The sequence below is a fragment of the Ictidomys tridecemlineatus genome, chromosome 15 (genome assembly GCF_052094955.1).
Source record: "Ictidomys tridecemlineatus isolate mIctTri1 chromosome 15, mIctTri1.hap1, whole genome shotgun sequence".
NCBI lineage: Eukaryota > Metazoa > Chordata > Mammalia > Rodentia > Sciuridae > Ictidomys > Ictidomys tridecemlineatus.
Genome location: NC_135491.1, coordinates 48346522 through 48490700, shown reverse-complemented (window position 1 = coordinate 48490700; position 144179 = coordinate 48346522). Strand labels below are relative to the sequence as shown.

The following is a 144179-nucleotide window of genomic DNA, read 5'->3' as shown; positions in this document are numbered from 1 at the left end:
CACATCAGTCCATATTTCTGTTGCAAAGAAAGATAATCAGTAAAATACTTTCAAAGACTAAAACAAACTACATCAACATCAACTAGGGAGCGAGCATTAAAATAAAGATACAACATCAGAAAAGGAAGACATAAAGTTTCCAGTATCTTCCCTGTTGAAAATGCATGCTCTAGAGCTAAAATCTATTTAATGGAAGTATGGAGTTAGAGGAACAAGTTAAATGACACCATGCAGAAGCAAACACACACATCCAGAATATGGGAAATTTTATAGGCCACTCATTGCTGCACCAAGTCAGAGCCATGAGAAGAAAAGAATAAGAAATAAGAGGAGGTTCTTTAGATCAAGAAAGACTTAGAGACACAAAACTAAAAAAGCAATGTTTGAACTTTGGATTCTGATTCAAATGAACCACTAAAAGACATTTTGAAGGCAAGCAGAGATACCTAAATATCTGATGCAATGTGGCATCATGGTTAAGAAATTGGGTTTTAGAGATGTGAACTGCAGTGTGTGGGGAAAATGACTTGATGTTATTTATAATTTTTCAGTAAAGGAAACAAGAGAGGGGCTGGGGTTGTGGCTCAGTGGCAGAGTGCTTGCCTAGCATGTGTGAGGCACTGGGTTCAATCCTCAGCACCACATAAAAGATAAATAAATAAAGGTATTGTGTCCAACTACAACTAAAAATAAATATTAAAAAAGAGAAACAATTTCAGATATAAAATATGGTACAGAGAGGGACTAGAGTTACGGCTCAGTGGGAGAGCACTTGCCTAGCACGTGTGAGGCATTGGGTTCGATTCTCAGCACCATATAAAAGATAAATAAAATAAAATAAAGGTATTGAGTCCATCTACCACTAAAAAAATATTTTAAAAAGAAAACAAGAGAAGGGAGGAAAGAACAAATATGGCAAAATCCTGATAATCATTAAATCTGGGTGAGGAATATATCAGCATCAACTATACTCTTACATACGTTTCTTTATGTTTTAGAATTTCATAAGTCAAGAATTCAAAACTTTAGGAAACACATGAACAGCTAGTCAGGTATACACGATCACTCTGCTATTTACAGAACTATCTCAGTTGTTGTTTTAGAAATATGTTATTCTTCCCAGTGCAGAAGCCCAAATGACACTTTGCCCTGCTTCCATTATGAAACACCAATCAGGAAAAATAAGCACTTTGTACCCTCAAATGAACCAACAATGACAAGGTCACCCCATCTAGCTCTAATTCACAAACTTAAGTACTTCCCGTAAATGTGGATTCCATAATAATATCCCCAACTTTCAAAATGTTAAACCCTGAAATTATGTTGATCTTTTGGATAAAACACAAGAAAAAGTTATGTTTCCCACTGTGAAGAAATGAATGCACACTAATAAGATTGCAGGATTTTTTTCTTTAAAAATTTTTGAGAGACTGGGGATGTAGTTTAGTGGTAGAACATTGGCTGGCATGACCTAGGCCCTAAGTTTGATCCCTAGTATCACCAAAAAAAAAAAAAAATTTAAATTCCTTTAAATGCTAAACCCATATTTCGGCTTGTCTTCTTTTTTCTAACATTATGATTAATTTAACAAACATTTAAAGTATTTATATAAACTTTATAAATTGGCAAGATCAATATGATTTAGAAATGCGCACATAGAGTCTTGGAGAGCAGAGCAGCAATGTGCTCGCCTGGATGGCAAGCTGTCTGCTTCTTGAGGGATGATCTTAGTGAGTACCCTGTGGCCTCACGCTGGGCCTTCTGCTTCCAGCACAGACATTCCATTATCCTTTCATCTGATTAGTTCCACAGTGTCGTAGGGTCCTCGCAGTGGCGTGGAGACCACTGAGAGAGGGGCTCCAGCTCCCAAGCCACCCGGGCTGCAGGCAGCCACATTATGTCCTCGTCACAATCTCCAGCCCCTGCTGCCTCAGTACCTCTGCTATTTCATTTGCAGAAGCCCAGGTCCAAGTACCTCCTGTTGTTCCTGCAACTCCTTCACCCACAGCAGTACCTGAGGTGGCTTCTGGAAGAACTACAGATGTAATCCAAGCTGTTGCAGAACAGAGCTTCGCTGAACTGGGACTAGGGTCATACACCCCAGTGGGATTGATCCAGAACCTCCTGGAATTTATGCATGTTAACCTGGGCCTTCCTTGGTGGGGGGCCATTGCAGCATGTACAGTCCTTGCCCACTGCCTCGTTTTTTCCTCTCATCGTAAAGGGCCAGCAAGAGGTAGCCAAGATTCACAACCACTTGCCAGAGATCCGGAAGTTTTCCACTAGAATCAGAGAGGCCAAGTTGGCAGGAGACAATGCTGAGTTTCACAGGGCCTCCAAGGAGATGACACTTTACCAGAAAAAGCAAGATATTAAATTCTTTAAACCCCTCATTCTGCCTCTGACTCAGGCACTAGTCTTCATCTCCTTCTTCATTGCCTTGAGAGAGATGGCCAACCTTCCTGTGCTCAGTATGCAGACAGGTGGCCTCTGGTGGTTCCAGGATCTCACTGTATCTGATCCCATCTACATGTTACCGATAGTAGTCACTGCTACAATGTGGGGTGTCCTGGAGCTAGGTGCTGACACAGGTGTGCAAAGTTCTGACCTTCAGTGGATGAGAAATGTTATCAGAGTGATGCCCCTGGCAGTCTTGCCCATAACCATCCACTTCCCCTCGGCAGTGTTCATGTACTGGCTCTCCTCCAATATGTTTTCCCTGGGCCAAGTAGCCTGCCTCTGACTACTGTACACACTGTACTTAAAATACCCCAGCGTGTTGTGCATGACCCTGACAAATTATCTCCCCGGGAAGGCTTCATAAAGAGCTTCAAACAAGGCTGGAAGAATGCTGAAATTGCACATCAGCTCCATGAGCGTGAACGACGCATGCAGAACCACTTGGAGCTAGCAGCCAGGGGTCCCTTACAGCAGACCTTTACCCACAGCCCTCTACTACAACATGAAAAGAATCACCCTCCCAAAATCCCCAGCAGCAGCAGCAGCAACAGCAACAACAGCAACAAACCAAAGTCAAAGCAGCCCTGGCGTGACACACTTGGCTGACTTATGTTCTCTGCTCATTCTGTCAGGAACTCTGTCTCCTCAAAGAACCATCCTAAAGACAGACTTGATGCTTTGTCCTTGTATCAGGCCTAGGAACTGTAGGATATGGAAATGTTCGTTTTAAAAACTGATTCCACTACAAACTCTTATTCCTGCATATAAAAGTACAGGGGAGCCAAGCAATCTTCCTTTCCATAGGATTAGGAAACTTCTGTACTACATGCTGCTTCCTGATACTTTATTAAACAGAGAAATAGACTGTGTACTTCAGAGAAATGAATAGGTTGGGTCAAGACTGCTTTTGATAGCCCATGCTCTTGGGAAGTATCTGACCATTTTTACCTGGCATTAAGACCTTACACTTCTACCCTGTGTGCGTGTTCCAGCCACATTTGCATTGTGGTCATAGAGAAATGACTGATAAGATTGTATCTGAGAATTATAACCACATTTCTTGATAAATTATACAATTTCCATTTCCATCAAGAAATAGATTACTCAGATTTTTAGTGAAAATTAAGAATGAAAGGTGATGTTTTTATGCAAAAACTTAAAAGGAAAAAAAAAGAAATGCACACATAGACATTTATTGGGGCTTTATACTTGATTAACTTTGGGTAAATGTTCAATTTTTAAATAATGGGCATTCCATTTTGGTTATAGGATTTCATATATACATATAAATACAATACACATACATATAAAATACATATATGTACATATATTGTTAGTTTGCAAGATCTGTAAAGCTGAGAGAGATTTATGTTTAAAAAAAGATTTCCATGATGACTGCGTATTGTCAGTTCTTCATTATAATTCTTTCTTTTTTCTTTGTATTTTTCCAGCTATATGTTAGTTGCATACTTGTTTGTAATTATACTATCTCCTACAGGATTCTTCTTTGTGATATAATAAGAGTCAAATTTTTGTCTTTATTAATGTTACTCAATAAATAATACTTGACAATTAATAGTTCCATAAAGTTGTTTGGTTTATAATTCGTGTAGTATGTCTTTTTCTTTTTTATTTTCTATACTTTAGTTGTTTAGTTTTAAATATTTTAATAGCTTTAGTCTTAATTGTCTTAGGAATAATAGTATGGCTTGTTAATGAGGTATGTCGCTCACATGTCCTCTCTGTTGGGCTATCTCTTCTCACTGCCTAGATGTGACCTTCAATAAATGTTCTGTGTTTCTGGCATCTCTAAGATCTTGGGATCTTCAATGCAGCTCCAGTTTCAGTTTCACAGCTTCATAATTGCCCTCTCAGGGGCCACTCACAGGAATTCCCTCCCTGCTCACACACTGCCTGGCCTCCCAGGCCTTCCTTTGAAATCTCAGTGGAAGCCTCCTTGGTCCCCTAACTTTGACATTTTGCATTCCTGTGAAACCAGCACCAATGTGGATGAAGCCAAGGTCCACCACCAACTCGAACAGTAGCAGGCCTGCTTGGACTCTGGCTGTAGTGGTCTCTGAGTGCCTGGATGACTGAGCACAGTGAACCAAATCCTGGGGAAATATCTTTCTAGGTGGCCCTGTGGCAGCAGGGTGCTACTACAGTCTCTTCTTAAAGCAAAGTTTTTCAAATGAGTCTTCATTTTTACACCTTTGAGCCTGTGAATAATAGGATCTTACTGATTCCTCAGGTGCCCTCAAGGCAACTTTCCTATTAGCTCTGTGCAAAGAACTTGGTTTCTCTTTAATGGCTCTAATATCTTTAGCAACCACAATTTTATATGCACTTTTCTGGTTAAACTACAAGTTTTTTTAAATCTTTCTGCTCTGCTTTTTTATCCTAATTCTCACAGTAAACCTAGCCAAAAGCTACCAGCAATACTCATGCCACTCCTCAAATGCTATGCTGCCTTGAAATTTCCTCCACCCAATTAATTATCCCATGACTTTAAATTCATCCTCATTGAAATACCCAGGACATGCACAAAATGTACCCAAGTCCTTTGCCAGAATGTAACATGAATGACCTCTAGTCCAGTTTCCAATAGAGTCCTCACAATTCCATCTGAAACCTCATGAGCTGGGCAAAGTGGCATACACTTGTAATCCCAATGACTCAGGAGGCTGAGGCAAGAGGATCACAAATTCAAGGCCAGTCTCAGAAACTTAGCAAGACCTTGAAGAAAAATAAAATTAAAAAGGCTGGGGACATAGCTCAGTGATAAAACCCCAGGTTCAATCCCCGGTAATAAAAACAAAAAGTCTGAAACCTATGCACACAATCTTTACATACTGTTGGCATTCTGTTCCTTTGAGCTTCCACCGTAATTGCCCACTAAATTCTGCCTACAACATTTTAAGGCCTCTCTAGTCTGCATCTCCAGACTTTTCCAAACTCCTCTCACAAACCAGTTCCAAACACTTCTGAACACATGGTCAGGTATAGTCACAGCAAAGCCTCCACTTCTGGGACCAAAATCTGTACTAGGTAGGGTTCTCTAGAGGAACGGAACTAATAGGAAATGTATGTGTACCATTATAAAACAGGATTTATTAGGGTGTCTTACATCATCAGAAGCTGGACAGTTACTCAATGACTATCTGCACACTAGAGAACCAGAAGAACCAGTAGCTGCTCAGTCTAAGAAGCTAGAGCCTCAGAATGAGAGGGACCAATGGTGAAGCCACATCCAAGATTAGAGGCACGGAAACTCCCTCAGGAATAGCTTTACAATGGAAAAGTGAAGAAGCTGACATCCACACACAGTGGCAGCAGCAATAGACACACCTGCTCAAGAATAACAGAGCTTGCATCTTCTACGGCTTCCTCTGTTCACTTTGCTGCTTCTGAGTTTCCTAGCTACAGAACAGTGCTGCTCACATTCAGAGCAAATCTGCCCTTCAGTTTACTGTCCCACATGCCAATGTCTCTGGAAACACCCATTAATCTCTTAATCCTAGGTTTATCTCATTCCAATCAAGTTAATAATCCAGATTAACCATCAGAGATATATTACCAATACTCTCTTCTAGTCCTCGAGCATAAGCTATTTCTTTGTGTCTTCTTCAGTTTCTTTCACCAACATTTCATAGTTTTCATTATATTAGTCTTTCATTTTCTTAATTAGATTGATTTTTAATTTCTACTGTTTTGATGCTACTATTAACTGTTTTCTTAATTTCATTTGGGGTTGTTATTGTTAGTGTATAAAAATATAACTGATGAATACTGCTATGGTATCCTTCAACTTTGCTGAATTTAGTTATTTTAAAATTTTTTTATGGAATATTTAGGATTTTCTACATACAAGACCATGTCATCTATGAACAGAAACTATTTCTTCTTTTCTAATTTAGAGAATTTTCTTTCTTTTTCTGTCTAATTGCTCTGGTTATGACTTCCAATACTATATTGAATAGAAGTGTTGAGAGCAGGGATTCTTGCCTTTTCCCTGATATTAGAGGAAAAATTTTCAGTCTTTTCTCATTTAATATGTTAGCTGTAGGTCTTTTGTAGGTAACCCTTATTCTGTGGACAAAATCTCTTCTATTCTTAATCATTCAGTGAAAAGATATTTGCATCCTGTCAACTGCTCCTTCTGCATCTGTTGAGATGATTTTATGTGTTTTGTCCTTCATTCTCTTAATGTAGTATATTATACTGAGTGATTTTATATGTTAAACCATCCTTGCATCCTAGGAATAAAGATCACTTAGTTAGAATACATACTCATTTTAATGTGCTGTTGAATTTGATTTGCTAGTACCATAATCTTTTTATTGTTCTAATCTTAGTTTAGACACTATCAAAGGAACACATTTATGGCTTTAGTTTTAAATGCAGCATAACATGAAAATGCTTTGAATATTGATTATCAGGTTACTGTCTCGAGGAATGAGAATTCAATTCTGTGCTTGAAATATTGACAAATATTAAGATAGCCATGTTAGGTTATACAGATTGTTTTATTTGAGGAATTGAACATTACCTCCTACATAATATGCTTCAATCTGAATGTCAAACAACAAAAAAAAAGCTTATTGGGAAGGTACCATGAAACAGTTTGGCCAATAGCATTGGATTTTCACGTTTATGACATATGATGTGTCTATAAACATACAATAAATAAAGAGTATGATTAAGATATTCCAGGAACTCCATTCTTCTCCAACGAATACAATAATTCAAACTTTAGGGTAATTAAAATATAGCCCTTTGTATATAGTAATTTGCAAGTACATAGTGTGACAAAGAGTCTCTCCTTGATCAAATTCCAGCCAGGTTCTTCTGAGTCCTTCCTCAACTAGCCTCCAGGGACTTGAACAAAACACTAATGCAATTTCTAATAGCTCTGTACCACACCCCAGGATGACTGAGTTTGTTAGTAGGTATTCTATTGCTGTGACAAAATTAGTTGAGAAAATCAACTTACAGAAGGAAAGATTCATTTTGGCTCAGAGTTTTGAGGTTTCAGTCCATGGTCAGTTGGTTCTAAGGCAAAAACATCATGGCAGAAGGGCATGGTGAAGGAAAAATCATCACCTCAAGCATCTGAAAAGGAGAGAGGGAAAGACCTTAGAAACAGAGAGGAGGAGGAAGGGATCAAGAACACGATACAGCCATCCAGGGCATGCCCCCATTGACCTACTTCCTGCAATGAGTCCTCACCTCCTACAGTTTCCATCCCTACCCGAATAATACAATCAGATTATCAATCCATCCATGGATTTATCCAAATGAGATCAGAGCCATCATGATCCAATCACTTCCCAAGAGTCCCACTTCTGAGCAAAGCTATATTGGAGACCAAGCCTTCAACACATTAGCCTTTGGGAGAATTCCAGAGCCAAACTATAACACCCAGGACCTGTTTAAACCACGGCCAAAGAAATCTCATGTCTGTCAAAAGAGTTTATTATGGGCTGGGGATGTGGCTCAAGCGGTAGCGATCCCCAGCACCACATACCAACAAAGATGTTGTGTCCACCAAGAACTAGAAAATAAATCTCTCTCTCTCAAAAAAAAAAAAAAAAAAACAGTTTATTATTTATTCCAGCCACCACCTGAGATTGTGTCCCTGTCTCCCAGCCTCTCTGGGAAGATGGGAGCCCAACTTCCTTAATCTTCATTTAACGGTGATCCTAGACGGACTGCATACGGACCAACCCCTTCCTTCTTATTTTGTAACTTTTCATTGCCCCAATGCTGAACCTACCAGTTCATTCCCCTATTCCTTTACGATCACCTCGGTACAACCTGAAGTTCAGTTCAGTTCATGCTGGAATCCGCCCTATTATCATAGCATACTACCGATTATAAACTGTCTTCACTTTAACTAGTGGCTTTATCTTTGACAAGACCATAAAGGTGGATTCCTTTTTCCCCTCAGAGGCAGAGGCTTCTTTAGAAAAGTAGGCACACATTCAAGGAAGAATGCAGGCCATCTCCAGAGGGAGGACAGGCCGGATTCTTTGTTCTGAGTAGAGGTCTTACCATATGGCAGGCACTGGGGACCACGAGAGACGGGATTCTTTGGAGTTAAGTTCCAAAGGTCCCTACTTTTGGAAATTGACACCAGGTAAATGGAATTCCTACTCGGCTTCTCAATTCATTGGATTTGCAGGGACTGGCCCGAGATTGGAAATAGATTAACAGCTGTGTACAACGCTCAGGGATGATTTGTCAAATTCCTAGAAACCTTCTGCCAGGCGAGACCCAAACTGGGAGCACAGGAAGAAGAGAATCTCGCAACAAAACTTAGGACTCGAGGAAGCCAAAGGAGGAAACAAAACTGTACCCTCTACCTAAGAAAACCAGGAGCTGCTCAGAGCCAGAAAACGTCACCGCCCGCTGGGATCTGCGCCTGCGCACTGGAGGGCACCCCTACAACACACGCCAGGTCCCTAGCGACAGCGCATGCGCCCTAGCACCGCAGCGCCCCCTCCCCCCCCCCCCCCCCGCGCGCATCTGCGCCTGCGCAGCCGTGGTATCTACAACAGGCGTTGAAGGTTGCTAGGGAGAGGAGTGGAACACTTTGTGCTAGCTGTTCTGAGGTTTTCGAAGTGAGTCACCTGATAGGCGGTGTTCGGGCACAGGTGAATTCACAGCAGAGTCCTTGTCTCCGATCTTGTAATGTGTTCTTAGAGTTATCTCATGAGACTCAGATGCTAGTATCCGGAAAGCCAAAAAGTTAAATATCAAAGTTTGTTTGGAAACAGCTCCTGCCTGGGAGGAGGGAGAATGTTTTTATCTGAAGACACCCACGAAGTGATGGACACTTCAATATGTCATCCCTTCTTTGACCTCCGTAGGGCTCAGAATTCTAAAGCTGAGTGATAGTTGGTTTGAAAAAAGGAAAAGGACACACGGAGACCCTTACATATGCACAGAATATTTTTTTATTATGAACCCGCGACTGATGAGGGTATTCGTTCCTTCAAGGGGTGGGATGGGGGAATTGGATGGCTAGAGGATGGAATGGAAAAGAAAGAGGGTTTGTTTGTATTGTATGAAATTTGTCCAGTGTGCATGTACTACTTTTTAAATGTTTGAATGTTTACTTGACACCTTTATCAAAATGTAGACACCAAGGACATTCAGGAATTTAAGAGGACTAAGCAGAATTCTTTTAGTAATGCGGGATAGAATTATCTATACATGCGAAGCTAAAATGTCTTGTGTAAAGCACAGAGTCTTCCTGTTTATTTCTGGACAGAGATCTATGGGGGGGTTGGTAGCAGGAGACAGGAAAAGAGGAGCCAGGCATTTTTTGAAATTTTTTGGCAATGCTCTCATACAGGAAACTGACATCTTTATCATTTCAATCATTGTGTATTCATTTTGGATCTGCTGAAGAGCATTGAAAGACAAACGTTCGTGTGAACTCCCTGAACTCAAACATGGATCGGAAGGGGAATTTAATCTTTATTATTGTAAAGGTAATTAATTAGATGTGACTATTAGGGTTAAGGCCCAAAGTTCCTCTTCTAGTTAAGAAAACTTCCTTTGGTGAGAAATGTCCACATTGGTTAAGGTGTAGTCCCATCCCCAACCAACCTTGCTAGATAATTTTGGGCTTCCCTTCTCTAAGGGAAGTGTCAAAAGAAAAAACTAAACAGGTAACTGTACCTAAGAGAATTTGCAGTCAAAATGTTCATGCAAATCTGGAAGACCTCTCATTGGCTAGTCAAGCTGAACTTTGTGTCCCAATGAGCAGTTACTGGGTCTAGGCAAGGGTACCAGAGGATGGGGATCCAAAAAAGTTGAAAGTATGAAGTTCAAGGGTAGAGGTTATAATTTGTTACTTTTGGGTTTCCCTTGTTTATAAGTAGAAAGCCAGAAGTTGAGCTCCCAAATAAAATATTCTAGAAGTTATGTTTCTTAAGTAACTCCAAAAATTAGTACATCTATGAAGAAATAAATCCTACAAAGAAATAAGCCACCTGGCTAATATATCAACAGACAGAGTAGGGCCTGGAGATTCCCCTACAGAGGAGGAAAAACACATCACAGAGAAGCATACTTGATACAATTTATTTTAAAAAAGAAGAAAAAATAATTTATGTCCTTGGCAAAATAAAAGATCTAGTAATACAAATGTTTTAGAAAACATGAAAAGATAATATAACAAATATTAATAAATCAATATTAACATCACAGCAAAAGTGATAATGATTCTGTAACAATGACAAGTGAGGATTTTTTTGGCCCATACACAGCAGTATTTCTTGAAGGTCCTCTGATTTCTCTTTTCTCTTAAAACAAGATGTGGTCTCATTTTAAGAAAGCCTGATGCATGTAAAACTAAATTTAGGAAACTGATCAATTAAAGGTTATTTATCTGCATCACAAAATAATTCTTTACCAAAATAATCCATGAAAATATTTCTTTAAATGATCCTTCAAATAGCAAATTTCCAAATGTGTTTATAATAAAACCAGCCAGATACATGTTTCTCTGTGGCAAAAATGAGGTATACCTGAAACGAAGCAGTAACAGAGTTGGGCGTCAAACCTGTCTGGACAGTGTCCTTACTTAGACCATAAGGAAATAGTTGGGGGCACCTGTTCTCACAGTCTTTTGTTTCTCCCACCTTGAACTCTTACTTTTATAGGCTTAACTGCTTTCTGGTAAACTTTGTTCACCTGGTATTCTCAGGAAAAAAAGGAGGAAGCCATATGAGAGGGGGACAAATTAAATAACTAGTGAGTCACTCTAGCCAAGCAGAGCGAGAGGAGAATCTGGGGTTCAGAGTGTGCATGTGGATGTGAACGGGGGAAAGTAGGAACAATCCTGAATCCCTGACATGATGCTTTTGAGGCTCCTCTCCCTGTGGGGGTGTCTGACTCACTGAGGAGCAGCAGAGCCCAGTCCAACCCTCCTCAGAAGGGACACATCTTCAGGAGAATAGAGGAGGGTCTATTTGTCACACTCCTCCTGGCTCCCTTCAGTACAATGATAGTGCTGCTCACAGAACTCCTGGATCCGGCTACAAGCCTCCAGCATCATCACCTCGGGGACAGTAATTACCACCCGGAAGAAATTCGGGTACTCGAAGCACTGCAAAAATAAGAACCTGTTATTTTCAGAGCAATTGAATCTGGCACTGGACCACCCTAAAACAGCAGGTCTCTCGCCAGCAAGAAGTGCTGGCGTTTCACCTAGGGTATCCATCCACCCCTCCTGAACACCAGGGTGCTGAGTCAGTAACTGAGTTAATTCATCTTGAAATGGACTGTGGGTCAAGCGTGAATGTGTCTCGCCTAGCATGTTTGTTATAAACATGGGTTATCTCACCCACTATGGATGAGATAATGATGGGGAGAAACAAACTTTAAATTGAAGTCATGAGACATATAAATGTGAATCATGACAAATGAGAATATACTTTGTTGGAGGGGAAAAGGTCAGGCTAGCCCCTAGCTCAGGGAGAGCTCCGGGAGCTCCAGAAACTGTTGAGAGTGTCCTGAGAAATGCACAAGTACTCACCGTTGCTGGGAGGCAGTGGACAGACTGTTCAGCAACTAACCGCTCTGTGAACTCCACATCGTTTTCAAATTCTGGGAAGTGTTCCATCTCAATTCCAACCTGTACCAATAATAAAAGGGAGAGGCTATCTTATCAGAAGGAGGGAAAACAGGCCAATTTGCTATGCCAGAAATTAGGGTAGGAACTGCTTTAAAAGATATCTTGGAACTCTACTACTGATAACTAAGCGTTCTGGCACTTATAAATGTGTGGAATTTATCACAGGGAAGAGCGGATATATTTATATTCATATTTTAGTTTGTTACAGAGTTCCTTCTTGGGTGTTGATAAATGAAAGGAAACAGAATGCCAGTGTTTCTCAACAGAGGTACGATTAGCATTAGCGTCAGGTCCTTCTTTATTGCATGGAACTGTTTCACCCATTGTAAGATCTTTGGAATTCCTGGCCCACAAAATGGCAATAGTACCCTTAAGTCATCCTGAAAACAAACAAAATTCCCATACAGTTCCAAATACTCCTAGAGGACCAGAATCATTCCCAGTTATGAGCTATAAAGTAGCTTGTTTGCATCTTATAACTTCCCTGTATCTACATATAAAATGATTATCAGTACCATGTTTTGAGAACTTTGAGATTAAATCTTATCAGTGGGACAATTCAGAACAAGGCAATTCCTCAACTGTCTTGTTCAGGAGCCTAGCCTTTGTGAATGCAGCATGCCCTGCACAACCCCATAAACAGCCCTGCCTACCACCTTCCCATGCTTTACAACATGCATGGACCTACTGCCTTTCCCGGCCCACACACCTACTTACCATGAGATACATGGCCCCAGAAGGGCGGACTGGCTGAAGCCCAGGGATGGCAGCCAAGGCCCCATAGCAAAGATCAGCATTGGACTAAAAGAGGAGGTAGAGAGAATATCAAGGATCAAATTTTAAGTAAAAGAAAAACCACATCATTAAAAGAATCCTCAGTGAAAGATGGAAATTTGGGTTTGATCTTCTGGCATAAGGAGTCAACAAGAAAAACTCTGTCACTTAGAGTTCCTGGCCAAGAGCAGAGTGAGTTACCAGAAGTGAGAGTATGGGTGAATTCTTACATGATGCCATTTCCTGATATTGAAGTTCCATATTAGAATGGTGCTCCAGAAATGTGGATCAGTCATTCCTAATTGCACTGCTGGTATTCTCTGACTCCCAAACTCCCCAAGTAGAAGTCCATAGGCTGCCCTTACCTTGAGGAAGCTTAGTGTGTTGTGGTAGAACTCTTGAGGGGTACGGCGCAGGATGCTTTTCAGAGCTCCCTGGACAATGGTACAGGGTCCCAAGATCCGCTGACTCAGCTTCACCAGCCCATCTCGAATCTAGAAGCCCCCCCAAGAAATGCATTATTCATCTTACTTACGCATCCCTGTTTGGGGGATTCTTATTCTGACCTATCAGGTTTTTAATGCTAGGAAGTAATGTGGCCTAATGACATCTTAGATCAGGTCACTAGGTCTATAGCATAGCTCTGTCATACACCTGCTGGATGACTGTAGGCAAATAATATAACTTCTCTGTACCTTTCTCAACTGTAAAATGGAGTGAATACTAATACCAGCCTCATCAGGTTGTTGTGAGAATTAAATTAAAACTGTTCATAAAGCACAGGTACGTGGTTCACCCTCCAGCACTATTAGTTGTCATTACTGTCATTATTTCCCTTTCTGCAGTCCTAAAACTGGAGGTGGATAGAACTTCTTCACAGAGCCAGATAGTGAAAACTGAACTTGGGAGAGCTATAACTATTCCCATCTTTATCTAGTGTTTCCAGACACCATGAACTATAAAGCCAAGAAGAAAGGGGAGGGGTCCTACCTTCTCACTACTATGCATACAAAACAAATATATATATATCCTAAATCACAAATCCTATTGCACCACATTGCCCTCACCTCATTGCCAAAAATGTCTCTTCTGTCATGGATAAGGATCCAGCCCAACCTCCAGCCAGGAACTAGCCAGCGCTTAGCCAGCCCTCCGCAGGACAGGATGGGGACATTGGTGCTGAGGGTGGCCAATGGCTCATATTTGCAATCTGAAAACACCTAAGGAGAAGAGATCTTCTTGTTTACTTCTCTCTGTATCCCATACCTCCACCCTTTTCCTTCTATTTAGAGGAACAGGGATTCAGATTTACAGGTTCATTTCTACCCTGAAGCATGATCAGATTTCCAAGAGGCTTCAAAGGGAATTATTTAAAACATTTAATTCCAGGTCTAGTCTGGATGAAAGGAAGCCTAAAGACTCTATCCCAGTAGTGCATACACTTCATGAAGCCAGCCTTATGGAATTAGTGACTATTAGAGTTCTAGATTTAAAAATAAAACATGGGTCCATAATCCCTTATCTAAAATTCCTGGGCCCAGGTGTGTTGCAGAATGCAGAACTGTCTGGATTTTGAAAAGACTATACAACACGTGTACCACACATTATGAAACATGCCCACAGCAGTCTACGAAAATTAAGAATATTAATATTTCTGCCACTTTCCCTGCACTCTTAACAAATATATATCCACACATGGGATAAATAAAAAATCTACAGATATATCAGGTCAGCTCAGAATTTGCAACCAAATAAATTTCAAGTATCTTTGGATTTTCAAGGCTTATGGATATAAAAAAAAAAAAACTGACCAAGGAGTCATGGATCTATACATTTGTTAAGTTTCCAAGGATGCTGAATTGCTACAGGGAAAGGACTAGGAGTTGCTTCTGATTGTTTCACTTGCCAATTTAAGAGTTCCCATGAAACAATTTGGGATAGACATTATTGTAGCTTTATATCCTGACCCAGACTCACCATATCTCCATAGATCTCATCAGCTAGGATGGGGACACACTGCCTTGCAGCCACTGAAAATAAGAAAATCATGCTGAAATCATTTTTAATGCAAATTTCCCTCTCATTTAATATTCACCTACTCTTATTATTGCTAATTTCATGTCTCTTTGTGCGGTCTTCCTCTTCAAGAACTGTAAATCTTTCTGATACTCTTCCAGCTGTGGGGCCTAAATTTGCCATTTAATTAACTAGATATTTCAAACTCTCACTTCCACATGATGGGATTGGTGATGAAGTGAGTACAGGTAAAGTACCTGTCCAAGATTTTTCAGGATGAGAAGTGTTTCAGATTTTGTATTTTTAAAATTTTGAATATTTACATAGATTTTTCCAGTTCAACTTTCCTAATCTGAAATCTGACTAATCCAAAGTGCTCTAGGGATTTTGGGATGAGTGATGCTCAACCCATAAGTATTTCCTTTTTATCCTCCTTTAGGCAGGTCCTACCATTCCAATGCCACACAATGGACTAGAGACATCAGTGGAGTTCCTCTACCTTCATCACAGGCTTGGAATATAGGAAAGAATAGTAATATTCTTTTTCATCATTCCAGGAAACTGCTAAATGACCCCATTCCTACCTCCTCCTCTGGACTTACCTGCCAGAATCTTCTGAAGATGACTCTTACTGAACACTGACCCACAGGGATTTGACGGGTTGTTAACAATGACACAAGCTGTCTTTTCATCAATCAGAGATTCCAGTTGTTTCAGGTCAATTTCCCAAGACTTCTCTGGCTGGGGAGAAAGAAAGAGGGAGACCAAGATGATTGCAGGGGGAGTACTCAACCCAAGGGTGCAGTGTAAATAACAAAATTTGTCTTTGGCCTCAAGCACCCACTGCCAGAGCCTTTTCTTTTCTTCTTTTTTAAGAGCTTTATTGTTATACATAATAGTCGGGTTCATTCTGACAAACTCATACGTGCATGGAAATTGATTTTATTCATGGTCCCTTCTTTTCTCCTCCCCCTTTTCTCTCCAGTTCTCCCTGCCCTCTCCCATTCTCCTTCCTCTACTCTATAGACTTCCTTTCACCTATTAATTTAAATTCAGTTGGTTCTTTATGTTATCCTTTCCTTTTGTCCCCCTTTCCTTTAGTTTACGCTAGCTTCCACATATGAGAGAAAACATTTTTTCACCTTTGCGATTGAGTTTGGCTTATTCCACTTAGCATGATATTCTCCATATCCATTTACCAACAAATGCCATTATTTCATTCATTTTATGGCTGAGTAGAACTCCAATGTATGTATATACCACAGTTTCTTAATTCATTCATCTATCGACAGGCATCTGGTTTGATTTCATAATTTAGCTATTGTGAATTGGGCTGCTATAAACATTGAGATGGACGTGTCTCTGTAGAATGCTGATTTTAGATCTTTGGGGGAAATACCAAGGAATGGGATAGCTGGGTCATATGGTGATTCTATCCTTACTGTTTTCCAGAATGGCCGTGCTGGTCTGCAGTCCCACCAACCATTTAGAAGTGTCCCTTTTTCCCCCACAGCCTCACCAGCATTTATGTTGTTCACATTCTTGATCATTGCCATTCTGCCAGACTCTTTTCTTTGAGGTAAAAGTCATAATTTTACAGGGTAGTAATTGAGCACTTGAATCTAAAATTAAAAAGTCACTTACCAATAGATTATATAGTTTGACCTCAATTCCCATAGATTCAGCCAAAGTCTTGTAGAGAGAAAAACCGGGTCTTGGAATGAGGATGTTTTGTCCTGGATTGGCCAGCACAGCTAAACAAAGTTCAATAGCCTGACTGCAGCCACTTGTCAGAATGACATCCTGTGAAGATAAAAAAAAAAAGAAGGTTTAGTTCTGTTAGGGGTTCCAACAATCACAGAAGAAAAGACCTTGTGAGATGGATATGGGTGAGTTAGGAGCAGTAATGAACCAAAAAGTTTTATGTAAAAGTTTTAAGAACTATACTAAGCCAAAACCAAACATGTGTCCATACCTAAAAGTTGTTGAAAATATTGGCCACTTGAAAGAAATAAACAAATCATTCTTATAAGGATAAGTTGTGCGGGAGGATAAGTTGGCTATGACTCAGCCAACTTCCATGAGAGACCTTGGGCTGACCCGGGCATTTTTAGCCTGGCTATTTACTTAATCTTGGCCAGAGACTTGAAATATGGCTCTTCTCTGAAGCACAGATGAAGGACACCTCTTATGTTAGGAAATGTCTACCCCACGCCGCCGACAATAGAGGGAAGGGCGGCATCTAAACTTGGCACTGCCATCAATTTGTATGCCGTTGGAATATCTATCTCTCTTTCTGAATGCCCTAGGTGAATGAAGAAAGCTACAAATTAAAATGATCCTATTGGCAAATTTTTAAATTTAATTATTTGGTGTTTGTGAGTTGTATTTCAAATGGTCTTTTTCATAACATTAAATCTAGGGTGACCTCTGGGTCCTTGGAGACTCATTATGACAGACACCCCAGATATTATAAGAGATATCCATATCATACTATGATGACATTAAATATAAGCACTGATTACTGGTCCCAATTAATAAAAAGTCCTCAAATTGCTAAAGGGAAATTATCCTCAGTGTCCCCCACCCAGACAATTACTCCTATGAAATGTAAACAAGGAAAGGGGGTACAGTTTGCCCTAAATTGCTTCCAAGCTGGTACTTTGACTAAGGCTCACCTTAGCTTCCAATGGTGCCTCAGGACAGTGGAAATAAGAAGCAACCTCCTCCCGGCTAGACAGGTATCCTGAAAGAAGAGCAGGGAGAGGAAGCTGGTGATTTCTCCTCCAACTGACAACTGTGCCCTAGAGTGTCAACGTGGGCTTCAAGCTGCCTCCTGTCCCTGCTCAAAGCAATCTGTTCAGCTTAGCTCTCAGCCACTGTAGATCAAGGTGATTAACTGATATTTTATATCTTACAATTTTATTATATTCATTGTCAATAAAAGAAACAGATCCCCAAACTATAAAATACTTTATGTTATCTTAATTACTGTGATTATGTTTTGGTCTCTAAAAGATAAAAGATTTAAATTATTCCTAAGTCCCTTATAGGAACTACAGTTTTTGAAAAGTTGTCATCAATGCATTAAGTAAGTGTGGTCCATTTTATATTTTTTTATATTATATGTTTATAAGTTCTTGTACAAATTTTTTCTTTGAAACTATATTCTTGTACAATATTTCCACCTTTGGCTTATAAGCCTGAAGTTTTGACAGTTTCATGCCCATTATAATATTTTGTAAAGCTTCTATCCAAAAAGACAAGTTATCAAGGCCAGGGGCAACATTTCATGTTTCTTCATTTAATAGAAACAATGGATCCCTTGAAATTATATAAATCAGCTCTCCATTATGAGTGAGGAGAAGCAAATTCCTAGTTATACGTTATTGTCTGTATTTCCTTTGGCATGAGATGTTCAGATCCTCCAACTGTTTGTCAAAGGAGATTTGGTTTTGGTTTTCTGGGTTGGATCAGTTCCCTAATACTTTGGATATTAAAGTCAGAAACTTAATTACATAACTTTTGTGTTGATTTTTGCTGGATTAAAATTGTCTAATGTGGGGCTGGGGTTTTGGCTCAGCGGTAGAGCCCTTGTCTAGCATCTGTGAGGCCCTGGGTTCAATCCTCAGCACCACATGAAAATAAATAAATAAATAAATAAAATAAAAGGTATTGTGTCCAACTACAACTTAAAAATAACTTTTTAAAAGTATCTAATGTGTAAGTAACCCAACTAAAAACACAGTCCTGACACCTCTTTGAAGCACTTTGTTTTGTTTTTGTGGTACTAGATACTTAATTCACATGTGTTAGGCAAGTGTTCTAAAAGTGAGCTGCTACATCCCCAGCCCCTTTATTAAAAATTTTATTTTGAGACAGTGGGTTGGTAAGTTGAAAAGGCTGACCTCAAACTTGAGATCCTCCTGCCTCAGCCTCCCAAGTATCTGGGATTAAAAGGTGTGCACTACTATACCCAGTGTGAAGCAATTTTAAAATCTGATCTTAACATTTAACTGGATTTTTATTCTATACTAAGAATATGTTCCTATGTACACATAAACACAGGGAAGAAAATGTGCAACACTGACAGTAATCACTTATTTTACCAAAATATTTTGGGCAGAAATTTTTGACAAATGGAGAATGTTAAACCTAAATAGAAAAACTTGCTAACAGAGAAACCGTCTATCCTTCAGTATGGCTGCCTGTTCTGCCCTGTGTGTGTGTTTGTGTGTGTGTGTGTGTGTGGTTTTGACCTTTTTACCTTAAATAGTTATAATTGCATTTCAATGTGATCAGAACCACAATGAAAATAAGCCTTTAATATAGAGAGAAGGAGAAATAAAATGAAGGAACTATTTACATAAATATTTACATAACTATTAAATTAATGTAGGACCTAGAGGACTCAGCAAACAAGCAGTTCCAGCCAGCCTCAAGGCCTTTCTATTAGAATTAGTAATGATGGGTTGAGAGCATTATTTGAGAAGTAAGTCTGTTTGAGAATCTAGAGGGGAGGGGCCAGCATGCCAAAGGGAGCCGGGAAAGAAGTTAGACCTTCAACACATTGAAGTATCTGGAGCAAGACTCTTTTCCCCCAAACCAAAGGGCTGTTTAATCTAGAGTTGGTAGGAACGATCTCCTATTAAAAGAGCTAAACGTTTGAAAGCCACCAGGTATATTCTCAACAGGAGCCTACCTATGGATGGAGCATAACCGTTGTATTTCCCAGAGTCCAGTGCATCTTTCATTGCTTGTGTAACTTCAGAATCGGTAGGTAGGTTTCCAAACACAGTTGGGTCTCCTATTCATAGGAGGGGAAAAAAGCCAAAAAGAGCCCAGAATTACTCTTCCATGTTCAGTACTCAGATTCATTTCTACCACCATCTTCTCCAACCAGCCCATGAGGATTGGAGAGACAATACTACCCCTCCATCAAGTGTCCCCAACTCACCAATGGACAGAGAAATCATGGCTTTGTTTGGATTAGGCTTCACCTTCATGCTGTCCACAATGGCCCGGATGGGATTAAAAGTTTTGTCAGACATGTCAGAGGGCTTCACAGACCACCTGGCCTTCCTGCCTTTCATTTTTCCCAGTCCAGAGCTTTTCCCATTGATATTGACGTGCACATCCAGAACCGGGGAGAGGTTGCCATCGCCGTTGGTGTGAATCATGTAGGGGTCCATCACTAGAGAAACCTATGAGCAAAGAAGGTCCTGTGAGGCAGAGCAGGGGTGGGCAGCCACGTTTGGATCTAAACATCAGGATGACATCACTGGATGTCTCTTTTCCAAACATTTTTGCTGCCTTCTCTTATGAAATAGCTTTATTGTAAATAATGAAAGTTTTAAGGCATTTTGCTGAGATGGAAAACAAAATAACCTATTCTACAACATCGACAGGTCACCTTTGGTTGAATATTTATCCACTGTTCAGTAGGATTTGCTGGGTACAAACGTAATCGATGCAAAGGCAGAAGGATTCTCTAAGGAAAACCAAGGGAAAATGATACAAAGAAAAAGTGCTGCCCCATTTCTATGAAAAACCAACCTGAGAAAGAATCTCCTTTAATTCTTCAACACTCTGTGTCTGGCCCTGGGTGGAAAAAGAAGTGAGCACGTGGGAGAGCAAAGTGCGAGCGCCCCACTCACCACCACCATATCACTGAGGTTTGAGGTTTACCTTCCTCTTGGGGGAGATGCAACCTCCAAGCAGCCAGAGCTGAAAGCTCACCAGTCCTCTGACAAGTTACCCGTGGCAATGAACTCAGGTACAAATTCCGACTCCTAAAATAGTCTCCACTAATGGGCGTTGGACCTGAAACTTTTATGCTATTGGTTAGGGGTAAGAGCTAAGTTCTCGTGTGGGCCTCTCTTCTCCCCTTGACTGTTTCTCACCTGCTGCCACCCTCCAATCATGAATGTGTCCTCACTTCAAACATTTGGAATTCTCTGTTAATCCTTTCCAGGCACTGGGTTGGATGTTTCAGAAAACTGTCAGAGGGCAGTTATGATGTCAGTAGGTAATTTTTATTAAATCTCTTGTTACAAAACATTCTATTGAATTTTAACAGTACAGAAATACATAAAGTGAAAAGGTGAAAGTACTTTCTTGCCCCCCTCTGTGTGCACACACTCCATTCTCCTTCCTGGGGGTAGGGAGTATAGGCATATGACTCCTTCTGTCATTCACCAAAAAAAGATGATAGCTAGATTAAGATAGACCCAGATGCATACTTTCACAGGATTTCAAAACAGAGGGAATCACGTTCTACGACTTGCTTGACAAGGTCTTTTTTTAATTTCCTACATCTCATTCCCCTTTCCTTATCAGTCCCCAAAGTTTCAAACTCCAATTAGAAGAAAGGTGGACAGTTGAAATAAATGGTCACTCAACAAATAGCTTAAAAGGTCAGGGTCTCCAAGGCAGCTAAAACTTGTACAATTGTATCCTTCTATGTAGGTAAAGGCTCCTTCATTTATCAGCTGTAGTATGATTGGAAGAATATGATACAGATGACATCTACAAAACAAAAGCAAAGTCACAGTCCTCAGCAGGAACCACAATATTCCTGTGAGTTAATGAAAATATCAGTGACTCCCAGGGCTCAGATCCTATCTGTTTATTTGTTTGGGTACAGAGTTATTACATAATTTTTTCTTCTCCATCTACTTTTCAGAGATCTGAGTCAGGAGGTTGGGGGGCGGTGCGAGTTGAATAACCTTGTGTTTTTCTGGACCTTGTATCCCTTATTACTTTCCAGAATGTGTACAATGCTTTCTCTTCTCTGTTATAATGAAGCAAGCAGTTACCACCTCATTTTAGCAGTGGAGATGCAGAAGCATCAGTGAGGATGGGAAGCCAACACTTCCATTTCAAGGGAATGGGAGTTCTAGTACTAGAAGCCCTGAGCTCACCAACCAGGGCTCCTCTGTCTCAAAAGGCAAATGCATAGCCCTGTCTTAGGAATATCCAAAGACACAGAGAAGGAAAGGACTGGTCGGCTCTGGCATTTACCACCCTATGCCCAAAAGTGTCCTTGTAGACAGAAGTATACCTCACAGTCTAGACAGGATTGCACTTGGCAGAATCACTGACAGAGTGAGAACATGGTATTATTTCCAAAGCACATAGTTGTTTGTACAAGGGATTAAACCCAGAGATGCTCAACCACTAAGCCTCTTCCTCAGCCCTTTTAGTTTTTTATTTTGAGACAGGATCTTCCTAAGTTGCTTAGGGCCTCACTAAGCTGCTAAGACTGGCTTTAAAGTTGCAACCCTCCTACTTCAGCCTCCCAAGCCACTGGGATTACAGGTGTGCACCACCACAACCAGAAGCAAACAGATTTTGCCAAGAGAGTAAACCATTGTTTTCTACAATCTTTTACGCCCCTGTCCATTTTAAATATAAATATGTTGGAGGAAAATTAGAAAAAAATTATAAGAATTTACAATCCCACCACCACTCTTAACATATTGGTACTTGTATGGTTTTATTTCCCCCCACAAAGCTGGGGTCTTGACTATATAGATATTCTTTAAACTGAAATAAAATTCATGTAACAGAAAATTCACTGTTTTCATCTTTTCTTTCTTTCTTTTTTTTTTCCTTTTGGTATCCAAGATTGAACTCAGCACCTAACCAATGAGCACATCCCCACCCCTTTTTATATTTTATTTAGAGACAAGGTTTCACCAAATTGCTGAGGCTTTTAACTTGTGATTCTCCTGATTCACCCAACCGAGATACTGGGGGATTACCGGCATGTGCCACCACACCCAACTATTTTCATTATTTTAAAGCATAAGATTCAGTAATTTTTAGCACACTTATAACTATGTGCAATCATCACCACTTATCTAGTTCCAGAACATTCAAATCACCACAAAAAAAAAAAAAACCCATACCCATGGAGCAGCGGCTCCCCACCCTGACTCTCCCCAGCTCCTAAAAACCAATCATCCATCTTCTGTCTCTACAGATTTCCCTATTTCTGACATTTCAAATAAGTGAAATCATACAATATGTGGTCTTTTATGTCTGGTTTCTTTCACTTAGCAAATGTTTTCCATGCTCAACCATATTACATGTAGCATAGAGTTCTTCATTTCTTTTTATGAATGAATAATATTCTATGAAATGGATATATTACATTTTGTTTATGCATTCACCAGTTGATGGACATTTGAATTGTTTCCATTTTGCCTATTTTGAATAATGCTTCTATTAATATTTGAGTACGAGTTTTTGTGTGAATACCTGTCTTCAATTCTCTTAGGTATATAGCTTGAAGTTATTGAATCATTATTTGCTTAGTGTTTTCATCTTGAATTTTTAAATTTTATCATAAATATTTTCCCATGTTATAAGAAACATTATACCATGGATAAGTATCAGAATTTGTTGAGTAATTTTCTTATTGTTAAACATAACATGGAGTTTAGTTTTTATCATTATAAATAATACTGCCAATGGCATCCTTGTTCATAAATGTTGGCTCATATATTTTATTATTTCTTTAAGATAAATTTCTATATTGATTTATGACACTGAAGAGAATAAACACTTTTCTCTTACCTTTTTAGTAAAGTATGATATATTCTTATATAATAAATTTTTAAAATATTTTGTTTTAGTTGTAGTTGAACACAATACCTTTATTTTATTTTTATGTGGTGCTGAGGATCGAATCCAGCACCCTGCACATGCTAGGCAAGCACTCTACCATGGAGCCACAATCTGAGCCCCTCTTATATGATAAATTTAAATAGGAATGTTCTAAACCCTGATTATCTTCCCTTCCCACAATTCCACTCTATTGAGGTAACTACTTTTAGTCACTTCTTATGTATCCTTCTCTAACTGTTTTCTATGTTTATACAACACTTTTGAAGCTGTTTGAGGATTGCTAAAAAATATATGTATACTATATATTTGTTTATACTTGCACTATCTAGTATTGTAGCCTGTAGTCATAATTGGCTTCTGAGTTCTTGAAATGTGTCTGGTCTGAATTGAGATGTATGGCTAATGCAAAATATGCATCAAGTTTTAAAAACTTAGTATAAAAAGGCAATGCAAAATATCTCAATTTTATATTGATTACACATTTAAAGAATATATATTAGGTTAAATAAACTCTAAAAATTAATGTCATCTGTTTTTTAGATTTACTTTTTCTTTTTAAATTATTCCTTTTAGAAAATTTGAACTTATTATGTGATTTACATCCTATTTTCTATTGGACAAGGCTATTCTATAGCATATTTTCTAAAGCCTTTTAGACATTTTCACATTGTCAAACATAAAAATCAGTTATTCCTTTTTGAGGCTACACAGTGTTACTTTGTCTCTCCTACTCTCATTGGGCATGGAGCAGCTTCCATATTTTTCCTATTATAAATAAAGCAGATAGAGCATCCTTGTACATTTACAATTGCTCAATTTTATGAGTTGACTGTGACTTGTGGGATATTTTCCTAAAAATGGAATCACATTCCAAATTATTGATAGATCTCCCAAATATTGATAGATCTCCCAAATCTGCCAATGATAGACTATAGAAGAGAAGATAATGCCGATATGCCTATTTTGACAGCCTCTGGGAGCTCATGCCATTTGTCAGGACAACATATCCTGCTTGAGGAATAGCACAGGGAATCAGCTAAGCGTTTCTATAGGGGTCCTCCACATAGACAGTATCTCACAGGTATTCAATTTTTAAAAAACTATTCAAAGATACGTGTTAAAGCATGGTAAGACAGATTTGATTCAGCACTGGGGCAATGGTACAGGAACCACTGCAATGGGATTTTGCAGTGGGAAGAGATTAGGCTCAACTCCAAATACAACACAGGCAAGTGGGAATTTGTAGCCAAGGAGCAAGGTAGGTATGAGTGCATGGATAGGCTACAGTCATTGATTGCCATCACTGAAGTTTTAGAATTCAAGGATCCCAGTTACCCATGAGACTCAGATCCAACTCCCTCTCCCATGACACATGCTTGGTGACCAGTTACCACTAAAACATTAAAACAGGAGCCTGAGATTATTTAATTATTAATCCCTCCTGAAATAACAGCAGTGTTAGCCCACCTTTGTCTCTAGTTTTCAGTTCTTTCTGATTGCCTTTTTATTTTAGTTCAGGAAACCATTTTGTTACATTTTGTGCAATATTTCTAGATATTTTGGTAGCTAAAGATCTTCCAGGTTATTCTGTCCTCAAGATTGCCAGAAATAGTAGTCTCCTTACTAAGTTTTTAATTTATTTTTATAGTACTTTTTTTATTTATTTCTTATATACATGACAATAGTGGAGTGCATTACATTCATAATTATCCATTCTCAGCAGAATTTTTCGTAATCTTACTAATTTTAAATGTCACTTTTATCTTGTACGAAATTCCTATATCCTCAAGAAATTGTTTATGACATCATTATTTCTAGAATATTCTATTCCAAAATGAACATTCTTATAGTTCTTCATATGCATTTCCAGGTTGTTTTCAGAAAAGCCATTTACCTTCCAATCAGTAATTGTTTGCAAACCTTGGGAATTATTTTCTAAGTAATTGTCCAAATTGATTGACAAGGGAAAATGGTATTCAATCAGAACTGCTATTTCTGTCCCTGTCATTTTTCTGAAGAGGATCATTTTTTCCTGTATATTGGATCTTTGTGTTTTGTGAATTGTCTGATCATGTCCCTTGCCTATTTCTTGCCAGTAGGATCATCTTTTCTTAGTCGAGACCTTGGTCTAGGACGTGGTCACACGGTAACACAACAGCTGCTTTGAGTTATCACAGGTCCAGCGGCCTCTGTCTCAACCTGACTGGCTCAGATAAAGGTTTAAAGATCAAAGGACAATGAGCAGCACAGGGGTTTTGGCAAATGGTCCTGCAAATACTGCCACTGACGCAGAATCTGCGGGACTGAGGGGTGTGGGAATGGAGCAAGGGCTCCTGCATCAGAAGGCCAGCGCCATGCACACACCCTCATGTCCACCTCAGCAGCCAGCAGTGCAGCTGAGATCAGAGGGAAAATAGACAAAGCAAACAAGATTGGGTAACACCACTCTTGGGGAGCTAGTGTTTCCCCTCAATAGAAAGCAGACAAGGCAAAAGGTGAGGACCCAACTCTACTTAGGAAGATTCATGAGGTTGGGGCTGTAGCTCAGTGCAGAGCACTTGCTTCCCATGAGCAAAGCCCTGAGTTCAATCCCTAGGACCTAGAAAGAAAAAGAGAGAAAAGAGAGAAAGGAGGAAGATATAGAGAGAAAAATGAGAGAGGAGAGAGAGAGAGAGAGAGAGAGAGAGAGAGAGAGAGAGAGAGAGAGAGAGAGGAAGGAAGGTAGGTAGAAAAATTTCAGCTAGGTGAAGTAGCAAACACTCAGGAGCTAAAGCAGAAGAATATGGGTAACTTAACAAGGCCCTGTCTCAAAATTTAAAAGTGCTGGCTCAACCCCCAGCACTAGAGAGAGAGAAAGAGAGAAAGTTTTACTGGAAAAAGGTAAAATTGATTTTGAATCAAGGGTCAAGGACCCAATAAACTTAGGTACACTCACAAGAAACTACATCAACAAATGGAGTTAAGACCTTTCATTTAAAAACCAAACCACTTCAAGTGATTACATTACTGTGTCTGTCATAAAAAGGTACTTTGAAATTTTCTAGAAATTGTGGTAAAATATAACTTTCCTATGTTCATATATGAATACACTACCAGTGTAACTCCATTCTCCATAACTTTTTCTTCTTGCAAAACTGAAACTCTATAATCATTAAACACTTATTTCTCATTCTCCATTTCCCTAGCTCTTGGCAACCACCTTTCTACTTTCAAATAGAAGTATTTTAAAAATAATTCAACTCCCCAGAGATAATGACTGTTAATCTTTTTTACCAACAATTAGCATTTTGAAATTTATTTTTTCTAGGTAGACATCCATATGTTTTATACATCAGAATTTTTGTATTCTGTGGGTCTCATTTCATGATATATTGCAAATATTTTCCTAAGATGATAAAAATTTTGTAAATTTTATTTTTAATAGTCACCTTCAACCCTGGGTCCCTAATTTCAATAAAAATGTTTCAATACCCTTCTTCCTCTACCCATGCAGAATGGACATCTATCCCATAGCAGAAGGACACACTGTTCTGAACCAACTCATATAATTTTCACTTTAGTCCCAGAAGGAAAGTCTGTATCATCTCCACTTCACTTGGTTAAAATCTAACTCCCCAGATAGTCAGTGGTGAGTTGGAGTACAAGTCTTGAAATCTGGCTCCAGATCTCACTACACAAACATATCTGCTTCTCTTTAGAGGACAAAGTGGGCTGAGATTCATAAAGCCCTTTCTTCCCTAGAGAATATAAAAACAGAAAACACTAAGGGAGAGATCATCATAAAAAGCCTTAGAAAAATAATGAATTCACTATGTGAATTACACATGGACATTCACTTTCTGTGTGTGTGTGTGTGTGTGTGTGTGTGTGTGTGTGTGTACTGGGGATTGAACCTAGAGGAATAACATTTCCCATCCTTTTTATTTTTATTCCTTAATTTTGAGACAGGGTCTCCCCAATTGTTGAAGCTGGCCTCAAACTTGCAATTATCCTGCCTCAACCTCTTGAGTCAATGGGATAATAAGTATACATCACCACCTCTGCTCACCTACTTTCATTGTTCCTTATTAGTTACATACTATCTATCTGTCCTGAATCTTCCTTATTACCTCTTATTTATTGGGTACAAAGGAATGTACATATTTTAACTGCCTAGAGGCCTGGAACAGCGAGGAGGCTTCTTTATACTCTCTTGGCACAGTGTTTTTATACAAGCCACACTCCAAACTTATTCACCAGTTGGCAATGGAGAGCATATAAACCAGAGGGAAAGAAGTGGTGGAGTGGTAAGAGAAAAAAAAAAGAAAAAAGTCCTTCCGTATTTATAGAAGGTGGAGTGTGGAATTTAGATGGGATAAGGAGGTAGTTTGGATTTTTATAATTTATGATGCCGTGCATTCATAGAGAACCTTGTGATTTGGGTTCACATTCATCATCTACATTATCTCACATAATAGTCTCTCTCTCACTCACTGTTGGAACAGAAAGATAGGCCTAGTGGAGCTTTCTTTTTTATGATTGAACTTTTTATTTTAGGATAGTTTTAGATGTATAGAAAAGTTGCAAAGATAGTACCAAGTTCCCACATACCCCTCACCCAGTGTCTCCCTATTTTTGATATCCTATTATCCTGATACACTCTTAGTCACAACTAAGAAACAAACATTGGTCCGTAGTACCTGTGTTCATATTTCACTAGTTTTTCCCACCAGCATCTGTTTCCTGTAGCAGGAACCCATTTTACATTTAGTCATGGTCATGTCTCCTCAGCCTCCTGCGGTCAGAGACAGTTTCTTAGGTTTTCCTTGTTTTCCATGACCTTGGTAGATTTGATGTAGAATGTTCCTCAATCTGCATTTGTCTTATGGTTAGAAGGGGCCACCGGGTTTAGAAAGAACATCTGAGCTTTTTTTTCTTTTTTAATTCTTTTTAGAAAATTTTACAATGTATTTATTTATTTTTATGTGGTGCTGAGGATCAAACTCAGTGCCTCACACGTGCATGGTGGGCGCCCTACCACTGAGCCCCAGCCCCAGCCCCGCATCTGAGATTTTAAAGTTATGACCATTCACTCTCCATCAGAGCTCTAGAGGTTAAAAAAGAAATAGAATCTTCATTTGTTTACTGACTGAGGTGCCTCCTGGCCACCTTTCTCATGGTGCTTAGCAAATAACACCATCCTGTTTGCTCTGTGCTTTGCATAACTGTGTAAACCATGTCTATTAACTCATCCACTTTTCTTCAGTTGGAACTTGATGTTCCTTCATTTGTGGCTCACTGGATCTCAATCCCACCTCAGCTCTTAACATTCAAGAGATGCCCTGTCACTGCTGTGACCAATAGAAGTTGGAGGAAGGGACACTGTGACAGTTGTGAATATAGGCCAGTTGGCTACTAGCTTCTGCTTGCTCCTCTTGGGATCCTGAGCTTCCATGTAAGAAATCCAGTTTACTCTTCTGGAAAGAGAGGACACAGAAATCCTAAGGTACCAGACAGGAAAGTGAAAAAGACATCCTGGATGTCCAGGCCATCTGAGCCTTCAGATGACACTGGGTCAAGATGACCATGACTGCATAAGAAATCACAAGCAAGATCCACTCAATTATTCCCAGTCAACTCTCAGAATCATAGGAAATCACAAATCAATAATTTTATGAAAAAACACCTTTGTATGCAGTCCCTTTAATAAACTCTCTCCAATTTCCTTCTTTGCCTGTACCATCTGTTTCCTGTTGAGATGCCATAAACCGCAACCAAAATCCCACTTCTAACCTGGATCACAGAATCCTGAGTAATTGGGGCTGGAATAATCTTGAAAAGACATTGAGTTGAAGTCATCCTTTATGCATGGGTCTCTCTCTCCCCTACCTTAAATGGGACTTCAGTCACATGTTTCAGAAGCCACTTTCAAGAGAAGATGTAACAGGATAGGCCAATCTGCTGCAGACCAAATTATTCAGACTCTAGAAAAAGCATCTCATTTTACTTTCTTTTCCAGGCCTAGCAAATCAGTTTTTTAAAGCTTCCTCCAAGGTCCTACAGTTGGTCAACTGCATTTTATTCCTTGTTTTTCTGGAAATATTTTACAGATGTTGGTACCAAAAATAGAGCCCAGTTTAACTAGCTCTGCAAATAAGGGGAGGATATAGATACAATGTATAACCCAGAGAAAGAGATGGAAATTATCTTCCCATCAAGCCTGACTTCTGAGCTGTCAGGATGGTTTAAATACTAATAACATGAAATTTGAAATCTTTCTCTTCCCTGCTGATCCTTTTTGGGTCTGTGCGCTTAGGGGTCTCATTTAGCTTTTTCTCGAGACCTAAATTTCTTCCTGCAGTAATGGCTGTGAGCTATGGCACAGATTTTATATGAGAAAGAATATCTTGTGGTACCACAGCACACACTTGAGCATCCCCAGCCCTGTGCCTTAGGGGGATGTACGGAGTCTGTCTTCCACACAAGGCAGGTGCACAAAGTCTCAAGTTGATAACCTGGTCTGCAGTTCTGAAACATTCTCTCCACCAAGAAGCAGAGAATGTTCCAAAGATTAAAGGTTTTGCCACTGCCCTCCCACAATGAAGCTTCAAGGCCTATTCTTCCTGGAAACAAATGCCAAAAGTGATGTAACTCAGCAACCTTTATCCAGACTCCCTGCTGAGATCTACAAAGGGGAGAGGACCATGGGGTGGGGGTGTGGAGGGGGTGGTAAACCACCCAAGTCTGGAACACCAAGTTCCTACAGGACCATGAGCAAAAACAAAGATGAGAGGCAATGGGGTGGGATACTGAACTCCAGCTTAGACCGGGAGGACTGGTAGAGAGAATGAAAAACAATGAGCCAGGATGAAGCCAGGGTTGAATCAAGTCAAACTTGGGAAGGCGGGCCTGTGGGCCTACTTGTCACTCAAAGCTCTTCTACAGCAAGAATTCTGCCATCCAGGCTCATCTGTGGACTCATCGGACAAGTGTTTCTGGCCCAGGCTCTGTTCTAAGTAAAGAAAGCAAGCCAAGCCCCTGTTTTCATGGAGCTGATGTACCTTTGGGGGAAGAGAAGCAATGAATTAAGAAGCTGGTGTTAGGAAGTGTTAATGCATTAATGATAAGAAATCCAGGTGTGGGATTGTGTATGACCATTAGCAGGCCCCCCAACCAAGGCAGTGGCAGTTAATGGAGATGAGAATGAAGGGAGGAGATGGGTCCTATGGATGAAGACAGTCACTTAGGCAGAGGGAACCGCAAGTCTTGCCTTGACCTGGGACTGCCCTAGGCATGTTCACGCACAGCCCAGCTAGAGGATGGAGGAACCCAGTGGAGTGTGGTAGGGGATGATGTCAGAGAGAAGGTGCTTCAGTCTGGCTAGGAGAGGAGGAACTATGGCTAGTGTTCTAACACAAAAGCATTTATCTCATGGCCTCAGACTGGGCCTCAACTTACCCTCTATGAATGCCTTTCAACATCAGGGGTGGGTGAATATGTCTGAAATTAAAGCAAAACCCATAAAAGGCATGTGCTTCTGGCAAGAGGGCAGCAGGGTGACCCTGCTATGTGGAAGCTGGGTTCAGACCACTGAGACCAAACCAGAAATGCAGATGAGAATTAAGAGACTGTCTCCTGGTTGTGTCTGCACAGAACTGGGACTCAGTACCCCACAGAGAGTTCGAACATCCCTGCTCCATCATGTCCAAGGACCTTCAAATCGGGCCATTCCTTTGGCCCTTGCCTGGGGGTCCCTCAGGGCGACAATTTCAGAGAACAATGGTTTCAGTGGTAAGGTGGTAGGATCCTGATGGGTTCTCTCAGAGGAATTTTAAAGCTTTTAATAAATGAATTTTTAATATCCCACTCTTGTTCTTAGAAGTTATTCCTGCAACGGTGGACTGTGGGGTATTGGGACTCCTCTCTCAGGTGAGTAGAACAAGGGTGAATCGAGCAGTCACAGCCTGGGAGCCAGTCATCTCAGGTCAACTGATTCCTGCTGCGGGCATCCCAACTTCTGGGGCTGAGGACAACCTCCTTCCCTGCTCCTGCTCCCCAACTGAGTTCTGAGTCCACATTCTGTAACCCAGGCCTAGTGTCAGTGGTCGTCCAAGAGCTAGGTGTCCACACAGAGCAATTCAATGAGTCTCTACAGTGAGAAGTCATCTGCAGGAGGGTGAGAGAGAAAGCAGGGAACCTCAGGATCCCCATCTCCATAATCCTCCTGCATCCACAGCAGAGTGGTTCTGCCTTTTCCTCCTATTTTGTCTTCTCAGTTCACTGCATATTGATAAATAATTCCCCTTCCTTCATTTGATTTGCCAAAATCCTTTTTTTCTTCCTCTCTTAAAGCAAAGAGAATCAGAAACTCTGATTCTCACAGTGATTATTTCTAAAAGAGATTTCAAGAGTCCTTTCTGAGCTGGAAGCAGTACACCAATTTCTTAGGAAGCTGAGGTAGGAGGATGGGAAATTTGGAGCCAGTCTCTAAAACTTACCAAGACCCTGTCTCAAAATAAAAAAATAAAAATGGCGGGGATGTGGCTCAGCGGTAAGCACCCCTGGGTTCAGTCCCCAGTTGCAAAAAAGAAAAAAGATAAATGAGAAGATATTTTGAGAGAAACCACATTTATATAACTTTTATTACAGTATATTAATATCTAGTTAATCTATTTTGTGATTAGTTTTGTTAATCTCTTCCTACTCCTAATTTATAAGTTAAACTTCATCATAGGTGTGCATGTATAGGAAAACACTTATCAAGGGTTCAGTCCTAAGACTAGAGCAGACCTATACATTAAAAAATGGTGAATTTTACTGTTTGTAAATTATACCTTCACTTCTAAAAAGGAATGAATAAAAGATCACCTCCCAAAAAAAGAAAAATAAAATACATGTCCTGGGGGGAAAAAAAAGTGCCTTTTTTTGTTTTAGGAGCCCATTCAGGATACCACATTACATTTAGCACAAATAATGTTTTTAAATTCTGATTTCATTTGGTAATTATTGGTCCTTGATTTCCAAGATAGGTCAATGTAAAAAGACTTGGGTATATGCCATATTGAAGTTGCAAAGCCTCCCCAAGATTCTACCATTTTTTCTGCTTTATTTTTCCACATCACTGATTGTATCTAACAGGCCGTCCTATTACATCAAGTCTAACATGCCATTGATTGACACATGTACTGTCATTTTTAATACCAAAGAAAAATGGCAGCAATTATAATGGTAAGATGCTACCAGCTTTGAGATACATTCTAATTCTGAGATATTGACATATGAAAATGCACTGAAATTAATAAAATGTAGCGTACAGTTCATGTATTCTATTTATTGTCTATTTGTCCCCCTTGGAATGCTGATTCCATGACAGCAGGATTTTAGTTCCATGATATATGTTGGTGCCTAGCATATAATAGGTACTCAAAAAATTGGCTGGATGAACAAATGCATAATAATAAAATACTAAAAATATTGTTGAGCATCTGTGTCTGGCACCATTCAAAGCTCTTTACTGGTATTAACTCTTTGAATTGTGTTAAATATTTTATGAGAATGGGAATTTATTATAAATTAGCAATAATCCAGAGGGTGATACTTTTCACTACCTAGCCTAGACATAAAATTCAACTGAAAGAAGAAAAAAAAAGAGAATTATCTTTAACAACTAACTGAAAATTTAAAAACAATAGTATTTTTTTCATCAGTAAGTATTGACTGAGCATCTCTATATTATTGTGCTTTTGTAAGTTCTAAACACTTAATATATGTTACTTTATTTAATTCTCACACCACCACGGGGCAGGTGCTATTATAAGTCATGTTTGGTAAATGGGGAAACTCAGGTACAGAAAGTTTAAGGAACTTGTCCAAGGTAACACATTTACTAAATGGCAGAGTCAAAACATTCAGGCCAAGGAAGGTAATGGGCTATGCTGTCTCATAGCCACTAAAGCATGCTGTCTTGTGTCTACTTAAGTGATATTTAAGAAACCAATAAAGCAACAAATATTATTAACTTTTATGACCAAAACGACACCATCAACCCCCAGTTAACTGTACTGTTAAGTTTTCTGGCTGATAAACATCAAGAGGCAAAAGGAAGGCAGAGCCAACCTCCCCTGGTTGGATTTGTTTTGTTGATATTAACTGGATGTCCTGGATGTGACTAGCACTGTGCTAGGGGATGGGGACAGAGAGGGGAGACAGGTGCCCCCAGTGCAAAGGTGAGAGGTCAATAAACCCGTGATCATCCCCATGCAGGCCTGTAGGAAGTTCAGGGTGAGCCTGAAGGAAGAGCAGGGGCTTTATCTACCTTGACCTGAGACTCGTGGGAGGCATCTCATTTTGCCAAGGGGACAGGCAAAGGAAGGCTAGACTTGGTGCCTGGCAAGCCTCCTGCCCTCCAAACCTGAGGCTGGGTCCATTCACTCCCCTGTCTTTGCAAAATGGTTTTCAGTTCCCCGAAACAGGAGATCAGCTCTAGCTCCCTATCTCTGTCAGAGCAAATATTGAGAAATGTCCAGCTTGATGACTTCAGTGTTGCACTTTATTGCATGTGCCACCGAGATGGATCTATTCCCCATCACCTGCCCTCCTCCCTGCCCCACCGCCAAACAAGAATCAGACAGCTGGGGCAAGGTTAAATCTGGTAAATGAGATGAGGAGGAACCAGGGGTCACCAGGGATGCAGAGGAAAAAAAAAAAAGTTTTGCTCACTTTTGTAATCCCAGGAGCTCTGGAGGCTGAGGCAGGAGGATCCCAAGTTCAAGGCCAGCCTCAGCAAAAGCAAGGTGCTAAGCAACTCAGTGAGACCCTGTCTCTAAATAAAATACAAAATGGGGCAAGGGATGTGGCTCAGTGGTCAAGCGCCCTTAAGTTCAATCCCCAGTAGCTGCCCCCCAACACACACACACACACACACACACAAAAAAAAAAAAAAAACAGTGGCTGGAGATTGATTTTGCAAAGTTTTCTGTATACAGAGTATGTGGAGACAATGAGGGAATACTGCCTGATGTCAGCAATAATCAATAACTACACGAAATTCAAATGTAGCTGTTCTGGGGTTTCCCAGGAACCCCTGTCTCCTTTCCTTAAAACTAAATAAAATAGTAGTTGTGTTTATACACAAATACCTGTTTCAATGTTTTCTCAAGAAAGTTTACATATTATAAATCTACCAGTGACCAAAAAATTTGCTGATGAGAGTTACTGGCGTTTGCTGCTCCGTTAATTTATTTTCCATGAAGATCCTACCTTCATGTCAGTGAGCCCTAACACAAAACTCATTAACCATAAAAATTATTAACTATAACGCTTATAAGTCTTGTAAATATTTGATCAATGTGTTCTTGGCTGGTGCATTTGCCTCTGGGTGGACTCTGGAAAAGTGAATATCTCTGTTTCTTTTCATGTTTGTGCATTTCTGAGAGCAAGGGACAAGTTTGTTTAACTTGTTTTAGAAAGTGTTAAACAGTGCCCTGTACAGGAGGGTACTTAAACAATCCAACTTAATCAAGTTTATTTCCAGGAGGGAGTTAAAATACAAGCAAGTTCACACGTCACATTTTTAAAAATCAGAAAACAAATATGTATTGATGTTGCAATATTGATTTGCAAGTGCCAAATAATCCAACCAAAATATACATCCTAACTGATAAAAAATGACAATTTGGACAAACTTGCATATTTTTTTTTCATTGCCTTCAACTCCTGACTGGGGACTGTAACTTGGATCTGATATGGGGAGGGTCAGAAGAAAATTCTAGCATAGTAGAGCTCCAATCTCCTACTGCCCTTCTCTATTAGGATTTTTCCTTCTCTTTAATACATCTGCTTTTTGACTTTATGTGATTGAGAAATAAACACTAATTGCAGTAAGTTAATTTAAGAAAAAATGCAGTTTTCATGCTTGTGCTTTCCTCTTCTATGTAAAACAAAGGAAGTTCAAGATTAAAGTGTCACAAGAGAAAATAAAAATCATAGCTAACACTTACATAGAACTTGCATGCCAGTCCAAATTCTAGGTGCTTTGCATATATTCAATCATGCAATTATATTTTGGTGGTAGGGGGGTGGGTGCCAGGGATTGAACTCAAGGGCACTCAACCACTGAGCCACATCCCCAGCCCTTTTGTATGTTTTATTTAGAGACAGGGTTTCACTGAGTTGCTTAGTGCCTTGCTTTTGCTGAGGTTGGCTTTGAACTCTCATTCCTCCTGCCTCAGCTTCCAAAGCCACTGAGATTACTGGCGTGCACCACCACACCTGGTAAATTATCAGTTCTATGATTAAGCTCATTTCAATAAAGGAAAACTTTCCATTTCACTGGAGGAAAATTAGGTCCTGAAAAATTAAATATCATGCTCAAGTGCACAAATGGATCATATAGTTCAAACACATAGTTCAAGAAACCCTTCAAGCATTTGTTGAATTTGTTGCCTTTATTGTGAGTGGTTTTGACCTAGGTGCTTAGTAAATGGTACAATCACTCTCAAACTTCTCAAAAGTCTCAGCAAAACTGTGGACTAGAAAACAAAACTGTAACCAAAGTTCAAACCTTAGGCTGATTTCCCCACAGCCGTGGAAGTGACCTCCCTGGTCACAACAGCATGTTGGGATTACCTTCATCTTTTCTATAAGTTGTACCGAATCATCCACTTACGACATTCTTGAATTTGTAATTAATGTTCATTTCTTAATCACACCCAGTTAAAAGCAAGTGCTCACACTTGGGCATTCTCCTGGGAAATTTTCAGGATCTAGGATCCTTTCATGCTGCAGTATTTCCATTTTTAACACATAGTCTCCAAGATGCCCCTGTCTTGGGGAATAGAGATAGAGGAGGCAGAGAGTGAATGCACAAAAGGACAACCATTTTTATTGAGACAGGGTCTTGCCATGTTTTCTAAGCCAGTCTTGTATTTGTGCACTCAAAAAAATCCTCCTGCCTAAGCCTGCTGAGTAGCTGGGATTACAGGCGTGCATATTGTTACCTACTTGGCCCAACTATCTTTAAAAATCTTGAAAAAATGGTTCATTTACTTGGTGAGTAATATTCCATTTGGTTTATGTATCCACTGCTGAAAAACAAATGGCATCAAAACTTGAAGATTCTAAAACAACAATACACACTTATTGTCACTCACAGTTTCTGTAGGTCAGGAATTCAGGAGTAGCTTAGTTGGGTGGCTGTGACAGGGTCTCTCACAAGGTTACAGTCAAGATGTCATCTGGGACTACAGTCCACTGAGGCTTGCCCCAAAGTTGGAGGATCCACTTCCAAGATGGTTCATTTACAATAAACTAAATAAATAAAAAGGTGGCTCACTCATAAGGCTATGGAACAGTAGGAAGCTTCAATTCCTTAGCTGCTGGCAGACCTAAATCATTCCCATGTTGACCTCCAGAGGGATGCTTGAGCATCCTCACAACATGGCAGGTGGGATCCCCAAGAGTGAGTGAGTAAGGCAGTAACTCTTTTTGACCTCTCCTCAGAAGCTATCCTCTCTTATTTCTTTAATATTCTATTGGCTACATAGATCAGCCCTATTCAATAAAGGAGGATAAATCGTGGGGGATTAATATTAGAAAGAAAACCTCATGTGGGCCATCTTTGGATAAATAACTAAGGTCATACTGTCCCTCCATCTTCCTCTTCCGTATACATCTATCATTAACATCTATTTCATCTTTCAATTCTGCCAGTACTTCATGTACATTCAGGATTCTGTTTGTTAGGTGTGCATATGTTTATAATTGTTTTATCTTCCTAATAAATCAAAGTTTTATTGTCGGAGGCCACCCTGAACAGGAGCTATGCACACACCTTTAAGTCCTGAGTAAAGAGGTACTGAACTGGTATTGCACCCAGCAATGCAAGTGGACTTTACCTCTGCTTGGATAAGAAAGGTGCAGCTCTGGGAGTGGGCATCACCTGATGGGGTTGAATTACATGCACCTTTTTATTGTAATCCTACCCTTTTGCCCTTTTTTTAATAGATTGTTCCATGGATTAGCTCCCCCATTAATAAAACCCAGGTTTGAGGAGTGCTCCCTCTCTTTCTTGCCTGCCTTGTCTTCTTTGTGGGAGCTGATTGAGAGGGGCCATCACAGAACCCAAAGAAAAAGGTATTTCTCTGTCTGTGAGTCATAAGTTTGTGCCAGCCTAGTTCTCCTGGAGTGACCCTGACAGGAATAGTTGTGTGTTGTGACATTTTATGGTTAGGAAATGTCCAGCTTTGTCTCGGGTAAAGATATTTTAACACAAATGTATTTCACCTAAGGAAAAAAATATATTTCACCTAACATTAGTATAGCCACTCTAACAACTGTACCGTTAACTCTTGCATATATATTTTCCCATCCTTTTATTATCCATTTTTGTTTCATAGTCTTTTGGGGTTTTTTACTGCCCTATTTTTTGTGTTAAATAGTTATTTTTTTCTAGTGTTCTATTTTCATTCCATTTGGGTTTTGGAATTTTTTGAACTGGGAATTGAACCCAGCATTGCTGTACCACTTAACTGTGTGAAATTTGTGTCTTTGTATCTAAAATATGTTCCCCATAGATGGCATAAAATTGGATCTTGTTTTTCATCCATTTTGACAATATGGATGCTTTTTTTTTTTTTTGGTACCAGGGATTGAACTCAGGAGCACTAAACCACTGAGCCACCTCCCCAGCCTATTTTGTATTTTATTTAGACACAGGATCTCACTGAGTTGCTCAGCACCTCACTTTTGTTGAGACTGGGTTTGAACTTATGATCTTCCTGCCTCAGTCTCCTGAGCTGCTGGGATTATAGGTGTGCACCACTGCACCCAGTCTGAATGCTTTTTGATGGGAATATTTAATTTGTTTTTATTTAATGTAAATTTAGATGAAGTTGAATTTACATTTACCATTTTAATACCTGTTTTCTACATATTTATGCTATTTTTGTTTCATAGTCTTTTGGGGTTTTTTACTGCCCTATTTTTCATGTTAAATAGTTATTTTTTTTCTAGTGTTCTATTTTCATTCCATTTGGGTTTTGGAATTTTTTTTTTTTTGTACTGGGAATTGAACCCAACATTTCTGTACCACTTAACTGCATCTCCAGCCCTTTTTAATTTTATTTTTTAAAAGTTGAGAGAGGGTCTTGCTAAGTTGCTGAGGTTGGCCTCGAACTTGTAATAGTCCTGCCTCAGTCTCCTGAGTTGCTGTAATTACAGGCATGCACCACCATGCACACCTCTTTATTTTATCTTTGAAGTTATGTTTTAGTGATTGCTCTAGAGATTATAACATGTATCTTAATTTATCACAATCCTTCCCAGATTAATACTAACCTAATTTCAACAAAGTATAGAAACTGCTGCTCCAATATATGTATTTCTTTGCACTTTCCTTATACAGGTATTGCTATTATTATATGTATTAAATAGTTATTCAGGGCTGGGGTTGTGGCTCAGCAGTAGAGAGCTCGCCTAGCATGTGCAAGGTGCTGATTTGATCCATAGCACCACATAAAAATAAATAAATATATTGTGTCCACCTACAACTAAATATATATATATATATATATACAATATAAATATATATATGAAAATAGTTATACAAGTATCACAACAGTTTTATAATTTTGATTTTCTCTCTTAAATAAATCAAATAAATTCATGAAATAAAAGAAAAAATACATTTTATATAGCCTTTTATGTTTACCTAAGTTACTATTTCCAGCATTTCTCCTTATAGATTCAAATTACTATCAGATACAATTTCCTTTAAGTCTGAAGAGTTTTATTTGGCATTTCTTGTAAGGAAAGATGGCTAGCAGTCATCTGTTACCTATAACATTATTTTACTTTGATTTTTGAAGATTAATTTTGCCAGATATAGAATTCTTGATTGACTGTCTTTCATTTAATACTTTGAATATTGCATTCCATTGCCTTATGACCTTCATTGATCCTAATGAGAAGTCAGTTGTTAACTTTATGATTGTTCCCTGCACTTGATAAGTCATTTTCCTCTACCTGCTTTCCAGATTTTCTGATTAGCTTTCAAAAGTTGACTATGATGTATCTATGTGTTTATGTTACTTAGCATTCAACAGTATAGATTAATATTCTTCATCAGATTTGAGATGTCTTTGACCATTATTTTGTCAAAAATTTTCCTACCAACTTTCTCTCTCTCCTCTTCATGATTCCCACTGAATGTATATTGATATGCTCAATATTGTCTCAAATGTCTCTGTCATTTTTCTCCATTCTTTTCCCTTCTTTCTTTCTTTACTTCAGATTGGATAATATCTAATAACCTGTCAACAAGATTGCTGATTATTCAACCATCTCAAATATGCTGTTGAGAGACCTTCTAATGAATTTTTCATTTCAGTTGTACTCTTAAACTCCAGAATCTACCATTTGGTTCTTTTTTATTATTTTCATATCTTTATTCATTTTCTTTATTCAATCAGTCATTGCATTAGCCATGGTTTTTCAGAGGAACCAATAGGAAAAGTAAATATGCATATATACATATAAAGATATTTTATTATAAGAGATTAATAAGTTCCAAAATCTGTCAGGAAGTTAGAGACCCAGGAGAGCTGGAAAGGCAGTTACAGTCCAAAGGAGTCAAGTACAAGATCCAAAACAGTTGATGTGTCAGTTTGAGTCAAAAGCAGGGGCCGGGGGGAGACTGATGTACCAGTTCAAAACATTCAGGTGAGAGGAATTCCACCCTACTTGAAGAGGGTCAGTCTTTTTGGTTCTATTTATGCTTTCAACTGTTTGGCAAGGGCAGTCAGTTTTACTAAGTCTACTAACTTAAATGTTAATATAATTCAGAAACTCCCTCAAAGACACACCCAGAATAATTCTGACCAAATGTCTGGCACTCTGTGACTCAGTCAAGTTGATAGAAAAAATTAACCATTATAATCATTATCATCATATTTTCCTTTAATTCTTTAAGCATGGTTTCCTTTAGGTTTTGTTTTTCAACATACTTAAAACAGTTTCTTTGAAGCCTTTGTCTACTGAGTCTAACATTCATGCCCCTCAGAGATAGCTTCCATTAACTGAATTCATTTATGTTTGTGGATCATACTTGTCTCTTTATATACATATCTTATAAACTCTTGTTATAAAGTGGACATTTTAGACACTATATTGTAGCAACACCTAATTTTTATTTTTTTATTATTTTATTGGGTTTTTTTGTTGTTGCTGCTGTTTAGTGACTTGGTTGAACTAATTAATTATGTAGAATGTGTCTACCTTGCAGAGTCAGCCATTAAAATCTATGTCAGTATTTTCCTTTATTTTTAAATCTGGCTTCCTATGGGTTGTTTCTGGATCAGCATAGCTTTATGTTCCACTAATGATTGGGTTGCTCTAAAGATAAAGATCTTTTTAAATCTCTGACCTTTTCTAAGAGGACCTGTGTTTTCTGGATGCCCTCTCTTGACCCATTGTCTTCCTCTCTGTTCTGGAATTTTCCCATTTCCCTTCCTTCCTTAGGGCCTTGCCCATGCTTTTTCTTTTGTTGTAAACTTCTCAATCCTTCATCTGGTTACCTAACTCACTTATCCTACAGATCTCTGTGCAAACATCTCTTCCTTGGAGAAAGTATCCCTGACTTAACCCTGTGACTGATTCAAGTATAGTTTACTTCTTAGCACTAATTGTAAGTGTAATTTCACATTTTTGGAGTGATTTTCCCCTCTCCCTGAATTGCAATGTTCCAGGAGAACAACAGCCATGTTTTTCCTCTGTACTCCCAGTCTTTATCCCATAGTATATGCTCAAAATTGATGTGGTGCACAAACAAATAATGAATGCATGTGTGCATTAACCAACATACAGTACCTTATGGCAATTCAGTATTATTATCAAAATAGATATAAAAGCAAAGTTCTAAACCTAACATGGTTGAGAAAAATATGTTTAAAATATGTAACCTAAAGGACATTTTTATGAAAAAAAAGACTTAGCATATATAAAAATCAACTATTTTATCATACAAATGTCATTCATCTTTTCCTTTGTCCATACACATAGATACAATATTTGTGCATGTATACACATATAAACACAAAATATAATTTAAGATCCTTTGAATATGTGAACATAGTTTTTATATAGATAGTCTGATGGTATGCTGTACTTACCAACATTTATTTATTCATTTATTTATTTATTTTTAGAAAGAGAGAATTTTAATATTTATTTTTTAGTTTTCTGCACTCACAACATCTTTTATTTGTATGTGGTGGTGAGGATTGAACCCAGGCTTCACGCATGCCAGGAGAGCATGCTACCGCTTGAGCCACATCCCCAGCCCTACTTACCAACTTTAAAAAATCACATATGGGGTTGGGGTTGTGGCTCAGTTGTAGAGCGCTTGCCTTTCATGCATGAGGCACTGGGCTCAATCCCCAGCACCACATTAAAAAAAAAAAACTAAATAAACAAAATAAAGGTATTGTGTCCATCTGCAACTAAAAAAATTTTTAAAAATTTCATATATGTTCATATTTCATCTTCATATGAATAGTCATGAATATAATAACACCACATTATTGAAAATATGCTTAGAAAACTTCAGCTTTGTCTGAGTACTACCATTTTCCAAAGTGGTAGAATGGAAATTAGAATGACTAACAAGACCTCAAATATGAAAATCTCTAATTTACCAAGATTCTATGAATTCTCGAGGTCATACAAAAGGGAGTATATTAGTTTCCTATGGCTGCCATAACAGAAGTACTCAAAACTGATTGGCTTAAACAACAGAAATATATTATCTCATAGCTCTGGAGGCTAGAAGCCCAAGATTAAGATATAGGCAGGGTTGGTTTCTTCTGAGGACTATGAGGAAGAATCTGATCCACATGTCTTCCCAAGTTTCTGGTGGTTTTCTGATATTCCTTTGCTAATAAGTGTATCACCTTTACCACTGCCTTCATGTTAACAGGGAGCTTACCCTGGCTGGGTAGGTGTGTCTGTGTCCAAATTTCCCATGTAATAAGGACATTAGTCATATTGGATTTGGGGCCAAATCTATGTCAATAGAACCTCATCTTAACTAATTACAACTGCCATGATGCTATGTCCAAATAAGGTCCCATTCTGAGGTATAGAGAATTAAGACTCCAACAAATGAACTTGAATAAACACAATCTAACCCATAATGGGGAGCAAGCATCAGTCTGACGTGATGAAATGGAAAGATTTGTCAGAGAATTTGTTTTCCAGACCCAATCTGTTGAAATTGAAACAAAGAAGGGGGCTTCTACAATGATGTCAAAGCATTGCTGAGAAATGACTAAAAACATGAAGTTTTAAATTAGGTTCTTGATTGTTAAAAAAAAAAAAACTTTTCAAAACTCAAAAGAGAGGCCTTGCTATGGGTTTTAGATATGATTTGAGTATGTCCTATAAAAGTTCATATACTAAAAGCTTGGTCGCCTGTGTGGTGGTGTTGAGGTGGTAGAACTTCCAAGAGTTGGGGCCTAGTGGAAGGTACTTAGGTCATGGTCCACCACCTCAGAGAGGCCTGATATAGTTCTCACAGGACTGAATTTGTTCTTAGGAGACCAGTTGGTTATAAAGCTGGGCGTCTCACATGCTTGGCCCCTTCCACCTATGATTGTATCCCTTTCTGCTCCTCTACCAGGTTGTGATGAAGCTGAAGGTGGGGGACAGTTCACCAGAGCTGGCTTGTCCACCACAGAATCATGATCCACATAGATCTCTTTACACATTACCCAGAATCAGGTATTACCCAGAATCAGGTATTGTTAGAGCAGCACAAAACAGTAAGACAGATGTTTTAGGAGGACTACACAGAGGCTCAACACAGAAGAAGCAGGATTCCTGCATCCTATTTGCTATAACATAGCGTTATAGGACTACTGCCTCAGGGCTGGGATCCCTCTCAGCCTTTTTGAAGTTGCAAAACCCAACACGCCACGCTTGTTTATTTGATGTTGTAACACCGCCATTACCTCCTTTCCCCATCCCAAACCCAGAGGAACTGCCAAAAATAGATTTATTTTTAAAGACTGATTTGGTTTTTCAAATTTCACCACATCTAAGATCACAATACACTCTCCAACAAGGAGGTAAGCAAGAGCCGATGGCCACTGGCAACCAGAAGGGCTGAAGGACAGAACACTTAGGGACATACCATAGAAACAACCATAATGAAATTATGAACTATTATCTTTTATTCCCACCTTGCACTATCTTAGAGCACTTTCACAATAGCAAACCTAGAGAACTAGAAGTCAGGGTTACTGAAAATAAAATAAACACTATTTGGAATAAGGGATGGTAGGTTTATGAGTGGCTATTTTTATAGGTGATATTAATTTAGTCTCTAAACTTTTTTCTATTTTCATCATTTTCTACTATAAGGCCATTGTTAATCCAAAATAGTAATAATAGATTTGAAAGATAAGTAAGTTCATTCCTTTGCTCAATACATATTCATGAATACTTACCACATGCCAGGCATGACATAGTGGTGAAAACAAAAGATAGTCCTGTCCAATGGCAGTTCCACTGGGGAGGTAATAAACCATTTGTTCTTCACTGTCAAAAATTTACTTTGGGCAGTTGTTTTATTTTGTTTTGTTTTGAGAAGGGAATGTGGAGGTAGAAATTGCACTGTGCTGGGGATAACATGTGCCCCGAACAACAAAACAAGTCTGAATCTAAAAACAAGAGGCTTGAGGGTCCATTCAAGCCCACTTGGTCGGTGCCTAGATTTTATTACAAGCTGGCTCTTGGAGTCAGCTGCACCTTCTTTGGGCCAAGCTTGCCTCTTGCATTTAATTACCTCCCCCTGGGACAATTGTGAAAATTACCAACAGCAGGGTACTCTTGATAGAAGTGGGTCTGAGAACAGCACAGGGCATACCGCTGACGTCAGGACTTCAACATATCTTTTTGTGAGGGAAAACATAAGTCAATCCATATTGTATTGTATTGTATGATACAATACTAAAAAAACTAATAATAATGGCAAACTCTTCTTTGTCCCTTTCCAAGTCAGGCAGTGTTGTAGATGCATCGCATATTTTAACAAATTATTTCCCTCATTTTGCTGATAAGGAAATCAAGGCAAAGCAAATTTAAGTTATTTCCTTAAGTTTACACGAGCTAATGAGTGGTGGAGTCAGGCTTTAAACCTAGGCAACTTGGATTCAGAGATCCAATCTTCTTGTTGCACTGCAAAATTTTATGTATATTTTGATGCCTCCAATATTAAAATACATTAAAAAATTATAGAACAAAAACCTACTGAATAATTTACAAAAATGAAAAAAAACCAAAATAGTTTGTTTTAGGAGAGGGGTTGTTTATTACAGTGTTACATTATTAGTGCTGTCTAAACACACACATATATGCATGTTTTTTTGGACATTTTTGAAAACAGAAAATGTTTTGAAAAAGTCTTTGCAATTTAGAAAAATTTGTAAGGATTCCATAATCAGGAAAGAGTGATTATTAACCTTAGGGACAGCCAGTCTTCAACATGGTCTCAATGATTCCAGTCTTCTGGGACTCTTGGGTGCTGCTCCCAACATTCAGTAAGGGCTGACTTGTGTGACCAATAGACTATTGTGGAAGTGATGGCATGTGGCTTTCCAGACAAAGATCAAAGAGACTTTAAAGCTTTCACCTTGACCTCTTAGATCTTTTGACCTGAGAAAAGCCAGCTACCATGTCATGAGGACACTTGGCACCAGCATCCCCTTGCCCTCTGTGTAAGTGTGTCACCTTAGAAGCAAACTCTCAAGCCCCTGCCAACCTCTTGGTTGCAACCTCAAGGGAGACACACAAACACTCCAGTTGAGCCACTCCTGCATTTCTGACCCACAGGATGGTAAACAGAATGACAACTCTCCAAATTGGTTCATGTCCTACTCCATGGAAGTGTGAGTATGTTATGCAAGTTTGCAGATATGATTAAGGATCTTTAGATAGGAATTATCCTGGATTATCTGGATATGCCTACATATTATCACAAGGATCCTTAAAAGATAGAAGATGGAAGCAAGAGTCAGAGATGTGTTGATAGATAACAGAGCACAGGTCAGAATGATGAGACCATGAGCGAAGGAATGTGGACAGCTTCTAGAAGTTCCTCCAGAGGAAAAATGTTTGACTTTATCCCATAAACCCATTTCAGACTTCTGATCTCACGAACTCTTAATTTTTTAAGCCAGTACATTTGTGGTAATTTGTTACAGCAGCAATAGGAAACTAATACACTCAAAAACTCTGAGGGTAATAAATAATTATTGTTTTTTAAAGACTCTAAGTTTGGGGGCAATTTGTTATACAGCAAGAGATACCACTATACAATCCATCATTGACAGTAACTTGAAATTACAGGACAAATGATAAGAGGGCTGTCCTTGAGCTTTCTATCAGATCTGTTCAAATACATAATTCATTGATTCTTCTGGATTCATCTTTCTCAATCAACCCACCTCAACATTCCAGAGTAAAAATCTTCTAGTCTTTAACTTGATATCAGTTAAGGGCAGTAAGGAAGAACTCTCTTCAGAGGGACTTCCTATTTCCCAAGGACTTCACAAGGACTTCGGGACAGCCTATTTCCCAAGCCTCCAACTCCAAAATTCTGCTTCTTTGGCTCTCTCTGAGCAAAAGAGGCAGCTGTTGGCAAGGCTACCTGCAAGACATAAATCAGTTTTGGAAGTGCCTTGTCCATGTTAGTGCTTAGCCTTTCCTACTTGAGTGTCTCCCAAATGCCTTTGAGCCATTTACCATACTGATCTGCCCCCAATAAGGAGCTATAAATCCCTGACACCTGCTCACTACATGCTTGTAGAAAAGTTCTTCTTTCAACAGTTCTAAATGAATGTTTTGACAAGAAAAAGGGTTTTAATTTATCCTCTTTATCACGAGCCTATAGTTACACTGATGTCTCTTCATCCCAGAAAAATAACCTCTCTCCGTGTTCCATTCCTCCTGGCAATGGCCCTTCCTTCCTAGCAGTCCTCTGAAATTCACCTGGCCAAGGTCATTGGCAATCTCCAAACATAACTGACACTTTCCAATGTTGAACTTACTTAGCTTTTCTGTAATAAAAATTGCGTAGTTACCAGTACGTGACATTCACTGAGTATTCTAGTTTTTGACATCTAGTGACTCACTGCTCTTGGACATTTGATGCTGTTGATCACTTGCTCCTTCTCACATAAGTAATTACATTCATTAAGATCTCTCGAGGGGCTGGGGTTGTGGTTCATGGGTAGAGCACTTGCCTGGCATATGCGAGGCCCTGGGTTCGATCCTCAGCACCACATAAAAATAAATAAATAAAATAAAGGTATTGTGCCCAACTACAATTTAAAAAAAAAATCTCTCAAGTCTACTTTCTTTCCATCCACAATTCCAGACCCTTGACTAGGGGCTACTATCCCTCCAGAACATTCTGGATTGTTATTTCTGTAACAAATGTGACTGAGATACTTCCCTGATTACAAGTCACATCTGGTGGCTCCACACAGCCTGTAGTCTCAAACCTGAAATGTATATGCAAGCATTTGTATACACATTATGTGTCTACAAGCCACTAATAGATCATTTACACTATCATTCAGATTCAGAAAAAGAAATTCCCCCAAAAGATAGCAGTCATAGAATGAGTAGAAGTTCTAAGACTTTTCCCCTATACCACACTGGAGGTGTGTACACTTACTTGCTTGGAGACCTCAGACCCTCCATAGTAAGTCCAAGGGCAAATCCTGGCTTTCCAGGCTTATAATGATCTGGCTCCTGCCTGCCTTTTCGGTCTCTTTCTCTCTCCTCTGTCCTTGCTCCCACTGCTGTGGTCTAAATGGAAGAATTTGAACGTAAATGTCCCAAACCTACCTGCTTTCTGTCTGCTGTTGTCTTCATTTAGAGTGTTCTTTTCCTTTTTTTAATATTTATTTTTTAGGTGCAGATGGACACAACACAATGCCTTTATTTTTATGGGGTGCTGAGGATTGAACCTGGGTCCCACCCATGCTAGGCGAGCACTCTACCGCTGAGCCACAATCCCAGCCCTAGAATGTTCTTTTCTGCCTTGACTCTCCAGGTCCCAGGTCTGTCTGTCTTACTCATTCCTAAAAGTGCTCCTTATCCACCTGCTTCTTCTTGAAGCTGCTTTTGGTCACTTCTGTCTCCATACCCTGTCCATCCACCACATACGTCTTTTTCTTCTATTAGGCAGTATTTGCTTACCTGCCTCTCTCGTGACACTTTGAGCTTTCTGAAGTCAGGACTATCTTATTATCATAATTATATCCATAGTGCACAATAACAGTAATAATGGCAAGAATAGTAGCTAATGCATTTATAGTATTCACATGTGCCAGGCACTGCTCTGACTTGTACACACTCTTGCTTATTTAATCCTGTGTGGTAGGTGCAATTATCCCTGTTTTGTAAATGAGGACACTTGGGCACTGAGGGTGGAGTGACTTCCTAAGCTCACCTATATAGCATGTGAGGTTCAGAAAATTTGGAACTACCTTGAACTCCAGGCAGAGAAGGGTGAGGAAATGCTCAGGCTGGGGAGAGCGGCAGGTGTGGCCCTGGGGCCTCCTGCCTGCCAGGCTGAGCTGTCCTAGCTTGGCCTGCACTGCTCCCTGCTGGCCAGCTCTCTCTCCCTGTAGCTCTCCTCTCTCTGCAAGGGCCCCTGCAGGGGAACTAACCTTGCCTTAAATCCCCTCTGCCACCAGAGGTTGTGTCTGGGGTCTGGCAGCAAGTACAAAATATTCGGGAGGGGAAGAGAGTCAGAAGATCACACAGGGAATATGCAAGGACTCCCCTACATTCATGTCTGAAGGAAAATACTCAAATTGGTAAACTCTCTGCCCCCCAAATTCCATAGGATGTGCCAAAACTAATAGAAACTTTCATTTTTTAAAAAGAAAGTAGTTACATATTTAATTCTTCTTACGCTAGGCTCTTCTTTAGGACAAAATTGAATGCTAACTTATTGCTATGATTTGGATATGATCTGTCCCCCAGAGGTTCATATGTTGGAAGTATGGTCCCCAGCATGGTAGTGTTTAAGAGGTGGGACCTAGAGGAAGATAGCTAGGTCATGAGGCTCTACCCTCATGAATGAATGAATACACGTTTGGTAGGAGTGCCTAAGTTCCCATGAGAGTAGGTCTTTATAAAAAGAGCAAGCCTGGCCCCTCTCTGATCTCTTGCTTCCTGTCTCACCATGTGATCTCCTCCACATGCACTCCCACCATTGTAACGTCATCTCCATGAGACCCTCACCAGAGCCTAACAGATGCTGGCAGTGTGTTCTTGAGCCTCTGGTGGGTGGAATAACACTCTTTTCTTTTTCAAAGTACCCAGCTTCTGGTATTTTGTTACAGCAATACCAAAAGACTGAGACACTTGAAAAACATACTTACTGGTTCTCAAATAGGGTGCCTAATGAAACTATTCAAAAATACAAATGTGTTGGCTCTGTTCCAAATGGATCCAGTTGGAACTACTCATGGATACTATTTCACTTCAGGATTAAACTCAAGCAACACTTTCCCAAACCCAAAACCTTTAAGACCACTTAGCATCTTGTTTTTTCCAGCTAAAGGAAATTCAATGCCTTCATGTTGGAACTTCATGGGGAAAGTATGCATTGTCTAGAGGACACCCCTCCAAGTTTCCTGATTCAAGTCTGTCATTGTGTTTGAGATGTTCTTCCGTTCTGTAAATTATAGGTGACTGATGGCAATACAAAAAAACTTCTTTCTCGATACATTCAAATTATATAAATTATATCCTGGCTTGTAGAAGTTGAATTGATTTTCCTTTCCCTCTTTGGAAAAAAGCAGTTTTGCTTCCATTTGTACGTTCATTTCATCACACTTGACCTATAAGTGGGTCTCTCTTCTTGCGATTGTTTGTGACCTTGTTGTAATACCTGCCTGACTCCTTCAATGAGTATTGAGATGAATAAAATCTTAAACATGGGTCTCTCTCTCTCTCTCTCTCTCTCTCTCTCTCTCTCTCTCTCTCTCTCTTGGTTATTGTCATTGTTACTGGATTGTTACTGGGGATTGAACCCATAGCTACTTTACCACTGAGCTTTTTATCTCCAGTCCTTTTTATTTTTTAACACAGTCTCCCTAAATTTCTAAGGCCTCAAACTTGTGATCCACCTGCCTCAGCCTCCTGAGCTACTGGGATTACAGGTCTGTACTACTGCACCTGCCTTATTTTTCTTCTTCTGGGAAAATTACCTTCAACATGCAAATAGCAAGTACTTTCCTTTTCTCTACTCTGGCCATCTGCTACTTTGCTTTGGTTGGAATTTACTCAAGGGAATTTCTCAGAAGAGAACTCCTGCCCTTGTTGTGCCTTTCCTCCATATGCATAATATCTACCATGGATTCCTGGAAGAACAGTGGAATAGCCAAAAATCTTTTATTTTTAATTAAAGGCAAAGAGAGATCAGGGCATTGACTCATCACCATCTCTTTTACAAATAAAATAGCATAAGCTAAACCAAAATTAAATAAACCCAAGATATTTTCACTGGACTCCCTCAGTGTTCTTTCTTGTTCCTTTCTCACTTGTGTGGTTGACGCTTCATCAACACTTACATGTACTAGAATTGTTTTATTTATAATACCTTTGCATGACGCTGTGGAAAATAAAAAGTACCTGTGATCTTCCTGAGTACACAGAATTAGTCTATAAAAACTATTATCACTTTAACTGGAGCTATTGGCCAGAACACATACACAACAAGTTTTCACGTCACTTGGGATTCCTTATACCATTGTGGCTGGGTTCCAAGGAGGAGCATCCTCAGAGACAGCCAGGAAGAAACTGTACCATCTTCCGTGGTGAGCCTCAGAAGTCACTAAGTACATTCTGCTGCATTCTGTTCAGGTCCACCTTTGAGAGGATGAGACCTAGGTAGCCCCTCAGGGCCTCGTGATTTAAAAGGGCCTCTTGTTTCTTTAACACCTTGCTGTCGCCACCTTGAAATTCTTTAATGATATCTGGACAGGAGCCCTTTGTTTTCATTTTGCACTGGGCCCCCAAAACTAGGTTGCCAGTTCTGATTTTTTTTTGTCCATGAAGCCACAAAGACCTGTCCAGACTCATAGGGTGGGAATATCAAGTTAGTCTCCTTTTATAATTGGTGCATTATAATAATACATAACCATGGGACTCATTATGCCATATTTGACTACCTTTTTGATGAAGCAGTAGATTTCTTGGACTGTTCTTGGAAATACTGTTGTGGCCTTTTTTTTAGAAAATGCTACCTGCCACAGAGGATTGATTTATGGAGAAGTTAAGACCAAACTGAACTTTTAAAAAACTTTTATAAACTTCCCAGCCTCCTGCAAAGACACCTTTGGGTCCTCCCTGCTCCACAAAACCCTCCTAAAGAGAAGCAAAGGCAGCTCAGCCCAGTGGCGCATGCCTGTAATCTCAGAGACTCAGAAGGCGGAGAGGAGAATCACAAGTTCAGGGCCAGCCTTAGCATTTAGTGAGATACTGTCTCAAATTTTTTTAAAAAAAGGTTGAGGATGTAGCTCAGTGGCAAAGCACCCATAGGATCAATCCCAATACCAAAGAAAGAGAGACAAAGGTGATATCAAAGTGTCCGTTTGTCCATTCAACAAATCCTGATTGAGTGCACACTGGGGGAGCATTTATAAATGACTCAGAGACCTTGTCCTCAATAGGCTGGAGCAAGAGTCCCAGCAATGGCTGGCACAAATGAAAGGAGAAGAGAAAGCAGAAGGTAAAGGATCAAGAACCCTGAGAACAAAGTTCTAGGGATGTCCAAGAGAGCCAGCTTCCTGGAGACATGGCATCTGTGTGGCCCCTCCCATTCATTCAACAACATCATTCATTCATTTACTGAACAAGTGTCATGTATGCCATTTGTAAGTTCCCACCCTGTTGGAGCTTGCTTTACAAGGCACACACCTGTTTGTCTCATCTACATCTGATTTAAATGACTTTTGGCTTTAGACTTTTGAATTTGGGCTGGAACAAGAACTTGGGGATTATTGAGATGGAGTGGCTATATTTTGTTTGTACAAAGGACATGAATTTGGGGGAAGGGATGTCATGGTCTGGATGCTGGTGTCCCTAACAAAATTTATGTTGAAATTAATATCCAATATGTTAGTATTAAGAGATAAGATCTCAGGCTGAGGGTGTGGCTCAGTGATAGTGCACTCGCCTGGCATGTGTAAGGCAATGGGTTTGATTCTCAGCACTAAGTATAAATAAATAAAGGTCAATCAACAACTAAAAAAAATTTTTTTAAAAAGACATAGGGTCTCTGGGGGAGTGATTAAGTCATGAGGCTCCACCCTCAGAATGGGATCAGTGCCCCTGTAAAAGAGGTTGGAGGCGGCTGCCTTTCCCCATCTGCCATGGAAGGACCAGGGAAGGCAGCACCTAGGATATGGAACTGGAGGGTATTATGTTAGTGACATAAGCCAGACACAGAAAGATAAATGCCGCATGTTGACTCATATGTTAGTGAGAATAAAATCAATCTCAAAGGCAAGAGCAGAATAATGATTATAAGAGGCTGGAAAGGTTAGGGAGGCAGAGGATAGAGGATAATGGGATAATGGTACCAACATTCAGTTAGATCAAAGTAAGTTCTAGCATCCTACAGCACAGTAGGGAGACTGCAGTCCACTACCAGATTCTTTATAAAAAACTAGAAGAGAGGAGTTTAAAGATTTCAGACACAAAGAAATAATGGAAGTGTTAATTATCCTGATTTAATTTTCCTGATTGCATCTTATAACATTACTCCATGGATACATACAATTATTATGTATTATTTTCAGGAATTTTGAGCCAGTCTTTAAACCAATTTTTCTCGAAATTGAACATAAGAGAGCATTTATGCCATGATAAGGGAATACTGAGCTTAGGATTTTAGAACTGTTTTATGTCAAAATAAATGACATTTATTTATTTTTTATCATTGTTGCTTTGTTTATTATTTATTACTGGAATATTTTAACAATTTAAGTTTTTCAGTGCATCTTAATTATACAAAACAATGGGGTTTTGTGGCACATTCATGCATGCAAACAACACATGTGATCATATATGATCCCCTCTCCCTGATCGTCTCTCCCTGATCCCCTTCCACTTCTCTAATGGTCTCCTTGCTTCTTTCACAACATCTTTTCCTCCCCCTAGATTCCACATATGAAGGAAAACAAAACCCTTGTCTTTCTGTGTCTGGCTTATCTTGCTTAACATTATGATCTCCACCCCCGCCCATTTTCCTACAAATGACATAATTTCATTCTTCTTTATGACTAACACTGGGTTGTGTATATGTACACCGCATTTTCTTTATCTATGAATCTATTGCTGGCATCTAGGCTGATTCCACAAGATGTCTATTGTGAATTGTGCTGCAGTAAGCATGGGTATGCTGACTGTAATTCTTTTGAGCATATAACCAGGAGTGGCCTAGCTAGATCTCGTGGTGGTTCTATATTTAGATTTCTGAGGCACCTCTGTACTGATTGACTAATGTATTAATCTACATTCCCTCCATAGGTATATAGGGTTCTTTTCCCCCCTGCATCCTCTCCAGCATTTATTGTTTTGTTGTTGTTTTGTATTCTTAGATGAAAGCCATTCTGAGGGGAAACAGAATCACAAAGTAATTCTGATTTGCATTTCCTAGATGGCTAAAATTTGGAACATTTTTTTTCATATAATTATTGACCATTCTTACTTATTTTGAGAAGTGTCTGAAGAAAAGATATTTCTGATGGGCTCAACAAACCTTTGGAGGCACATTAGCAGCATGAGGAATTTAGTCATTGCTGTCTGTCACCTTCGGACAAGTATCAGGATGGTCAGGATGCGTTTTGCGCTTCTTTGCATTGGATGATGTTTTAGTATATTTTAAAAATCGAATGAAAAAATACTTCGGAGATGGAAAGTCCTGCGTGGTGATAGCCACCCACACGGTGACGGCCGCAGCTGGCTGACTAAGGGAGGACACTCAGTCCTTGGGGCACGCGCACAGGTGAGCGCTCCCAGGCCAGCGGCCGGGCTGTGCGCGTGCGCACAGGTGTGCTGCCGCCCTCCCTGCAGCTGAGTTTGGCCACCTGCCCGGGAAACTTGTCGCTCTCGGGCGGGGACACGGAACCGGGCCATGGAAGATTCGCTGGGGACTCGCGAGCCCCGGGTTCGACCGAGAGAACGGGACCCGGACCGGCGCCCCCGCCCGGACCGAGACCACCACCCTGAGCGACCGCGGGACAGAGCCGGGGACCGGCGCAGGGAAAGGAATGGGGACGCGCGGAGGGACGGGGACCGGCGAGGGGATCGAGACAGGGACCGGCGAGAGGATCGGGACAGAGGGAGGGACCGAGACCCCCACCAGGACAGACACAGGGACGCGGGCCGTCGCTCAAGTGAGCAAAGAGGTTGGGAAAAGTCCCGCCAAAGCCGGACGCGGGACACAGCCCCGGGACCGACCTGGGACACAACTCGGGGACCGACCTGGGACACAGCCCCACCCCCTTGGCCCGGGCCTTGGGAAACCCCGGAGCCTCCCGCCCGGAGGAAGGAGAACTTCGGTCGCCATGCACCACAAAGGTGAGGGGACTGCTGGGGACACGGGCCCTGCGACCACGGGACAGAGCCGGGGACCGGCGCAGGGAAAGGAATGGGGACGCGCGGAGGGACGGGGACCGTCCAGGCCAGCCTGCGCTGCCCTGGCTTCCTAGGAAGCCCATTTAAAAGAGGAAATACCATTTCTCTCTTTTGTGCCCTCGGAAGTGACCCTGGAGAGAAAGGAAAGCACAGGGTGCCCCCACCAATCCCAGATAAAGCAGAAAGCACTCCTCTTGGCAGAGGCAGGGCTGGGACCAGGTAAAGAGGAAGAGGGCCCCGGGACAGGAAAAGCCAGGTTCCCTCGCGTGAAGCTCCTCCCTGACACGTTCCCTAGCCTATCTCAGGACCGCCTCTGAGGGCTTCAGACCCTGACTCTTCTAACTCTCCTCTTCCTTCTTCCCTTCCTCCTTTAATTCTTCTTCCTCTTCCTCTTTGTACTGGGGATTGAACCCAGGGGCGCTTTTCCCCTGGGCCACATTCCCAGCCAGCCTGATTTTTTAAAAAAAATGTTTGAGACAAGGCCTCGCCAAGTTCCTGACACTAGCCTTGAATTTGCCACCTTTCTGTCAGCCTCCTGAGTTTCTGGGCTTACAGTCAAGCACCACCATACAGCTCCTCCCCAACTTTCAAAGTCCTGGTCCCTGGTGTTCAGGTCCAAATAAAGTCAGCCCCATGAAGAGTTAGTAATTTAACATGTTACCCCTTTAGGGCTTTATGCATTTCAAAAACAGCTGGGAGAGAAGCCACACTTTTAACCAAGGAACTAAATCTACCCAAACTTTGTTCACGGAAGGACATGGATTTGTTTCCCTCTTGTCAGTGAGGTCTTCAAGGCAGCCTCTTTCAAATCTCACATTGAGACCCCACCTTCCTTAATGAACAAACTGTGCTATCCCTTCCTTGAAGAACAAGGAATTCCCATAAGCTCTGGTAGAACAAAGATCTTGATATTCTGGAAAGATCATGTGCAATAGGGGAGAGTGGAGATGGAAGACTCAGGCCACCCCTTGTCCCCATGTGCCCTTATAGGAAGCTAACATTTCATCCAAGTTCACAAATGTTACTGAATGTGCAAATAATGTGCCCAGTGCTGTGGACTGAATAGATAGGATATTGTTCCTGCCATCCCCAACAAGGAGGCACACAGATCCTGTGGCAATGATTGCCTCCTGCCTCCACTGTGGGACTCAAAGGCTGAGCCCAGTCTCTCGAAGTTGTGTCCACACAGCTGTAAAGCTACTATCCTGAGTTTATGTTACATTATCTAAAACCAACTAGTATGACAAAGGTTGCGCCCAGATTGGCACTAGCTATTGTTTCTTTGACTAAAGCCACATTGTACAGCAACTGCATGACTAGGAAAATCCAGGGCTGCCTTTTTAAGTTTCCTTATAAACTAGAGTCCCAGTTCCCCCACCCCAAAGTGAGTGAAGGAAATACTTTCATTTTTTGGCTTCGTTTGCTCACCACCAATTGGAGGTTTGAAACCAAAGGGCAATTTATTCCTGTCTGTTTTCTACGTAAGCATTTATTTAATGGATAGGATGGTGGGACAGGGCTGCAGAGATCTACCCTCTTACGTGTTCACGGCCTGGTATAGGAGAATGATGGGTAAGCAGGTCAGATGCAGCACAGTGTGAAATGGGCTGCAGGAGAAACTTGGATTGGGAAAGAACAGAGCTGGGCTCCTGCGCTTTCCAGAGGAAAGGACCACAAGCTGAGTTCTAGAGAAGCCTTCCGTGGAAGGTGTTTGAAGCAGAGGAAGTGTCTGCAGTGACCCAGAGGCATGGGAGAGCACATCATCTTTCCGGGTGAAGGTCAGTTTCACTGAGTCTGGGTCTGTGAGCCTGAGGCTATAAGTGTAGAGAAATAAGCAAAGTCCTACTGTGCAGTACTAAATGTTTAAGGATTTCAAATCTAAGATAAGTTCTGTGTTCTAGAAAGATCCCTGGAGCCTAGCAAGTAGAATGCAGCCTCCTATTGAATCTTAGAACCCAGAATGTGCTAGATAAATGTGGGAGAAAGAAGATGGAAAGTACCAGGATTGGTGGAGGAAGAGAAGATAGGAAGATCTCAAAAATTGTTTGTAGCTCCCATCTTCCTGGAGAATTTCCATAGTAACCACAGACAGAAGGGCATGCCAACCTGGACTCCAGAGTCTTGTAAATACACACTAGTTCTGAGAGGCCTGGTCCTTGCTGAACTGAGAACCTCAACTCTACAGACAGCTCCCAGCTCCCTGGTTAGGCAGCTTCCACAGGCAGATGACCTAGCATCCAAGGCAGCACTTAGGTGTTCGGGATTACAGGATTGGTCTTGGGGGTACCTAGCCATGTTGGGTCACATGTTTAGATGTTTGGTGGCATCACTAAACCAAAGAAGTCCCTGAAGTCTGAAATACTGTAGCAGAGCTTGTTTCTGTAACATTCAGGCCCACCGCAAAGAGTCAAAAGAGTTCTAATACCGACTGAGCCACTGAATTAGAGGCCCATTCCTAATGGCTGTGTGTGCTTTTCAGTTATAGTGAACCCACCTCGGGGAGATATGTGCCCTCGCACCCCAGGCCTGGACTAGAGGAAGTGGAATATTACCAGTCGGAGGCGGAGGGGCTCCTGGAATGTCACAAATGCAGATACCTGTGCACAGGGAGAGGTGAGCCTTTATGGAGTCCGTGTACTGTTTGCTGTTGCAAGTGGTCTGAAAGTGGGGGACAGGCTTTCCTTTGGGGTTCTAGTGTTTTCATTTCCATACCTATCTGAGGTTCTTGCTTTCCAAAAAAAAAAAGAAAGAAATAGAAACTATTTTATGAGCTATCATTCTCCAGACAAGAAACCAGAGAAATAAAGTGATTTTTAAGAATACCCATAGCACTCATATAAATATGCCCTGTGCAGAGAAATGTTGGACCCCTCGCATTTTCATCTCCATACCTGAATGAGGTTCTGTCTCTCCGAGCAAAGGAAAGTGTAGGACAGGCTGCTCTCCTAGAGCACTGAGCAGCCATGTTTGCAGTTTCCAGACTCCAGGGGGAGCCCCAAGGGCTGCAGGTGCAACTGGCCTCCCTGAGCTGCCAGGTGCTGGTGGGGGCTTCTCTGACAAGGTAGCTGAGTTTGGAGAGAAGAAAAATCACCCCAGTGGGCCATCAGGTTGCAGCCCAGACCACATAGACAGGAGCAAATGGTCTTCTTGGAGCCCTGACGCCCAAATACTTCATCAATGGCTTTTGATCATGCCATTGGCTGAGATGCACTGTAAGAAATACATTTTACATTAAGACCAAGTTCACACGCACTAACAAAAATGCCATGAAACTCCACTTGCCTTACTACATATCAAACACACTGGTATTTTCTGTTTTATTGGAAGCAAAAACCAAAAACCTATTTATTGAGTACATGAAGTCTGCAAAACACTGAGCTAATATTAAGTGTATTAAGTGTCAGCTCTCAGGGTTCTCATCTTAGCATGAGTCCTGCCCGAGCCAGCAATGAAGAAAATCTGGTTCATCAGGGTGAGCCCTAATGGCATGCGGGATTTGTAAGCAATCTTCCTGGGCTATGTATGAATTAGGGAGAAAACAGCCCAGCCTAAGGGAAGAGATCATGGAGCTCCTAACTGAAAATGTATCTTAGGGTGATTATAGGATTATAAGGAACTTTAATGAAGGGCCTCTAGGCAATCCCAGTGTAGGGATCATTATCTTAATTTACATATGTTGGTGCAGCCTCCTTGCCTTTTAAGTCTCTCAACAACTCCTGAGGCTCAGAGAGGTACAACAAGTCATCCAAAGTCACACAGCTGTTACATGAAGGAGCTCTGATGGAAATTTAGAGCCTGACCCTAAGTCCTCCAGTAGTTTACATGCTTAGTTTCTTCTTTTCTTGATCATGTAAATAACAGGAACAAGCCAGAGGCTGGCTAACAGGTTTCTCCCTAGAGACATTCTTCTTTTGAGATTGATTTACCAAGAGGAAAGGGCAGGGCTTAGGGCCTCAGACTGAAACAGACCCTGTGGTTTAGGCTTCATTGCTTCTGGCACTTTGGCTTTGAGCCTGGAGGTTGGGTTTCTAAGTCAAGGTAGTGAAAGAATAGTTCAGCCTCCAGAAACTAACAAATGAGGGCCTGAAAGGAACTCTGGATGGACAGAGACCCATAGAAATACACAATACGGCATTGTGTTGAGCGAACCGGGAACTTGACTCAAGCAGGAAATACATGCTTGGATCAAGGTCAGCTGAAGCTCTTTAGACCCACCTTCCAGTAGATCCTCTGACTTCCTTATCAGTGAAGCCATGCCCCACCCCCAACAGACTTGCAAAAATTGGGAACAATTGTAGCCCCAGATTTCTGAAATCTGGCTGAAATCTGGGCTGTGATCTAACTCAGAAAGCTCCATGGATTACTAGGAGGCCAACAAAAAGAGGCAGGCCCCAGATTTACTTTTACAAGCAAGAATTGTCCGATACTAAAAGCTTTTAGTATAGAGATCAGACTGAAGCCAAGTCACAGGCACATATCAGGCCACCAGAGAATCCTGTGCATGTGTAGGTTGTGCTCCTTTATTATTGAGAAAGACCAGTAAGCCCAGCAGGAAAGTGCATTTCCCTGTTTGCACCCCGCAGCTTCTCCTTTCCCTTTTGTTTTTTCCTTCTTGCCTGAGACCCTTGTGCTCAAATCATGGGGTTTGCATTCAGCCTCTCGCCTTAACTGCAAAGCACGTTTCAAAGGTTAATCTTCAGCCAGGCACTGGTGGTGCCCACCTGTAGTCCCAGCTACTTGACAGGCTGTGCAGGAAGATTGTTTGAGCCCACAAGTTCAACAGCCTGGGCAGCTTAGTGAGAGCTTACCCCGCCCCCCCACAAAAAAGGGTTATTTACTCCACGACAGTTGCCATTTCTGGAGTCAGTAGTGCTGATCTCTCAGAGTCTTGAGGTGTAGGTGCTGAGTTTGTTTTTCAGAGGAGCGATTTCCTGACAAGGAACCTGAGCTGGAGGAGTTGCCAGCACAGTCCATCCTGGGCAGGAGGGGAAGGACAGGGGGCCCCACTGACAATGACGTTTATTTGTGATGGCTCTGAAAAGGTTCAGGGTAGAAGCTGTGGTCGTTTTCTAATTTACGCTCACACTCCCCTCTTTTTGTGTGTTCGCTCCTGCAGTCCCCTTTATCCTAATGCTTATTGAACACCCTGTGCAGAACCTGTCTGCACTGAGATCAGATCAAGATTTCAAACTGCAGCTGACTTTAACAGTGTTAACTGATTAACAGGTCTGAATGCCATGGCCAGAGTCCAAGCAAGGAGTGACCCTAGGGGAACTGCCCGGGTTTTGTTTTTCTGGTTTTATTTTGTCTTTTGTGCGGTATTGGGGGCTGCATCCACGTACCCTACACTGAGCTACATCTCTGGCTCCTTTCATTTTGAGACAAGGTCTCACTAACTTGCAATCCTCCTGCCTCAGCCTCCCAAGTCACTGGAATTACAGGCACGTGCCACCCTGTCAGCTGAACCTCCGGTTCTTAGGGCAGAGAAAGGTGCTGGCTCAGAACCATATTCCCTGGAGTTCTGAGAGGGCTGTCTACCCCAAGGAAAGCCTGGGAGCCTCTGGGCTTTATTTTAAGGGTGCCATTGGCCATTTCCACAGCCCGAGGCATTCTTTTGTGGTTACACAAGTTTTTTTGTTTTTTTTTTTTAAGAGAGAGAGAGAGAGAGAGAGAGAGAGTGTGTGTGTGTGTGTGTGAGAGAGAGAGAGAGAGACAGAAAGAGACAGACACAGAGAGAGAATTTTTAATATTTATTTTTTAGTTTTTGGCAGACACAACATCTTTGTTTGTATGTGGTGCTGAGGATGGAACCCGGGCCACACGCATGCCAGGCGAGTGCGCCACCACTTGAGCTACATTCCCAGCTCTACACAAAAGTTTAAAAGAGGAATAAAGAGTTTGGTGGGGGCTGTAGTCCTTCTAGCATTCTATTAAGAAATTCCTTTCATACAGCAATACGCTGGGAAAGCCTAAATGTCCCTTACATTGCAATGATTTAATTGTGGCCATCATATTTTTTTTTCTTTTTTTTAAGAGAGAGAGAGAGCGCGCTACCGCTTGAGCCACATCCCCCACCCATCATATGTTTTTTAAAGTTATGAAGTAGATTTATATTTACTGAGATAGAAAAATATTCATGCTATATTCTTAAGTGGAAAAATAAGTCATACAAGAGTAGATAAAAGCAAACAAACAACAATAAAAATTATGAACATGTGGTACAAAAGTCCAGAAACTAAATTGTCCACCAGGCACTATGACATACACATATAATCCCAAAGGATTGCAAGTTCAAGGCCAGCCTCAGAAACTTAGTGAGACCCTGTCTCCAAATGAAAAAGGCCAAGTGGAATGGTGCATATCTGTAATCCCAGTGGCTCGGGAGGCTGAGGCAGGAGTTCAAAACCAGCCTCAGCAACTTAGTGAGGCCCTAAGCAACTTAGTGAGACCCTGTCTCTAAATAAAATATAAAAAAGGGGCTGGGGAGGTGGCTCAGTGGTTAAGTGCCTCTGGGTTCAATTCTAGTACCAAAGTAAATAAATAGATAGATAGATAGATAATAAAAATAAAAAATACTGGGAGGTAGCTCAGTGGTGGAATGCTTGCCTAGCATGCTCAAGAGGCCCCAGGTTCAATCCCCAGTACCATACATACCCACATATACATACTCACCAATATATGTGTGTGTGTGTGTGTATATATAAATATATAAATATACACACATGTGTATAATTAAAAAAATAATATATATTATATATAATGTTCACAGTGGTTAATTTATTTCTCTTATTTACATTTCCTTTCTTGCAATAAGTTTTATAATTAAAGAAAACAGTGATATTATTTGCATTTGGACAGAGAGTTACAAGTGAAGATGGCATTTCAATTAAAGAGTACCATCATTTCAATTAAAGAGTACATTGATGTCACACAGGAAATAGGCTAGCTGGAAGCAGCCAGGGAAAGGCCACTGGGCTGATCCCAGAGCGTACAGTGCCAGCTCAGAAATACTAACTTTCTATTGTGCTGAGCAAAAGAAGCCAGAGTTCATGAAAGTACAATACTGTATGATTCCAGGTACATGACATTTAAGATAAAACCAACTTCTAATCAGAGGAAGCAGGTCAGAGGCTGCCCAGGGAGGAGGAGAGGAGTTGACCACAAAGTGCTACTAGGGAAATTCATGTGCTCTGTATCTTGATTATGGTTACACTTGTCAAGACTCATCAAGACAGTACACTGAAAGTGAGACATTTTATTGTGTGTAAGTTGTATCTCAATAAAGTTGATTTTAAGGAGAACAGATACCTTCCCTAGTCCAAGACAAAGAAGCCATGGGCCCTGAAGGAATTGAACTCTGGGGAAATATTCCAGCCCAAATGATTACTCTTTAGGGAAACTAAATAAAATGAAATTAAACTTTGAGACATATTTATGGAGTTGAAGTCTAGGAGTAGTTTCTTTAATCCAGTAAGTATCCTAGAATCAATTAACTTAATCTTTGCTATTTTTAATAAGCGAAAAACCACAGTCAACATTTTTTTTTTAATGCTTACCACTGAGCTCACTCCCAGGCCCACAGACATTTTTTTTTTCCTAGTTGTTGATGGATCTTCATTTCATTTATTTATACGCGATGCTGAGAATCGAACCCAGTGCCTCATACATGCTAGGCAAGTGCTCTACCACTGAGCCACACCCCCAGCTGCCACATTCAATGTTTTGATGTATAATTTCCATGCTTTTTTAAAAACTTCATTCATATTTTTAACTGCTATGATCTTCTTCAAACTTGGAGAAATCTCTTTCAAATTGAAGAGACCATAGAGCACACATAAAGAGATGACGTTTTTTTAGTGTTTTAGGTGGTGGTATGGAATGTTTTCGCCCTCCCTGCAGGATGCCTTTCTTTCTAATGGGCACAGCTTCTCTCCCCTCTTTCTGACCTCTCCTGGGCAGGCCGCTTTGCTCTTGGGGAGTTACTTTTTTCAATGCAAAGTATTTCCAACACCATTTCAAGAGACCGTGGTTCCATGCTACCACCTAATGCTAAATTACACAGCTTTGGTTGCCCCAGGGAGCAGAATGAAGAGCCAGGGGTCTGAGCTTCCTTGGGGAAGATGAGCCTGGAGGTGGAAGAGCCTCCATTTGCAAAAACAGCATCTCTTAAAATGGTAATGCACCCTTTTTTTGCAGCCTGCTGTCAGATGCTGGAGGTTCTGCTGAACTTGCTGATCCTGGCCTGCAGCTCTGTATCTTACAATTCCACAGGGGGTTACACGGGCATCACCAGCCTGGGGGGTATTTACTATTACCAGTATGGGGGGGCTTACAGTGGTTTTGAGGGTCCAGATGGAGAGAAAGCCCAGCAGTTGGATGTCCAGTTCTACCAGCTCAAGCTGCCCATGGTCACTACAACAATGGCCTATAGTGGAGCCCTCATGGCCTTCTCCTGCCTGGTCATTGCCATGGGTGTCCTGCGGATCCCATGGCACTGTCCTCTGTGGCTGGTGATCGAAGGCCTATTGGACATGCTCATTGCTGGGGCATACATCCCAGCCTTGTACTACTTCTTCCACTACCTCTCCGCTGCCTATGGCTCGCCTGTGTGTAAAGAGAGGGAAGCACTGTACCAAAGCAAAGGGTACAGTGGCTTCAGCTGCAGTTTCCATGGTGGAGATATAGGAGTTGGGGTCTTCGCAGCCCTGGGTATTGGGGTCTTTGCCGTGGGAGCTGTCCTAGCCATCAGGGGTTACCTAAAAGTCAAGAAACTGAAAGAGAAGCCTCCAGAAATGTTGGTGTTTTAGGCTTCTTAAAACATTCTACCAAATATAAGTGATGGAAAATACTCTGAACTACCATCTTTTGTAAGAATTCTTTGTTGTAAAACTTGCCAGAACTTCAAAAGTAGCAAGCCAACTTCAGTAGAGGTGGGCTTAGCTCCCAGTTGTGTGAAGCAGCATTCTTTGGCACAACCAACTTTGGATTTTGGAATCCTCTGTTATTGAGGGAGTAACCAAAAGAAAAATTTTTTTAAGATGTTGATGGATCTTTATTTTATTTATTTATTTTTATATGTTGTGTTGAGAATCAAACCCAGTGCCTTGCATATGTTAGGCAAGCGCTCTACCACTGAGCCACAACCCCAGCCCCCTAACCAAAATTATTTTTTAAAAATAAATAAATAAATAAAGCCTGGAATCCAGGACTCACAGGGGAAAGGCATGTGGTACATAGTGGCACACACTGTAATCCCGGCAACTCTGGAGGCTGAGGCAGGAGGATTGCAAATTCAAAGCCAGTCTCACAACTTAGTGAGACCCTGTCTCAAAATAAAAGAAAAAGGACCAAGGATGTAGCTCAGTGGTAAAACACCCCTGGGTTCATTCCCCAGTACTAAAAGAGACAGAGAAAGAAGTATAGTTCTTGATTAAATGAGGGGAAATAACCAAGCAAATTGAAAGTACCTTATCTTCAGAGTTCATCAAAAGTCACAGAGGCAGGAGACAACTTTAGCCTGAACTGTTCTGGACACAGCTGTCTTCAGCAGATAGCCCATAGTCCTTCCGCTGCCACAGTTCACCAGGAAAAGGGGGCAGGGCTTCTAGAAGAGCTACCCCTGGAAAATTTAAGTTGCAAGTGGGCATGAGCTGAGCAAAGAGGAGTCAGTTAACTCACTGGGTTGCAAAGAAGCTATTCTGTAAGCCCCTCACAATGGCTGGAAAACTCAATAAGTGTTTTGTACCTCTCCTAAATGTATCATTGTATGAAGAATTAAACCTGAGGTCTGGAATTCAGGATCCATCCAGAAGAAAAGAATGTATAATCCTTCCCAACAGAAGAATGTCGCTTTTGGCCAGACAACTTCATGGGTTTTTACTGCACATGGAATAATGACTTATGGAACATTACAATATATTCTTGGTACAAGTCCATTCTTTGCTTATGTGAATCCAAACAAAAAAATCCAAAGAAAAATTTGAATTTCAAAATGATGGTTCTCTTTAAAATATGTTTATATCATTCTCTTGAATAAGGACAGTTTATTGCATTTAGAAGATAAGTTTGAGTTTAGAAAAGGAAGTTCAGATACATGTATGTGTATGATTGTCAAATTTCTTGAATAATAATACATAAGAAAGTATTAACAGTTTTGTAGAAAGAAGGGGATTTTTTTTAATTTTTAATTTTATACATGTCTGAACATATATTAATTTTAGAAAAATAAAAAAATTTAAAAATTGGATTTGCTTTCCTCCATTTTTGTTTTTTTAAAAATTAAATTTATAGTGCAAAGGCAGAAGTAGACATATGATTAAGGGGTATTAAATGGCCAGCCACAAAAACAGCCTTACCCAGAAAGAAGCTATTTATAGCAAAGATCTGTGAGTTTTTGAGTCTACACTTCTACAGAGTTCTTTGCTGTCTTTCTAAACACTTGTTCCATCCCAACTTGGATATAAGTGACAGCTATCTCTGGTGGTCATCCCTATCATATTTCTCTGGTGCCTGTGTCTCTTTCTGCCCTAGCAGCTTGCTTAAAAATACTTGAACCTGTTTGATATTGGTAGCTAAGCCAGCTCAGGCTTGGCTGGTTCCTGGAACAATAATACATGATCATATTCCTTCAACAGACCCAATATCATTAGACCCAGAAGTCAGCTGTTATCCCTCTCAGTTGTTGCTGTCAGTAGGGTGATTCACAAGAGCTAGATTTATTCCATTTCAGCCCAGCAGATGTGTGCTACATGGATCAGGACTCCACTGGTTTGGAAGAATCTGTTCCAGAAGGAAAATGGTCATATTTCCTGTATCTTGGGCAATTTGGGTCTGATGTTACTTGGATTTTTAAATTAAAAGAATGCAGCTTCTCAAGTGAGAGCGCATGACTCTGTGTCTCTTGGTCCTTCAGGAATTTGGGCCCACAGGAGATAGGAATAGCAAGCCCATTGTCGCCCATGTCCTTTACCTGCCCAGATTATAGACTTCACTGTGCCACCTATGTCATTGATGGTTGTCTTAATTCTGGAAACAACACTCTTAATAAATCTGTCCCATTTCTTAAGCCTGTCACCAATTTACATTTTAGAAACAATAACCTGTGATTTTCAGAGACAGTCATCCCTTGGTATGCACCGGGGAGCTGGTTCCAGAATCCTCCGTGGACACCAAAATCTAAGGATGTACCAGTCCCTTGTATAAAATGGCATAGTATTTGCAACTAATCTATGCATATTCTTTGTATACTTTAAATCATCTCTAGACTAATTACAATCCAGGGGCTGGGGTTGTGGCTCAGTGGTAGAGTGCTTACCTAGCATGTTCCAGGTCCTGGGTTCAATCCTCAGCACCACATGAAAATAAATAAATAAAAGGCATTGTGTCCAATTACAACTAAAAAATAAGTATTTTTTAAAAAATACAATCCCCAATCCCATGCAAATGCTATGGGAATTGTCATTTTTGCTGTATTGTTCAGGAAATAATGACAAGAAAAGAGTCAGTTAAATTTTTTTTCAAATATTTTCAATCCTTGGTTTAATCTGTAGATGCAGAACCTGCAGGTATGGAGGGCCAACTGTGCTTGGTCCTCACCACAGCCTTGTGGGATAAGACTGGAAACCTTGTCTTCATTGGTCAGGTAAAGTGTCTGAGGCTTAGAAAGACTGAATGACATGGGCAATATCACAAGGCAGGAAACAGTGGGGACTTGAACCTGGTGTTCCCACTCCAGGTCCATTTGCATTTCCCTTCTTTCTCACCTCTGAATCCCAAGGAAATGATAACAGACATTCTCCTCAGAAGGGTCTGGGACCTCTGTTGGTACCAGATGAAAACTAAGCTCGGACAAGAAGATATTCAGTCTCTGTTGGCTCTTACTATCTTGCAGCATTTGTGGATTCCTTAAACTTCAAAGAACACTGTCCCGGGGCTGGGGATGTGGCTCAAGCTGTGGCATGCTTGCCTGGCATGCGCAGGAAGCTGGGTTCGATCCTCAGCACCACATAAAAATAAAATAAAGATGTTGTGTCCACCGAAAACTAAAGGGTAAATATTAAAAAAAAAAAAACCACTGTCCCCACTCTGCACCACTAAGTGAACAGTCCAAGTATCCATCAGGATCCATCTGGTTGAACAGACTGGTCCATCCATACAATGGAGTTGGAGGCCATGCACAAAGAATGTGGTCATTCTGTAGAAACTGATGTGGAGAGAGCGGTAGGGTATAGTAAATGCAAAATGCAAATACAGACCTGCAAATATGGTACACTTTTGTGAAAAAAGCCAGAGAAGGGATGAAATGCAGACTTGCGTATGCTTTTATTTGTATAAAGGAACACTGGACAATTGTAATGGAAACTTAAGTGGTTAAGGATAGAGAACCATGTGTAGAGACTTGAATGGACTTTCTCAGTTTATGTATAAGTTTTTGTTTTTGTTTTTGTTTTTTGAGAGGGTTTTGGTAGTGAGGATTGAATCTAGGGGTGCTTAACCACTGAGCCACATCTCTAGCCTCCCCCACCTTTTTTTTTTTTTTAACAGTCTCACTAATTTGCTGAAAGTAGCTTTGAACTTGAGATCCTCCTGCCCCAGCCTCCCAAGCCACTGGGATTACAGGTGTGCACCACTGTGCCCAGCTAATGCTTATGTTGTTTTTTAAAACTTTTTATGCTGGGCTAGAGATGCAGCTCAGTGGTGAAGTGCTTGTCTAGCATGCAAAAGGCTCTGGTTTACATCCCCAGCACCACAAAAAAAAAAAAATTCATTTTGATATATTCACAAGTCACAAAAATAGTACAGAGAAATGCCTGTGTGCCCTTAACCTGATTTTTCCCCAATGTTACATCTTGCATAACTATAAACAATGTGTGTATTATGCAGTTTTTTCACGTGTAGGTTGTGGTTACCACCACCACCATCCAGAGCTGCCCAATCATCACAGACATCCCTGGTGTTTTTATAACCACACCCATCTCCTTTTCCTCTGGCTCAGTATGTAATCTTTTGAGCCTGGCTTTTTTTTCGATTATCATAATTCCCTTGAGATTTGTCCACGTTGTTGTCTATGTCAACAGCTCATTCCTTTTTATTGCTCACCAGTGCATTCTGTGGCATGAGTGTACCTGTGTAATTGTTCACCCACTGAAGGACATTGGGATTGTTCCCAGTACTGGGCTATTATGAATAAACCTACTGTGGGCTGGGGATATAGCTCAGTTGGTAGAGTGCTTGCTTCACATGCACAAGGCCCTGGGTTCAATCCCCAGCACCAATAAATAATAAATAAACCTACTATGAACACTACTGTATGTGTTCTTTTGTGGACAAAAGTATTCATTTCTTTAGGATAAATCTCTTAATCTCATTATCAGTCACAGGGTTACATGGTAAATGTGTATGGAATATTTATAAGAACAGCCTAAAATTTCTCAAAGTGGCATTCTGATATTTCAAACATATTTTTAAAACAACCACCCACCACAAGCAATTCAAGAATATTGATGTTGAATGTGACCATGTTCTTACAATCGGGTCAGCAGATCCGCTAGTGTGACCTGGTGAGTGATGTCAGTTTTTACCTTGACTCTCTCTTCCTCTAGGTGTGGTACAGATAGTGGAGGTGATTTTGAACGGCATGGTTCTCATGTGTATCGTGGCCTCCTACTTTGTCCTTGCTGGATTCAGCGCCAGCTTTGCCAGTGGTGGTGGCTTTGGAAACAACTACTACTCACCATTTGAGGGCACTGAGCTGGAGGAGGTTCGGCAACTGGACCAGAAGTATACAGTCCTCCGGGCGCCTCTGATATATGGCGGTGTGGCTGTTTCTCTGGGGCTAGGTGCCCTCACCATGGGCATTTTACTCCAAGGAGCCAAGAGCCTAACAAAACTGCCTAGAAAGTGGCTCCTCTTGGAGGCCGCCTTCAGCCTCCTGGCAGCAGTGGGCTACTGCGTAGGCATTGGCGTTTACCTCCATGTGGCATTGCAGATCAACTCCACAGACACCTGCAAAACAAGAGAGAGGCTCTACGCCCGCAAGGGTCTCACCTGGATGAACTGCCAGTTGGCAGGCACCGACGGAGCAGCAGCCACCTTTGCTTGTCTCCTGGTGATTATGTACAGTGCCAGTGTGGTACTGGCCCTGCGGAGCTACCGGGAACAGAAGCTCTACAAAGACAGCCAAGAAGAGCAGAGAAATGGCAGGGATGTCCCAGAATACCTGTGGTCTGGGACGCTCTAAGGGAGACATACTCAATTTCACATACTCAATTTTATAAGTGCTTCTTTTGGTATGAATGCAGAGTTAATTGTCTCATTTTTCTGTTGTAAAGGGAGATCAGTATGTCCCTGTTGGCTGACCCGATGACCACTTGAAAAAACTAGTACAAAAAGCAACATCAGAAGTCAGGCTATCCCCTGATGGTGATGCTATCTAACCATATGATAATGGTAGAAATAGCCAACTAGCCAGAGAAATTTCAGAAGCTGAGAACAACACATCCGAGGGTAACATGTCCAGCGTTATAGTAGAAATCTCACCTGTCATAACTATCTTGAGTCGTCAAAAGGAATAAGCAATCCTTGCTTGGTCCCAGGGAAAGACTGTAAAGCAGTGCTGTGAGTGAATTCTAAATGGGTAAATCTCCCCTGTCCCCAGAGGGGAAGAATTCTTCTGTTTGAGTGTCACCAGTGTCCCCTGCACCGGCATACTGCCAAGCAGCCCCCTTCTTTAAGAGATGGGAGTTGGGTTTCTGGGAAAGAGATGTTTTCAGCAAGCTTGATCGTCCTCAGGCCCCCTGCCTCGGGGCTCAGGGAGAATATTTCCTACCAGCTATTCCAAGAGGGTTTCTATTCCCATCCACTGGAATTCATTTTGAAGTATTTTAAATTTTTTTAAACATGAGGTTTCCAAATAGTGAGAAAACTCACAAGCTTCTTAAAGATGTCATTCAACTAATTTCAAAGATAAAGCAGTTAATTTACTAGACTCCAAAGGCTAATTGGAGAACTTCTCACTTCTGCATTCCCCTACCTGCAGGCCTTCCAAGGAACATAGTGACCCTCATCCCCCTGCACCATCTTCATAATGTGACAGATTTCTGACATGGAATGTTAAACGTCTTTTCAGTAATTGTCATCTGAAGTGTTATACCTGTTCTTGTACTTTACAGTTAGTCTCAAATGTTTCCGTTTGTGTCAGATCCAACTAGAAATATTCACATTCTCTTTATCTGGGTCTTTTTCGCATTCTCTTGCTTTTCCATAGCTAATTCTTATGAACCTATCCAAGACAAAAAAAAAAAATCAGAAGTAAAATTCACAAAGAAATGAGAGAACAAAGCTTGGAAGAAAACAACCAACTGGAAATCTCTATTGCTCAGTTGGAATAAAGTCCACTATGCCACAGAAAGGTGCTTCCTGTCACCCTTAGCCTGGGGCAGTGACTATAGAGTCCACACAAATTTCTCTTGAGTGGCAGAGATTTTAACAGCAGTAAAAAACAAACACCCACTCCTCAAGAGGACAATACACTGGTCTCAACTAGCGTTTATTCTCAAAGATCATGTCCCTGTTAAATGATCTTTGCCCATGCTGGGCCTTTTGCTAGATAAAATGGGGACTTTGGACTACTTGACTTCAGCTTTGTGCCCAGGCCCAGCTGGGATACTGCTCCTGAGATGCAGCTCTCTTCACTGATAGGAGCCTATGGGTGACTTTGACAATACTCATGCATGTCCACAGTTTTATAAGGTTCAAAAGCTTTAGCACTTATTCACCACTTGTCAAGATTTGTTATTCATGTGTTATAGAAAACAAGGTTCAAGACCACCAAGTGTTTTACCCAATAATTAACATTTCATTGAATGCTATGGCCCAAGTACATCACTATGCTCAAGTACTTTGGGTCCTCTTATTTAAGTTCATGACTGATGACAGATACTATCTTAACAAATAAGAACTACTGGGTGGGGATGCAGCTCAGTGGCAGAGTGTTTGCCTAGCATGCATGAGGCACTCAGTTCAATTCTCAGCTGAGAGAATTGAGAGCACATGAGTTTGCAAGCCTTAGGAAAGTGCCATAACTTGCCTAAATGACAAAACTTTCATGTAACAGAGCTCAGATCTACTGAATCACCTGATGGTGACTAACATGCTTTTGCCTTCAGTGTCCTAGGGAATGTTGTATGAAGTGCAGAACATACCCAAAGAAATGTTTCTGCCACCCTGGACCAGGGAGGCATATCTTATGGAACTAGGGTATTAAAGTAGATGGTGGTGTAGTAACCAGTAATCAGGTGTTGAGGCAACAGTTGTCAAACCTAAGTTTTCAAAATGTTCATTCTCTAGATGAGGAAATCTGCAAAATGCCTTTAACATGGCCTTTATTTGGAGCAAGGTAGCTAATCTTCCTTGGAAGTCAGGAGACAACAGTGGGGGCAAGGATGGCAGCACCCATTTGTAGGCTCTAAGTAGATTAAAAGTATGTTAGAAGCAAAAACCACTAAACTGAAGTTCTACCATGAAGCCATTATGTTATGGAACATGTGTCGGCCCACTCTGCACACAGCCCGTCATCACCCACTTTGTGATTATTTAAGAGCTGCAGATCATTTATAATCGAGTTTCTTCTGATCAGCTAATAACCTTCATGTAAATAAGGACTGCTTCCCATCATTGGGAACATATGAACCAAGTCAGGATATGATGTTTCTTAAAAACCTTTATTGCTATTTCACTTGAAATGGTGCTGTTTGTTTGTAGTTCGAGTGTCCCCCAAGAGTCCACTGTGATTGAAGGCCTGATACACAGGGTAGCGCTAATCGGAGATGAGATCTTGTGGGAGGAGGACCTTAGGTCACTGGGTACAAGTCCTCAGAAAATGGGTCTCCTGGGATCCTCTGGTAGTTCTGAGGGGATTGTTATATAAAAGCCTAAGTTGGGTCCCACACAGCTCTCTCTGCTCCTTGATGTGAGATGTAATTGCTGGCTCCCAAACATGCTTCTGCCATTGCCATCCACCATGACATGACACAGCTGAGACCTGAACCAATGCCAGTGCCATGCCCCTAAAGCTCCCAAACTCTTCTTCAAAAGTAACCTGTGTCAGATATTTTGTTACAGTGATATAAAGCTAATACAAAAGTGATCAAGAATATAAGGTCCTTGCTTAGCATCTTGATGGCCATCTTAAGTGACAGCTGCCATATTAAGGAAAAAGTTTTGCTTTCCTGCCCAAAGGCCTTTCTGAGAAAGGCTCACCTTTCCCTCATACCAACCCAATCCTTAACCACCCGCATTAGGGACCAACTCTGATTGCTGAGCCTGCCCTATAAAAGTCTTGGAACCCAAGCCTGTTTTGCCCCTCTCTCCACTATAGAGAGATGGCTTTTATTTGTCAGTTCTGATAAATTCTCGAGTGTATCTCTGCCTGGTCTCCGCCTTTCATTTCTTGTTTACCTGTCTCATTTCTTGCTTTCCCTTCAAAGAATATTTTGCCTTAACTCACATAGCCTCAAAGTGTCATGAAATATACTTCACGTGTTTGTTCTTGCTTATCTTCCTGAAGCAGGAAAGAGAAGAAAGGGGCTGGGGTTGTGGCTGAGTGGTAAAGTGCGAGGCCCTGGGTTCGATCCTCAGCATGATGTAAAAATAAATAAAATAAAGACATTGTGTACAACTACAACTAAAAAATATTTTTAAAAAGAGAGAAAGATCTACTACTTTTGGTTAAGAACCTAATTCTATAATAAAAGTTAGGGAGAAAATTCTAGATTCATGCTAAAATATTTGTAAAATAACAAGCATTCCATTTTAAAACAAAGGCATGAAAAAGATATTCCATTTTATTTTATTTATTATTGTTATTATTATTTTTTACAAACAATAGATTTGCTGCAACATGCTCTGGCTCATATTATTGAATTAAAAAATTTAACACATTTCAAAAATATCAAAAATACACTATAATGAGTCTTAGGACTACAATACAACGATGATTGCACAAAACCATAGATATGAGCCCACTGTCTGGCTGACATCCAGTGGCAACAGTTAGAGAAACCCTACAGCATCTGGGAGAGGTGCATGAGATTTAGAATACAAGGAGCTTATACTGATTAATCACCAAATGAGGGAAACAGAGCAGGTTTGACTGTAGCCGATTTTCTCAGTCTAGGAAGTACTTACCCAACCACAGGGCAAAGTCACTAACTGGAAAGAAAGAATAACTTGTGTCCATGATTGGGGAGTCTGGAAGGCTCCACCCAGAGGGAAGTAAAAAGTGACAAGACAGTTCTACAGTGATGCTGTGGACATCACTGGATGGCTTGGAGACTAATTCTTTAGTAATTGATACATTTATAATTAACAGCCAAATGCTCCCTTATGGAGGTCTCTTCATTGATAGTTATTGAATAGATAAAGAAGGTGAGCCTGTGGCTTCCAAGTACCTGCTTTTGTTGAAGGTCTACATAGAAAGAAGAGCATCATTTAATAGATCTGCCAAACGTAACTGGCTCCATCTCCTGGAAAATAGCACTCGCTACAAGCAATTGTAATAGCACCCAGTGATGCCATGTTGCTCGTGGTGGCTCTTCTGTACGCCAGGAAAATGTGTTCAATGACTTATTGCACATATACACTCTACAGTAGTATAATAAAGCCCTCACTACGTCAGAAATGGTAATTCAATGATTTGACTATGGTAGCACTAGAGCTTTATGTCATACCAACATTGAAATTTCAGATGTATTTCCAATCCATTTGGATAAAAATAAGGATACTTGGCTGACAAGCCACATGTATTTTCCTTTCCCCATGGGACTCCTGAACTGCACCCATAACCAGGAGTTGTTTTTTTTTTTTTTTCCCCAGAAATGATCTTAAACTCTGTGAAGTGGGAGGTACATGCAGAGACCCAAGAATCAGGCAGAGACCAGGCTCTCCATGCTAGGGATCACCTGTATTCTGCCCACCCGGGGAACATACCCTCTGAGTTAAGGTATTGAGAAAATGACACTCATTTGCAGACAGATTACTGGCTTTCATTTGACAGCCTACTCAGATAACACAACATCTGTCAATTACCTCATAGGTCAAATGGGGTATGTATTTTTGGTAATGAACTATGGCCTTTTAACCTTCTGTTTTAATACAGAACAATTATAGAAGGACATGAATGAAAGGAAGTTGCAAAAAAAATAATAATCAGTTTTGGTATATCCTATAATAGAGGTTTTCATCAGACCTAATGGTACCTGAAAATAACTCCACCACATCAAAATACATGTGGAATTTCAGAGTTTTGTTGACCAAAAAGCAAACACACTACTTTTGGAAAGGTCAATATGGACCTGGGTTTTGAGGTGGTTCCAATAAGTAGGACAGGAAACAAATAGAAGAAAAGTAGTCATAGATAAATGACAATTTTTATAAGACTATACTACTAAAGTGGTATTTTCCCAAAATAGCTTTAATTTTTAGACAACATCACTCACTAGTCTATTCAGAACCCAAAGGTTCTGCTGTCTGAGTAGGAAGATGTTTGATATCACCCATCACTAACATCTTGGGTTTTTCCTTCATTTTCTTTTTTCATTCCCATATAAAAATAAGGTGGCAACATACTATTGTACCCATCTTTCTAACAGCACCTAAACTTTGTATGAGCCACCATATTCCCCACTTCAAATCAAAGACCTGAGTTCTAAATTTTTTCAGTAGCTGATCAGTAGTTTGACAGAAGGAAGTCAAGTGTTCCTGATGATTTGGGGACTCAAGTTCAAATTCTTGAGAGTTGAACATTAAGTAGCCAATGGGGTATACAGAATGGGGTACTTTCCCTAAGAATGTACCCTAATGACACATGCACATGGGTATGGGGCCTCTGAGAGAATGAGGAGACATAACTATTTGTGGACAGATCATCTAATTTTTGACTATTGCTTTGAACAAAAACTCCCCCCAAACCCTCCCAAAAAGAACCCACAAAGAAATTAACATATACTTCCAACATTATATTTAACATTTTGTTTCTGATGAAACAAATTAAAAATGGTTCCACTCTGTTTTCTTGTTTTCAAACTATGAAATGTCTTAAAACTTCAAAGCACATTTCTCAATGGGTAAAATCAAGCAATGCCAAAATTTTGTAGGACTAGAAGTAGGAATTAGTTTGCTTAAGAAAATCTTTTAATGGAAAAAGCAACAAACATACAGAAGGAATTGCATTTTGCTAGAGTTATGTGGAATGTGCAAAAAAAAAAAGAAAGAAAAAATCAAGTTAAGAATTTCTCGAGTCTGTCTTATATTGGTATTGAGTCCAGTACTCTGAAACCACATGAAGTGAGTTAGCAGTTTTCAGATAGGTACATTGTCAAACCTTTAGTGCAAGGTTTGACAACTCACTTCCAACATTCTAGAAAACCATTTCTCACTTTGGAGAAAGAAGGAACACATCTAACCTGTGAGCTCCATCCACCCATCTGTTCTCACATAGCCTCCATCTGTTTGGGAATCATCTGCTCTAATTCAAGATTCCTGGATGCCAGCAGTGCTGGTGTTGGCCCTGCCTGTCAGGAAGCTGGCTGCCAATTCTACCACATGGTAAGGGAAAGAGGCCAATCCCCAAGTGCCTACCTTGTGATCTGCTGAAATCACATTCCTAGTGGGTATCACATCTGTTAAGGAATGACTCTTTTTCTGATATGGGGAAGGAAGTCTTTGCTCCTTCCCCAGCTTTATCCCCAAAAGAAGATTCCTCTCTACCTCATGTTCCTCAGGAGCTTTCACACTTTGACATCCAATAGCTCAATCCAGGGCCTTTCCAAGTACCCTCACAGAAGGCTTCAATACCCAATTATCTCTCTGCCTATGGACAAAGGTGTTGGGCTGCCTCTAAGAAGATTGGCTCGAGTGCAGATTCAAAAATAAAAAGTTCACAGTCAATGAAAAGTGCTCTCATTACATTACTTACATAAATTATCTGTTTGATTGGTTCTACATCTCCAATAAACATCATTTTGATAGGCTATATTCTCGTAGAGAAGAATGAAAAGCCATGTGACTAGTCACATCACACCCCATTAGTTAGTCTGAAAGATAAGGTGATTTCTCTGTCATGGAGATCCATCAGCAGCAATTAGTAAAGGGAATCAACCTTCAGTTATTTCCTCCACAGAAATAGTCCCTTTCCTGCCCAGGCAGGCAAATTCTCAAAATGATCCTAGGAAAGAAAGGGTTAATGGCAGGTGGTAGGACTGACAGAGAAAAACTTCTGCTTTCCTCCCAGTAACTCTGGGAATTCCAATGCAGGTTAAATGCAAAACTTAACACTGATGGTGGTACTGGCTCATCCAGGGTCAGGCCCTGAAAGCTCTCACCTTTTTGGGCTCTTGAGTTTTACCCACACATTTCTGGTTAGAAACACAGAGGCAAAATGCCTCTGGAAGGGTCCCTCCCCAACACCACAAAAGCCTTTTCTCACACTGTGCCCGCAACAGTGGCAGAATCATAGCGCTGTGTCAAACTCCTCTGGGGGCTCGGTCCGATCCTCTTCACTGGGCTCGGGCTCAGGCCTGCTTTCCTGATGCTGTTTCATTTGCTCCTTCACTTCTTCCTCCAGGTCACGAGGTACAACAAACTGATCCTCTGGCTCCAGCTGAGTAGGGGCAGCAAAATAGCCAGTTTTCCTCTTGGGTGCTTCTGTGGCCACTTCAATGAGGTTCAGGCTATCTTCTAGGGGCACAATTGAGCCATTGGAGAGCTTCTTGCCATAGAGACAGGAAGTAGAAGGAGACTTCTGTAACTCCATTTTGTCCCTACACATTGGCAGAAGTATGCCACTATTTACACTGTTCTGTCTCCGGATCCCAAAAAACAACCCTCTAGCATGTTCCTCAGGACATGGGGTGGAAGAATTCTCTGTAAGGGTAGGACAGCTCTCAAGATCTCTTCCTCGGCAGCAGTGGATATCTACTTCTACTTCTACCTTGCTGCCATTGATTATGACCCCTTCAACAGGCTGGTCATCATCACTGTCAAGGCCATTGTCAGACTGATTACTAGAGAAGGTTGCACAAGAAGGCTGGCGCTGAAACACCCCAGAGGTGGGTGCTGGGTGGAGGCTGCAGCGCCTCTCTGGCCGTGGAAGCAAACCAGCCTCCAGGCCCACAGTGTTATGTTCATCAGAAGCAGTGGAGCCCACTTCACTGCTCACCTCCGAGGTGGACATCTCACTGCTGAACTCAGAGGCAATGCCACTACTGGAGGAAGGAGTGGTTGGTTTAGGAGCATCCTTGATGGTGCTGGTGGAAGCAAATCCCACAGGTCCTGGGAGGGTGAGTCCATTCATTTCACAAGTGCAGCCTTCCTCACCAATGTTCAAATAAACCACCATGGCCCCCACATTATCCTGACAGCCATAGCTCTGTGCTAATGTGCACAGTTTCTTAGAAGCTGCTAATGGATCTTGTACGTGACGCACTGCATTAATAGCTTCTGTATATGACAAGTGTTCCCATAATGCTCTGTTTCCCAGAATCAGCAATTCATCTTGAATAGTAAGTGGTGTGGAAGATATATGGGGCTTGGGGAGGATCCAAGGATAAAGGTATGTACAGCCCAGCATCCGGGTACAACAGGTTACCCCATTCACTTTGTTATCCTAGAGATGAGCAGAATAAAAATTTTGAGAAAGCAACAAAAACATGCAACATTTTCATTCTCCAAAACATTTTAAAATAAATAAAATTATTTATGTTATTATATGATGTGCCCTAGGATAAGCACAATTTTAAGTGAACTCCAGGAACCACCTTCTTCTTCTTTTTTTTTTCTTAGAGAGAGAGAGAGAATTTTTTTTAATATTGTATATTTTTCAGTTTTTGGTGGTCACAACATCTTTATTTTTATTTTTTTTATATGGTGCTAAGGATCGAAGCCAGTGCCCCACGCATGCCAGGCGAGCACATTACTGCTTGAGCCACAAGATATTTGTCCTGACATGAAGGATATGCTGCGAGGAACATGTTAGACATATAATGAGCAAAATTGTCTTTAATTCTCCCATCCCTAGTACTCTTAGGTCAAAACTCAGATATATCACTAAAAATAATTTCTCATTTAAAGGCAGTTGGTAACTGAAAAGACTTCCAATGGATAAAACTCTAAGTAGCTAAAGTCCTAAATGATCTCTATGGTTATTTGGCCTAAAGGGAAAGTCTGAAATATGTAGCATAATTTACCTACTCTGTAGGGCTGCACCAAGAATGAACAGCAGATTAAAATAGGATCCCCTATCATTCTAAACTTAGATGAAAAGGAAATCCCTGGGTGCAGGTTGGGAATTTCATATGTGGAAATTGATTTTATTGATTTTTCTCCAAAAAAAACCAAAAAAAAACCAAAAAACAAAAACTCTGAAATCATCAATAAATTAATTTGACACTTGCAGTCACTCTCTGGCTTTATTAATCAGAATTTGCCACAAACTAAACTATTTTCATCATCTGGAAAATGAAAATAAAATGGGGGTTATTGTAATATTAAACAAAACTCTAAAGGAATAGTACTTGGAAAATAATAGATAAAAATTATTCATGGTTAAAATAACATAAAAATGCAGTGGCGCACACCTGAAACCCCAGATACTTGGGAGGCTGAAACAGGAGAAGCTAAGGTTAAAGGCGAGCTTTGGCAGCTTAGTACCCTGTCTAAAACAAAGTGGGGTAGGAAAGATGTAGCTCAGTGGTAGAGTCCACACAAATAATAGCCAACTGATCTTTGAAAAAGGAGCAAAGGCAATACAGTGGAGAAAGAATAATCTTTTTAAAAAATGGTGCCAGCACAGCTGGACATCACATGAAAAAAAAAAAAAAAAAAGATCTAGACACAGACCTTACGCTTTTCACAAAAATTAATTCACAACAGACTAAGACCTAAGTGTAAAAATCAAAACTTTTATAAAATACCTAGAAGATAACACAGAAGAAAATATGAGTATCTTGAGTTTGCCAACGAGGTTTTAGATCTAACACCAAAAGCACAACAATCCATTAAAAAAAAAATAGATTAAGTAGAGCCAGACATCGGGGTACACACCTGTAATCCCAGAGAATTAGAAGGCTAGGCAGGAGAATCACAAGTTCAAGGTCAGGCCTCGGCAATTTAGTGAGACCCTAAGCAACTCAAAGAGACCCAGTCTTAAAATAAAAAATATTTTAAAAGTGGGGGACTGGGGATGTAGCCAATGGTTACGTGCCCCTGGGTTCAATCCCTGGTACCAAAAAATAAAAATAAAAAAATAAATAGAAATCTTTTTTCTTGTTTGGAATAGCAAAGTAGATGAGCTGGGAACTAAATGAGACACAACATTCATTTTACTTGTTAGCTATTCATTTAAAAGTCCTAATTGCAAATTAGGACTTTTTAAATTAATTTTGCTTCTTCTTTTTGCTAGTCCTTAACTGCTCAGATTTTCTTCTAGCGCTCTTACTGAAACCATCTGAAATGAACATTTACTACATTGAATACAATTTACAAGGTATGACAGGAAGAAAATGGACCTTCACTGCCTCCATTCAAAGCACTTTTCGCTAGAATTGGGAAGCAAAAGTGACTGGCAGAAAGCGAGATGCACCTCTGTAATGATGGCTTTTTGATCCTTCACCCTTCGTGCCTCCTCCAGGTCCTGTTCCAGGCTGAAAACTTTCGAAAGGGGCACTGGCTTCCCACCTCGGCACAGGACTGCTTGGCACGTGCCAACATTAGCCACAGTCAAGCTAAAACTACTTGTTGGATCAGCAGTGTCAGGGCGGATGTAGCACAGAAGAGCAGAGGAACCCAGCTTCTGACCAGCCATTCCTAATTTCCTGTTTAAAAAGAAAGAAAAATGAGGACACAGTGGCTAGTTTAAAAGTGGCAGTCTTTCATACCCATCCTTCCCTCATTCTTCTGCCATAGGATTGTGAAGCAGCCTCACCCCTATCCACCTGAAGGCTGACTCTTGCTATGGGTGATACTGCCTTTGACTCTCAGCTGATGGGAAAAAAAGAACTTTACAGAGAGAGTGGGGGATGGACAGTGCAGGTGCATCTTTCTCTATTGCTTGTCTGTCTGATCAAAGTCTTCCTAAATCAGGGGTTTTCAAACTTCAGCATATCAGAATCATCTGGAGAGTCTGATGATTGTTAGAGCATAGATTGCTGGACCTAGCCCTGGAGCTTCTGATTCACTGGGCAAGGGGCTGGCCTAATAAGTTTCTGAAGATGGTCAGGATACCAGTCCTGGAAAAATACATTGAGAACTGCCTGCCCTTAGGACACAATACTAACACAGAGCAGATACTACCAGAAGAATCTAGTTTCAAATTCCAGCTCTATCATTTATTGGCTACATATTCTCATCAAGTTATTTCTCTAAGAAATTTCTCTGATAAAATATCTACCTGTTTGCTTTGTTTTGATAATTAAAGATATAGGATGAAGCTGGGCACAGGGCACAGGGCACAGGCCTCTAATCTCAGCAACTTGGGAGGCTGAGACAGGAGGATACCAAGTTCAAGGCCAGCCTCAGCAACTTAATGAGATTCTCAGCAACTTAGTGAGACCCTGTCTCAAAATAAAAAATAAAAAGGACTGAGATGTAATTCATTGGTAAAGCATCCCTGGGTTCAATCCCCAGTATTTAAAAAAAAAAAAAAAAAAAAAAGAGGATGAAAAATGCATGGTACCTTGCCTGGTTCTTCGAAGGTACTTCTTAATTGAGTTCCAAAACCCTTAATTTTGTCAAGTATCCAGCTCAGTTCTATAGAAAAGTGGACTCCTTTTCCAACACAATGCTTTGTGTAAATGACAGTTAAAACTGGCCTGAGCTCCAGACTGTTCCATTTCAGCCTTGAGTATACAAGTTTACAGCCTCTTAGTTGTTCATATCCTTTTATGCAGCCCACCAGATGTGCAAGACACTCCATTACCTACTAAGATTTTCAGTAGTTGGGAGTTTTGCCCTTAAGTGGCTTAGACTTTTTTGTGGGGGACACCAGGAAAATGAACCTAGGGGTACTAAACCACTGAGTCACATCCTCAGCCCTTTTTTTGTTTTGAGACAGAGTCTAAGTTACTTAGGGCCTTGCTAAATATCTGAGACTGGCTTTGAACTTGTCTTGCCTCAGCCTCCCAAACCACTGGGATTACAGGAATGTGCCACCATATCTGGTTCAGTGGTTTAGACTTGAATGAAAAACCTTAGTTGGGTAAATCTCCAGTACAAAGTATTCTAAACAAATGAATCTGACCAGTGCATGTTAACCTTTTGTAGGCTTTTGACTCTTTGGAGAACAAATACATCCATAAAAACACAATCTTCTATACATAAAGAGCAGCCTTTGGGTTCAACAGAGAGGGCACATGACTCCAAAGGCTCTATGACATGCCAATGTTCCCACAATCCCTGCTGATACTGAGATGTATAATCATGGAAGGAGTGGGTCTCTCCTTGATCTGGCACCCATAATTTAGACCTTCACCTTCTGACTCAGATTTATTTTCCAAAGGTAGAGCTGAGTTAGGGATTATTCAACCCACCTGCTTACCTGTGAGATACCAAAAAAGTGTTGGTCATGAAAACTGTGTCATTTGTTGACTGCTGTACCTCTTCCAAAAGCACATCTGCCATTGTACATTGCAGCAGGCGTGGAAGCTCCTCATTTCGGTCCCCATCAAACATGCCATATACAGCTCCAACCCCCTCTGCAAAGTTATCCATAGCTAGGGAAGACACACATAGCCTAGAATAGAAAGATAAGAAATACAATCATCAAAGAAAGCTTCTGGTAAACAATTATTCCTCAGGGAGCATCCTTTTAAAAATTGGTTATTTGCGGGGTACAGTGATGCATGACTATTATCCAAGCCAACTCAGGAGGCTGGGGCAGGAGGATTGGAAGTTCAAGGCCAGCCCAGGCAACTTAGCGAGGCCCTAAGCAACTTATCAAGACCCTGTCTCAAAAAAAAGGGGGTGGGGGAGGGCTGTGGTAGTATCTCAGTAGTAAATGCACCACTGAATTCAAACCCCAGGACCAAAAGTAAATAAATAATTATTAACTGAAGGTAGAGAAGAATGTGATAAATTTTTATACATGAAAAATGTCCCCAGAAGTAAGCAGGATTTGTAAGACCTGATGTCCTAAGGAAAGGTGAAATTCAGTCCCATTCATGGGCAATTTACACAGCTTTGCAAGACTGTTAAAGGCTGGCAAGGTGACATATGTTCCTGTAGAAGTGATTAGAGACTGGCTTCATCGATGTTGTCTTTCAATTCCAAAGACCATCACAGCATACCTATGGTTGAAGTTGGGTTTAGTATTCCTTGCAGGAAGGAAGAATGCACACCATGGAATCCTGGACTGTATAAAAAGAGGGTGCTGGAAAGAACCTAGTATAGGATGTGGGCTTTGGATGGGTCACTTTTGGGAGAGTCTGAGAAATGGAGGATCATATCACATTGTAGGCTATCAGAAATCGGGGCAATTACAGAGTTGAGTCCCTCAATAAATCTTATCAACAGAGAAGGAAAATTAGCATGAGGAAAGAGCTGTGAGGGGGCTGCTGGGTATTCTGTGGCCTGCACATTCATTTTGTTTACTTTACTTGAGTCTCAGGGATCTTATCTGATGGTGACATTCTGTGATTTGTTTATGCACAACAGAACTACTGTGGCCCAGCTGTGAGCATCAGCCCAGTCCCCAGATGGCAGGAGCTGCTTTTTTTCTTTCTTAGCCTCTATGGCCGACATACTCACTTATTTCTCTGTCCTGCCATCTCAGCCAGTCCATGGCTCCAGAAGGTTGATGTAACAGTAGAATCTGTGGTTGGCAATGGTTTTTGATCAATTTTCAGGGTTGTGATGTGGCTGTAGAAGGAAAGAAGGTTATACCATATTGTCTATTATATTTTTAAAAAACTATCCAAACAATAACATGTTTTTATAAAACAATCTCTTGAAAGACTAAGATGTATTTCCAGACAGGCTAAAAGAAAGTAGTATGATGAACCCGCTGGCTTGGATGCAGAATAAAGGAAAGGGATAGGAGGAAAAACAGAGACAAATATCATTACAATTAATGGGACATGTAAGTTTCAGCCAACCATCTATTTATTTTAAGTATTGTAATACAATAAAGCTTTGGTGCATGAATTAACATATACTGTCTCTCAGATGTTGTAATGTGACCTGTGCCACCTAAAATATCTGTGCCTTCCATGTAAAAATATTCCACATGGCACTTAGTTGTACATAAATGGACTGACTATGAAATAGAACATCCATTTATAGCTGAATCAAAATCAAAGAAGAGAACCTAAGGTCTTTCTGATCTAATTCATTCTGTTCCTTTAATTAACTGAGAGTCCACAGTCCTAAAGAAGATCCACAGATGATTGGTGGGCCTCTAGACACATGTGGATTTAATTTCAGATTGTTTTCCCCACCTAAACATGTCCAGTGTCTTGTGTTCCAGAACCAGATTTGTGTTTCCAGTTAGGTCAAGGTCTTGTAACGTAGCAGGCAGAGCCTCTGGAATTAGAATTTCTGTCAAGTCGTTGCAACTTAGGTCTACAAACTGAGAAGAAACAGAAATCAAAATAAAATAAATTCTAGTTTAGTTCTTTATTTCCAATAGTCAATCTCCTACTATATCTTCTAAGGATAACTTAGTTTCTTCCCAGGAATGAATTAAGCATACTTGAATTCCAATCTGAGTATGTTAGAATATTATTTCTTCCTTATAAAAGAACAATCTCATTTACACTCCTTTCTTCTTCCTTCTAAGAAGAGAAGCATCTCTGGACTGGGGACATGACCCACAGTTGCCTGGCAAGTGTGAGGCAGGTTCTAACCCAGCACACACCCCCTCCACCCTGCTTCAAAAAAAGGCATCTCATTCACACGCTGGCTATTTCCCCCACCAGGACTTCTTCCAGCACATCAAATTACCTGGATCTGAGGCAACTGCAATATTTCTGGGAAAATGCTGATGTTGTTAGAGTGTGCAACAAGGGTGTGCAGCCTTCTGCAGTTGGCTATGGTTGTAGGAATGGTTTTAAGCTTGTTGCCACTTAAGTTCAGTTCCTCCAATTGCTCCAATTTATTTAGTTTACTGAAAAAGAAATATCAAAATACCACATTACACCAAAACAACAACAACTGCCAAGTAAGTGCTATTTTACAGCCCCTGAGCATGGAAGGCCAGCTTGGTGTACTTGAGAGGACTGGACCTCAGAGGACTAGTGATAGGAAACAACTGGACACCAGTCAGGCTCTCCACCATAAATGGCTCTGCTATCTTTGTACCTGATCTCCCACTCAAGTGTGTTTTGAGGGCTGACAGTGCCCTTGATTTTCTGAAAGCTGTTGAACACACACATCTTCCTGTTATCTAACTTGCAAGGAGCTGAAAAAGCATGGGTCTATTGTTAAGAGATTAATTCTAGTCCTTGCTTCACCACTAATTAGCTATATTAGTAGCTAACTAGTATAGTACTATCAAACAGACCTCAACAGCCTCAGCTATAAAATGAAGAAATTGTACTAAATCATCACCAAGATTCCTTTCAGATTTAAATTTCTAGTTACCTATTCAAAACCTAATTTATCTCCACTAAATATTTATCAGGCTCTTGTTTGTACACACAGCACTATGCTTGGGACTCAAAGTGCTCCTAAAATCAACACCCTTATCCAGAATACCAACTGCTCTAATTTATTGGTTTAAAAAATTATAAAAATAAACTGCTATAATATGGAGAAAAAGTTCAGAAAATAATTAGCAATAAACTAGCAACCTGAAAGAGTAATTATTATAATTTTATTGAATTTCCTACCAAATTTCTCAAATGAGTATTTGTTTTACATTAATTTCATGTCCTATCTTTCACAAATATTCTATTGCTAAAAAATCCACAAATATTTTAACTAAAAAATTTTCTTTAGTACAATAATGCATAATCACTAAAATAAATGAGAAAATAGAAAATAAAAACCCTCTTAATTCTGCTACCAGAGATAATCCCTGATGACATTTTGGTAATAGTATTCTTATCTTTAAAGCATAAAACTGTATTTTTCAAATTTTAAAAATGTTGTAATATTAAAGATGAATTGTTTTATAACTTTTGTGTGTGATTAGTACTAGGGATTAATCTCAGGGGTGGTTTACCACTGAGTTACAACCCCAGCCCTCTTTATTTTTTTAGTTTGAATCAGAGTCTTGCTAAATTGCCTAAACTAGTCTTAAACTTATAATTCTGCAGGCTGAATAGTTGGGATTACAAGTGTGCACCACCATGCCTGAATTATTACTTATTTTTTTAACTTAATATATTTTAAACATTCCCATGTCCAATTTTCATGCTTTGCCCTTATGCTACTTCCTACCTTGATTTTTCTAACTTGTAAATAGAATTGCAGTATTCATATCTTAATCAGCTTCTTTCCAAGTACCCACAACTGTGATAGATTCTGAAAATTGTACAAAAGAAAGAAGACTTGAATTGTACCTGAGTTTTAATATTGTTCAGGAAATGCCCTGATAGAGGATTGCTACTCAATATAAAATTAGTATGTTCTTAAATACATGGCTCCTAAATTCCATTTAGTTTTATAATTGGATCACTCTAATTTTGTGTCATCTCTTCCTATTTCTCATCTTTAATACTTTTTATTTTCATTTTCTTTCACATGTTTTCAGTTTTATATTAGCCTGCTTTTGATCCCTCCAACAAGAGTGTCATCAAATTGGGTGAGAGTCATTAGTTTCAGAACAGAAAATCTGGTATTATTCATCAGTTTCACAAATGAATATATTCTGTCAGTGGTCTATCAATGAGGCTACTTAAATTAATGTGATAAGATTTTAAGATATCTACTACATCCTAAAACTAAGATTCTACATTCAATTTAAATGTCACTGTTTGAACTATTTCAAGAAAATAACCGAGTTCATACTGTTTGTCTTCTTTTTTCTTTTTTTGAGCAGGGGGTGGTGGTCCCAGGGATTGAATTTAGGGGCACTCGACCACTGAGCCACATCCCCAGCTCCATTTTGTATTTTATTTAGAGACAGGATCTCACTGAGTTGCTTAGCGCCTTGTTTTTGCTGAGACTGGCTTTGAACTTGCAATTCTCCTGCCTCGGCCTCCTAGCCACTGGGTTAGCTTCCCGAGCTGCTGGGCTGTTTGTTATCTTAAACTCTACTCTCATTTCATGAATGTTCAAAAACCCTTAATATTTTAATAATTAAACTCATTTTTTTCTGAATTTATCACATTTCCAAGAAAATCTGCAAAATCAGAATCATGCAAATTATATTAAACATTGTATAATTTTATGACATTTAATTCAAATTGTATCATGACATTTCCTCCATGTTCTTACTTATAAAAGTATAATTTTTAATTAATAATTTCATGGTATAGATGGATTTTTCTGGTGTAAAATTGTTTTTTAATCAAGTGTATTTTGAAAGATATTTCTCTACCAACACTGTCTAAAACTTTGAGAGCCTTAACCATCTCTCTTATCTTCTTACAGAGTAGCCTGGCTAGCTTCTGTTCATCTCTTCCTCCAGGCCTCATCCACCCCAAGCTCTGTATAGCAGAGCTGGCAACCTGTGCCCATCTTTAACACCTAGCATTTGTCACACTGTATAGCAACTGCCCAGATACTTGTGTATTTCCTCAATATGGCTCTAGATTCCTTGAGAACCAACTAGTACCTAGTATCTGGCATAGAGTAGGCATCTTATATATACATATATATGCATATAGTAAACAGACAACAATATTTGTAATACAGTGCTAAAAAGATAAAAGAAAAAATTATCTTCAGAATTTCTTTATTTCATAAGGTTGTACTTTCCCAGGTTGAACGTTCTCAGATAATTATTAAATGATTAGAACTAAAAAGTAAACACATTTTAACCATAATTTCTCTTGGTACTGGTATTTAATAACTGGGTACAAACTATTAAGATGAGATTTTTTCCTTTGGGACTAGTGAAATCACAGTATCAGTAAGCCAGTCAACTTATAAAGGAAGTGTCACAGTTAGAAACCTATGATTTAGTCTGACAAATGCAGAATTATTGTTATGATCCCAAAGCATAACATTTTACATTCATTCACCTTGCGGGAAAGGTCTGTAGCTGGTTGTTTGCGAGATGCAAGATTCGAAGGTGTGGATGCCCCACAAGGACAGGTATGCACTGATCTGTGAGGAGGTTGCTGGTCAGGTAAAGCAGCTGCAGCACACTCAGACTTTCCTCCCCAGCACAGGCAGAAGGTAAAGACTCCAGACTGTTTGCAGATGCATTCAAGTATCTGAGACTGACAGAACACACAAAATTCATCATTTCCTTTGTGTTTGTTGCCACCTTCTATAGAAACCATCATGCTCCCTCAGTAAGGAATGCTGCCATTCCAAGCTCCCAAACTCACAAAACAACAACAACAACAACAAAATACCACTTTCTCCAGGTATTTTACTCTAATTGATCTATCCAAACCAAAGTTCCTTTTACTCGACTATGCAAGCCAACGACAGGAGAAATAATATGGTGTGACTATTTTCCCAGGTTTCTGCAGTAAACCAACTCTAACCTAGCCTCATCTATTACCATCTGTATGTCTACTGAAAGGACATTATTATTGCATTCTGTGTTCACAGATATCTAAATTTTGAAGACACGCTTCAGAAAAAATTGTCTGGTTTTAACAACATCATTATTTTTTTAACCAATCCCATAATAATCCCCTAATAATGGATATATAGGCTGTTGCTTTTCTTCTATTATAGACACTGTAATGAACACTTTTGGGTCCTTACCTAGTTATTTCTATAGGATACATTTCTAGAAACAGAATTTATGGAATCAAAGGATATATATTTTAAAGATTTCTTAAACATATTGTTAAACTGAGCTCCAGAAAGACTATACCAAATTGCACTCCCTTAAGATGAATGCAAGACTGCCAGTGCACTCGCACTTTTGCCAACACTGAAAGTATCATAATTCAGGTTAATCTGTGCCAATCTCATAGGTAAAACATGATATGACTTAAGAATTTCCCAGTATGGTGTTTACTATGCATAGAGTATTTTTGATAAAAGGAAGCCAATATTCTTAAATTTGTGTGTTCTTAAATCTTCTTCATGTTGTATGATCCACATCCCTAATTAGCTTTTAAATTACTGAGGGTAGTTAGTGTGTGTCTGCCATGTCTTTATCCTAAAATTGTTCTGTGCAGTCAGTATAAAATAAATTGATAGCTTCACATAGCTAAGTGACTTCCTTACTACAGATTCTAAGATTGTAAACTAATTTTTTTTTTTTTTTGTACCAGGGATTAAACTCAGAGGCAATCAACCACTGAGCCACATCCACAACCCTATTCTGTATTTTACTTTAGAGATAAGGTCTCACTGAGTTGCTTAGCATCTTGCTTTTGCTGAGGCTGGCTTTGAACTCACAATCCTCCTGCCTCAGCCTCCCCAGCTGCTGGGGTTACAGGTGTGCAACACCACACCTGGCAGACTGTAAACTAATTTTATTAATACTGCATAACTAAATGCAATGTCACATATTACTAATAAATACTTGTTAACTAACCACTGCATCAAGACTCCACACAAATTTTTCCAAAGCAAAATTTCCTTCAAAATATTAGAATCTCCAAAGATTTTATTCTGAGGAATAACCAACCAAGGATATTATACATAAAGAGATATATGTTACTAAACAGAAAAAAAACTTGTAGGATAAATGTTTTGTTGTTTTTATTTTGTGGTATAGGCAAAGGGCTAGGCAAGTAATTTTTCTAGCTGCATCCCAATCCTTTTTATTTTTTCAGACAGGTCTAAATTGCTCAGGCTAACTTCAGACTTTCTGCTTCAGCCTCCCAAGTAACTAAGAATACAGATGTATATCACCACACCCTATCTAAATGCTTTCTGTATGTTTCATGTAACCCTGTGTTAAATTACTATTGCTCATCTGTTTTCTTCATATCTCTAAATTAATGACAGTACTGTGATCTCCATATTTTGAAAAAAAACAGTTTTAGCTGTGGAGCTAACCTAGGTGCCCTTCAACAAATGATGAATGGATTAAAAAATGTGATATATCAAATGGTGTGACTCTATTTTGTGTACAACCAGAGTCATGAAAAATTGTGCTCCGTATGTGTAATATGAATTGAAATGCATTCTGCTGTCATATATAACAAATTAAAATAAATTTAAAGAGAAAAAATATTTTAAAAAAGAGAAATGTGATGTGTGTGTGTGAGTGTATATAAAATGGACTATTACTCAGCCATAAAGAAGAATGACTTTAGGACTTTTGCTGGTAAATGGATGGATCTAGAGACTAACATGCTAAATAAAATAAGCCAATCCCAAAACACCAAAGGCTAACTGCTCTCTCTGATATGTGGATTCCACACACAGAGGGAAGGAAGAATACAAATTCAGTGGATTAGGCAAAAAGGAAGGATGGGAAGGGAGTAGGGATGAGTACATGATAGATAGTAGAATGAATTGGACATAACTCTCCTATGAATACACCACCAGTGAAATTCTACATTGTGTACAACCACAAGAATGGGACCCTAATTAGAATAAGTTATACTCCATGATGTATAATATGTCAAAATATACTCAACTGTTGTGTATCTTTAAAAAGAGCAAATAAAAATAAATAAAAAGTTTTCTTGGACTGGGGATGTAGTTCAATGGTAGAACACTTGTCTAGCATGAGTGAGACCCTGGGTTTGAGTTCCAGAACCATAAAAAAGACAAGAACAGTGACTAAAAAAAAAGGTTGTCATTTAAAGATAACATACACATTAGGTAAACCTGATTAAAGATCTTAAAATACAAATAATCTATTTGTTAATTTACAAGGAGATGGGAAACAATACGTTTTGGAAGGGTATTACCTTTAAATGCATAGTTTTCAAAGTAGGTAGCCAAAAAAGTTGTGCAAATATGGATGCAATTCGAAGATGGTTTGGCAAAACTAGAATTAAGTTGGTTTTAGCCCTATGTCCTTTCCTGCACAATGCAAAAGCTGAAAATTGCTCAAACAAGCTATATCTAAATGTTGCAATTTCTCTTTAAATGTCATAACTGTATTCATTTTCTGCAATGAAAGTGTGAACTTTCCCAACCAATCTGAAACTGTTTACAACACAAAAACTTAAGTGTTTGATGGTTATGACTTTGAGTTAAAGATTACTGCCACATGAAACACTGCCATATTTTCTTTCATTAAAAACTGCAATCATGGGCTGGGGTTGTGGCTCAAGCAGTAGTGCGCTCGCCTGGCATGCATGCGGCCCGGGTTCGATCCTCAGCACACATACAAACAAAGATGTTGTGCCCACCGAAAACTAAAAAAATAAATATTAAAAAAAAAAAAAAACCGCAATCAAGAGGCTGGGGTTGTGGCTTAGAGGTAGAGCGCTCACCTAGCATGTGCGAGGCCCTGGGTTCAATACTCAGCACCCCATAAAAATAAATAAACAAAATAAAGGCACTGTGTCCAACTACATCTAAAAAATAAATATTAAAAAAAAAAAAAAAAACCCTGCAACCAAGGGCTGGGGCTGTAGCTCAGAGGAGCTGTAGCTCAATGATAGAGCGCCTGCCTCGCACATGTGAGGCACTGAGTTCGATCCTCAGCACTACATAAAAATATTGTGTCCATCTGCAACTAAAAAAAAAATTAAAAAAAAACTGCAACCAAGTTTCCACCCACAGTTATTTATCAGATAAATACAGTTCCAAAAATCACTCCAATGACAAATCAATGTAATGCGTTCAGTCAATGATTTTGTTCTTTTAAAACATAAATCCTCTGGTACTCACTTTAAGGCCTTGGAGAAGAGGGTGTCCGGCAACTTGGTGAGAACATTATGCTGGATATCCAGCACCTCCAGAGGGATGTGCTCCACTAGCACCGGAAGGCTGTGGACATGATTGTGTCCCACCATCAGTTTCCTAAGACTCAAGCTACTCAGAATTCTAAGGGGGACGGTACAAAGAAACAAATAAGAACTTACTTATATCTTTCTTTCTAAGTATGTCCTAGGCTATTTAATAAAGTCAAACAATCATTAGAAACACACTGCTTCTAGATTATACAATCACCAACAAGTGCCTGAGCATTATCCACCATGTAGAATAGAAGGAAGTCACTAAAAGTCATTCTGAGAAAGAGTGAATTTAGAAAGATAAGCAACAGAGAGGAGATCTAAACTAAAACATTTTCTAGAATAAATACATTTAGATTCTAAGTCTAGATAGCATTTATTAATATTAAAAATTCAGTATATTTACTAATATTAATAACAATTTAATAAATTCATAATAAAAAGTTTCTTATCATTTGCATTAGCCATCACTATATCCCTCTTTGCACATCACATCACCTCAAAGTCAACTGAACTAACCCAAATCTAGGGAAATAGTTAAATACACACAATACACACACACACACACACACATTCTCTATCTCCCTCCCTCTCCCTCTCCCTCTCCATATATATATATATATATATATATATATACACACTTATGCATACATACCGCATAGGAACTTCTGTGAGAAGATTATAGCTCACATCTAATATTTCCAGCTTCTTTGCTTCACAAGCCCAGTCTGGAACACACTCTAACAGGTTTCTGCATTAAATAAATAAGTAAATAAATAAATAAATAGATAGATAAATAGATGGTATCACTTAAGATGACAAGTTGTTATGGTTTGGATCCTCAATGTGCTGAAGATTGATTACCACCCAGCAGCACCACTGGAAGGTGCTGGAATCCTTAGGAGGTGGGGCCTAGTGGAAGGAAGTTAGGTCATTGGAGCGTGTGCCCTTTTTTTTTTTTTTTTTTTAAGATGGAGGAGTGCTATTTTTTTTTTTATTGGTTGTTCACAACATTACAAAGCTCTTGACATATCATATTTCATACATTAGATTGAATTGGGTTATGAACTCCCAATTTTACCCCAAATGCAGATTGCAGAATCACGTTGGTTATACATCCACAATTTTACATAATGCCCAATTAGTAATTGTTGTATTCTGCTAACTTTCCTATCCCCTACTATCCCCCCTCCCCTCCCCTCCCCTCCCTTCTTCTCTCTCTACCCCATCTACTGTAATTCATTACTCTCCTTGTTTATTTTCCCATTCCCCTCACAACCTCTTATAGGGATGCTGCCATATTGATGTTCATAGCAGCACAATTCACAATAGCTAGACTGTGGAACCAACCCAGATGCCCTTCAATGGATGAATGGATAAAAAAAATGTGGCATCTATACACAATGGAGTACTATACAGCAATAAAAAATGACAAAATCATAGAATTTGCAGGGAAATGGATGGCACTAGAGCAGATTATGCTTAGTGAAGCTAGTCAATCCCTAAAAAACAAATACCAAATGTCTTCTTTGATATAATGAGAGCAACTATGAACAGAGCAAGGAGGAAGAGCAGGAAGAAAAGATTAACATTTAACAGAGTCATGAGATGGGAGGGAAAGGGAGAGAAAAGGGAAATTGCATGGAAATGAAGGGAGACCCTCATTGCTATACAAAATTACATATATGGAGCGTGTGCCCTTGAAGGAGATAATGAGACCCTGGCCCCTTCCTCCGTCTCTCTTTGCTTCCTGGCTCCTATAAGTTGAGCAACTTCTTCCACCATGCACTGCTGTTGTTATGTTCTGCCACACAGGGCCAAGCAACCATGGACTGAAACCGTGAGCAAAGATAAACCTTTCCTCCTTTTTTATCTCAGGTATTTTGTCACAACTATAGAAATCTGACAAATGGAACTCTTCTCATGGACTAAAATGTATCTGTTAACCAGCCTATAAGCCCTTTAGGGACATCCTCTAGGACATCCCCTGGTAAACTACCTGGAATACAGTAAGTAATCTAGAGAATGATGTTAAATTGGAAGAGTGGGGAGAGACAAGTATCTGAATATACCGAGTAATACTGGATCAACTTTGTTACATGTTTAAAGAAAGTAACGTAGCTATTAACAGTAGGAAATCATACATGTAGTGGGATGGGATGAGGGAGAGATGCAGAAAGATTTAGTGGAAATGGAATTTTAAAACCTTTGCAGATGAGTAGGAATTCCACTGGTAATGAGGGGAGAAAAAAGAAGCAAATTCCCAGGAAAATTAACACACCGAATAATGTGGGGGCAGGGACAAGAAGCAACTAGTGGGGGAAGAGTTTCAACTCAAATATTTAGTAGAGTTTTGTTTTCAGATGCAACCTATTATCTCTAGGTCTCAAGGTCTCTATCAATTGACAGGTTGATGCAATAAGGCAGAATGATGCAAGTGCTACATAAGAGAAACACAGATACTGCTAGACAACTTAGTGAAGGCAACACTTTGTCTGAAATAGACCATGGCAAGCTCTCTAGGAAATAAGGTTAGTATTTGATGAATGTTTTATCATGACCTTATATGAGGAGCACATTCCAAGCAAGGGTGCCAACATAAGCCAGAGCACAGAGAGAAGAAATGATGTGACACATGAAGAGAATAACAAGCAGTCTGGTGATGTTGGAACAGTAAGTGGTGGGAGACAAAGCAGGAAAATGAGGCTGCAACTAGAACCAAACCATGTCGGGATGGCTGCGACTTGATCCTGCAAGTACAGGATCACTGAAGGATACATCAAGAAGTGAACAGACTAGGGGATAGGAAAGGGAGCAGAATACAATAGTCACTAATATGCCATTATGTAAAAATATGAGTGTGTAACTGATGTGATTTCTGCAATTTGTATTTGGGGTAAAAATGGGAGTTCATAACCCACTTGAGTCAAATGTATGAAAGATGATATATCATGAGCTTTGTAATGTTTTGAACAACCAATAAAAAAAGAAGAAGAAGAAGAAAAAAAAAGAAGTGAACAGACAACATAAGCTTTGCACTTCAACTCGGTCACCATGGAGTCTGGCTGACATGGTTCTATTGGTACAAGAAAAACTAATGAGAATTCCAGACAACAAACAATACAAGCCTAATATATAGTTAGAGGGCACCAAAGGTGAGGAGAAGGAATTATAGAAATATTTGAGAGGTAAAAATTAAAATGACTGAAAATGAATTAGATGTGAGGAGAAAAGCAGAAGGAAGAATTAAAAATTTTCACCTTCTGCCCAAATGATAAGGGAAGAAGATAATGCCAAAATCTGTAAAATACACAAGACCAAACAAGATAAGGCAGGTAAAGGGGGTGGACAATGAGTTTAATTTTGCAAATATCTGATGCACCTGGGAAGGTACACATTAAAATATCTAGCACAAAATTGGACACATGGGTCTGAGCCTGAGAAAAGAGAACCTGGGCTGGAAATCTAAGTGATAATGATAATTGAGTATAGCTGAAATTACTGAAGTAAATGAGATCAAGTAAATGAGATCATTTTCAATGACAGGTGCAGAGGGCCAAAGATAGAACAGTGGGAATGAATAACCTTTAAAGGGTTAGCTGAGGAAGAGGAATATGCAAAACAGAGAACCAGCAGATAATGTGACATGAAAAAACACAGGTTGTATTAACTAGCTAAAGAAACAGTATGTTTGAAGAAAAGACAGCAAGGGTCAACACAGAAAATTTCCACAAAAGAAAGTCTAACATGAGCTACTGATGGGATAGGATACAGACAATGAGGAAACTGAGCCAACAAATGCAAATAACTCTTGAGAAATTTGCATAAGAAGGGGATGAGAGTAAATAGAAAGTAGTTAGATGGGCTGTAAGGTAAACTAACTTTTTTGTTTATTAAGAGATATAAATGTGTATAAAGACTGAGAAAAAGGAAGACACTGAACACACATGAGATAGGAGGAGGACAGCAACTAATAGAGCAAGTACAGAGCAGTGGAAGCAGATAGGGTCAGAGGCCTATTATAGATAGCTGGACTGGCCTTGAATAGAGGAAAGAAGCTAAGAATGGATGAGTCTTGTGGAGCGTGTAATCCTCCTGTCTCAGCCTCCTGAGTAGGTGGAATTACAGGCGTATACTATCATACCCAGCTCACATGGGATTTTGTTAGGAAGAAATGGATGGAATCTAAAATAATAGCTTGTTAATAATAATAATAATAATAAAGTAACAACAAAAAGAAACTTGGTCTGATACTATGTATTTTACATCTAGTATCTCATGTAATCTTTGCAACAGCTCTGACCATACAAGGACCATGCCCACTTCCCTTCAACCTGCTTGAAGCCTTCTTGAAACATCTTCAAGCATCACAGCACTTATAATGCGGCCCTGTTTCTGCTTGTCTGTTGATCTCTCTACTAGACTGTGAACTCAACAGAGTTCTGAATTCCTAACACAGTGTTAAAAATGAATGAATAAAAGAATACAGTGAAACTCATGGTAAAAGGAAAACTAATGAGAATTCCAGACAATAAACGATACAAGCCTAATGTATAGTTAGAGGGCACCAACCAGCATGAGTAGGGAAGTCCTGACTAGTCCTCGCCAAAGTTGTCTCCAAAAATCAGGCCAAGATGGGTAACAAGATAGCAAAAAACTAAAAATAGAATTTTAAAAGTTTTTCAAATCACTATCTAAATATCAAGAATTACAGTCAAAAAAAGAAGAATAAAATTGTGTCATTTGCAGGAAAATGGATGAAACTTGAGAACATTATGTTAAGATAAATAAGCCAAGGATTGTATGTTTTATCTCAGAAAGATGTGGATGGGAGTGGGGAAGTCTCATGAAAATCAAAGGGAGGTCACCAGAATGGAGAGTCAATAGATCAGGGGCGGGAGATAGGAAAGGGGAAATACTAGGGAATGATTTTGGTCACATTATATTGGGTGCATATGCAATGGAATACATACTAACAAATCCTACCATTATGCACAACTATAATGCACCAACAAAAAAATGGGAAAAAAAATCAAGAATTACCTAATTCTAGTTGACAAAAAGAAAATCACTACCATGAAGATGATGGGCTACCTTTGTTCTATCTCTTCCTACACCCACAGTCTTTAAGGAGGAATAGTTAACAGGCACCTTTCCATTCCAAGAGGATCTTCCCTTTAACTGTATACACTATAGTCATTAGATTTATTCCTCTAACTCATCCTTTTGCTTTTCTCCAGGTTATCCACACATCTCAATATATTTAGATTTCTTGTACCTCAAAATTGTTAGAGAATCCACACACCTCTCTTAATTCGTAAGGATCAAACATGCTCCCACCTTCACAAGACACTCACCGGGAGAGCTCCAAAGAAGTGAGGAGACTGGGCACCGGGTAGACATTTACTGCAGTCAGTCCTATCAAAAATCAAACAGATATTAATGAAGGTCTCTGAAAAAGAAAGCAACTTGTAGTAAACACAGGAAAAGAAGCTTAGTGAAATCACTGAAACAAACTGATGTCTTCTGAGATGACTAAAGATAAAAACTACTAGGAAGCTCATTTTGACTAACTGCTTGATCCCAATTTGTTTTGAAAAACAAATCTTTAACTAATTGAAGGACTATGTGTAAAGCACTGGATTTATAATGGATCTGGCAGTTATTAAATGTTAACTACTTAGTGTTTTAACTTGAAAAAATTAATAACTGAATTTTTGCTGGCAATATCTAAGCTTTAATAATTAATGTATAACATAAATACAGAATAATCTTAAGTGTCACAAGCCATTCATGGGTTGGATGTGGATTTTCACGTATGGAAGCCTTGTCAATAGGGACATCTGGTGTCTGGGAATGGCCAGTGGACATTTCTTCTGATCAACTGCCCAGGCACAATGTGAATCTCTTTCCTGCTCTGCTATGGCCCACACAAGCACCTGAGATGGGTGTGACCTACACCAATATGTCAATCAACCTACTGACTGAAAGACATCATGAAGCAAGACTCCGCCCTTGAAACCTTATCCCTGCCTTTGATATAGCCCCTTAAATAAATTACTGGAGTCCTTTTCCCTTTGTCTAGTTCCAGAACCCATGTGGACTAGATTTATCAGGGGCTTTGCATTCTGTAAATATATTTCTGAGTATTTTTATTTTGTGACTTACTAATTATCTAAGATTGTAAGTTTTAGGGTATCTTGGACTATTCTGGGAAGGAAAAAGGACTCCTTAATGAGATGCTGGCCATCCCCTCCCTCGAAACTTAAAGTGTAGAAATCACTGAATTTTCACAAGCTGAATCAATACCCAGATCAAGAAAAGATGTTATCAGCTCCCAGAAAGATCTGCTCACCTCCTTTTCCACTCACTGATCATCAAGGGCAACATTAATTACCCTGACTCTGAATACCACAGAAGGCCTACTTATATAAGCAAATGCATACAGTATGTCTAAGTTTCTGGTCTGGTTTTGTTCACTCCACGTTACACTTGTGAGATTTGTTCATACTGAAGCATATGGTTATAATCCATTCATTCTCCTGCCTAAATGAAGTTTTTGTGTGTGAATGAATATACTACAACTTATTTACTCACTTAAGAGATAATGGGCATTTAAGTCTTTTCCAGAGTAACGACGAACAGTGGTTCCATGAATATTTTTGTCTATATCTTTATGAACTAATATCAGCACTTATTTGAGTATGAACCTAGGAAAGGAACTCCTAGGTACACTGTACATGTTCAAGTTTTTTGTTTTGTTTTGGTACTGGAGATTCAACCCAGGGGCACTCAACCACTAAGCCATATCCCCAGCCCTTATTTATTTGTTTTTGTATTTTATTTAGAGACAGGTTCTAACTGAGTTGGTTAGTGCCTTGCTAGTTGCTGAGGCTGGCTTTGAGCTTGCATCCTCCTGCCCTAGCCTCCTAAGCCACTGGGATTATAAGCATGAGCCACTATGCCAGGCACATGGTCAGAAACTACTGAATAGTTTTCTGAAGTGGCTCTACTAATTCCCATTCTCATTAGCTGCCACACTATTTTCAGGCTCTCATTCTAAGCATTCTGGTAGGTATATAGTGTCATTACCTAGGAGTTTTCAATTTGCATATCCCTAATACTTAGTAAAGCTGAGTGCCTTTTATAAAAAAGTTAACTGATCATCTGGCTAACTTTTTTTTGTAAAGCTAAGTTCTTTTATAATTATTTTGTAATTGTTTATGTGAATTATTCCATGTTGTAGAATTTAAGGATTCTTTAATCAGAGGGCTAACCTCGAATAAGCCCCATTTAGAACACTGCTATGACAGAATTTCCAGAACTAAGAACTGCTTATACATCAATGTCTTTTGCAGTAGGGCCAGGCATTTGGACTTTCCAGACACATTATAGACACAGATGGACCTGATAAGGAATCTCTTTATGGCAAGGACCTACTACCATATCACGGTATTGATATAAAGCACCAGTCAACACTCATCAATTTTGACCCTTTTCTGAAAACTAACCTGAAACCACAATTTAGAGCTTCTATAACATGATAAAAGGCAAGGAAAACAGAAATTCTTAACTTTCTATTATCCTATATCTGTATTGACAGATACATAAAAGCAAAGAAAAAAAAATAATGAACATGTTCTCACCCATTATCCAAATTTCAACAAATCTACCCTCTGCCTTAATATGCTTCACTCTTTAAGAATTAAAATACTACACATATCAAAAGGTAAATATCCTCCTGAATATAATTTTTAGCATTTCCATGGAATCTTTCATGCTGTTATATCATAGGTAAAAGGAATATTTCTGTGTTTTAAATTTCGATAATTATAATAGTCCCATATAATTATGCACTTTTTTTGTTAAAAAATATTTCTGAGAGCTAGGCATGGTGGCACACACCTGTAATCCCAGAGATGGGAGGTTGAGGTAGAAGGATCACAAGTTTGAGGCCAGCTTCCGCAACATAGTGAGACCCTCAGCAACTTAGCAAGACCTCATCTCAAAATAAAAAATATAAAGGACTGGGGATATAACTCAGTGGTAAAGCACCCCTGGGTTCAATTCCCAGCACTAAAATAAATAAATAAATAAATAAATAAAAAGTTTCTGACATTTATTCATACACAAAGACAGTATATTCATTTCCATTGCAGAGTAATATTCTATTGCATAAACACATTACTACTGATTTGCTCATTTTCCATTAGTAGTCCTATTTTGTTCCTATTCTTTCACTATAACACAAACAACACTGTGGTGAACTTTTTGTACACATCTCCTTGTACATAGATAAGCAAATCTGGGATATATTCCAAGAAGGTGACTACTAGGAATGGCATATGTGGACCTTGGACTTCTCTCACATAGTCATACTGTCCTCCAAGATTTTAGAGTTGACCCTCACTGGCTGCACCTAAGGGCTTTTGAAGATGATTCTGCCCATCTTCGGTTATACTCAGCATTATCTTTTTTTATTCCTTTGATGAGTATAAAATCGTATAATTTAAATTTGCATTTTTCTAAATATATGAAAAATGCTCATCATCTCTAGCAATCAGAGAAATGCAAATCTACTCTAAAATATCGTCTTATTTCAGTCAGAATGGCAGCTATTATGAAGACAAACAACAATAAGTGTTGGCAAGGATGTGGGGAAAAAGGCACACTCATACATTGCTGGTGGGACTACAAATTGGTGCAGCCAATATGGAAAGCAGGATGGAGATTCCTTGGAAATCTGGGAATGGAACCACCATTTGACCCAGCTATTCCTCTCCTCAGATCATACCAAAGGACTTAAAAACAGCTAACTACAGGGACATAGCCACATCAATGTTTATAGCACACAATTCACATCAGCTAAACTGTGGAGCCAACCTAGATGCCCTTCAGTGGATGAATGTATTTTAAAAAAATGTGGCACATATACACAATGGAATTTTACTCAGCAATAAAAGAGAATAAAATCATGGCACTTGCAGGTAAATAGATGGCGTTGAGAAGATAATGCTAAGTGAAGTTAGCCAATCCCAAAAAAACAAATGCCAAATGTTTTCTCTGATATAAGGAGGCTGACTCACAATGGGGTAGGGAGAGGGAACATGGGATGAATAGATGAACTCTATATAGGGAAGAGGGGAGGGAGGAAAGGAAAGGAAGGAGGCAGGGGATTAGCAAGGATGGTGGAATGTGATGGACATCATTATCCAAAGTACATGTATAAAGACACAAATTGGGTGTCAGCCTACTTTATATACAGAGATATGAAAAATTGTGGTATATATGTGTAGTAAGAATTGTAATGCAAAAAAAAGTACATGTATAAAGACATGAATTGGTGTGAACATACTTTATATAAAGATATGAAAAACTGCTCTATATGTGTTATAAGAATTACACTGTGTATGCTTCACTCTTTAAGAATTAAAATACTACACATATCAAAAGGTAAATATCCTCCTGAATATAATTTAAAAAATAAATTAAAAAACAGAAAAATAAATAAATTTGCATTTTTCTGACATTTAGTGAAATTAAACTTTTTTCCTTTCCTTCTTTAAACATAGAAAAAGTAATTATAACTTCTACAATAAGAATTCTCCATAAGAATAGCATCAACAGATAGGAAGCCCTTTACAAATATTCTTGAAACAATTCTCTAAAGGGGCTTCTCACTCTCAAACTGAGGTAGCACAAGCTTCCAGACCAGGAATTGGCAATTTTTTTTTCTGTAAAAGTCTAATACTAAATAGTTCAGGTTTTGTAGACCGTAGCAGTCTCTCCCACTACTACTCAATTCTGCTACTGTAATATGAAAGCAGTAATGGATAAACAATATGTAAATCTATCAGTGTGGTTATGTTCCAATAAAACTTTATGAATATAGACACTTAAATTTCATAGATAATTTTCCCATCATTAAGTATAGTTCTGATTTTTAAAAATCCAATCATTAAACCATTCTCTCTCTCTCTTTTTTTTTTTGGCAAGGGGGTAACCAGAGATTGAACCCAGGGGTATTCAATCACTGAGCCACAACCCCAGTCCTTTTCTATATTTTATTTTGACACAGGATTCCGATGAATTGTTTAGGGCCTTGCTAAGTTGCTGAGGCTGGCTTTGAACTCAAGATCTCCCAAGCCACTGGGCAAACCATTATTTATGAACTATACAAAAAGAGATTGAGGTTGAGCGCAGTGGCACACGCCTGTAATCCCAGCAGCTCAGGAGGCTGAGGCAGGAGGATCATAAGTTCAAAGCCAGCTTCAGCAATAGCGAGATGCTAAGCAACTCAGTGAGATCCTGTCTCTAAATAAAATACAAAATGGGGCTGGGGATGTGGCTCAGTAGTTGAGTGTCCCTGAGTTCAATACCCAGGACTCCCCAAACCCCACCAGAGAGAGAGAGGGGGCCAAAGTTAGCCCCTGGGCAATAGTTTGCCAACCTATTTTACACTATTACTAATACTTGATTTTGAATATATTTGTCCACACTCACTACTTTTAAAAATACCTCTTCTTATTTTCCTGTAGTGAGTCTTGCCATGTCTTTTCATGAACATCTCAGTCACCAGTGTTTACAACAAAGTTAAAACATAAAGCTTGGGCTGGGAATGTGGCTCAAGCGGTAGCGCACTCACCTGGGGTGCGCGGGGCACTGGGTTTGATCCTCAGCACCACATAAAATAAAATAAAGACGTTGTGTCCACCGAAAACTAAAAAATAAATAAATATTTAAAAATTCTCTCTCTCTCTCTCTCTATTTAAAAAAAAAACAAACATAAAGCTAAAGGCTGGGGTTGTGGCTTAGAGGTGGGAGTGCTCACCTAGCATGCATGAGGCACTGGATTTGATCCTCAGCACCACATGAAAACACAATATATTGTGTCCACCTATAACTAAAAAATAAATATTAAGAAAAAAAACCCATAAAGCTAAGCTTCAACAAGTTCTATTTTGCAGAGACTGAGGACCACAGCACCATTATTCTTAGAAAGTTCACACAAGAAAGAGAAAAAAACAAGAGATTATAGAGAGAACTCACTGTTTGAACTGGCATACAGAGTTCGAAGGGAGAAGCCACTGAGTGTCAGCTCCCTCAGCTGGTTCCGCTCACAATGCAGCTGTTCCAAGCTACATAAAGAGCTAAGATCCAAGTCAGTCAGTTGATTGTCCCGCAAATCCATGTGTGTGATGTATCTATTTCCCTCCAGATTTTCAATAACCACGGTTTTCAAGTAATTCATCCTTAATATTCAAAAATAAGGAAATAATCAGAAATAAACTCTATTAAGTGTGTTTACCAAAAGAAATACGACAGTCCTATTTTCCCTCCTAAACCAACTAGGAATTTCACTACTTGACTCATTTTGCAAGGTACAGAAATAACCACAGATGGTTTATAACCAAAGAGCTCAAGGTGCACCTAAATTAGACAATCCAGACTGGCAAATACGCATACAAATTCAATATAGAGAAGGAAAACATTTATATCCAAATACCTACTAAGGTTAGGTGAAAGCAAAAAAACGAGAAGATGAATATGCTTTTCAATGAATGGTAGCTAAGCAGTCAAAAGGGAACAAACAGCTCTTCTTCCTCCCGCTGCTGTAGGACTAAGACTCACATGACACTAATGAAGAAAATAATCTGTATCTATACTGAAGGATTCAAAGGCAAACTTGAAACCTTGAAACCATGCTGACCAAATTATATTATTACATTGTGTATATGTATAAATATGTAACAATAAATCCCACTATTATATATAATTATAATGTACTAATAAAAAATATAGGAAAAAAGTCCTCCATAATCCAAAAAAAGACAAACTCTAAAAAAGGGCCTCTCAGTTCTTTTCTATACAAGTATATAATTCAAAGCATATGGGTCTGTTCTCATTTTCCTGTATTTCAATAATTCTGTCTTTTGCTACATTTTTACAAGGCATGCTAATAGCTCCCTATAAATAATAGAACACTCAGGTGTCTTTTGCCACCTTCCTTTAGGAAAAGATTATTAAAAAATTTCTTAGTAGTGAAGCCTTGAACATTTCATTTATAATACAATGCTATTAAGAAGAAATTCAACGACTCAACAGAAAAATAGTTATTTACAGAAAATTACAAACCACTACTAATATGCACATAAAAAACATACTCAACCTCACCCCAGTAACTAAATGGTTATTATAACAAAATACTATTTCCCACCTTTACTGACAATAAGGAAAAAGACTACTAAAAATCCAATGTAGATAAGGATGAGAAAAAAAGAAAATTCTCATAAAATATTGCTGGAGGGTGAGAACCACCTCTGTCAAAAGCAATTTGATGCTTACCACGTGGTCCACTTATCTGACCCTTTATCTCTCTGCTAGTGGGTGATAAATTAAATTTTACTATAACTTGGAAAATATTTCTACAGTGTTCTAAAATCCCAATATTTTAAAGGAGTGCTTATAAAGAGAAGACATACAGGTCCACTGAAGTCAAGATAAAGAAGCTCTGGTAAAGAATGACCTCACCTTAAATCCACATGCTTGATATGGCTCATCCTGTTCAGCACCCCTAAGTTCAAGACTTCTAGGCAATTTCCTGCCATAACCACTTTATCTACCATTATGAGTTTCTCATAAACTTCAGGAATTTGACTAAAGTTGTTGAAGGAAATTCCAAGGGAGGAAAGCTGTTGCAGATTTCCCAATTCTTCAGGTAAAGTAGTCAGAAAGTTTCCATCAAGACAGAGGGTTTGAAGACTGCGGAGGCGGAAATAACAATCTACTTTAGGAAAGATCTTATTCAATTGCACAGAATTAGAGTTATGAATTCTGGCTTAAGCCCTTCATTCATTATCAATCCCAAAATGGTAAAACCTCCTAACGCTCAACATACAGAAACTTAATAGATGACTTAGATACTACTTCCAAGGATGGGCCTTTGACATTGGAGTCAGGATCTCTGCTGGTCAAGTACAGGAACTGGTCATTACTGCAATCATGGAGATCAGAGATCTCCAGCATTAAAAACTGCTGCTAACTAAATGAGTTCTAATAACTTTATGATTTATTTCAATGCCAGCACTCAAAGTTCTACCTTCACTCAAAAATGCCAGACAGATTCCTTATTCTAAAGTAAAAAGAGCAATGTAGCAAAAGTTAGACACTTACTTTAGCAGACTGCCAATCTCACTTGGCAGGTCGTGAAACCCATTACAGGAAAGGTTGAGCTCAGTCAGGGTGGAAATCTCACACAGCAATACAGGAAATAACCCAAGTTTATTATGGGACAAGTTCAGGCCCTTCAGTTGAGAAAATCTAAAGGGCAAAGGCAAAAATCCATACTGTATTTCAAAAAGTCTGTCATATATCTTTAGAAGAGACATCAGTGGTCTTTCATGATCTATTTTAAATGATCTGTTTTAAGTGTCCATCCCAGAATTTGTTCCAAAAATATTTAATGAGCACTTACTACATGCCAAGCGTGTGGGCAGAGGATACTAAAAGGACTAATGTGCAGTCCATGCTATCAAGGAAACCAGGTCTAGTGTGACAGGAATCTCTTTTCCATAAAAGGCAGAAAATCTAGGGCTGGGGATGTAGCTCAGTGATAGAGCACTTGCCTGGCATGTGCAGGGCCCTGTGTTCAATCCCCAGCCCTGAAAAACAAACAAACAAACAAAAGGCAGAAAACTTGAAGAACAACTCATGCTGGGACAATTCTATTGTATAAAGTCATACTTACAATATTTTGTTATTAAATTTCTAACATGTAATCTAAAGTGGGTAAAAATTAATCAACTCACAGATACAAGAATAATTAACAAATATATACATCAAATCCAATTCTAAAAAACTTATTTTTGGTCTGGGGTTGTGGTTCAGTGGTAGAGTGCTTGCCTCGCATGCGTGAACCACAGTACCACATAAAAAATAAATAAAGTTATTTTGTTCATCTCTAACTAAAAAAAAAAACAACTTCTGGGCTAGGGTTGTGCTCAGTGGCAGAGCACTTGCCTCGTGCAGATGAAGCACTGGGTTCAATTCTCAGCACCACATAAAAAATGTAAACAAATAAAAGAAACGTATTGTGTCATCTATAACCAAAAATTTACAAATTAAAAAAAAAAAAAACTTCTTTTTTAATACCGAAATTATGTTGGTTCAAATGTCACTTGAAATGTACGGGCCAGTTGAGCTTGAACACACGTATACAACAAGTGTTTTACTGTAATGTGGTATGATATGCATCATGAATTTTTAGTGCTTCTATTTTTGACTGTGGGAGTAAAAGTATCGAGACTGTCTTATCCAGAGATAGCATAATCATAAAGTGGATCCAAAGGAGTCACATGGAAGTGTCACTTTGTTGTTATAGAGTACAAGAGACAAGGCTGAAGTGTTCTCTATGACAAAATCCTATCACCTGTTCCTTGATCTGAATCCTTGGGACCTCATTCCAATGCTCTTCATCCATATTCCCAACTTGATTTCCAGATGACATGACCCTGATTACTGATTATTCCTTTGATTTGGTACCTTGACTCCAGAATTAATTAATCCATATCTATCTAGCAATTGAAATACTGGAGATTGAACCCAGCATGGTACATGCTAGGTAAGGGCTCTACTACTAAGGCAGTCTTTAGAATTTCTGATCAGAATTTCTCCCTTCCCCACCAAACCCATATAATCACTTCTACCGCATATTTACTCACAGTTATCCATTTTTTGCTTGTTTTGGTTTAGGTTTTGTTTTGTTTCTCTTCAGATGGGGTCTCACTATATTCCCCCAGGCTTGTCTCAAACTCATAAGCTGAAGTGATCCTTCTGCCTCAGACTTTCAGGTAGCTGGGATTACATACAGGCATGAACCACCATACCCAGATTTCAGCCCTCCAATTTTCAGTGGAGGAATGAAGCTGGATGAGTAAAATGTAGGAATGAGGGGACATACTCTAATAAAAGAGATGGAAAAATATATAGGTCATAGATCTGTAGAGTTGAAATGGCTCCTTTGTTAGAATTCTAAGATAGGTTTCATCACTGAGGAGAGTTGGCAGGAGCAGGTACAAAGGAAAGATAAAGTCCTGCCTCTGGAATTCCTGAAATTAGGCCTGTCTGCTTGAAATCAATTAAATTGGGATATTTTTTATTCAAAAGTTTTCATATACTGAATCTCTCAACTTAACATGGTTGCAGCTCATGTACCATTGTTAATAACTTATATTAAAAAGATTATCCAAATCAATGACAATTCATTGTTGCCTCTATAACAGAACATTTGCATCTACCATCTGTTTTATAGGGAGGAATACAGAGGTGGGAAAATTATGTGAAAAATATTGCTTTTTCTTCAAAAATGAGTAGAAATTGCAGGGAAAAAAATATGTATGCACATATATATATGTACAAACACATAATGAAATGTGCTATGGCTTGGGCATGGTTTGTACCCCAAAGTTTCATATGCTAGAAACTTGGCCCCAGTGTGATAGAACTAAGAAGCGGTTGACTTTAAGAAGTGAGACCTAGTGGGAAAAATGTCACTAGGGGTGCTACCCTTGGAAGGGACTAATGTTATTCTCATGAAGTAAATTACCTTCTACACGGAATGAATTATCATAAAAGAGCTAGCTTGACCCCCTGAACTCTTCTGGCCTCCTGTCTGGCCCTCTCACATGGGCTCCCACCATGATGGCATCTGCCATAATATGATGCAGCCAAAGAGGCCCCCATCAGATGATGAACTGACAGAGCTGCCTGTTCTTGGATTTAAGCCTCTTTTCTTTATATAGGACCCAACTTTAGGTTAGAAACAAGAAATGGACTAACACAAGCATGCTCAGTTAGAGGTCTGGACCACTAAGATACTGATTACAATATAGTTCCAACATATTGACCTGAAACCTATTCTCCACATACTTGTAGAGTGTGTCCAGGCCCCCTGGTCTTTCTAATTGCATGAAGTTGTGTCGCAAATTGAGGTAGGTGATATCTTGACTGTAGAAAAGATGCTCAGGAACTTCCTCAAGGCTGTAACACGAAAGATCCACAGTACTGATTCGTTGGGACACCACCTGAAGAAGGTTCAAGAGAAGAGCCTTCTGAGCTAGTACTGGATGTCTATCATCTAACACAGGACAGAATGGCATTTATAAAACAGCACTGACTAAAGACCAGGAAAGAAAAAAAGGTAAAGAAATCCAATTATTCACTTATAAAACGTTTCAGTTTTTACTTTTCTCTAAAACCATAAGGTGCTTGAAAAACAAAGGAATAAACTACAAAGTCTCTACAAGTAAAGGGTTTAAAAAATACAATATCATAAAGAGAGATGGTTGACATTTCACACAAGAAGTAACATTAAAATGATTCAAAATAACTGTACAAAACTTTGAGAGACAGCATGAAAAGACAAGGCCTTTTGGAGCCACACAGATTCTGCTGCTTACTAGCAGTTTCATCATCTGTTGTGAGGGTAAGTAGTTAAATAACCAAGCACATAGCACACTGCCAAACATACCAAAGATGCTCAAAATCATTCATTAACTTCTCTTTAAAAAGGCAGAAGAACAAAATAGCTACTTTAAATGAAAACTACTTCTATTCAGAGCATATTTTATAATCAATACATTAACAAAAAACTTCAATGAAACCAAAACAAGGTTTTTATTTCTATAATAGTATGCTACTAAAAATATGCATTATGAAAATGTATCTGAACAAACAATATATCACTGGAAAAGTCACTCATGTTTTGATGGCAATTCACTTTATAATAACAATACTATGAAAATTTCTGCAAATTCTCAAACAAGAGAGTTTGGAAATCACAGTACACTTTTACAGTAGTTCATCTTTAATCTTTAAAAAGCAGAAATAATGCTCAAAGGCTATCCTCAGCATATAGCAATAATAATTTACAGGTCATTGTACTATCAGTAAGTTCTAATTTGAAGTGGCTCATCAAGCCTGTTCTTAATATGTTGAGACCAAAAAGCACTGGCCTACAAGTTAGGGAACAGTTCCATCAACCAATGACTACTATTACAGAATGAAAGCCATGTAAATCTCATCATTTCTCAATTCCTTCTTGGGTCAAATCTCATTATGTCGTAATTTCTTCCAAGGCCTGCCTTGCAGACATGATACAGAGGTAAATGCACCTGAAAACACTTTTGATAGCATTTTTATACTGGGCATAAATAATAAGTTAAGGATCTAGTGTGATTCCATTATTTTATTCAATATATATTAAGAAATAAAATTAAGAGTTATAATTTGCTGTCTTAGAACTAAGATAAGTTTCAAAATACACTTCTAAGGGACTTCTACATTCTTATCTTCACATCAGGATGTTTGAGAGCTTATCACCTTAGATGCTTGCCGTTGCCATCTCTGGTACTCAGCCAAAGACTCAAAGCTGACATGATAGGTCTGAGCTTGGGCTCCAGCTGAGCTGAATGCAAGGGAATGCTGCCGGCGTTTCACTTCTTCTATCTGAAGAAGAGGAGGGGAGAAAACCAGAACCACTAAAAAGAAATCCTGGTCAAAAAGCAAAACGCAATAACAAGCCCAATTTTTTAAAAAAGGCAAAAAAAAATCTGAATATATATTTCTCCAAAGATCTATAAAATCACCAATAAGTACATGAAATGATAATCAACATCATTAGCTGCCAGGGAAATATATAAAATGAGATACCAATTCATATCCACTGGATAGTTAAAATTAAAAACATAGATTAAAAACACATGTTGTGTAAATATTGGTAAGGATGTGGAGAAACCGGAATCCTTCTATACTACTAATGGGAATGTAAAATGGTGAAGCTGCTTTGGAAAACCTTCTGGCAGTTCCTCTAAAGATTAAACACAAGGTCATTATAAAACCAAGCAATTCCATTTTTACATTGATGTCCAAGAGAACAACTTGTATATGAATGTTCATGTCAGCATTATTCATAATAGCCAAAAAGTAGAAACAATCCAAATGTCCATCAATGGGTAAATATATAAACACAAGTGGCATTATCCATAAAACAGAATATCATTTGGCCATAAATAGGACAAATACTGATTCATGTACTGTACCAATGAACTTTAAAAACAACATCTTAAATGAACAATGCCAATCACAAAGAGCCACAATTTTTTTATTCCATTCATATGCAATGCCCAGAATTGGCAAATCTATAAAGACAGGAAGTAGATTCATATTTGCATAGGGCTAAGGAAGGAATTGAGGGGCAATGGCTAAGGAATGAAGGGTTTCTTGGTTATAAAAATGATTGGGGTGATAAAATTCTAAGCATCTATGAGAAAGCCTGTGTGCCCTGTGCTACTGCTTGCTCTCTCAAGCACTCTCTTTATCTCTCTCACCTCCTCTTTTGTTCTCTCCTTCTCCCTCTCCTCTTCCCAGCTTCCCTGCTTCTTTAACTCAAGAAATACACAATGATCACAACACATTAGCTGTGTTTTTGCTCTGTCAGTAGCTACGCAGCATAACTCTTGTCCTCAACACTTCAAAGTCAGGAGGCAGGACACCAGTAAACTATGTCCTCTTACTGCAGAAGACCTTTATCAAGCTCTAGAGTCCCCAGCTTGAGAAAAGGCAAGAACCTCTCCTCATTCCTATTTGAGATAGTGATAAGAATTCAAGGCACAAAAGCAGCTATGTAAAAAACTCCCTCCCAATCTCCAAAAACCCAACCTATACAATTTTGATGAGGATATAGGGTTTTTTTTTAATAGTTACAGAACCATTTATGTCTTGTCTGGCATCTTACTTTAATATGCCATAGCTACTAAATTTTGACAAATAAGCTGGGAATTTACAAGTTATACTTGTAAACCATTAGGGTTCTGGTGCCAACTAAAGACTGAACCAAATGGCAGAAACATAAAACACTCTGAACAAAAAAGAATCATATTAAAAAGGCTCACTGAAATTAAACAATTTTCCTAATGTTCAATTGTGATAATCACAACATAACCATTTTTCATTACTAATAAATCACTGCCTTTGAGTAAGTCTGTGTCAAAACAAAGGATCCTTACTGAAATGAAGAATAGATCATTTTCTAGAATAATCAAATGTTTTATTATGGGATGTTTCACACAGTAAAGTACATAGAATCAATTAATGTCAAATAGTGGGAAAGGTTGGTAAATCTCTCACTACAAATTAATTTGTCAATATCTCTGTATATTCATATTCTGTGTTATATTAGACCATATTGTTATATATGTACAACCTTGGAATTAGTAAATACAGTAAAATGTTCCTTTCGTCCTTTTTTGGTTAGTCTCTTTATCCCTACAAATGTTTTTATTTACTCAAATCTTTTGGGGGATTCTATTTTACTAAAATGTAATTTACCTAAAATAAAATCCACTGATTTATTTTTTAATTCACCGATTCTAAGTGAACTGTCAGATGAGTTTTTATAATAGCATATAACCCCATGACCCCCCAAATTTTCCTTGTGCCCTTTGCCAATCCCTTCCCTATAATCACTGGTCTATTTTCATTCACTATAGTTTTGTACCTTTTTCAGAATGTCATATAAATGGAGTCATATGAAAAATGAACTTTTGTATCTGGCTTTTTCCACTTAGAATAATGCTTTCCAGATTCATCTCTGTCCTTGAGTGTCAATAGGTCACTCCTTTTTACTGCTGAGTAGAATTCCATTGTATGGATATACCATCAATTCACCAGCTAAAAACAACTTGGGTTGGTTCTATTTTTGGCTATTTTAAGTAAAGCTGCTATGAACTTCATTACAAGTCTTTATAAGGACACACATTCATTTCTCTTGGGCAAATAACAGGAGTAGAATGTTGGGTCATCTGAAAAGTTTATGTTTAATTTTACAAGAAAGGAACAAACTCTTTCCAAAGTAATTTTATTTCCACCAGTAATGTATAAATGTCCCAGATGCTTCATGTCTTTGCCAAACTTGGTGTTCATCAGTCTTTTAAGTTTGGCCATTTTAGAGGTATATAGCATCTCACTGTGGTTTTCATTTTCATTTCTCTAATAACTAATATGTTGAGGATCTTTTTTTCAGGTGTTAAGTATCAATATATCTTCTTTGGTAAAGGATCTGATCAAATCATTTTTGCCCATTCATTAGTGGGTTATTATTCTTTTTACTACTTAACTGCATAAGATTTTTATATATTCTGGATAAAAGTCTCTTTGTTGCATACTCATAAGTTTCATATGTCATTAATATAACATATAACCACACTAATTTTCTTTTTTTTAATTTACTTTTTAGTTATAGGTGGACACAATATCTTTATTTTATTTGTATGTGGTGCTGGGGGTGGAACCCAGTGCTTCACGCATGGTGAGCGAGCACTCAACCCCCCACACTAAATTTCTTTTGCTTTTTATTTGACCAGTAAATATTTTCCCATCACTTCACTTTCAACCTCTTCAGAGTAAGCATTAAGTATCTCTCTCTTTTTTTTTTATTGTTTAGCTGCAGTTGGACACAATATCTTTATTTTTATTTATTTGTTTTATGTGGGGCTGAGGATTGAACTCAGTGGACCATGAGTGGGTGGTAAGCACTCTAGCCACAATCCAGCCCACATATGTATCTTACAAACAGCAAACTGTAGTATTTTAAATAACATAATCTTACAATCACAATTAACCTGACTATTGACATGTTTGGATTTATTTCTACCATTAGTTGTGTGACAATTTACCATATTATTTTGCTCCTTTTTCCTAATTCTTTCTGCCTTGTTTTACAGTTAGTTTTCTATATTCTCTTTTCTCCTTTTAGTGACTACTCTTTTAAGATTTTTAAATTCATATTTGACAATTTTTCTAATAAAGTTTAAATTATTTGGTGTCTCTATTCTTTTATCCCAAGGAAGTATCATTTTATTTATTGAGCACATTGCCACATCTTATTATCTTGTTCAGGTAATTTGACTTATACAGTAAATATAATCTTTTTAACTTTTTATAATCAATATCTAACTAAATTTGCCACCATATTTTATCAAGGTCTACACTCATCGTTTCTTTTAATTTATAACCTCCCCTTTGAACTTACTTTCGACTATTGTTTTACTTTTTTTCTTTTTTATTGGGGAATGAGGTTCGGAAGTATATCTTTTAGTAGTTCTTTCAGTTTCCATATGTCAGCTTAATTGAATATCTGAAAATGTGTTATACAGCCTTGACTCTTGTAAGATAATATGAGTATAAAGTCAAGAGGCTAGGGACATTGCTCAGTGATAGAGCTCTCGCCCAGCAAACACAAGGTTCAATCCCAGCACCAACACAAAAAAGAAAGACAGGCAAACAGAAAAAAGACAGAAACTGAGAAAGAAAAGACTAAAAATATAGATTCACATTTATTTTCTTGCAGAAATTTTGCAAATAATCTTCCAGTATCTACTTTTTTTTTTAAAGGGGGGGGGGGAATTTTAATATTTATTTTTTAGTTTTCAGCGGACACAACATCTTTGTTTGTATGTGGTGCTGAGGATTGAACCCGGGCTGCACACATGCCAGGTGAGCTCGCTACCGCTTGAGCCACATCCCCAGCCCCATCCAGTATCTACTTTTGATAAGACACCTTTTGTCAGTCTGTCATTTCCTTGCAAGCAACCCTTTTCTCAGCAAAAGCTTTTGGAATTTGCTTGTTTTAAGATAGGGTCTTGCTATGTTGTCCAGGATGGCCTCAAATTCCTGGGTTCAAATGATCCTTCTACCTCAGACTCCTCAGTAACTGAGACTGTAGGTGAGTAAGGAGCCAGCTTTTTCTGGAAGATTTTGACTTGCTTCTATCCATTATGTTGTGCAATGTATCTAAGTGAAGATTTATTTTTATGTATCCTACTTATTATATTCAGTATACTTTTAATCTGAATACTCATGTTTGTTTTTATTTCAAGAAAATTTGCAACCACATTGGGCACAGTGGCATACACCTCTGATCCCAGTGACTAGAGAGCTGAGACAAGAGGATTACAAGTTTGAGGCCAGCCTGGGCAACTCAACAAGATGCTGTCTCAAAATAAAAAATAAAGAGAGCAGAGAATGTAGCTCAGTGGTAGAGCACTTGCCTAGCATTCATAAGGCCCTGGGTTCAATAACAAGTACTACAAAATAGAAAATTTTTAAAAATTTTTGCAGGGACTGGGGATGTGGCTCAAGCAGTAGCACGCTGGCCTGGCATGCACAGGACGCTGGGTTGGGTTCGATCCTCAGCACCACATAAAAATAAAGATGTTGTACCCACAGAAAACTAAAAAATAAATATTAAAAAAAATTATCTCTCTCTCTCTCTCTCTCTCAAAAAAAAATAAAGATAAAAAATTTGCAACCATTATTTTCTCAGCTATCACTTCTCCCTTCTTTCTGCTCTCTTCTCTGGAACTCCTATTAGATGTATACCAGAGCCTCTCTTAAGGTCTTTGTTGTTGTTGTTGTTGTTGTTGTTTGTGAAATTCCTTAGTACACCAGTTAATTACATCCAGCAATAAAACAGAGGCTTTAAAAAAAAATGGGGGGAGTCAGTAAGGGATTGGTGCAGTAGCTCTATAATGCTATTGAGGACTCAGCTGCCTTCTACTTTCTATATAGTCACACACAGCATCCGCTTGCCAACTAATGGTCACCACAACCACCACACTTCCAACCCTGAGAGAATATGTATCACAAAGGAAGGTAGGATAGGGCAAAGAGTCACGGCATCCGCGTCAGTCCCATCTTAAAGGGCTTTCCCAATAGTCCCACCTAGAAACTATATCTCATTAGCCATCCCTAACTACAAAAGAGATTGGGAGATACTGGTTTTGATCCTGGGCATACTGCCAACCTGAATAAAATTCTGTTCTACTGGTAAATAAAAAAGAGAATGAAGACAGCGGGACATGATGGTGCACGCCTGTAATCTTGGGAGGCCGGGGAAGGAGGATTGGGAGTTCAAAGCCAGCCTCAGCAACTGCCAGGAGCTGCTAAGCAACTCAGTGGAACCCTGTCTCTAAATAAAATACAAAACAGGGTTGAGGATGTGGCTCAGTGGTCAATACTCCTGAGTTCAATCCCTGGTATCAAAAAGAGAGAGAATGAAGACAAATTATGTTACTATTAATCAAATCTCTCTGTGAATTTCTTATCTGGGTTTATCCTATTAAGTTTTAAATTTCAATAACTGTCTTTTCATTTCCATTATTTTTACTGACTTCTTCATAGCTGCATATTCTTACTTCAGAAATTTTTGTTTTCCTATTCTGTCCCAGAAAATTCTATACATTTATTTTCCAGTCTTTTCAGGATGTTCCTTTATTTCCATTTTGATCTGAAGTATCTTCTGATTACTACATTTGTGGATATCTTCCCTAATATAAAACTTGTAGGTGTTTTTTTGGACTTTGGAGTGTAGGTGCTTTAAATGAGAGGTTAGCATTTTATCTTCCTCTGTCTCACTCTCTCCCCAGCTTTTTATAAATTCCTGACCTGTTCTTACTTGCCTCTTTCCTGTCAAGAAATTTTACTTACTTTCGTCACTGTCCTTCAGCCTCCAAGATCAAAACAAGGTCTCAAATTGGCGTGGTGGGTTCCTGCTTTCTGGTCAATTTCTTCATTGAGTCAGTAGGGACCTGGTTCACTTCCTAGTCACAGCCATATAACTGGGTCCTCCTATCTTTTTAGGACCACAACTAGAAGTAAGCCTTAATCTAATCAATAGTTAACAGCACATTTCATTTTTAGCTTTCTTTCATAAACAAAGAAAACAAACTCAGCCCCTAGTTTTAAGCTATAAACTTGGCACAGATCTCCCAGCATAAGCAGGGAACTTTTAGACCTAGATACTTTCTAGGCTACCCCAACCTTTCAGACCCAGAGCCCAGCAGGCCCACAGATTCACACTAACTGACCACTTTATATTTCTACACTACATTTTTAAGCCCAGCTATGTCTTTTCACATATTTAACTCTCTAATACATGTTTTGATATCTATATTGCCATGTACTTAGATCAGAATGAATGTTTCAAAGTATGACTCTACAAGATGATTTTGTCCTCTTAAACTCACATTGGTTATGACACTCAAATTTCAAAACAAAAAAAATAAAATTATATGTAACTATTAACATACATGTTTATAGTCATCTGTCACTAGCTAGCAAGTGAACTTCTCTCCTCGGAGGGGGATTCCTCTGGGACAGATGCAAGAAAGAACATGCCTCTCTGGCTACTGAATTGAGGGTCATAACTACCCCAGACTCTGAATTTTAATCTAATGGGAAAAAATAAAAAACTAGAAAGGACCTCTTTTATTGGTGGATATTGGCAGGTACTTCTAGTTTCCAAGAGCAGCTTCTGATGGTAGCATTCCCTGTCTACTCTTGGTGTTGCCAGCCACAGCATCTAGTACACAGCTTTGGAGGCAGGGCTTCTCCGACAGATGATTCTACAGGAGCATTTGGGAAATGGATAGCCTCTGAACTTCCCAGACAGGCCCTGATAAAATCTTTAACAATGTTCATATTTACTTTTTTTTTTAAATATATGAAAAAAATCAATGAAAAGCATATGTGACATTTTCTCAATTTATTCTTTCCTTTCTCTCTCTCCCTTTCTCTTTCACACTGCTGAGAACTGAATCTAGGGCTTTACCCATGGTAGGCAAGCTCTCTACCATAGACTACATCCTCAGTCCTTAATTTTCTTAATGATTAAATGAACAGTAACAATATTTCTTTGTGGGTTGGGGTTGTGGCTCAGCGGTAGAGCGCTCACCTAGCACATGCTAACACATGGGTTAGATCCTCAGCACCACATAAAAATAAATAAACAAAATAAAGGTATTGTGTACAACTAAAAAATAAATATTAAAAAAATATATACATCTTTGTGATTCTTACCTTCCCCCCAACCAGAGGCAAAATGTGCATCTTTCCAGTTTGACAATCCTTCACTGAGGAAACAATAAGGCAGGTTCCACAGAGAACAACTAGGCGTTCAGCCCACTTATGCAGCTGGGTCTTTCCCTTGCGTACATTATAGATGCCAGACAGTAGGATTCGATCCAGATGATCCATCTGGCATGGTTTCTCTATAAAGAAAGCAATAGTTCAGTATCCACCACTGAAGCAGTATACTGATGAAAAGGAAAAAGAAATTGTGTGCCAATATTCAACAACCATATTTTTAGATACAAGTAACCAAGCAATATAGGTATTACAAAATAAGATCTCAGTCCTAAATAATACCCATCTTGGACCTTACCCAGTGGAAATACAGTAAATTTTAGACTATAGAACAAGTCAGATGTCATTGTTACCTCCTATTTAAATAGCCATCTCTCAAATGTACAGAGAATGGTAGCAAGGCAGAGGAATTAAGATCACAGACTTTATAATGAGATATACTTGAGTTTAAATCCTGGTTCTGTACACACTTTGTTTCTTTGATGTATCACTGAGCCTTACTTTATTCATTTATATTGTTTAGATTTTATCATGTAAGTTTGGATTTTATTAATCCCATACCTTCAAAAGATTCTTGTAAAAAAGATCATATAAGGTAATAATAATTTTAGGCACAAAAGAGTATGGACTAAATGACAGCCACTACTGATATCATTCTATCCTAGAAGGAAGAAAGTAAGAATTATGGGGGTTCTCTAGTTCTGTACACAATCTTCCATCTTTGTCCCTCATGAGGAAAAGCTTATGGTTGATATTTTGATCAAATGTTCCAATCACAGTGGCAGAAGGCAACATAAGTATGCATGAGTTTCTCTCTCTGTAAATACCCTTTCCCATCAGAAGTCTTTATAGGACTGATATACAATAACCAAAACAGCACACAGGGACAGAAGACATATGAAGTTCTTGGTACACATATGTACCAGAAACAAACAAATACCATACACAGAAATGGGGGGAGGAGCAGGAGTACCAGCTGGTACAAACTGTAAGCCTGGAGTAGGGACAACCAAGTTGTACTCCAGATAGCTCCACACAACTTATTATGTAAGTTTGGGCATCACTTTGCCCACTTAACCATGTGTTTCCTCATGTGTAATATGAGGAAATGGACTAGATTACTTCAAAGACACAAAATTAGATTACTCAATAAAACTTTAAATGTCAACACTGGATTCATCAAACAGCCATTTCTCCTATTCTAAGCCAGCCCTCTCACCTAGTGTAAATTTCACCTTCCTCTGGGAGTTTGGTTCTTCCAGATCTATAATTCCTACTAGTTCCATATTTCCAACTCTCTGCCAGACATTTCCAACTGGGTGTTTACCACTACTTAAATTAAATATCCCTAAATCGGGGCTAGGATTGTGGATTAGTGGTGGAGTGCTCACCTGCATGTGTGAGGAACTGGATTCTATCCTCAGCACCACATAAAAAAATAAATTAAATAAAGGTATTGTGTCCATCTACAATTAAAAAAAAAAAAATCCCTAAATCAAGTCATGACCATCCCTGCAAACCAAATGCTTCTTAAAACTCAAGTTCTATTCTCTTAAAATCAGAGCCCAGCTTCAACTTTTGGGTTCTCTTCCTCAACTCCCTTTTTCACATAACCAACACTCTTGCTGATCATTCCACCTAAGTCTCTTGTTCTACAAATCTATTGACGCAACTGGCTATCCATAGAGAAAAAAGTAGTTATATCCCTACCTCAATATTTTAATAATATAAAAGTACTTAATAAAACATAGAATATGTTTATGAGCTAGGACAGTGATGGAATGTAAATGCACAAGAAAAAAAGTATAACCAAATAAAAATTTTAAATGTTTACATAATAAAAACTGGTAAGCCAAACTAAGAATTACAGGCTGGAGAAAATTCAGTCCCAAATACAGAATCCAAAATATGTATATTCAGAAGATATACAGAAGTTCTTTAATTCAACTTGATAAAAAGAAATATGCATAGAATAACAAAAATAAAGACTCAATTAAAATATAAATTAATTCTCAATCACACTAAGTAATCATGGAAACAAAAATGAAAACAATGAGATCATTTCCTCCATCAGATTAATAAAAACTTAATAGTGTAATAATATTGAAAGGTTATACTGTAAACAAAGGGCACTCTGATACACTAATGAGATTAAAAAAATGTTCTGCAGGAATAACTACTAAGATTTTTAAGTGTGAACATTCTATGACCCAACAATTTCATGTATAGAGATCCGCTCGGTTGGGTACACAAAGAGACATTTTACTATAATGCTGTTTTTAGCAGCCAAACACCTGGAAACAATGTAAATTTCTATGGTTAAGAAAATGGTTACATAGGCCATTTACATACATTCACTATATTCAATACAATGTAACTTAAAGAAATACCCGAAGAAATCTAAATGCTGATAAGATTTCTAACCTAGGTAGTAGGGTCAAAAAAGCACAAAGAACCAAACCCAACTGATAACATCTATGTAAATAAGATTCATGCATTTCTATAAATGTATATTATATAGAAAAAAGTGTTAGAAAATCCTGAAGTGATACATGCCAAATCGATAGTAGTAGTTACCTACAAAGCAGTTAGTGGGTTTGGAAGGTGATTATAAGAAATTAAAATGCTACAGATAGCAATATTATATTTATATTTTACTTGAATAATTGTTTTTAGTTTGTTTTGGGGTGCTGGGGTTTGAACTTCAGGGCCTTATGCATGCTAAGCAGGTGCTATACCACTAAGCTACATCCCCAGCCCTTTTTCCTTATTTTATTTTGAAACAGATCAGCCTGGAACTTGCAATCTTCCTACCTCAATCTTCCAAGTAGCTAGGATTATAAATGTGTGACACTACACTCAGCAAACACAATGTATTAAAAGGGGGAAAAATGTATGGACACAATAATTCTAAATGTGAAAATATGCACATAAAATAAGACTAAGAAATATATAATACAAAAAGTAATTGCATTCAGATGGTAGGGCATTTTCTATATTACCCCTACATTTTAACAAAGAAGTTTAAAATATACAAGTCAACATGAGAGAGTATATTTTGCAATTTGGGGCAAAGACTAATTTTAACAATGATACCTGATATTGGCAAAGGGAAATGAGTACTCTCAAATGAGAATGCCAAAAAGTACATACTGGCATTGCCTTGCTGTATAATTTGGAATATTTAGTCGAAATTTAAAATTTTGACTAAATTTGGGTATGTAATGACTCAAAAATTCTACTTGTAAGAATAATGTCTTCCCCCTGAACCCTAGAAACTAGCTAATCCCCTGACTTTTATAATAATCCTTTCTTTGCTCTCTTTATGTTTTTTGTCTTTGTGTATACAACCTATATTATGACATTATATTAAATTGCTATGGCAAACAATATATGATGGCTCAAACACAACAGGCAGTTATTTCTGTCCAGTTGGGAATTCTGAATAACCAGAAGTCAATACTGTCATTTAGAAACTCAGGTTGATGGTGGCTCTGCCAGTTTCAACACTGTATTTCAAATACTACTTGAATCACTGCCATCCTAGCCCCCAGAAAAGAACACTGAGAAGCACTCATTGGAAGTTTTAGAGATCAGGTACAGAAGTGGCACTCATCAATTCCACTCCATGCCATGAAGAAAATGTTGTCACAGGTGCACAACTAATTGGAGACAGGTTGGGAGATGAGGTGGAACTAGGCAATAATATGCCAACTACAATTCTATTACCAAGGAAGAAAGAGAGAACAGATTTGGACAGAAAGACAGTAGTACTGCCACACATCTCTCAACAAAAAGGCTGAGATTTACCTGGTTTTGAACTTTAAACATATAGAAAGATACTATGTGATTCTTCTGTGTCTGCCTTCTTTGTATTTATACTCTTTGAACAAAACTGTTTAAACAATGTGTGCAGAGAACATGGTAAAGAAACATTCAGGCAGGGCCAGGCACTGTGGCACACTCCTGTAATCACAGAAGCTCAGGAGGCTGAGACAGGAGGATCACAAGTTCAAAGCCAGCCTCAGCAAAAAGCGAGGAGCTAAGCAACTCACTAGACTTTCTGTTATGAATTTCACGGAGTACCACTCTATGCCCTTCTGCCCCAGAACTCCCTCTTCAGTCCAACTGATAACTGGCATTTGCCTAAAGGCTGCCTGGGATACTGAGTACTTTTTATTACCAGAGAATACAATATAAATGAGTTTGAACTTAGGCCCTCATGACCTTGGCCTCATTAACACTGTATTCTAACTAAGCTGACTCATCAGGAGTCTCTACACAAAACATTTAAAGCTGATTACTAAGCTATTTGCTTCAAAAAGAATACTTTAAAAACATTTTTCCTTTTGTTAACTGCGGTTTTCTCTGGGTTCAGGAACTGAAAAACATGAGGAGAAAGGTGAAAGGGAAGGAATACTTTTTGCAATGATTTTAAGCTTTGATCACACACATTCTTTGATATTTTCACTCAAAAGTTAGAGTATAGCCAGACACAGTGGTTAAGAGGCCAAGGCAGGAGATTCCAAATTCAAAGGCAGCCTCATAAGCTTAGCAAGGCTCTAAGAAATTCAGTGAGACCCTGCTTCTAAATCAAATACAAAAAGGGACTGGGGATGTTGCTCAGTAGTTAAGTGCCCCTGGGTTCAATCCCTGGTACCAAAAAAAAAAAAAGAGTCTAATTCCCCCTTCCCTCTATATAGTGGGGCTGTATTTAGTGACTCACTTCTTAATAAACAAAGTAGTCCACATCTTGGTGACTTTTCAAAAAGACAGAGTCCTCCATGTGTACACATGCATTCATAGGTATATGTATATGTCTCATCACTGGAGGCTGTGAAAACAGACAGCCCTATGAAGAAGTCTACATAAGAAGAAACTGGCAAGGACTGAGATCTGTAACAACCCTGAGTGAGTCATATTGAAATTCATGAATCTTCTAGTCCCGCTAAAATGTTCAGATGAGTATAATCTCATCAGACCCAAGCACCAGCTAAACCGCTCCTAGATTTCCAGTCGACAGGCACTAGAAAACAAATATTCATTATTATTTCAAATCACTAAGCTTTGAGGCAATTTGTTACAGGCCTACAGATATCCTATAGACTCACCTGTCTACCCACCTACCTATCTTTTGGTTTAAGTACCAGATGCATATATTGCCAATTTTTTTTTTTAATTTTTAATATTTATTTTTTAGTTCTCGGTGGACACAACATCTTTGTTGGTATGTGGTGCTGAGGATCGAACCCGGGTCGCATGCATGCCAGGCGAGCGCGCTACCGCTTGAGCCACATCCCTAGCCCCTATACTGCCAATTTTTAAGAATAATTAACTTTACAAACCACTTTCCTTTCTTTCTTTTCGCCTCAATACTGGTAACTGAGTCCAGTAGTGCTCTACCATTGAGCTACAACCCCAGCCCTGTTTATTTGTTTACTTATTTTTTGAGACAGTGTCTCACTAAGTTGGCCTGAAACTTGCAATTCTTCTGCCTTAGCCTCCCAAGTTGTTGAGATTACAGGCATTAGCCACCAATTATACCTGGCTAAAAAACTCTTTTCTGAAATTTTCTCATTCAAATTATACTAACTTCTCTTAAGTTAATAGGAAGTTCCCTAACACCCCCTATCAATACCACTAACAAATATAAGTACTATAAACTGGTATTCTCATAGACTCCACTAGGATATCCTCTTAAGGGTATATTAAAATTCGGTCATCCTTTAATTTATCTAGTGATGGCAGAAAACTAGTGGCACCAAAGCCAATTGTTGACCACTACACCTGAATGCAACAATGAGTAAAAAGTAGTCCACTGGTTAAGGCCTAACTTCCATTCTAGAATAAAAATGTATAATGAAGAACTCAGGTTCAATCACAGATAATGAGCATATAACTATTCCAAGTTGATTTTTATTTCAACCAAGTTATATGACATTAAGTAGGTACACTCCTCAAATTAATCTTAATGAATTCTCTCAGATTTAACTTTAACCTAGCAACCATTTCCCCCCATAAACTATCAAAAGATTTTATTTATATTTCCCTCTTCTGGAATTTACTCCTTCATTTGTTCATTCACTCTCATATCACTCAAGAATTTAAGAACTATATATGTCTGTGAATGTATATTTTCTTATCTTTGTTAGATAATAAGTAACATATTCTATATACTCTTCTGTACCTTTCTTTTTAACTTAATTGATAATGAAAACTACTCCACTTCAGTTTAAAGAAAAAAATCAACCCCAATCTTTTTAGGACTGCATAGTATTATATTACATAAGTGATAAGTGAAATAACTTCCTCAGTAACTTAGCCAGGCCCTAGATCTTATAGTGCTTAAGATCTTATAATGCTCTAAGAATTAAGAAATACAAAAATTACTTAGACTTTAATCATAATAATCCTTAACATGGATTTATTTCCAGAATTAACTTCAAAACTTATTTCTTCCTTGGGTTTTTAATTCTCAAATGCTGGATACAGGATAGCTGCAAATCAGAATATTTAACCAAAAAGAAAGAAAAAAAATTAATATGCTACAGATCAATATTAATATGCTGCAGCCAAAGGTAAATGAGAAAAGGAAAAAAATCTTGCCAGAATGATCATTACACAGAAGCAAAAGGAAAAAAACAAAACAAAACAAAAGCAAGACCACAGAGCACAGACCATTCCCAAAGACAGAAATTAATGGTAATATAATAAAATTAAACCAACTTTTAATCAACTATAACATATAACAGCACTATGACAAAAATTGTAAGTAAAATATGAAGTGCATTAAATAAAACTGACTTATCATATGTTTAAGAGTTATATCAAAAAGTTAGGGAAAATAAAAAGTTAGGGAGCTGGAGATGTGGCACAAGTGGTAGTGCGCTCGCCTAGCACGCGTGAGGCACTGGGTTCGATTCTCAGCACCACATAAAAACAAAATAAAGATATTGTGTCCACCTAAAACTAAAAAATAAATATTTTTTTATAAAGTTATACAGAGCTAGGGGCTGCAGTTGTAGCTCAGCAGTACAGCACTTGCTTCACACTTGTGAGGCACTGGGTTCAATTCTCAGCACTGCATATAAATAAGCAAATAAAATAAAGGTCCATCAACATCTAAAAATAAATAAATAAAAAGCATACAGAGCTAGGCACAATGGCATGTGCCTGTAATCCCAGTGGCTCAGGAGGCTGAGGCAAGAGGATCACAAGTTTAAAGCCAGCCTCAGCAATTTAGTGAGACTCTGTCTCAAAATAACAAATAAAAAGGGCTGAGGATGTGGCTCAGTGGTTAAGCGGCCCTGGGTTCAATCCCCAGTAACAGCAATCAAAACCAAAAATAAGTATACAGAAAAAACTAAATCAAAAAAGGAGGGGGAGAACAAAGAATCTTAGCACATGATTATATACATTAATAAATTAACTATCCTGGCTTGTTTGGTAAGTGAGTCATATAAATTCAAAACTGTTATGGGTCAAATGTGTCTGTCACCTGCTAATAATATGACATTGAGCATAGTTAAACTCTACTTCAGTTTTCTCATCTGTAAAACAGTTTAGTAGCTACTACAGCATGACTATAATGAGTAATTTAGACAATTCATTAGTATAAAGGTATACAGTTAGTGCTCAATGAATTTTACTTAGTGGTAGTATTAGTAGGTTATATAGAATTAGATACATTCGTAAAAGTATCTCATTTTAGCCAAGTGAGGTGGTACACACCTGTAATTCCAATGACTCATGAGGCTGAGGCAGGAGGTCGCAAGTTTGAGACTAGCCTCAGCAACTTAGTGAGGTCCTAAGCAACTTAGCAAGAGCCTGACTCAAAATAAAAATTTTTTAAAAGGGCTGGAGATGTGGCTCAGTGGATAAGCATCCCTATGTTTAATCTCCAGTATTTTAAAATATATATATATAAATATATATATATAAATTTATATTTATAAATATATATTTATCAATAAAATTAAGACTTATTAAAATAAGATACACACGTTTATATATACAAAATGGAAAAACAGTCTGGCAGGTAGGGAATGTACAGAAGAGAAGACAAAGTTAAAAATCCACAATTTAAGCCAGGAGTGGTGGCACACGCCTCTAATCCCAGTGACTCCAGAAGCTGAGGCAGGAGATCACTGAGTTCAAAGTCAGCCTCAGCAAAGGTGAGGCACTAAGCTACTCAGTGAGACCCTGTCTCTAAGTAAAATACAAAACAGGGCTGGGGATGTGGCTCAGTAGTTGAGTACCCTTGATTTCAATTCACAGTACCCCACCCCACCCCCCCAAAAAAATCCATGATTTAAAACCCATGAATTCACCATATACAAATTTGACATTCATCAAATGACAAGTCATATATGATAATCACTACTTTTCAACACTATTGAGCTATCCAAAAGTTCACAGACTTTACCAGGAGCTTGAAAACATAACTCATACTAAAAGAATGATTCAATCACAATTCTGGCAAAGGTTTAAAAATAACTAATAAATTAACAAAATAAAAGAACAAAAAAATATAAAGGAAAGATACTACTGCTAATACTTTAGAATCTTCCCTCACTCCCTAACCCTTTGTTTTTCTTGTAGCTTGATGGTCTTTAACTACATTAGTTACCTAGGTCAAAAATAGATTCTGAGAAAATATTTTTAAAAAGCTGAAGGCAGGGGCTGGGGATGTGGCTCAAGAGGAAGCGTGCTCGCCTGGCATGCGTGCAACCCGGGTTCGATCCTCAGCACCACATACCAACAAAGCTGTTGTGTCCGCCGAGAATTAAAAAATAAATATTAAAAATTCTCTCTCTCTCTCTCTCCCTCTCCTCTCTCACTCTCTTTAAAAAAAAAAAAAAGCTGAAGGCAGATGGAGGCATAAATAATCAACTTAAAAGTAGTGAAGATATTCACAAAGCCACTGATAAACTCTTACCACCATAAAATCGAATCATACAGCCAAGGTCAGGATTTGTAGCTTCCTCCTGTATGCGTACAGGATCCTCAAATCCCAGCCTGGATAAGTACTCATAAACGATCTGAAGAGGTCGTTCAGTGGGTTCCAGTCTCCTGCTCACACAATAAAAAGAAAAACATTTGGTAAGTAATAAAAATGCTTCATTTAGGTTTGGGGATTTTTTTCTTTTGTTTTGGTGGGTGTGTGTGTGTGTGTGTGTGTGTGTGTGTGTGTGTGTGTGTGTATGTGTGGTGCTGGGGACTGAACCCAGGGCCTTGGGAATGTGAGGTAAGCACTCTACTAACTAAGCTATATTTCTAGCCCTTCATTTAGTTTTTTAATCTTTTGATACACTTGTTTTTTTTTAAATTTCTAGGTCAAGATCTCCTTCAGTATCATATGATACAACTACTAAACAAGAGGTTTTCAAAGTTTTAGTCTTTTTTTTTTTGGGGGGGGTGAGGTGGTAGGTACCAGGAATTGGACCCAGGGGCCCTTAAACAGTGAATCACATCCCTTCCCCTCTTTATATTTTATTTTGAGACAGAGTCTTACTAAGTTGCTGAGGGCCTCACTAAGTTAATAAGGCTGGCTTTTAACTTGTGAGCCTCCTGCTGTATCCTCCCAAATTGCTGGGATTACAGGAGTGTACCACCACACCCAGCTCAGTCTCTTTACATTCTTTGAGAACCTCAAAGGGCTTCTGTTTACATGGAGCATACTCCAAAGATTTTTAATATATTAGAAATTAAAATTAAGAATTTCCAAAGATTTATTCATTTGCCTTAAAATAATAAGCTCATTAACAAAAATATTTTTAAATTTTTTAAAAATTTTTTCAAAAATAAAAATGTTTAGTGAGTTATATTTTTGTAACTTTAACCACTGGTTTAATATAAGAAAGCTGAATTCTCAAATCTGCTTCTGTCTTCACTCTGTTGAGATATCATGTCCCAGTCTCTAGAAAGTTCCATATGAGGGACTGCAAATGAAAAAGAAAATTAATATCTTATTATAAAACAGTTTTGACCTTAAATACGCCTTTAAAGAATCTCTGAGACCCTGCAGAATGCTTTGAAAATCTTTGGTGAATTTTAAAGGAAGTAAAATTATTATATGTAAAAGGTAATACTTGGCCATAACTGTCTTCATATAAGTTACACAAGCAACCATAGGTGTAGACTTTAGGGTTATCTACTGTTTCAGATGCTATATAATTCTACCAGCTTCATAGGTGAATGAATAGCCCAATAAATTCCCCAGAATCATCCTCACTAAAAGTTAAGATAAAACCAAAATGTCTGGTAATCATTTATGGCCCCTGGTGACACTGTATTTTAAATCAAACAGACTTATAAATAAATAAATAAAATACTCATAAAATATTTTAAAACAAAAAGATCAACTTGTATGTGGACAGAAGGTGCTAGCTATACCAGTCAAAACAGCAAGACAGATCTCTCACAATGTTTTTATCAGAAAGCAAACTATAATTACTGCTTCCATGGGGCTAAGAATATGGGCTACAAGTTAGACTGCCTGGATCTGAGTCTACCATTTAGCAACTGCATGCCACTGTATAATTATTTACCCTTCTTGTTTTAAACTCCTCATCAGTAAAATGGGAATAAGCAATAAAAATCTAACTCAAAGAGGTGTTGTTAAATTTATTTAGTTACAACAAGATATTGCATAACAAAGTATATAGTAAAATATCTTACATGTACAAAGTATTCACAATAACTTGACAATTATAATTCTAAAAAAACTTGACAATTATAATTCTAAAAAAGTTTAGGATTAGAACTGCATTATGTTGATTAGAAGAAAATTATATACTTCTCATCATGGCAAAAAGATAAAAAGGACATCTGTACTTGATAGTTAAAAAACTGTAAAATGCTGTTGGCAATAATACTTAAGTAAAATGTAATGAAACAGGAACACTACAAAGCTGCATGTAAACAACTGCATCAAAACGGTAACTGAGGAATAGAAATCAAGCTGATGTGCAAAAATGACAAAAATAAAACAACCGTCTGCTACTCACTTCAGTCTTTTACGTTCCAGAAACTGTAAAATAAACTCAGAACAAACTACTACAAAGAACCAAAGGCCAAAGGGAAATAAAGTTCATAAAGATCAATAAATATTGAATTTAATGAAAGTGAAAACAAGCTTTTCAGTGAAAAAACATCAATTAATCCCTAGCCAAAGGGAAACAAAAATTCACAAGGGTCTATGGCATTCATGAGGCATTTTCCCAGCACAATGGTAGAATTTTGCTGAAAAAAAAATTTTTTTATTTTGATTTTTTTTTTATTTTTAAGAGGAACTTTTAATATTCTGCATATTGGCAGAGTAAACTAACCATCTTCTGAAGGAAGATGAAGTTGGAAACAGAGTTTGAAGGTGCAAAGAGCTATATCATTATATGTCAAGAAGAATAAAACTTATTGTATATTGCTCCTATGAATGGGACGAGTAACAATGAGAAGTTGCATAGGTAGATTTGAACTAAAACATGAGGAAGGATTTAATAACTAGTGATGCTCAATAGTCAAACACACTGTCTTTCAAAATTGCTCACAGAACTAGCGAGCCATCTATCAGAAATATGCTGGAAGAGACTCCTGTAGGAATCAAACTGGGCCACATGACTATCACCCTCTTTTAGAACTCAGGTCACCTAAATAGGCATGGTGGCACATAACTAATATCCCAGCCTACTCAAGAGTCTAAGGCAGGAGGATCACAAGTTCAAGATCAACCTGGGCAATTTAGCAAGACTCCTGTCTCAAAATAAAAAATGTCTAGAGATGTAACTCAGTGGTAGAATGCCTCCCTAGCATGTGTCAGGCCCTGGGTTTGATTGCCACTACCAAAAGACAAAAAAAAAGAAATAGAAAAAGAATCTCTGGAATATTCAAGACATCTTCCTAATATAATACAAATTCCACCTAAACCTTACTATTGCAGGATATAGAGTTCAATGTGTTTAAATACTATAATTCCATATAATGATCATATATTCAGGACCAAGAAATAATTATACTTTCAAGCTAACTCTTGCTTGTTCAATTTTCCTATTTTTCTCTAGAAAACTTAGAGAAATGGAAACACTAATTTATATATTTTACATGATCAAATTCCCTGGCCTAAAAAAGGCTCTGTAAATTTTGGAAATCCTCAGGCTGGGGTTGTGGCTCAGTGGTAGAGCACTTGCCTAGCACGTGTGAGGCACTAGGTTTGATTCTCAGCACAACATAAAAAAATAAATAAATAAAATAAAGTTTTTTGTGTTCAACTATAACTAAAAATATTTTTTTAAAAATTTTGGAAATCCTCTTTACATATTTGTACTTAAAGTATTTTCCCTGATGGCAGAAAAAAAAAAAGAGATCTCCATATCTGCTCTCATTAATTTAGCATAAATGAGTAAATAAGTAACGTTTAAAGAAGTACAAAAACAAGTAAAATGAAAGATTAATTCCATTTACTCATTAAACTCATGTGCTTAAGAGAGTAGAGTATCAGGGAGGGAAATGCTATAATATGCTTGCAGCTTAATTTTTTGTTTCAAAGTTCCAAAAGTTTAACAGGCTAGTAATTTACTATTTGTTAAGTTTCTCACAAATCAAAGAGAAATTATATACTGCAAAATAGAATAATGTAGAAAATAGTAATGCTAGCTACAAAAAGTTACATTTAGCAGTTGAACTACTTGTAGTACTGCTTTAGGTTGGCAATACTATAGTCCATGTAAATCTGAATATAGGTGCATATGATTATTTCTCATCAAACCACCACCCAGGCTGGGATTGTGACTCAATATCAGAGTGCTTGCCTCACACATATGAGGCCCTGAGTTCCATCCTCAGCACCACATAAAAATAAATAAATAAAATAAAGGTATTAGGTCCACCTACAATGAAAAAAAACAGCCACACAATGCAGCAATGTATCAACAGCAGATTGTCTCTCTTAGCCAACAGTAATATTTTTTCTGTATTTCTTATTCTGAACAGTGCACATAGTTAAGATACATGCAAGAGTAAATTTCATTCTAAGTATTATTTCACAAGAGTTCTAATTATGTATTGAGGATGTAGATCAGAGGTACAGTATTTGCCTAGTATGTGCAAGGCCCTGAATTCAATGCCCAGCACCACACACACACACACACACACACACACACACACACACACACACAAACGTTCTAGTAATGGTAGAAAGCAAAAGCACAAACTATTAAAATTCAACACATGGAGTAACACATAGTATCAAAGACCTAAGAAAAAAACACTGTGGCATTCCTACATCAAATTCGGATTAAAACTCAATTCCTTTCCACCTACAAAGATAAAATCTGCAAATGTTAAATCAACAATACCATGAAAAATTCAAATGATAATACAGATACTTACACTTGACACTGCTGAAGGTATTTAAAATATTACAAAACCATGGCTATTTTGCAAATAAGAAAAATGAGGTTGGGAGAGTCACAAGATTCAGAGTCACACAACAAGTACATAATGACATCAGCCTTTGAACTTGTATCAGTTTCATTACAAAATCAATCATCTTTTAGACAAACATTATTTTATGCAACTAAAATAATTTATGTAGAAGAGAGCTCAAAACACTTCATATGTCAACTTAGCCATACCATGGAACCTAAAAAGGTTGTTTTAAAATTATCATTATTTTATAATGACTAATATACCATCATTTGAAAGATACACTATGTCTTATGCACCATTATTGTCCTTTGTTCCTGGTTCCTTGGAGATAGATTCTAAATCTTGAATGAAGAGTGTCTTTGCTATTGACAGTTTCTTAAAGGCCCCCACCCCCCATGCTAGGTTACTAGCTAGGAGACAAGGTGACTCGGGATGGGAGCCAGTCACGAAAGGTTGAGGATTGGTGCCAACTTGACCTGGGTAGAGAAACCAAGGAGCTGGAGATTGAGTTCAGGCACATAGATAATGATCCAAGCAACCATGACTTTATAATGAAGCCCTAATAAACATTTGAAGTTCAGCAAAGCTTTCTGATTGGTGAAGTGCCAGGGGGTAACAGACCCAGATTCAATGGGAGAAGGCACAGAAGCTCTTCACAGGGGACTTTCCAGACTTCACCCAGTATCTCCTCAGCTGGCTGATTCTGATTTGTATTCTTATATTAAAACTGTAACTGTAAGTACAGAACTTTTTGAGTTTTGTGAGTCTTTTCACCAAATTATTGAATCCAAGGGGGTTGTAGGAACTTCCAAATCTGTAAACAATTACTCAGAAATACAAGTGGCCTGGAGACCCTCAAAGAGCAGCTGGAATAGGGCAATCTTAATAGGACCCATGTCCTCTATTTATTAATTTATTTTTAGTAGTATTGGGTACTGAAGCCCAGTGGTACTGGTACTGAACTACATCCCCCTCCCTTTTCATTTTTTACTTTGAGACAGGATCTTGTTAAGTTGCCTAGGCTGGACTGGAAATTAGGATCCTCCTGCCTCAGTCTTCTAAGTAGGTTGGATTACAGACGTGCAACATCACACACACCAAGACCATGCCCTTTAATATTTGAAGTCAACACTAACCCTGGGGATCAGTGTCAGAAGTACCCTGCAGTAAACCCTAGGGTGTCAGAATAACCATTAAGGAAGAAAAAACACTGCCAATTAAATTGTGACCTACCATAAACAGTAAGATACATGTTGATTTCAGAAGTATTAAAATATTTAAAAATTATTTCAAAATAAATTATTTATATTCCAATTTTGTATTTATAATACATTCTTTTACAGTTTTTTAAGTAGTACAAAAATATGAATGAAGCACAAAACAAAAAAAAAAAAACCTCATTCTCCCGTACTCATGGGTAATCAGTTCAGTTCAAAATATGGTAAATAGGGCTGAGATTGTAGCTTAGTGGTACGGCACTTGACCGACATGTGCAAAGCCAAGTGTCTGATCCCCAGCATGGCAAAAAGGGAAAGAAAAAAAAGTGTGCGTGCATGCGCATTGTAAACAAAATTTTGCTGACTCAGAAGTTACCCAACAAGTCAATTACAGAAAAGGGACCTAGAACTCAATCCCAAATAGCAAGAGTATTATCATCTGCTATAAACATCCTATTAGTTCTCAGCTTATCTTAAAGATGGCTATCAAACACTTAGAAATTTTAAGTCATTTTGGTGATTAAGAATCAAAGGTCAATCCATTTTATTACATATGATCTCCTTACAACCCTTCAGACAGAAGGCAATGATTACACTAACCTTACTACAGTATCATTTATCACTTGACAGTTCAATAGAAAAGAAAGGGTCACAAAGAATAATGCAAGGAATAGCCTGGGTGGTTAGATGTGGGTGTTCTAACTGCAGCTCTACCACAAGCCAGCCTGAGGATCACACTTTCAACCTGGACTCTAGGTCTGTTTCACATTAATTTTTTAAAAAGGGGTGGAGTGGGGAGGGAAGGGAATGGAACCAGTAATTCCCAGTGGGAAGTTCCTGGCTTTTGGTATAGGACAATTCTTTGCTATCCTACACTATGAAGACCCTAATCCTCTCAATTCCTTACTCTCTAAATCTAAATGCTGGTGACTCTCCCCAGCAGTTATGACAATAAAAAAACCTGTCCGCTGCCACGTAAATGGGGTGGGGGGCACACTGTGGTTTGTTAGTAATGGGCAGACTTACTTTCACTAACAGGTATCACTCTAGTGCTTAAAGTTTAGCACCTTTAAGTGCTAAACTTCTATTAAGTCAGAAACTTTCACTCATACTTAAGTGACAAGTACATGAATGTAAAAAAAGTTGAGGAAATAAAGAATGATTTAGAGAAACCAAAGATTTTAGTCCCTATAATCCATTTCTAGGCCCCACCTGGAAAAATCAGAAATGTAAAGATTTATAGGCACTGGTTTAATCTACACAACACTACTAAAGAGTTCAATTATTTGAAACAACCCTAATAGGAAATATTTATTGAGTACTTGGGTCTGGGGTGTAGCTCAGTGGTAGAACACATGCAAAGCATGTGAGAGGCCCTGGGTGTAATCCATAGAAAAAGGTAGGGGCCAGGCATCATGTACTCCCTTACTAATCAAAGTATAATACATCACACTTGGGAACTTAACAGAAATATACAATCTCAGGCCCTCTCCCACACCTACTGAATCAAAATCTATTTTCACAAGCTTCCTAAATGAACAATTTAAGCAGTACTTTACAGGTATGTATTAATTCATTTAATCTGTATAACACATAATTTAATCCTCATAACAACTCACACAATGTAAATATTATTATCTTCCAGCTTACAAAAAAGTAAACCAAGGCACTGATCATTATATATTTATATAGTAATGTCAGAGCCAGAATTTGAACCCATACACTCTCAATCTAGAATCTAACCTCTATAGCATTTTTGCATATTATCTCTCAATTTTAAATAATTTACAGTATAGCCATAAAATGGGATACTCTATAGCTGTTAAAACTAGTATCTGAAGAATTTTTAATAACATTGAATTTAAGATGATTAAGTGAAGTATGAGAATATAAAATTAAATATATGATATAAGCCCAAATATGTAATTATTAGAAAATTATGAAGAAGTATATGTCTACTTGGGAGGCCGAGGCAGAAGGATCACAAGTTTGAGGCCAGCCTCAGCAACTTAGCAAGACCCTGTTTCAAAATAAAAACAAAAAGGGCTGGGATTAATTAGAAAAAATTAAAAAGAAATGAATAAAAAAATTACAGTTTTAAAAAAAAAGGGCTAGGAGCGCTGGGGTTGTGGCTCAGTGGAAAAGCGCTTGCCTAGCACATATGAGAAGCTGGGTTCGACACTTAGCAACACATAAAAATAGAAATAAATAGAAATAAAGGTAAAAAAAAATGAATGCTTTAAAAAAAAGGGCTGGGGATGTAGCTAAGTAGTTGAGCACCCCTGGGTTCAATCTTTATGCCACAAAAGAGAGAGAGAGAGAAGGAGGGAGGGAGAAAAAGGTAGGGACAAAGTGAATGTATGGTCAAAAAAAAAAAAAAGATCTAGGGAAAAATGTTACCAATATAAGTTATGAGAATGAGATCTGACATCAGAATGCTAGGGTTCAAATCCCAGCTCTACCATTTCCCAGCTGATTATTCTTCAGTGCAAGGCTTAAGCCTCATTTTCCTCAGTGATAAGAGGGACATAATATTTAACTCATATGATTGTTGAAATTTAAACAGGTAATATATATAAAGTATATATATTCAATGAACACATACTACATTTCTGAATTCAGCAAAAAAGATTCTTAATTAAAATAATCCCTTAGATTGTCATCTATCTTATAAAGGGCTATTCCGAAGAAAGTACCTTCTCCTTAGATTAGATAATATAAGGTTGAACTCAAGCAATTAACAGCTGAGTAAGAGATCAGATGATCATGAAATAGGCATGATTAAGCTGTAAACCTGAGTAAAAGGAGCTGCTGTGGCAGCTTCTCCTCTCCTGCAGGATCTTCATTGGAAAAAAGGAAGTCTATCATCTACCTTGAATATTAGGTATTTCAACTGCCTGGTCATGCCTTCCTGACCTTGAGCAGGTAACTGGACTTCTCTCAAAGTCTCTTCCTCACCTAAAAGGAATGAGACTACCTCCCTTGGAATTATTATAAAGATTTTTTTATTTTAATTTTTTTTTAGTTATACATGGACACAATATCTTTGTTTATTTTTATGTGGTGCTGAGGATCAAACCCAGTGCCCCACATGTGCAAGGCAAGCACTCTGCCACTGAGCCATAACCCCAGCCCCTATTATAAGGATTTAATGAAAAATGTGTATAAAGCACTTTGTACACTGACTGGCACAAGCAAGCTAAGATCAGCTAAGATCTATCATCATCATAATCATCACCATTATTCTTACTTGGATAAGTTCTTAAACTCCTACTCCAGCAACAAAAGAATACCCATTCTTTCAAACCACTGTTCAATTGTGTTTTCATTATTTTCTAATGAATTATATCTTCAAAGGGTTATTTTATTATAAACTGATAAAAACAGTTAAACATTCTACCTCGGGTACAGATAAGAAAGTTAAACATTCTACTTTTTAATTTAGATTTACATAAATAAACTATACCACATTTGAATTCTTAATTACACAACTACTACCTAATATTACATCTAGCAAACCAACACTGGGGTTTTCCACATTCCTAACATCTTTGCATACATATACATTAGAAAACACATGAGTAAGTCACATGCTTAAATAAGTGAACTCAATCAATCACTAGCAGCTATTATCTAGGTCAAGGCTTTCCACCTGATAAAATTAGATCGGAATCAGTGTTAAGATTTAGAAAAGCCTAAGGATCACCCTTAGTCTGATCCTTTTGTTGTACAAATGGATTTAGGAAATGTAGTTAACTGTGAACAAGGAAAACATTCAAATGCTAATCTACTTTTTCAAGAATTAGTCCAAATTCTAAAAGAAATACACAGTAAACTCCAGTTTACACCTTTATAACGACATCAATTTTAGCTCAGTTAGAGGTGCTACTATTATTACCACTTTCAAGGTGTAAGTGGGAGCTTCCCTTCTCGCTTTCAATAGTAATGAATCCACCCACAGCTTTGAATTCAAGACATTTCTTTATTACAGAAAAGGAGGAACACCAAACACCTATGGTCAGGCATTTAAAGAACTCTTATTTGATTTTGTCTAATTCTAAGAATTAATAGTGATTTGGAAAGAAAAAAAAACTCAAAAGAATTCATATGCACAATATAAGACTATAAGACTTTTTCTTTATGTTTATATAAAACATTTAACATATGAATGGCTTTTAAATCTGTGGAAATCCTATCAACTTCATTTATTAAGAGAAATGAAACATAAAACAATGAAATACCAAAATTCCTCAGTTTTGCTAGCCTTAAGCTAGCCTTGGAAAGAATTGACTTTGGAATGCTAACTTTATGATTCTCTAATTTAAACACAGTCAAGGGGTTTGGGTTATAATTTGTGGTAAAGTGCTTGCCTCACATGCTTGAGGCCCAACAATCATTTCTATGTATAAGCGGATATGTCCTCATGCATATATCTATATCTACATATAAAATTTAATACTAACATATTCTGGAGAAAGGGAAAATGGGTGTACTTCTATATTTGGATGGAAATATAACATCCATGAAGAAGAAATTGACAATACCTATCAAAATTATAAATTGTCATATCACTGACCCAACAATTCCACTTTTAGGAAATTATCCTACAGAGAGACATCCACATATAAGGGACATCAAAGATACAGGGACATTCACTGTAGCACTGTTTGTAAGCATAAAAAATTGGTAACAAGTTGAATGGCCATAATAGTTGATTGGCTAAAATTATGGTGGACCCATAAAATGGAACACTATTATAGCCACTAAATAAATGATAACTGTATAAATATTAATAGGGAAAGATCTCTTGGTGATATTAAGTCAACAATGTGCTGCATACAGCATCATTAGTTTTAAATATATATAATAGGAACACACATACTCATGCATGACTCTATGTATATGCTTATTAACTTCTGTGTGTATTACTAGGGATTGAACCCAGGGTCTTGAGCATGCTAAGCACTATAGCACATATCCCCAGCTCTTTTTTATTTTGAGACCAGGTCCTATATGCTTACAGTAGCACAGAATATCCTTACAATGCATAAGAAATGTGTAACAACAGCCACCTTCATGAAAAAGTCTGGGTAGCTGAGGCACAAGGAACAATGGAGGACTTACTTCTCACTCTATACCATTTTATACATTTCAATTTCATTCTATTTATAATTTCTAAAATAATTAACTTTTATTTTGTTCTGTTGCTGTACTGGGCACTAAACAGAGGTGCTCTACCAGTGAGATACTCCCAGACCTTTTCATTTTGAGATAGGGTCTAGCTAAGTTGCTTAGGCTGTCCTCAAACTTGTGATCTTCTTGCCTCAGCCTCCCAAGTCTCTGGGATTATAGGCATGCTCTACAGTGCCTGTCTCAAAATAATTAACTTTTTAAAAACTTATCTTAAATTTAGATATCAGAACTTTAGTGTATTCCAAATAAAAGAACTCAATTTCCTTTCATGATAGTTTCTAAATTCAAGAATCATAAAGTCAGCATTCTAGGGACAAATCTTTTCAAGTCTACTGACTCCATAATCAATATAAGTTCCAGCATGATTAAATTCCTAAAGTCCACTTCTAAGCAGAAACACATGCAACTTATATTGCAGTAGATAAATTCAGATCTCACCTAACCAGGTCTCCATGAAGCTGTAAATAAAGACTTTCTCTTCCCTCTCCAGCACAAATTTCTGAGGCTGGTGTCTCCACTGTGCAAAGGACAAGATGTAAGTCAGAGGAAGAGGAGGAAGCAGTAGAGGAAGTGGTAGTTGAAATGGCAGTGGTCGTGTCGGCTCCATAAAGGTAAACACAGCCTCTCTTCACATCTTCTCGCAGCCAGTCTCTTTCTCGAGAACCAAACCTACTTCTCCTATTTAAACAATTTCTGCTTCCATTTCGTTTCATATTTCTCTAAAAAAATTAAGAAAAATAAATTATTAGCTAGAACATTTACTGAATTAGACATGCTCAGTCCTCACTCCATGTATTTTATATTCACCAATTCTGCCCCACTATCCCCTTTCTCCTATGGAGCGTCCACCTCTGCCATGCCCATTCTTAACCTGGACAATAACTTTCTTTTCCACCAGCTGTTCATGCTTCCATCTATGATGATCTCTGGCCTGCTTCTATTTTTCAGTAAAGTGTCCAAACAAACAAACAAAAAATCAAAGTACTTATGTACCTATTACTCAACTTGCATATTTTTTTTCACATTTAGCCATATTTTGTTCAAATCATTGTTCTAAAACAAATATATACAATTCATTCCTATATATATAGTTGAAGTTACGGAACCCCACTACAATCCCCTTATCTCTCTCTCTCTTTCTCTCTCTCTCTCTCTCTCTCTCTCTCTCTCTCTCTCTCTCTCTCTCTGTGTGTGTCTTTGGTATTTATTACTTCATACATTTTGTCATACATGAATATTAATAAATATTTATAGTACTGTCTTACCTGATTTAAAACTTTATCTGTATCTTAACATACTTATATTTCACCCTGCAGTTTTTTAAAAATATTTTTAGTTACAGATGTACACAATAATTTTATTTTATTTATTTGTTTACTTATTTATTTATTTATTTATTTTTATGTGGTGCTGGGGACCGAACCCCCCAGTGCCTCACAGAAGCTAGGCAAGCACTCTACCACTGAACCACAACCCCAGCATCATCCTGCAATTTTATATGGTTCAATACTGACTTAAAGATATATCTATGTTAATATACCCAGTTCAGTTGTTAAAATAATATTCTATTATATGAATACACTGCAATTTAACCACTGTAATACTGACAGTAGTCATTGTTTTCCCCAAAGTTTCATGATGGAAAAAAAAACTACAATAAACATTTTTGTACATGTCTCCCCCCATCCCCAGAACTAGGGTTGAACCCATGGATGACCTACCAGTGAGTTACAGCCCCAGCCCTTTTTACTTTTTGAGACAAAGTCTACCTAAACTGCTCAGGCTGGCTTCAAACTAGTGATCCTCCTACCTCAGGCTCCCTAGTAGCTGGGATTACAGGTATGTGTAACTGTGCCTGCCTGAACATGTCTACTTATGAATATTTTAAAGTTTATCTAGGGTCCTAACCCTCTGCTTCATATTCCAAATAAGTAAGTACAGTATTGGCACAATATTGCACAAATAGTCTCTCCATTTCTGACATGTTCCAAAAAATTAATGCTGCATTTGATAACGTAGGAATGTGAAATTCACATATGTATTATGAAGTCAAGCTATCTCAAAACAAAAACAACTGCTACAGCCAATATAACAAATGTATAAATCAACATTTGCCTGTTCTATTTTTATGATGGACCATTTCTCTCTTTAATCAAAAAGAAATTTCCACTGATAAGTAAACCAACATATTTCTCTTGTTTCATTTCCTACTGCCCTTCACTCTGTTTTCAGTCATATCCAACTATTTACAGCTCCCCAAATACACTATTCCACAATGTTGTGATTGACTGAAACATAATCCTTCCACCTGTTCATGTGACAAGTTATTCTTTTAACTCTATTCAGACATCCCACTCACCCATCTCTACTTCCTTGCTTCCTTGAAAGAATTAATGATACTACTCTCTCCTTAGCAGAACCTCTTCACCTTCTAAATATTGTCATTTATTCCATATTTCTTCTCCTCCACTGAGCTTATTATAGTACCTTAACAGAGTATCACAGAGTTATATGCAGACACTGAGTTGACATCACAGGAATTTATACACAATCTGTACTTGAGCTCAATTAACTCTGAAAGAATGCTGAACAAACTGAAAAACAGTATCCATTTTTGTAGAGAACCCTACAATCTTTTCTTTGTATAAGCTACAAAGTGAAAGGGAGTAAATAAAATATTTTCACTAGTATGCTTCATTGAAAAACAGAAAGCAGGGGCTGGGGATGTGGCTCAAGCGGTAGCGCGCTCGCCTGGCATGTGTGCGGCCCGGGTTCGATCCTCAGCACCACATACCAACAAAGATGTTGTGTCCGCCGAGAACTAAAAAATAAATATTAAAAAATTCACTCTCTCTTTAAAAAAAAAAAAAGAAAAACAGAAAGCAATACCTACAAACAAAGCAAATGCTAGTTTCACCGATATTAAATTATTGAGAGTTAAAATCAAATTAAAATTAAATTTCTAAAAGAAAGAGGAAGGAAAAGCTAACAGGCATTCCCACATGGAAAGAAAGAAAAGCAAGCATAAGAATGACCCCATTGTTTACATTTAGGATAATATGGGCAAACTCATCATTTTGCGGATCTTGAAGAATATTATGGATTTAACTTTACAGAAGTAGGATAAATCCCTGCTACAAGTTGGAAATAAGCCTCTCTTTTGCCATCAAGTGTATTTTCTCAAAGCTGAACATTTCAGAATTAACAATGGGTTTTCAAGTGTTTATTTCATACACACAAGGGCCATCATATTTGTACCATTCAGTAATGTTAATCACTGAATGGTTAACTACTGGTTAATTTTGAATATTCTTTACTTTTTAATCTTTGAGAAACATTAAATGGTCTATCAAGTACTCTACTGAGAGAGTAATATTTACATAAAAAAGCTCTGCTTTCTACATTAAGTGGAGAGAAAGGCCAAGCAGATACTATTCCACAACCACCAAAAGGTTTCTTTCTTTCTTCACCGCCCCACCCCACGCCAGTGGAGGGACAGGGGCGCTACTACCAGGAATTGAACTCAGGGCACTCAACCACTGAGCCATATCCCCAGCCCTATTTTGTATTTTCTTTAGAGACAGGTTCTCACTGAGTTGCTTAGCGCCTTGCTGTTGCTGAGGTTGGCTTTGAACCTGTGATCCTCCTGCCTCAGCTTCCTTAGCTGCTGGGATTACAGGCATGTGCCACCGTCCACAGCCAAAGGGTTTCTTAAAAAAAAAAAAAAAAAAAAAAACTCTCTAAGGTTAAATAACAGCCCAGTGAACTTCACAATCTTAGAATTGTCAAGAAAACCCCCAGAAAGTATTATATTAGTTCACACATGAGTTTTTTTTGCAAGAACTTTTACCAATCATTCGTAAGTATGCTTATATTCCCTTAAGACAATTAAATTCCTTAAGGAACTTTACCTCATCAAAATATATGTAAATATGTTATTGGTTATCCTTTAAATAAATTTATTTAATAAATTATCTAAATTTATTTAGATAAATCAGAGGATTTGTCTCCAACCCATATGATATACTCTACCCTGTGAAGACAAACAGCTAAGTTAGAGCTTGAATCTCCTGAATCTGATCAATGACACTAAAAAGGCCTGAATAATATGCAAAGTCTTACAGGGACAATCTAGACATACTATTTTGCTATTATTAGAAATAACTGAATTACCTAATGCTTCTTTCTTCTCAGGAAAGTCTTACTCCACTACCTAAAGCATCAGGGAACTGCTGGAAAGGCCTTCTTAGCAACCAGTACTGCAGATGATACTATCCTCTAGCTACCGTCAGCTTTTAGAATAAGGATTCCACTGGAATTGCTGGATGGAAAACACTTAATTTTCTCCCTTACTCTAATATAAAAGCTGTTATCATAAACTTACCTAAAAGAGGGCACAACTCTAATCACTCCTCACAACAAACAAGTATGAAGAGTATATTTAAGATTTAAAGATCCTTTTAGAAAGCAAAACTTCTTTTTAATAAGCCATGAATTGAGAACCTACTGCTTCACTTTTACACTTTTAACTAATGAAGATGAATATGAGGCCTGTAATCAGTTCAAAAGGTGCCTACATACTCTAAAATATGCATAGTGAAAACAAGGTATAGTGAGTTCTAGCAGGGTGTGAAATACTAAAACAATAAAGACTCATCTCTGGGAATATAAATATTCTGGAATATTTTAGGACGTATGAGTGAAATGAGATAGGAAGAGGAAAAATATTTCAGTCATCAAAATGTCTTGGTATTGGCTGTTTCTCTTACTGGAAATGGACTGCATTCTCCCTTGAATGTGTATTCCTTGGTTTTCCCCAAAGCTTCTCCCTCCCTCTTCAATGTCCCTCAATGGCAACATTGTCCTTTGAATATATATTTTTTACTTTATCCCCAACAAAAGTCTCTTCCCTGAGACAGCCTACATTCTGAATCCCTTGAATGTTTAACTGCTCTCCTAAATAAATCTGACTCTGAAAAACAACAAACCCAATTGGTATTGATTATAAACCATCATTCACATTATTTAAATAAAAACTATTGTTAAAAAAAAAACTCATGGCACTCATCAACTAGATTAGCTGTAACTTCATATCTTCTTCAGACTGAGTTTTAAAACTCCATAATCTTGAAATTGCAAAAAACTGAAATATTTACTAATCCTATGCTTAGCAATTTGAGAAACTTTTTTTTTCCCCTAAGATGTAGTCTCACTATGTTGCCCAGACAGGACTGGACTTGAATTTCCAGGCTCAAGTGATCCTCCCATTTCAGCCTCCGGAGTAGCTAAGACTACAGGCATGCAACACCATGTTTGTCACAGGGAGCAATAGTTTAAATGAAATATGCCAAAACCCCATAAAGATGGACCTTGACCTAGTCTGGATTTTTATGAAGACCTATATTAAATGATAAAAATGATGTTCTTTATTTGATAGTAAGTAAAAAAGAGTTACAAATAGAATGAAAAGATTTTTTGTTTTGTTTTGTTTTATTGGTGCTGGGAATTAAACCCAGGGCCTCATACATGCTAAGCACATGCTCTACCACTGAGCTACATCTGCAGCCTGGAAATCTTTTCTGAAGGATCTTCAGAGAAAAATATGTGAGCAATTATGACTTTCTTCCCAGTTCAGAAAGTCATCTGTTTATATACCCATTCTTTTTCCGTGGCTGACAAAAAGAGTCAGCCACTCTGCTACTTAAGAAAATGTCTGTATGTGGAACACCTAGCACCTATTCTTTATGACCATCACATTTATTTGCAAGGATTAAAGTGTTAACTATGTGCAGTAAATCAAACTATGCAAATGTCTTAGAGATAGCCTCTCACAACAGAAACTCAGCACTAGAATCAAGATCACTGGACTCTTTCAAATGGTCCCCAAATTGGAACTTAAGGGAACCAGTAGAAAATTGTTTTCAACAAAATTCATTCTCAATTCCTCTCACAAAATTCATTTCTCAAGGGCTGGGGATGTGGCTCAAGCGGTAGCGCGCCTTGCCTGGCATGCGTGCGGCCCGGGTTCGATCCTCAGCACCACATACCAACAAAGATGTTGTGTCCGCCAAGAACTAGAAAATAAATATTAAAAAAAAAAATTCATTTCTCAATTCTCTCACCACCAAAAAAAAAAATCCCAAAATTCTTCACCTTCTAGGCTAGGCCAGAAGGCATTACCTGGCTCTCAGACCTGCCATTCCCTGATAACCCAAGCAGTTGAATTTCTGTTTTTATTGAATTCATGCACAATTTACATTTTGTGACTTTATAGTTTTAAATATCCAAAAGACTTTGGGAAATTGTATTCCAATGTATGGTAAATAAATTTCAATAAATAGGTTTAAGGTTAATGAAGAAGTCTGAATAAATGATGAAAAGCTTTTTAAGTCACCACATTAAAAACTTAACAAACAATGTTTAACATTTTAGAGATCTGGTTTATGATACTTCATGGAGTCACTAGGTCCATGAAATCTAATTTTTTCTCATTTTTGTGATGTCCTACCAAAGACCTTAAAGAGAAAATATGTTCAAGACAACGTTAACAATTATGACAATGTATTTTTTAACATCATGTATTTTCACTGTTTTGCAAGCTATTTTTGTAACACACCAGATCTTTCCTCCCCTTGGCAAGTTTTAAATCTCGCCGATCCCTCTTCTAGATAAGTCTTAGAGGAATTCCATTCCACCTCTGGAAGGACTCGTAGTTTACACGTTTGACCTACAGAAAAATTTCTCCACAACTATTTCAAAAGCTAGTAGAGAACACCCAGTTAGCCTCCTACAACCTCTCCCCTTAGACTTCGTTACCGTTCCCTCCCAGCCTTCTGTATACCTTCTGCATTTAAACTTCTTGTCATCATCTTCAAGGTTCCACTCACCCCTGTTTTCATATCCTCCTACTCCCCCGATTCCTGCCAAAACACCCCGCTAGCTGCCTGTTGCATAACCGCTTTCCCATTACGGTCTCCCCGGACTGTCAACCCGGTCCCGAAAGCAGGAATGCCCCTTTCGGCCCAGCCCCTCCTCCCTTCTGCAACACGCCCAGCGAGTCCCCGGGAAGCAGCTCCCTCCCGGGATTCTCCCTCCAGGCGGGGCGGGCCGCCTCCCCCGCCGCGTCTCGGAGCCCTGCTCTGGGTCGGAACTTGGATAGTAAACCCCGAGGGCAGAGTGTGCCGCTCCACCCGGCGCAGCCCGCGCACACCGCGGCGCCTGGCCAATCACCGCCGCCATCCTCCCGCTGGGGTGATGTCTTCAGGTGTCCGGGGAGAACCCTACGTACTTGCAGTCCCGCTCCAGCCAGGAGTGCCCCGCCTTCGAAGCCCCCAGCAGCCGGCCCCCGGATCCGGGAGCTGCCGGGGAAAGCAGAGGCGGGCGCAGGGAGGCGAAGGAGCCGGTGGGCGGCGGCGGCGGCGAGCGGCCCGAAGGCGTGGGCCTGCCAGGCGGGTGGCGCCCGGCCAGGGATGGGCAGCGGTGGGGACGACGCGGCTGAGGCCTTTGCTGGGAGCCCCCAGGCGAAGGCCTCGCCTCGGACAGTGGTGCCCCGCGCCAGGTGTGGGGTTGCCGAGCCACGGAACCGACTGGCTGACGCGGGGCGGGGGTCGCCAGCTGCCTCCGGCACAAGGCGGGGCAGGGGCGGCCTCGACCCTCTTCCTTCCCTCCCTAGTCCGCCCAGTCGCCCGCCGCCTCACCTTCAGGACCCGGATCCCTCCCGGCCGGCGGTTAGCGGGCGCTTCGGGCGGCTCCGGGGGCTCCAGCGGGCCCGCGGGCCCCGGCTCCACCTCCCCCATCGGCGGACGAGGCTGCACAGGGACGCCTGGCCCGCGCGACGGCGCGCGAGCCTCGGCCGCGCGCGCGAGCCGCCGGCGGCCCCGCCCCCCGGGCCCCGGCCCCGCCCCGGGCCCCGCCCTCCGCATCTCCGCCGGACTTGCGTAGCTGCGGGCGCGGCGCGACCCCGCGCCGCGGAGCTACATCCCTACCTGCGGGCGGCCGGGCACTGGGCGGGTGGAACCCGGTATCACTGCAGAGTGGGCCTCCGCTGCCAGTCACACTGGATTTGGAGGCTAGGGCATAGGGAGTGGGATTTGCTGCTAACCGCCCTCCTAGTAGTGGCCGAAGAAGGGGCAGGTGGGGCTTGCACCTGTCAATTGGCGACGGGATTCAGCCCTACTGGGAAGGTGGCTCTTGGAACTTCCCTCTCAGAGATGTTTCCTCTTTCTACTCCAAAACTGGCCTACCACCCCCACTTTCAAAGTCATTGAACCAACTGTTCAAAATACTCGTCTTAGCAGTATTTCTCTCCTTTAACTGGAGGTGCTCACGACCTTCCGCAACCTCGTGTACAAAACGTCACTCACCTTCCCAGCCATATTTCAATTCCCCTTTCTCATGTAGTAAAATTGTCGGAACTCTGTTCTTGGCCTCAAGCAGTAATGTCTGTGAGCCATTTTATTATTTGCAATGCTAATTCAGAAAAATCTTTCAAAAGTTAACATTTTTTGTTGTTGTTGTTCCTGGGGTGATGGTAGTTTTGTATTCAGTGGGCCAAATTTGTCGTCAGCCTGATTCCAAATCTCAGCCCTATCCATTATTAGAATTGCTTGATCTAAGCTTTTGGTTCTTAAACTATGAAACAGATTAATATCTGCCTAGCAGTTATGAAGATTGAGTAATGCATACAAAGTGCCTAACATATAATAGGAATGAATTCAGATTTTACAATTCTGAAATTCCAAAATTACGATTCACTCAGTTTTCTAAAAAGAACTCTTATTAATCCCTCTTGAATTTCCCTAGGAGCCTTCTAGACTTCTGGATTTTTAGGGTTTCCTCTTACAGGTAAGCAACTTGTAAGAAACTAAACAGCAAAAACCTGAATTTCTTGACCTTTCAGTAGTTGGTAAAGATTGTATCTCATTATCCATTGCTTCAGCTTGCCTCATCTAAACCTAGAATGTTTTAAGAGAGTTTGAGATCTAACAGGGCAGCCAGTGTCCTCAGCAGATATATTTATGCGTTTGGAGATATTATACATGCTAAGACAGAATTTGATTCTTGAAAGTTCTAACCCCAAGTTATTTCTTCTGTAAAAGTATAGTCAATATTTTCTCCCTTAATTACTTTGCATATATC

General features: G+C 38.8%; 3 protein-coding genes, 1 long non-coding RNA gene and 1 pseudogene across 9 annotated transcripts; 2 read left to right on the top strand and 3 right to left on the bottom strand.

Annotated features, from left to right (window-relative positions):
• Positions 1-1721: 1721 nt before the first annotated feature.
• LOC101965787 (mitochondrial inner membrane protein OXA1L-like) lies at positions 1722-3081 on the top strand (annotated as a pseudogene).
• Positions 3082-6967: 3886 nt separating this feature from the next.
• Positions 6968-8894, bottom strand: LOC120887963 (uncharacterized). The gene is made up of 2 exons (XR_013430978.1): positions 8237-8894; positions 6968-7572 (listed from the first exon to the last, which is right to left on the bottom strand). It is a non-coding gene; the product is annotated as an uncharacterized LOC120887963 (long non-coding RNA).
• A 1644-nt stretch (positions 8895-10538) lies between these two features.
• Tat (tyrosine aminotransferase) lies at positions 10539-20741 on the bottom strand. 2 transcript variants are annotated; one of them, XM_040279961.2, is made up of 13 exons: positions 20588-20704; positions 20456-20500; positions 19857-20103; positions 19602-19706; positions 17578-17645; positions 16544-16702; positions 15502-15640; positions 14861-14913; positions 13951-14103; positions 13249-13377; positions 12827-12910; positions 12011-12109; positions 10539-11581 (listed from the first exon to the last, which is right to left on the bottom strand). In XM_040279961.2, the coding sequence occupies exons 3-13, from the start codon at positions 20089-20091 to the stop codon at positions 11441-11443; spliced, it is 1365 nt and encodes a 454-aa protein (XP_040135895.1). In that variant the 5' UTR covers positions 20092-20103; positions 20456-20500; positions 20588-20704; the 3' UTR covers positions 10539-11440. The 2 variants fall into 2 exon arrangements, with proteins under 2 accessions (XP_040135895.1, XP_021576543.1); XM_021720868.3 differs by lacking the exon at positions 20456-20500 and having other exon boundaries at positions 20588-20741.
• A 16832-nt stretch (positions 20742-37573) lies between these two features.
• Marveld3 (MARVEL domain containing 3) lies at positions 37574-71656 on the top strand. 2 transcript variants are annotated; one of them, XM_040280182.2, is made up of 4 exons: positions 37574-37645; positions 53197-54178; positions 56715-56848; positions 62432-67556. In XM_040280182.2, exons 2-4 carry the CDS (start codon positions 53733-53735, stop codon positions 63040-63042), a joined length of 1191 nt encoding a protein of 396 aa, XP_040136116.1. In that variant the 5' UTR covers positions 37574-37645; positions 53197-53732; the 3' UTR covers positions 63043-67556. The 2 variants fall into 2 exon arrangements, with proteins under 2 accessions (XP_040136116.1, XP_021577396.1); XM_021721721.3 differs by lacking the exon at positions 62432-67556 and adding an exon at positions 67837-71656 and having other exon boundaries at positions 37581-37645.
• Positions 71657-72071: 415 nt separating this feature from the next.
• Positions 72072-142896, bottom strand: Phlpp2 (PH domain and leucine rich repeat protein phosphatase 2). Of its 4 annotated transcripts, none has more exons than XM_078032625.1 (20): positions 142739-142896; positions 135480-135760; positions 124145-124278; positions 119933-120040; positions 115141-115331; positions 107605-107730; positions 106153-106307; positions 103399-103545; positions 102757-102987; positions 101275-101477; positions 95583-95643; positions 90881-90976; positions 90161-90316; positions 86416-86616; positions 83228-83390; positions 82723-82853; positions 82034-82144; positions 80826-81020; positions 78873-79104; positions 72072-76898 (listed from the first exon to the last, which is right to left on the bottom strand). In XM_078032625.1, the coding sequence occupies exons 1-20, from the start codon at positions 142835-142837 to the stop codon at positions 75744-75746; spliced, it is 4176 nt and encodes a 1391-aa protein (XP_077888751.1). In that variant the 5' UTR covers positions 142838-142896; the 3' UTR covers positions 72072-75743. The 4 variants fall into 4 exon arrangements, with proteins under 4 accessions (XP_077888751.1, XP_077888752.1, XP_077888753.1 ...); XM_078032626.1 differs by lacking the exon at positions 142739-142896 and adding an exon at positions 141883-142034; XM_078032627.1 differs by lacking the exon at positions 119933-120040 and having other exon boundaries at positions 142739-142895.
• Positions 142897-144179: the final 1283 nt, after the last annotated feature.

Excerpts from the sequence above, each read along its gene's own strand:
- Tat (XM_021720868.3), bottom strand. The coding sequence starts at position 20,091 with ATGGACCCCTACATGATTCACACCAACGGCGATGGCAACCTCTCCCCG. Across the intron at positions 19,707-19,856 it reads CATGATTTCTCTGTCCATTG|GAGACCCAACTGTGTTTGGA; the intron begins GTGAGTTGGGGA and ends TCCTATGAATAG. Across the intron at positions 14,914-15,501 it reads TCTTCAGAAGATTCTGGCAG|TGGCTGCAAGGCAGTGTGTC; the intron begins GTAAGTCCAGAG and ends TCTTATTTTCAG.
- Marveld3 (XM_021721721.3), top strand. The coding sequence starts at position 53,733 with ATGGAAGATTCGCTGGGGACTCGCGAGCCCCGGGTTCGACCGAGAGAA. Across the intron at positions 54,179-56,714 it reads GGTCGCCATGCACCACAAAG|TTATAGTGAACCCACCTCGG; the intron begins GTGAGGGGACTG and ends TGTGCTTTTCAG. Across the intron at positions 56,849-67,836 it reads ATACCTGTGCACAGGGAGAG|GTGTGGTACAGATAGTGGAG; the intron begins GTGAGCCTTTAT and ends CTCTTCCTCTAG.
- Phlpp2 (XM_078032625.1), bottom strand. The coding sequence starts at position 142,837 with ATGGGGGAGGTGGAGCCGGGGCCCGCGGGCCCGCTGGAGCCCCCGGAG. Across the intron at positions 115,332-119,932 it reads ACTACTTTGTTTATTAAGAA|AGAAACCATGCCAGATGGAT; the intron begins GTGAGTCACTAA and ends CTTTCTTTATAG. Across the intron at positions 106,308-107,604 it reads GGCAACGGCAAGCATCTAAG|GTGGTGTCCCAACGAATCAG; the intron begins GTGATAAGCTCT and ends AACCTTCTTCAG.